A 144179-nucleotide genomic window follows, 5' to 3' on the forward strand; every position below is an offset into this window, starting at 1 on the left:
GGATGATGAAAAGAATATACCCTCAAAAAGTATGCAACACTTAATCTTTTTCTGTTGTTCTCTGTTTAAATAGGGAAGTGTAACTTACATGCTTTGGAGCAGAACCCAAAGTATCCAGTAAATTAATTAATCTATTTTTAAAATTAAATTTACTTTTCAATCAATACATAATAAAAACAAAATTATACAGATTTATGGAGTATGATGATATTTTAAGACACAGAAATGTTTCATAATTTTAAAATTAGGTTAAAATATCTATCTTTTCAAGCATTTGTAACTTCTTTATGGTAAAAAACATTCAAAATCCTTTTTTCAACTTTTTAAAGGATAATGAGTACACTATCATTCTATATAGTCACTCTTCTGTGAAATATGAAATATCACAATAAAACTTTTTATTTCCATTTGATTGTAACTTATTACCCATTTACCAACCTCCCAGTCTACCCTCCTCTATACATTTCTCAGCCTCTAGTAACCAACAGTCTAATCTTAAATTTTATGATTACAACAACTTAAAATTCCACATGTAAGTGAAATCATGTAGTACTTTTTGTTTCTATCTTGGACTTTTTTTACTTAATACAATGGTCTACAATTTTAACCATGGTTTCACGAATTACAGAATTTCATTCATTTTATGACTGAATAATATTCCATTGTATTTTTGTACCACATTTTATTTCTCCATTCATCAGTTAATGGTCATTTATGTTATTTCTATTTCTTGGCTATTGTGAATAGTGTTGCAATGAACATGGTGGTGCAGATTCCTCTTGAACATACTGATTTAATTTCCTTTATATGTGTTCCCAGTACTGCAATTGTTGAATCATATAGTTAGCTCTATATTTAAATTTTAAAAAACTTCCGTAGTGTTTTTCATGATGGGTGTACTAATTTGCACTCACATCAACAATGTACAAGTTGTTCATATTTCCACATCCTCATTTACATTTGCTTCTTTTTTGTCTTTTTGATAATTCTAACTGGAATGTATCTATATCTCATGAGGTTTTGACTTGAACTTCACTGATGATTAGTTATGTAGAACCTTTTTCATATCCACTGGCCATTTCATATATCCATTGGTCATTCATATATTCTGTTTCATGAAATGTCTGTTCAGATCAGTTACCCTTTTATTTTGTTTTATGCTGTTGTTTGAATGTCTTGTATATTCTGCATATTGATCTTTTGCCAAATGAATAGTTTCTAAATAATTTTCCCAAACTAAAGGTTGTCACTTAGCTCTGTTGATTGTATTTTTTGCTAATGTAGAAGCTTTTTAATTTGCTGCAATTCCCTTCAATAATCTTGTCTTTGTTTCTTATAATTTTGTGATTATATTTAAAAAAAAAAAAAAACTTTTCCTGCATCAGTATCCTGAAGTATTTCTCTCATATTTTCTCAGTAGTTTTGTGGTTCCAGGTCATATATTTTAGATCTTCAGATAACTTTGAATTGATTTTTGGTACTGGCAAGAAATATTGCTAGTGATGTAGTTTTATTTTTCTGCATATCTATATCCACTTGTCCCAGCACTGTTTATTGAGGAGACTTACCTTTCTCCAGTTTTTTTCTGGCACCTTTGTTGGAGACCAATCAGTTCTCTCTTCTGTTACATTGGTCTAAGTGTCTCTTTTTTTGCCAGAACCAAATGTTTCACTTAGGACAGCTTGCAGTGTGTTTTGAAATCAGGGAATATGATTCTTTAAGCTTTTTATCTTTTTGACCATGATTCCTTTGTCTATTTAAGGTCTTTTGTGATTCCATGTGAACCTTAGGTTTGTTTTTCTATTTCTGTGGAGAACTCTGATATCTTAATAAGAGTTGAATAGAATCTATAAATTGCTTTTGGGTGATATGGACATTTGAATGTAGACTTGGAATAGTTTTCAAATTTTATGTCTTTTTCAATTTCTTTCATCACTTTCTAGTAATTTTCACTATAAAATTATTTCTAGGTATTGTATTTTATTTTTGTAGCTACTGGGAATTGAATTGATTTCATTGTTTCTTTATCAACAATTTCATTATTGGCATATGAAAATATCACTGATTTTTTTAATGTTGACTTTTTATCCTGAAATGTTATTGAATTTGTATGTCAGTTCTGTGAGATTTTTGCTGAAATATTTAAGTTTTTCTAAACATAAAGTCATACCATCTTCATACAATGATATTTTGACTCTCCACTTCCTTTCTCTTATATAATTGCTTTGCCTACAATGTCTACTATTACATTGAATAAGAGCTTTTGAGTAGGTGTTAGTGTGTTTCTGTTATTATGACAAAATACCTGAGACTGAGTACTTATGAAGAAAAAGGACGATTTAGTTCGTAGTTCTAGAGGTTCAAGGGCATGATGCTGGTTTCAGCATTGCTCCATTGAATGCCTCAATGTAGATCACACCACAATGATGGGATCACTGTGAGAGGGACAATCGTGTGGCAGAACAGGAAGCCAAAGACACTGGAGATTCATGAGGCTTATTCATTTAGAACTTTTTCTCATTAGAACTAATAGAATTCACATTTAAACTAATCCTTTTCTATGTCATGCTCCCAATGACTTTGAAGTTTCTAATGCGTTAGTCATCTTTGTATCACTGCAGTAAAATACCATAGGCATGATAATTATGAAGTAAAAAGAAGTTTACTTAGCTCAGTTTTGGAGGTGAAAAGTTCAAGGTCTGTTGGTCCCATTGGTTTGGCCTTTGAGAGGACAGCAGATGGCACTAACGGGAGCAGGTATGTAAGTGAGTGGTCATGTCATGGATAAAAGAAAAAGAAAGTAAGGGAGGACCAGCCAAAGTCCCATAATTCACTTTAGTAGCATGCCCTCATTGATTTAAGGGCTTCCCATAAGACTTGTGTTAGTCAGCTTTGTGTCACTGTGATGAAATATGAGACAAAAAGGGTAAAAACTTATTATTTTATTTGGGTTACTAGGTCCAGGAATTTTAGTCAATAGACATCTGGCTTCATTGCTTTCGAGTCTATGGCAAGGAAGCCCATCATGGCAGGAACTCATGTTGGAGCAGAGATACTCACCTCATAATGGACAATAACTAAAAAAAAAAAAAAAAAAAAAAAAGAGAGAGAGAAAAAGTAAGGGCTTTTATTGCAGTAATTTCTTTAAGAACATGCCACAAATTATCTTAATTTTTTTCACTAGGCCCCACATCCAAAATGTTTCAACACTTCTCAATAGTCATATCAGCTTGGGACCATTTTTCAACACATGAGCCTTTGGGAATCTAAAACCCAAATCATAACAATGCCCCACCTCTTAAAGAAAAGTCAAGAGCACTTCCCAACACCATCACTCTGGAGACCAAGCCAATGGACATTTGGTAGACTATATTCAAATTATAATATCCCCTTGAGTTCAACCTCTAACCATTGCCACACTGAAGACTAAACTTTCAACTCACACCCATTGGGGAGACAAACGGTATCCAAGCTTTTCTCCATTTAGTATGTTAGCTGTGGATTTCTCATATATGACCTTTACTCTGTTGAGGTACATTTCTCCCACACCTAATTTTGTTGAGTTTTTTTGTATCATAAAGGCACATAAAATTTTACTAAATTTATTTCCACATCTTTTGTGGATGATCATGTTTTCATCATTCATTCTGTTGACTTGTGTATTTTGAGATATCCTTTCATCCCAGAGATAAATCACACTTGATTCTGGGTCATAATCTGAATATGTGTGATTCAATTGCTATGATCTCTGGAGAATATTAATGATTATCAGAAATCTTTTATTTGTTATTTGTAGATATATATAACATTGGTATTCACTTTGGCATAATTATAAAGGCATGAAATATAATTTGCTCAAATTCAATCTCCAGTATTTCCCTTTTCCCTTCTACTCCTTTCCCCTTCCTTCTACTCTGTTAATTTTTCTGTTATTTACTTTCACATTTTTGTTTTTGTTTTTGTTTTAATTAGTGTCTTGTGGGTATACATGATGATGAGATTGACTGTGGTACACACACACACACACACACACACACACACACACATATATATATATATATATATATGAAAGTTAAGTTATATTCATACAACTGTTCTTCCCTTATCCTATCTCTTCTCCCTCTACCTCATTTCTTTTCATCTAGTTTACCAAACTTCTTTCTTCTAATCTACCTTCCTTTTCCCTTTCTCTCTCTTGCTCTTTATATCTGCTAATTTGGGGCTAGCCTCCACATATCAGGAAAAAATTCAACCTTTTACTTTCTGAGTCTGGTTTATTTCATTGAGCATAATAGTCTCAGTCCCACTCATTTACTAACAAATTCCATAACTTTATTCTTCTCTATGACTACATAATACTCCATTGTATAAGTACCACATTGTCTTTATTTACCTTGATTGGTTCCATAATTTGGCTATTGTGAATTGTGCTTCTATAAACATTGAAGTGACTGTATTACTATAGTATGCTGATTTTAGATATATTAGATATATACTAAAAAGTGGTGGTGTAACTGTATCATATGGTGGTTCCATTCCTAGTGTTCGAGGAATTTCCGTACTGCTTTCCAGATTTGCTGCACTAATCTGCAGTCCCACCCAGAATGTATGGGTGTATCTTTATCCCCACATTCTCACTGACACTTATTAGTATTGGTATTCTTGAAAATTGCCAGTCTAAATGGAGCGAGATAAAATCTCAACATAGTTTTGATTTGCATTTCCCTAATTGTTAGAAATGTTGAACATTTTTCATAGTTTTTTGCCTATTTCTTCTTTTGAGAAGTGTATATAGTTCTTTTGCAATTTATTAACTAGATTTCTCATTTTCTTGGTGTTGAGTTTTTTAAGTTCTTTGTATATTCCAGATGTTAATGCCTCAAGGATAAGGGAGCAAAGATCAGCTACCATTTTGTAGACCTTCTCCTCATGCTTTTAATTGTTCCTGCTATGCATAAGCTTTTTAATTTGATGACATAGCACTTATTTAATTTTAGTTTTATTTCTTGTGCCTCAAGAAAGGAAAAGTTTGTTCCTATATCAACATGGCCTACGTTTTCTTCTATCAGTTGCAGAGTGTCTGGTTTAATTCCTAGGTCTTCAATTTACTTTGAGTTGACTTTTGTGCAGGATGAGAAATGGGTCAAGTTTCATTTACCTACATATGGAGTTCCAGTTTTCCTACCACCATTTGTTGCCAAGGCCATCTTTTCTCCAACATATGTTTTTGGCACATTTGTATAGTATCTGATAATTGTATTCATGGAGTTTGCCTCTGGTTTTTATACTATTCCATTGATCTTCACGTCTGCTTTGGTGCCAGTACCATGCTACTCTTCTTGTTTTAGTTTATTGTTTGTTCTTTGTTTGTTTGTTTGCTTGTTTTTATCTATAACTCTAGAGTATAATTTGAGTTCTGGTATTGCTATAACTCTGCATCACTCTTTTTGCTCCAGATTACTTTGAATATTCTGGATCTATTATTTTTCCAAATGAATTTGAGTACTGTGTTTTTTTTTTTAGTTCAATGAAGTATGTCATTGGTATTTTGATAGGAATTATGTTAAAATTGTATAATGCTTTTGATAGTAGGACCATATTGATAATATTAATTCTGGCTAGAGTTTCAAGGACTGTTTTGAATAGGAAATGTGAGAGTGGTATGCTTGCCTTGTTTCTGTTTTCAGAGGAAACTCTTTCAGTTTTTCTCGATTCAGTATTATGTTAGCCTTGGGTTTATACAGCTTTTACATTGTTGAGGTAAGTTCCCTCTCTCTCTAGTTTCTCTAGTGTTCTAAATATAATGGATGTTGTCAAATACTTTTTCTACCAGGAGTCATGATCTATATTTTCTTTTATGTTTGTGTCCCTGTCTGGTGTTGGTGTCAGAGTTATGTTGTCCAACTAGAGCAAGTTTGGAGATATTCTCTCCCAACTTTTTGGAACAGTTTAAGAATTGGCATTATTTTTCTTCAAATTTTGGCAAAATGTAGTATCAAAGTCAAGCAACCTTGGGATTTTATTTGTTGGGAGACATTTAATTACTAAATTTTATTACTTTTTATTATTTTCTATATTCATATTTTCTATGCCCTCATGACTCAGTTTTCATAGAATACGTGTTCCCAGAAACAATCATTTTCTCTAGGCTGTTTGTATATATAGGCATACAATACTTCACAATGTTCTCTATAAAATTATTCTGTGGTTTTAGTTGTATTGTGACTTTTTAATTTCTTATTTTATTTATTTGAACCTTTTCAATTTTTCTTGCTTAGCTTAGCTCTGGGTTCATAAATTCTGTTTATCATTAAAATTGATCTTTTGTGTTATTTTTCTCTATTTCTTTTATTTATATCTTTATCTTTAAAACTTTATTTCCTCCTACTAATTTTGGGTTTGCATAATATCTAGTTCTATATCTAGTTCTTTGAGTTTCACCATTAGGTTGTTTAGTTGTGTATTTAAGACCTCTTTTCCTATCTTTTCTTCCATTTTTTAGTATTGGAAATATTTCTATAATATGTTCCCTTAAGATGCTTTTGCCATATCTCAGTGGTTTTCTTATGTTATGTTTCCATTTTCATTTGTTACATGAATTGTTTTATTTCACTTTTGATTTATCCATTGACTTGTTCAAAAGGTTATTGCTTAATTTCCATGTATTTGTATGATTTGTCATGTCCTTCTGCTTGTTGATGTTTGGTTTCTTCCATTGTGATCAGAGGAGGTAACATGATATGTTTTTGACATTTTGAAATCATTTAGACTTACTATGTGGCCTAACTTATGTTTATCCTGGAGAATGTTCCCCGAGCTAATGAAAAAAAAAAAAAAAGCATGTATTCTGCAGTAATTCTCTAAATGTTCAGTAAGTCTTTACAATCTATAGTATAGTTAACTCTGATTTTGGTTTATTTTTTGTCTTAATGATGTATTCCTTAATAAAAGTGAAGTGGTAAAGTCCCCAAACATAACTGTATTAAAGTATGTATCTCTTCTTGAACCTAATAATGTTTGCTTTATATGAAAATATGTTCTAGCATTGGATGCATACATATTTAGTTGTTATTTCTTCTTATTGAATTAATTGTTTTATCATTATAGAGTGTCTTTTTTGTCCTTTTAAGTTTTTGACTTGAAGTTTTTCCTGTTTAGGAAAAGCAGTAGTTCTGGAGTTTGAACAAAGGGCCTCACATTTGATAAGAACATGCTCTGTTGCTAGGACTAGTGCAGCCAAACTGCCTGGCAAGGGGCAATAGGGGATTAGAAAATAAAGATTCACACACAGAGATTTTGATGATAAAGCTGGGATCAGATGGAGTGCTTCTCTCTGATGGAGAAGCAGATCTAAATAGTTACACAAGCTATCTTTATATATGTCTGATTATCAGATTAAAGAGTACACAAGCATTCTTCTTTGTACTCAGGAAAGTTACAGAACTAGAAACATCTATGCAGATTTTCTACAGTTGCAATGTGCAATGTTAGGAGCTTTGTGTAGGAGGTTCATTGTTTAAAACTACTGTTAAGGGGGCAGGCTCAGGAGTAGCAGAGCTGGTGAAATGTCTTGGTTGTCTAGCATAATTCCTCTATCCTTGGTAGCTATGTGCTGATAGCTGGTTAAAGCTGATAAGACACTTACACAGAGCCTCCTCATGCAAGGAGTTACCACAGCATTCATGCATTCTGCACATGCATTTCTGTGGCACAGAAACTTTCCCAGGCACCAGGCATGCCATAAGGTCATCAGAGACCGCCCCCCCCAATCTCAGTCACTGCTCTCCCATTCTCTGCCACCTCTCTCCACACTCTACCACTAATCTATACCTCCAGTTCCCTTAATGTCTATTTTTATAGCTACTGATGCTCAGTTTTGCTTTTCGTTTGTTTGGAGTATCATTTTTGTTTTTTTTATTTTCCATGTATATGTAACTTTATCAGGAAACTATATTTCTGATGAGTAGCATATCTATGGATCTTTTAAAAATTCTACTTAGTCAGTTGAATTTTTCAAATTGTAGAATTTATTTTCAAATTTATCACTAATAGGTAACAAAATGACTGTTATTTTTTCTTGTTTATAGCTTTTGCTTCTTTATCAGTATTCATCTTTGCAGTTTGGTGTTTTTTTTTTTTTTTTTTGATAAAGTTTGATTACTTTCTCGTTCCCTCTTGTATGTCTACATTAGTTTTATGCTTTCACATGTTCTCACTATGGTAGTGAGAACCTTTGGCTGCCAGATATAGGAATTTCTTAAGCACTTCTTTTAAGACTATTTTGATTATAAGGGGTTCTATCAAGTTTCATTTGCTTAGAAGAGTCTTTGTTTATCTTTAATTTATGATGGATGGCTTTGTTGAGGAGAGTATTCTTGGTTTGCAGTGCATTTTAAATTTAATTTAAGGACTCTGGAAGATTGTTCCATTCTTTTCTGCCTTGCAAAGTTTCTGCTAAGAAATTTGCTGTTATTCTAATGTGGATTTTTTACATGTGACTTGTTCTTCTTCAGTTTTTACATTACTTTTCTTATGTTGGACCGTTAACATTTTGACTGAGATATATTTTATAGGGGATATTTTTAAGTTCAATATTATGTTTGTTTGTTTGTTTAAACTTTCTGTAACAGCATGTCTGTATTTTTCCCAAGATTTAGAAAGTTTTCTGTTAATATTTCATTAAATTGGTTTTCTAGACTTTGTGCTTTTCCTTCTCCTTCTGGGACATTCATAATGTGAACATTTACTTGCTTAATGATGTCCAATATGTCTTATAAACTTTCTTGTTTTCTCTCTTCCCTTTCTCCCTTCCTTTCTTCCTTTTATTTGAGGGCTCATGGTTTCAGAGGTGTCAGTCCATGGAAGGCTGGTTCCATTCCTTGGGGATCAAGGTGAGGCAGGACGTCATGGCAGAAGACCTGGCAGAGGGAAGCACCTTGCATCACCAGGAAGCAGAGAGAGAGAGAGAGAGAGAGAGAGAGAGAGAGAGAGAGAGACAGCACTCTCCAGATACAAAATATATACCCAAATCCACACACCAATTTCAATCTCCTGCAACCACACCCTCCACTTCAATTAATCCCATCAGGGCTTAATTCATTGATTAGGTTAAGACTTACAACCCAATCATTTCTCCTCTGAAACTTCCTGCATTGTCTCACATGTGAACTTTTGGGGAACACCTCACATCTAAACCATAAAAAACACCATAGCAATCAGGCATTAACATTTATTGGGCATTTGAAGTTTGGAAACAATGAGAAAAAATCTAAAATAAAATATTTTATGCTAATTCACAAGCATCATTACAAAATTGAAGCCCTCCTGGCTTGACTTATTTCTCCTAGCAGCATCCTTAGGGCATAGGTGACTCCTGGATTTCAACAAAACTTCCATGCCATAAATTAACACAAAGGACAATTTCCTTTGTGTTTCTGCTTTCTATACAAAAGGATTGACTTGCTTACAAAATCACTTTCACTTCCCTTTATGAAAATATTGTGATGGCCTTTATTCCAAGAAAAAAAATTTACACAAACTAATCGCAATCTCTTTTAAAGTGAGTTATTTTGCTTCATGTACTAATATATGAAACTTCACCAAACAATTTCAATTTAGTTTCAATTGTTTTATGTTTGCTAAAGAAATTTGTCAGAATCCAGTCATCCCCATAATTACTTCTGTATTGCAGGAAACACATCCTATTCATGTAATGCAAAATTCCCTTGATTAGTGTTTAACTTGTATGTTGTGTGTGTGTGTGTGTGTGTGTGTGTGTGTGTGTGTGTTGGCAGATCTAATTGTACATAAATAGCAGCAAATAATGCTTTTCTAGTTATGGTCTGGAATTGAAAAGTCAGCAATGGAATTGAAATACATGAACAACAAATTTTCTTATCCTAAATTATATTCTTATTTCTCCCATTTTACCTAATAAAATGGAAATATTGTCATTTCTATCTGTATGTATGTATATTGTTATTTTTTTAAGTAGGTATGTATTCATGTCTCATACACATGTACATATTTTAACATGTATCTCTTTGGTACTTAACCAAATCAACTATTAATTCTATTAATTATTTTTGTTGGAAGGAGTCCCTCTTGTGAAGAATGTGGCAAGAAGTACTAACTACCTTTCTCTTATATGTAGAGTGTGAATGTTTAAGAAATTCTGTATTTAGCAACTTGAATTAGTGTGAAAATGGCAACTACTGCCTTAATTTTGACAACAGAGAAATAGATTTCTGGAACCTGCCTAATAGTGCCTTAGTTTAAGTTTAAAACTAAACTCAAAATCTTCAAGGAATTGAAAAGGGTTGAAGTTACCATAAAGGAGCACAAGTTGCCTTGTGTATATACACTGTGGTATAGTCATATATGTACACAGGAATGTTAGGTCAGATTCATTACACTGAAAGATGAATCAACTGAAAGAGAAATTAGAAAAAACTATTCCATTCATTGTAGACTCAAAAAAAAAAAAACCTTGGGAATCAATCTATTGAAATATGTGAAAGAACTCTATAATGAAAAGTACAGAACGCTAATGAAAGAAATTGAAGAACACCTTAGAGGGTGGAAAAACCTCCATTTTCTTAGAATGGCAGAATCAATATTGTCAAAATAACCATACTAATAAAAGTACTATACAGATTTAATGCAATTCTTATTAAAATCCCAATGACATTCTTCATAGAAATAGAAAAAGCAGTTAAGAAGTTTATTTGGAAAAATACAAGATCCAGAATAGCCACATCAATTCTTAGTCAGAAAAGTGAAGTTGAAGTCATTAAATTGTACTACAGAATATAGTAACGAGGTCAGAATGGTATTGCACCAAAACAGACATGAAGACCAATGGTAACAGAATAGAAGATAGAGACAAACCCATATAAATGCAGTTATCTCATACTAGATAATGATGCTATAAACATACATGGGAGAAAGGATAGCTACTTTTCAGAAATGGTGCTGGGAAAACTGGAAATCCATATGCAGCAGAATGAAATTGAACTTGTATCTCTTACTCTTCATAATGCTCAAATCCAACAAAAGACCCTGGTCCTACTAGAAAAATTTAGGCACAACTCTCTATCATGTCTGCTTGTGACCCAAGTTCCTCAAGAAGATTCCAAAAGCACAATAAGTAAAATCAACAATCAATAAATGGGATGGCATCAAACTATAAAACTTCCTTAGAGCAAAGAAAACAAGAATGTGAGGGGAATTTTCTCCCCACAGAATGGGAGAAAATGTTTGCCACTGGTACCTCAGATAAAGCATTAATCTCCAGAATATATAAAGAACAAGAACAAAAAAAAAAACCCACAAATTGCCTGATAAATAAATGGGCAAAAGAACTGAACAGGCACTTCACAGAAGAGATTCATATAGTCAAAAAATATATGAAAAAATATTCAACATTTATATCAGAGAAATGAAAATAAAAACTACACTAAGATTCCATTTCACTATAGTCAGAATAGCAATTATCAAGAATAAAAGTAACAACAAATTTTGGTTAGGTTATGAGGAATAACATACATTCATACATTGCTAGTGGGATTGCAAATTGGTGCAACCACTCTGGAAAGCTGTATGGAGATTCCTCAGGAAACTTAGAATGGAACCACCATTGTACCCAGCTATTCCACTCCTCAGTATATATCCAAAGGAGTTAAAATCAGCATACTGTAGTGATGCAGTCACATCAATGTTTATAAAAGCAAATTTCACAATTCTTAATCTATGGAACCAACCTAGGTGCTCTTTAACAGACCACATTATGTATAATCACAAGAATGGGAGCCTATATAATTTAAATTATACTTCATGTATTTATAATACATCAAAATGCACACTACTGTCATGTATAACTAACCCCACCACTAAGAGTGCTGAAACTAAAATTTAAAGTTAGACATTTGAATCTCAGAGTGATTAAGTATCCAGTCTTTTCTAGAGAACAAGAAGAGAAAGACATTCCATGGAGCCTCCTGAAAGGACAGAGGGATCATAGCGAAGAATAGAAGTGTGCCTGGTGCAGATTCTCTGGACTCCAAAGGCCTATAGCCATTTCTCACAGGATCCCTTGCCCTCAGACTCTCACAATCTTAAGCATCTGCAAGGCTTTATGGTGAAGTTCTTGCCTTAAAGAAGGCAGAGAACAATAAACAGGACACCCCATTAAGTGGGAGAGATGACTTTTGTCCTGTGGAAGACCACCCCACCCATGGGAGAAAGGAAGACTTCCCAAAGAGACTGAGGAAAGACAACTGGGCCATTTCCAGTTTTCTGAGACCTACACAAAGTTGTGTGTGTGTGTGTGTGTGTGTGTGTGTGTATGTGTGTGTGTGTGCTCACTGGAAAGAGGGTGTGGGGAGGCTCTTTTAGAAAAGGATACAAAAGCAAAATTGAGTACAGATATCTGAATTGATTTAGAATCAGAAGAGAAATCACAAAAAATTACATGTAAATCTGGAAAATAGTACCAACTTTACAAAAGTCAGAAGAAGAACATTGTGTTTTCATTAATATGCTTGATTTGCCTCTAAAAACATTTTTCTCCTATATTTTTGTGTGTGATCTTTAACGGCCTCTGCCTATGACAATAAGTCTGTGATGTAATCCGTACGTGGGTAGAACATAAAAAATAGATCAATCTTTCCCCCAGCATGGTAATACAAAAAAAAAAAAAAAATTACTGTTGATAATTCCACAACTTATTTGTAAAGTCGAGTGAATAGTTAGAATTGTTACTAGTTTGGGAAAACCTCTATCAGGGATCTTTTACATATGAACTATGAAACTTCAAAGTATTTCAAGTTGCCTAATGGAAGGATTTGTCTTGAATTTTTTTTAAATCAATAGCACTAGTTAACCACTTTGTCACCAGTATACCTGTGGTAGAAACGTATGGAAGTTTCAGAGTATCTTTGTCAACAACAGTTGTTTCTCCAAATCCTCAAGGAATTTAAATCTTTTTCAAATACATTCACATGATTGGTTTTCTGTCATTTGATAAATAAACCACCTGTGAACTCATTCATTACCTGTATTCAACCTTTCTCTCTTCCTTTTAAGGAAGTAAGTTATAATTCAGTCCTCAATACCAAAATAGTTTTCTGTTTATGTTGTTTCTTATTTTTATATCTTTTGTTTCATATTCTGTTAGTTTTTATTTGAATACTCTCTTGGTTTTTATTTAAACATTGAAAGATAATCAAAAGAAGGGTTCCCTCACAGTCAGAGCCAAATTGGAGTTTAAGGTGCCTTAGTTTGTTTTACAGAAACATTGCAGAATGCCTTTCCAAGCAGCAGTTAGAAAGAGGTATTTAAACTTCATTGAATTTTAAAAATAAATTTTTTGTATCTTGAAAAAATTTATCTTTGGATTTAAAAGTACTAACCCATATGAGTAAACTGGGCTAAAACAATTTTGGCTAGACACAAGTACAAAACTTTTAAGTATCTACTTTTTCAATAAAACATACATCTTATAGACATGTCAGATATTGAATTAGTTATATTTAATAATCAATGTTGAGAGAACTGAAAAATATATAGAGAAAAATGTTGTATTTTTGTATAAACATATAGAGATATGAAAAATATGTTCTTGGGTAGGATTGACAATATATTTTAAATTTATGACATAAATACCTTATTTTAAAATTTTTAAATATTAATTTAACACTGAAATGTTAATTCTTTCCCCAACAGCAATTACATAACTTTGACAAGTACTTGATTTACTCTCTAAACAGCAGTTTTAAAGGCAAAATTTCTTCAAACTAAAATAGTGTCCTTATTATATATAGTACCTTATTTATATGTTTATCACACAAGCCATTCTGGAATTTTTTTCACATACTTTTTCTTTTGTGACTACAAGGTGAAACCGTCATAGCTATAACTATAAAATGGCATGAGGAACAAAAAATGAAAGTTTATGTTTGAAGGAATACTTCTCTCCCTGAACTGCACAAATTACTCCATCAGTTGCCCTACTTAAAAAGAAACGGAACTCAGGAAAGTGATGCCCTTGAACATTTGGTTAGTCTCCTGTTGTGCACACTGAGACCCTTGATTCCATACACCTAGTTCCTCTTTGTGGGGACATCTGTGTTTTGACCTCAGGTTTGGGAACTCTGGTTGTCTGTTTTCCTTGTATCTTCCACTGCCCCTTTTAAGACATGGTTCTATGGGTAGTCTTGGGAAAAATCTTTGCTGGTCAATATAAAGGTTTCCATCTGTCAGTCATGGTTCGGGGCTCCTCTCTGGACTTTCTCTCTATATGTTTCATTTTGGTACAATCTTCCAACTGGAGTTGGTCTGTCAAAAGTAAAGAGAGTTGAATCAAGGGTCAACTCTAAGTCTAAGATAATGTTTTACTATAATAATCTGGCTTTAAATAGCTTTCTAGATTATTGTATAGTGTTGCAGTTGGAGTTGGTCTGTCAAAGGTAAAGTAAGTTGAAGAAATCTGTATGTGCTGGTCTGTTAGTTTTAAAGGTTCCCATCTGTCAGTCCTGGTTTTGGTGATCCTCTCTTGTCTGCTTTTTTTGTGTTACTAGCCCTTTAAAACATGGACCATACTGCATTGATCTTACTGGTAGTGTCTTTTTTTTTTTAATGATATTTGTTTCAATCTGTTATTTTTCCCTTCTCCTCACCCCTGCCACCCCTATTTCCTCTATACAATCCATCCTTCCTCCATTCTTGCTTCCCTCCCACCCCCCATTATGTGTCATCATCCGCTTATCAGAGAGATCACTCAGCCTTTGGTTTCTTGGTATTGGCTTATTTCACTTAGCATGATATTCTCCAACTTCATCCATTTGCCTGCAAAGGTCATAATTTATGGCTGAGTAATATTCCATCATGCATATATAGCACAGTTTCTTTATCCATTCATCAATTGAAGAGCATCTAGGTTGGTTTCACAATGTAGCTATTGTGAATTGAGCAGTTATGAACATTGATGTGGCTGCATCACTGTAGTATGCTGATTTTAAGTCCTTTGGGCATAGGCCAAGGAGTGGGATAGCTGGGTCAAATGGTGGGTCCATTCCAAGTTTTCTAAGGAATCTCCACACTGCTTTCCAGAGTGGCTGCACTAATTTGCATCCCCACCAGCAATGTATAAGTGTATCTTTTTCCCCACATCCTTGCCAACACCTATTGTTGTTTGTATTCTTGATAATCGACATTCTAATTGGGGTGAGAAGAAATCTTAGGGTAGTTTTGATTTGCATTTCTCTTTTTACTAGAGATGTTGTACATCCTTTCATATATCTGTTGATTGCTTGTAGATCTTCTTGTGTGAAGTGTCTGTTCATTTCCTTAGCCCATTTGTTGATTGGGTTATTTGTATTCTTGGTGTAGTTTTTTGAGTTCTTTATAGATTCTGGAGATTAGTGCTCTATCTGAAGTATGATTGGCAAAGATTTTCTCCCACTCTGTAGGCTCTCTCTTCACATTGCTGATAGTTTCCTTTGCTGAGAAAAGCTTTTTAGTTTGAATCTATCCCAATTATTGATTCTTGCACTGGTTGTCTCTTGAGTAGAGGTCTTGACTGCATGGTCCACCTATAGAAATAAATCTGTTTAAGAGAAAGAAGGTTTACTGTAACACAATCCGGTCTCTAAATTGTTTTTCTGGACTATTATACAATCTTGACGTTGAAGTTAGTCTGTTAGGAATAAAGTATATGAAAGAGATTCTGTATATACATGCATTTATGCAGTTACATATTAAGGGGTCTGAACCATCAGGAACTAAGTTGAAGGTGCCAAAGGGCACTGCCTCTGGTGTGTGAGGAGATAACAGGACACCAGAGGAAAGGGTTAAATAGATTTAAAACTTTTAAACCCAGTGCTGGCACTCCCAGCACTCTTACCTGGCCCCAGGTAGCTGCAGAATCATCCCACTGTGGTCAAGGACACTAGCTCTAAGCTGGGGAGCTATAGAAAAATGGCCGAAGAGAACCTGGCCACCCTTATTTCCAGCCCCTTTCATCCATGGAGAGTGGCAGTTGTTGACCACAAAGGATGTAGCAGTACGTTCCAGCACTGTCAGTTTATGACCTGGGGACAAGAATAGTCCCCCTTTAAGATCCGACAGGGGACGCCATTTGGCCTTGTAACATTCATCACTGGGGCAAAGCAATTCTTGCTATGAAAATATCCCATCCAACTAAATGCCTGGGGAGACTGGAAGAATAAATAACTGCACCCAGAAAAGAAAAAGACAAACTAAGGCCAACTTGTGCTTTGTAGGCAGAATTTGCAAAGGGATCTTTAAGGAAGCCCAAAGAAAACGATGGAAAGGGCTTCCTCTATTGCATATCAATATATCTAGTATAAGTAAAAGACCCAAAAGAAGACTCTGGGTGCAACTGACAGTGGGGAACTCAATGTTGATGGCATTGTGGTAATGATAATGGAGACAGGTCAGGCTCAAAAATATCCTGTGCTCCATCCCCTTGAATTCAATGTGGGAGAAAAAGATTAAGGCACAGTTTTTTTTATAAAGTGGATTGTCCAACCCTCTCCTGGGGTAAAATTTGTTGTGTGAATTAAATGTACAGAAGGTCTATTTCAGAACATGAATTTAAGAAAGAGTTTGAAACCAGAAAAGATAAAAGAAAGCTATAGGTATGGAAATGTATTTCAGTGCAGAAAATTAGAAGGTAAAAGAAAAGTTTCTGGATGAGAAAGTTATTCTGTCTGGTAAAGTAATATGTTGGGCTAAAGTTCAAGATGAAAGAGGACAAAACTAAGGATGTAAAGCAGTTGTGAATGTTTAAGTGTGTCATAGAAGGTTTGTGGAATGAAAATCTCAAAAAGTTTGTGTTTGTAATTAAATTAGCTATAATTAATGCAGTTATAGTTACTTGAACTTTAATGTACTTATATGAAGAAAAGTTTGAAACATTGATCTGATCTTACCTATTGAGATAATTTTCTTGTATTTATTCAGTTATTTGGGGAAACTGTGTCTTAAAGGAAATAGGGTTTGTACCTGTTTTAAAGTCATATATGATTACTGGCTAAACAAACAACTGTTTTTAGGTTAGAACAATATAGTTGACACCCTAAATATATGTGACTAGGTATATGTATGCATCTGAGAACTCTATTCCTCTAAGTATTGTCTAAGTGTTCTGTAAAATTTTATGTAAGTTTACGGGCAAGATGATCAGCAAGTGCTCTCTTTTATACATTATATCTGACATAGAAGGGTCACATTGTCTTTCGAAGACCTGTCTTATATCTGTTTGCTTTGACTAATTCAGTTTATGATCATTAACACTGTTTCCTAAATGTACAAGAGATTTAAGGCTATCTTTTGATTTTCATTAACCCATTCAGATCTGCAATTATTATTACTGTATACTTTGGATTCTAAATTGTACTTTAAAAGTTAAACTTAGTTAAATGTAAAGCTTCAGAGAGGACTTTGCCAAGTTGGTGTTCTCCAAATTAAAGTTAGGTGTAGAAAAAAATCTCAGGTTTGTATGGAAAGAACAAATTTGGTTGGCATTTATTCACGTATTTGATGTTTTATAGCTGGATAAAAACATGTTGTCAATAAGTTATATATACAGTTTTGTGTTACTCCTTACACTGGAATTGGAATTTAAATGCATTTTTGGAAGATAATAAGGAAAGCCTGATTTGTTTAAAGGTGACATTGTAAAATATGGAAGCATTTTGCCTTTTCCTCAAAAAGAAAGTTAAAAAATCTCTCTTAGTCTGTCTTTGATTCATGTTTCAGGTGTAATGTTGTAATGTGTTAGTTGTGAAGAGTCCCACCTTACCTGAGATAAGGCTCTGCCTCCCACATTACTTCATGTTAGAATGGTTCCAAAACAGGCTAGACTTGAGTTCATTTAAAGTTGTGTTCAAAAGATTGATTTTGTTGTAAAGATAACTGTGATCAGACAGGAGACATAATAACTAAGTAAAGGCTCACAATTATAAAAGTTATTTTTCTTGGTTTATAGCTATTATACAAACTGAATGTGTTTTTGCTCTGTTAATTTCATTTTGTATTTTCCTTGTGAACTTTATAACTATTGCCTGTTAGTGTTTTGTAGAGGTATTGTTTCAAAAACAAACAAACTGGGTTAATTTGAGATAATAAGCCATCAGCTTCAGGACAGATAGTGTATAATACTGACTTCTGGTACTAATACTAACCCCAATTATGTGAAATGGGTATCTGTGAAATTATACATATTGAAGTTATAACCTGTCACTCCCACTTTAAGGCTGGTGAAACTGGCTTGCAAAATCTTGGAGTCCGAAATCAAGGAAGTAAAAGGAAAAAGCAGTCAACATTTTGGCCCTTGCCCTCTATGGTCAGCCAGGATGCAGAGAATGATCTCTGGGTCCTGCAACTCTGGTGAGTCACACAATCTGCTGATCAATGAGACTGAGAAGACCCTCGAGAACAAGAAGTCAACTAGTTCACATTCCACAAAGAGGAGGATCGTTGGAGAGGGAATTGTCCCTGATGCTTATAGGAGAAGCCACATATGTTCAGTCAGACCCCAACCCACTCTGGCAGGTGGCATCACTGGTAGAGGAAAGTAAAAGGAGCCAAGAGGCTTCACACATGTCCCCTGGAGTTATCTCCAAGGAATCCCAGCTGACTCTTGAGTAGATAGGAACAAGGCAAGTTTTGACCAACTTGGTCTTGAACACCTGGCAGGAGAGTATAGCCTGAGCACAGTCCTACATGGACATTTAAAAAGAAAAACTATGCTTTTTAATGTAACTTAAGAAGTACACTTGTGTCAGCCCTACCAAAAGTAAGTAAAGCTGAAGACTATAATGGGAGGATTCTTATGAGAGAGTGCCTAATAATAATGACAAGAGTTGCAAATTTGTCCTGAGTAATGACAAGTTGCAAATTTGTCCTAAGTTAATTTGAATCTGATTTCATATACCTATATAAATCTTCCTAACCTCCTACATTGATGAGGTTGATTTGTTTTTCACTGATAAAATTAAGTTACTGTCCTCATGGTTTTCAGAGATTGGCTGAAATACTAATTGTTTTTGTGCTAATTATTTACAAAAAAAGTAATGCTTTGCTGTTTTATTTATTGTTGTGTTAGCACACAACAATATGTATTCCTTGTACAGTGACCTGCCATCTGCCACTGTGGGTCTCTGGACTGCTCTGATGCTGAATGCCCTCACCTGTCCAAGCCCCACCTGAGAGAGAACAAGGACTTTGGGTTACTTCCCCCAACTTCACCACTTTTCAGCAGTAAGTAGCTTGGAGATGTCTTCACCCACTCCATAGACATGGAAGCTATAGACAGTGGGGAAATGTAACAGGGGTTCACTATTTCCCTTGTTGCTTTGAAACTTTCATTTTTTAAAAAATTTTTCCCAATCTTTTCCCTGACCTTCTCCCTGATCTTCTTTTTCCCTAACCTCTTCCTTGATCTTCTTTTCCCTGAGCTTCTCCTATCTGATATCTGATACCTAATCTCATTTTCTCTGAATCTCTCTTAAAAACAACCTGTTCCCCATGATAGGCAAAATCACAGCCTTTGGGACAGGAGTCCCCTGTGTTTCTCTATTGTTAGCAAAGCAATAAAGTGCCTTTTTCTTTAAAAAAAAAAAAAGGTTTTATAATTAGCCATTATATTAATATGCTGTGTTATGCTATGCTATACTAGTTATTGGGCAGGGACATACATGATAAAAACTTCATAATTATATTTTATATCTACTATAAATTATTCAATCATAAATAAACAAGAAGTGACTTATTAAAACATCATATTATTTAAATAAGGAATATTTTGTAAATAAAAAAATTCAATTATAGAATATTTGAAGGTCTTATACATTGATAAATTCATGTACAGAAAATCAATCTTTGCTAATGAGTTATGATTAAGGAATTAAGTTTCTAAATGAGGTAACGCAAATTACATCTTCAAAAGACCATGCCCAACTTCTAATTAAATAAAATAGTTCTAATTAAATAAAACAGTAGAAAGCCTGAACTTAAAAACATAGTAAATGAAATATTTTATGAAGAATAAATGAAAAAAATAAAAACAGGCAGAAGGAGAAACTACACTAGAAGAATAGGCAATTAAACCAAGAATAAAATTCATCTTAAAATCTGGAAATAAAAATAAATGATAGCAAATAAAAACCACCTGTCTATAATAACATTGAATGTAAGTGGTCTAAACTCATCCATCAAAAGATATAGAAAGGTTACCTATATAAATAAATCAGCTATGACTTTTGAAATTAAAATATCTATGGGGGTAAGACTCTGACTTTCATTTAACTACCCTATTCCTGGAGCAAATATAGACTCTCTATAAATATTTGAATAAATATTTAGTGAATGGATGAATAAAATATTTAATTATAAAATAAAGATATAGACTACATAGTGGGGAAACTGCAATACCCCAGATCTGCACTGCTAGAAGGGAAAATATATGAACAACATGAAAAAACAAGTGAAGAAAATGTTCCAAACAAACCAAGATTCTATATTGATAGAATCCAATGACAGCATGGTAGAAGAAATGTCAGAAAAGGAGTTCAGAATATACATAATTGAAATGATTCATGAAGCAAAAGATGAGATAAGAGAGCAAATGCAGGCAATGAATGAACACTCCAATAAGCAGTTGAAAGAGCAACTGCAGGAAGTAAAATATTTCAGCAAAGAGATAAATATTCTCAAAAAAAGCAAAAAACAAAAACAAAAACAAATGGAAATCCTTAAAATGAAGGAAACAATAAAACAAATAAAAAAACTCAATGGAAAGCATCATCAACATACTGGATCACTTGGAAGATAGAATCTCAGACAAAGAAGACAAAATATTTAATCTTGAAAATAAAGTTACCAAACAGAGAGGATGGTAAGAAATTATGAAAAAAATCTCCAGAAACTAAGGGACATCATGAAAAGACCAAATTTAAGAATTATCGGGATTGAGGATGGCACAGAAATACAGTCCAAAGGAATGAACAACCTATTCAATGAAATAATATTGGATAATTTCCCAAACTTGAAGAATGAAATGGAAATCAAATACAAGAGGCTTACAAAATACCAAATGCACACCAAGACATTAAAATGAAAATGCCTAACATACAAAATAAAGATAGGATTTTAAAGCCCATTAGAGAAAAACATCAGATTACATATAAGGGGATACCAAAACAGATATCAGCAGATTTCTCAGCCCAGACCCTAAAAGCTAGAAGGGCCTGGAACAACATATTTCAAGCTCTGAAAGAACATGTTTGCCAAACAAGAATCTTATAACCAGCAAAACTAATCTTTAATTTTGAAGATGAAATAAAATCCTTCCATGATAAACAAAAGTTAAAATAATTTACAAATAGAAAGCCTGCACTACAGAACATTCTCAGCAAAATATTTCTTGAGGAAGAAATGAAAAACAATGTGGTCAGCAAAGGTAGGAACTACCTTAAGGGTAAAACCAATCGAAAGAGAAACAAAGTCAAGTAAAAAACCAAAAATAAACCAAAATGACTGGGAATACAAATTACATCTCAATATTAACCCTGAATGTTAATGGTCTAAACTCATCAAGCAAAAGACAGACTGGCAGATTGGATTAAAAAGCAAGACCCAAAAATATGCTGCCTTCTAGAGACTCATTCACAGACTAAAGGTGAAACAATGGGAAAAAACCTACCAAGCACATGGACTCAGTAAAAAAGCAGGGGTTTCCATCCTTATATCAGATAAAGTGTGTCGGGGTACCCCCAGCCTTATGGTGTGGCTAAGATGGCGCCTGGCAAGGTGCCAAGGAAGTGCTGAGAGCAAAACCAGGTACCTCCAGCAGACTAATTCTCTGAGCAACAAGTGGCGTTATTCGAGGAAGTTAATGTGATTGGCCATGGGTCCTCGTGGACACTGCATGCTTGCTATATGCGCGCTATTATGCTCCATTACTGTCCATGCTTTCCCCTCGTGATCAATAAGCTGATTGGTTGTTGTATGTAATGTAAGGCGCTTGCAAGAGCGGCCCGCCGCCGCGGCCAGCCAGAAGCAGAAAATAAAGAACTTGCCCCGATCCGGTTTCGTGTTTCTCTGCGGGCAGGGGACGCGATAAATGGTGCCGAAACCCAGGAACGAGAAAAAATATAAGGGTAAGTTCACATAAGTTCTCAAATCAAGTACAAAAGGTGAGACGTCTTGAGGTTCGCGGAGCCGTGACAATTTATCACAAAAGGATCCCCGTAGGAGGGACAATTTATCACAAAAGGATCCCCGTAGGAGGGACGAGTCATAACAAAAGGATCCCCGTGGGAGGGACAATTCATCACAAAAGGATCCCCATAGGAGGGACGAGTGAAGTGGCCAGATACAGACTTATACATTGGTACCAAACAGTGTATGTGTGTGCGTGCGTGAGAGAGTGTGTGTGTGCGCGCGCTTGTCTTTTTGTTTGTGTGTTTAAACTAGTAAACTACCTCGTAGTACGGTAAAATTTAATCATGGGAACGGATCTGTCTAAGATTAGAATGCAGCGGCCTCTTAGAGAACTCTTAAAAAATCACGGAACTCCATTGAAGGCAAACACGGCCTTAAAGTTTCTTGATACTGTAGAGAAAGTCTCTCCGTGGTTTTTAGACGAGGGATTATTAAATCTTCCTCAGTGGGAACAGCTAGGAGAGGATTTGCGCGACGCGGAGAGACGCGAGCCTTTGCCAATGGGAACACTGGCAATATGGTCGCTTGTTAAATCTTGTTTGATGCAGCAAGGTAAATCAAAAAACCCTTTTAGGGATTTAAAGGGGCCTTTAGAAGAAGGAAGTCAGATCTTAGAAGAAATTAAAGAGGAACGATCATGTTCTCAGAATTCAGAAAGAGAAAATTATACGGAAAGAGAAAGTTCTGAAGAAGAACTTACTGGGGAGGAGCTTGAAGAAGCTATGGGAAAGTTAAGCGTGCAACCTGAGCGCCATCTAGTGCCTAGACGGCTTAATACACCTATTGCCCCTAGTGCACCACCTATGGAGTTTAAGGAAAAGGAAAACCACAGCAGACATAGAGGGTGGGCCTCCTTACAGATTGCTACATATCCGGTATTTGAGGATGCCCAGAATCAAAGGTTTCATCAGCTGTTAGATTTTAAAATGGTTAAACAGCTAAAAGAAGCAGTGAGCACTTATGGGCCTCAATCGGCTTTTAGAGTCTCACTGGTAGAGACCATGATGTCCTTAAATATGCTACCTTTGGATTGGACTAATCTAGCTAGAGCAACCTTGTCAGGGGGACAGTATCTTATGTGGAAAACAGCTTGGCAGGAAATTTCAATGGACACTGCAAGGCGCAATGCAACTTCAGGGAATCCGCAGGTAGACAGAGACATGTTGATGGGAACAGGGCCTTATGAGGGAGTCCAGGCACAGATTAATTATCATCCTGCAGTGTATGCTCAAATTGCTGTGGCTGCTATTAAAGCATGGAAAACCCTACAAGGGTCAGGAGATTTACAAGGACAATTGTCAAAAGTTACCCAAGGAAGTAATGAGCCCTATGCAGACTTCGTTGATAGATTAATTCAAACAGCTTCTAGAATTTTTGGAGATGCAGATCAAGCAATGCCATTAATAAAACAGTTAGCCTATGAACAAGCCAATAAATGGTGCAAAGATGCCATCAGGCCATGGAGAAATAAAGACTTGACTACTTATTTAAGAGTCTGCAAAGATATTAATGAGGCCTCTGGAAATAGTGCTGCATTTATTGCGGCACTCGACAGACAAACCTCTGTTCTTGCCACAGCATTAGCACAAAGAGGAGGGGGTAAAAAAGGGGGACCTCTTGGTTCCTGCTTCACATGTGGACAAATGGGACACTTGAGAGCATGTTGCCCTTCCAGGAACAATGGCCAAGGAAAGGGGCCCAAGTTATGTCCTCGGTGTAAAAGAGGAAATCATTGGCTTAGTGAATGTTATTCTGTTAGGGACAAAGAAGGGAATCTTTTACCAACTAACCCCAAGTTACAAAAAAACGGGGTGAGGGGCCTGCCCCGGGGCCCACAACAAATATACGGGGTGATTCAACAAGTGCCACGACAGTGGTATCCTCCAACCGAGAAGAGAATGAAGCTCAGGAAAGAAGAGCCACCTCAGGAAGTGCAGGATTGGACATCTGTGCCACCTCCAGACTCGTATTAACCCCTGATATGGGTGTACAAATGGTAGACACAGATTGGGAAGGAAATATTCCGGCAAATTCAGTAGGATTGCTTCTAGGCAGAAGTTCTTCTACCTTAAGAGGTCTTATAGTCCACCCAGGAGTAATTGATCCTGATTTTCAAGGACAAGTTAAGGCTATGGTTTCTTCACCCAAAGGAATCACAGTCATTTCTCCAGGAGATAGGATAGCACAAATGTTAATTTTACCTAGTCAGCATTCCTTGTGGCCTAGTAAGAAAACAATAAGGGGAAATAACGGATTTGGGTCTACAGGAGGACCCTGGGCTAATTTTACTATGGACCTCCAAGATAGGCCCATAATGCAGTTAATAGTGGGACATAAACCTCTTATAGGATTACTGGACACAGGAGCTGATAAAAGTATAATAAGTGAAGCAGTTTGGCCCAAAGGGTGGCCTGTAGTTACAGCTAATCAAAATTTACAAGGTTTGGGTGTGGCTCAATCACCTAACCAGAGTGCTGCTTCGCTGTCCTGGAGGGATAATGAAGGCCATTCAGGGATTTTTCAACCATATATCTGTAAAGTACCTATTTCCTTATGGGGGAGGGATGTCTTAACTCAAATGAATGCTAAATTAACAACAAATATTAATTCTAAACCTGTGACACATATGATGAAAAAGATGCACTATACAGAAAATCAAGGGTTAGGTCGAGAACAGGGATCACTACAACCCTTGCCCTTACCTCCTCCAAAAAATGATTTCAGAGGGCTGGGTTTTATGTAGGGGCCACTGTTATTATACCAATTCCAATAGTTTGGAAAAATGATGAGCCACAATGGATTCAACAGTGGCCCCTTACTACAGTAAAGTTAGAAGCGGCTCATAAATTAGTACAAGAACAAGTACAGGCAGGACATTTACAACCTTCTACTTCTCCCTGGAATACTCCTATCTTTGTCATTAAGAAAAAGTCTGGAAAGTGGAGACTATTACATGATTTAAGGGCCATCAATGCACAGATGTTCCCTATGGGTCCTATACAACGGGGATTGCCTTTAGTTACAGCTTTACCTAAAAATTGGCCCACTGTTATTTTAGATTTAAAAGATTGTTTTTTCTCAATCCCATTACATAGAAGGGATTGTTGGCGATTTGCTTTTACCTTACCTTCTCTCAATCATGCACAGCCTGACCAAAGATTTGAGTGGACTGTGTTGCCTCAAGGCATGACTAATAGTCCCACATTATGCCAAATATATGTAGATAAAGCCTTAAAACCTACAAGAGACAATTTTCCAGAATTGTTGATTTATCATTATATGGATGATATCCTTATCTGCCACAAAAACAGACAATTCTTGGAAAAGGCTTTACAATTTTTAATTTCCACTCTACAACAATATGGCTTAAACATCTCTCCGGAAAAGCTACAAATGGGAGAAACTCAAGAATACCTAGGTACTAAGCTTACAGCTACTATGGTAAAGCCTTTAAAATTAACCATTAGAACAGATAAGCTTAAAACTCTAAATGATTTTCAAAAACTCCTTGGAGATATAAATTGGATTAGGCCATATTTAAAGATTACCACAGGAGAGCTGAAACCTCTATTTAATATACTTAAAGGAGACCCTAATCTCCATTCTCCGAGAGTCTTTACTTCGGAAGCACAAAGGTTCTCACGTTGGTAGAACAGAGATTGCAATCAGATTATACAGAAAGATGTGATCCATCTCAACCTCTAATGTTATTATCCCAGAACAACATAGCCCATATGGAATTCTATGGCAAGGAGGACCTTTACAGAGTATCAATCTCCCAGCATCGCCCACAAAACAGTTACAAACATTTCCTAACGCAATAGCTCACTTGATATATAAAGGGTTAGAGGCCTGTATTACCATATTTGGAAGTCACCCTAAGGTCATTATTATTCCCTATACTAAACTACAAATGCAGTGGTTGATTCAGCATGATGATGATTGGGCTGTTTTATATTGCTCAACCACAGCAACATTTGATAATCATTATCCTGAACATCCATGGATACAGTTTTGTAAAAATACTCCAATTATATTTCCAAAACTTACAAGGACGCAGCCGTTGCGTCATTGTCAAACAATATTTACTGATGGATCTAAAAATGGAGTGGGAGCAGTAATAGTTGGAGATAAAACTGAAACCATCATTCTCCCTTCCTCGTCTGCCCAAGTAGTGGAGCTTGCTGCAGTAGTTTTAGCTTTTAATATCATGAAGGATCAACCTTTTAATCTGTTATCTGACAGTTATTATATAGTACAATCAATACCTTGTTTAGAAACTGTGCCTTATATTCCCGATGGATCCACAGTTGCTCCTTACTTTCGAACCTTGCGTGCCCTAATTTTAGACCGCAAATACCCCTTTTATGTAGGACATATTAGAGCTCATTCTGGCCTACCAGGACCACTTGCCAAAGCAAATGCTAAGGCTGATAAAGCCACAAAAACCATCTTTGCTTTTACACTATTTGAACAAGCTAAGATGTTTCATTCACAATTTCATGTTAATTCTACTACTCTTAGAAGAAAATTTAATATTTCTAAAGATGTTGCTAGACAAATTGTTAAAACATGTCAACATTGTGCCACCCTATTGCCAGTACAGTCTGTTGGAGTAAATCCCAGAGGACTGTTACCTAATCATATTTGGCAAATGGATGTAACTCATATTCCTGAATTCGGTACTTTAAAGTATGTACATGTTTCAGTAGACACCGCTTCAGGAGTAATCATGGCCTCAGCTCACACTGGTGAAAAGGTTAAAGATGTTATACAACATTGTTTACAAACATTTGCAGCCTGGGGCGTTCCAAAAATCATCAAAACTGATAATGGGCCAGCTTGCACATCTAAAAGTTTTCTTCTATTCACAAAAATTTTGGTATACAGCTCATCACAGGAATTCCTTATAATCCTCAAGGACAAGGAATAGTGGAACGCACTCATTTAACATTAAAAAATTGTTTAATAAAACAAAAAGGGGGAATAGGTGCTGACTTTAGAGCACCTAAAGATAAACTAAATTTAGTACTCTTTATTTTAAATTTTTTAAATGTGGACAAAAATGGAAGCACGGCTGCAGAGAGACATGCTAATCCCGCAAGTACTCAAATGTGGGTAAAGTGGAAAGATATTCTCACAGGTACATGGAAAGGTCCAGATCCAGTTCTTCGGTGGGTCCGAGGGTCTGTTTGTGTCTTCCCACAGGATCAGCAAACACCAATTTGGATACCTGAAAGGTTGACCAGACTGGTGCATCAAAGTAACGATGAAGAACATCGTGCTGATAAGCGCCCTGCTAATGATGATGTTGACACTGGTGAAGACACGAGAATTATGGGCGATAGTTAAAGCCTGGCCATATCCTTTACCGTTAACTAATACTTCCTCTTTACTTCCTCCGTTGTTCACCACCAAGATGGCTACAGGATTACCCACTACGTCTTTTGATCCAGATACTCATCTATATAATTTTTCCACTTTCTCCCTCCCTGGAACCTTGTGCTTTGATATACCTGAGGATAATGCTATTAGTAGTAATGACTTTAACCCTTGTATTGTTCTCCAAAAGCAGGTACAGGGTTTCTTTACATCCAGGGATTCTCCTGATGCTCCACCCGAACGCTCCAGTTCGCTTGGTGTTTACTTTGTTGATGGTACACACATAACCATATCAGACGAAAGATGGAAAGGGGCAGCCACCTTGATTACAGGACTTATACCTCACAGATTACCATTGCCCACTAATGGATTTAAAACTCCCAGACTTTTTCCTCCATGTAGTCCAAAATTTTCCACACTTCCTACCTGGACAGGTTGTCAAAATGCTGAACAAGCAGCTCCAGTTCAACATGGATTTTTCTTCACACCAAATTTTACTTCTCAGCGTACCACTGATGACTTTGATGATTATGATGGAAGGCGCACTAATCCTTTTGATAATTGGTTGCTATTTACCTCGACTTCAGGATATACTAACTTACAACCCTTTTTTGCTCTTAAAGGAGGATCTTTCAGACAATGCGAATGGAATTCTAGGAAGTGGGCTAGCATTAGAAGGAGTGGAGCCAAGACTATTACTAATTGTACTCAAAATCTTTCATTCTTGTCCACCCCAGTCTGTGTGTTCCCTCCTTTTATGTTTTTACTAACTAACACTAATAGCACAAATTTTAATTGCTCTCAATCTAGATGCTACCTTTCTCAATGTTGGAATGCTACCAATTTCTCCCGAGCGGTCATCATGCGAATCCCTACTTTTCTGCCTATGCTAGTTTCTGTTACAGATGATGAATTGCCAGTATTGCTTTCCAGAAATAAGAGGGATTTTGGAATCACCGTAGCAGTCATTACCACCATAGTTGCATCAGCAGCAGCAGCCGCCGCAGCAGCTGTAGCCTTGACGACATCAGTACAGTCAGCAACTAAGCTTAATGAAGTGGTCCAGCAGACAGCTACTGCTCTGTCTACTCAACAAACAGTGGATCAACACTTAAAAGCAGGACTACTTTTGGTGAACCAGCGTGTGGACTTACTTCAAGAACAGATGGACCTTTTACAAGAACTGTTAAACGTGGGGTGTATTTATCATCTGCCGGGACTGTGCGTCACACCTATAGCTTATCATAATCTTAGTTATGCAGCAAATTTGTCTAAAATCATATCTACTCAGCTACGTGCCAATTGGTCTTATAAATTTGATAATCTTACTGTCATTCTTAGATCACAAATTGTTAGCCTTAATTCTACTAGAGTTAATGTAGCCCCTATATCTGAAATGCAAAATTGGTTATCCTCTTCCTTCAGTTTTGTAAAGCAATGGGCAGGAATGGGAGCATTGTGTGTGCTAATGACTATTGCAATTGTCTTCCTCACACGCTTTATCATGCGTATACGCCAAGTTCATGCCAGAGATCGCATCATTTTCCATCAAGCCATGATGGCCTTAGAGGCTGGCAGCTCTCCTCAAGTCTGGCTGAGCATGCTGGATCGGTAGTCAATGACGGGTAAGGAAGGAGGTAACCTCGTACCGACCTAAGACAGGAGCTGTAGCATGCTCTGCAGTTATCCGATGACGGGTAAGGACGATGGTTGACCACTCCGCCTAAGACAGGCACGGTCCCGAGCCAGCATTCTTTTAATAAATAAAAAAGGGGGAGCTGTCGGGGTACCCCCAGCCTTATGGTGTGGCCAAGATGGCGCCTGGCAAGGTGCCAAGGAAGTGCTGAGAGCAAAACCAGGTACCTCCAGCAGACTAATTCTCTGAGCAACAAGTGGCGTTATTCGAGGAAGTTAATGTGATTGGCCATGGGTCCTCGTGGACACTGCATGCTTGCTATATGCGCGCTATTATGCTCCATTACTGTCCATGCTTTCCCCTCGTGATCGATAAGCTGATTGGTTGTTGTATGTAATGTAAGGCGCTTGCAAGAGCGGCCCGCCGCCGCGGCCAGCCAGAAGCAGAAAATAAAGAACTTGCCCCGATCCGGTTTCGTGTTTCTCTGCGGGCAGGGGACGCGATAAAAGTGGACTTCAAGCCAAAGTTAGTCAGAAGGGATGAAGAACATTTCAAACTGCTTAAGGGAACCATAAATCAGGAAGACATAATGATCATAAATGTTTATGCAACAAACAACAGGCCATCCATGTATATCAAACAAATCCTTCTCAATTCCAGGAATCAAATAGACCACAACACAATAATTCTGGGTAACTTTCACACAACACTGTCACCACTGGATAGATCTTCCAAACAAAAACTAAACAATGAAACCATAAAACACAATAACACATTCAATAACTTAGACTTAGCAGACATATATACAATATTCCATCCATCAAAGAGCAAATACACTTTCTTCTCAGCAGCACATGGATCCTTCTCTAAAATACCATGAAGCAGCTCTTAGCAAATGCAAAAATATAGAGATACTACCTTATATTCTATCAGATCACAATGGAATGAAATTAAAAATAAATGACAAAATGAAAAACAGAAACTACTCCAAAACCTGGAGACTAAATTATATGCAATTAAATGAAGCATGGATAAAAGAAAACAATCATGGAGGAGATAAAAAATTCATAGAGGTAAATGAGAATGATGATACAACATATCAAAATCTCTGGGACACTATGAAAGCAGTAGTAAGAGTAAGTTCATTGCATGGAGCACATTTAAGAAAAGAATAAAAAAACCAACAATTAAATGACCTAACTTTACATCTCAAATCCCTAGAAAAAGAAGAACAGAAGAACACCAAAAGTAGTAGAAGACAGGAAATATTAAAATCAGAGTTGACATCAATGAAATTAAAACAAAAGAAACAATTCAAAAAATTGACAAAAGTGGTTTTTTGAAAAAGTCAACAAAATAGATAAACCCTTAGCCACACTAACAAGGAGGAGAGAGAAAACTCACATTAATAAAATTCATGATGAAAAAGAAAATATCACAACAGACACCACTGAAATACATAACATAACTAGAAGCTATGTTGAAAATCTATACTCCAACAAATTAGAAAATCTCAAAGACATTGACAAATTTCTAGAGATATATGATCCACCCAAACTGAATCAGGAGGATGTACACAATTTAAAGAACTCAATTTCAAGCAATGAAATAGAAGAAGTCATTGAAAGTCTACCAACCAAGAAAAGTCCAGGACCAGACAAATTCTCAGATGAGTGCTACATAACCTTCAAATAAGAACTTATATCAATATTTCTCAAAGTATTTTATGAAATATAAAAGAAGGGAACCCTTCCAAATTCATTCTATGAAGTTAGTATCACTCTGATACCAAAAGCAGACAAAGACATATAAGGAAAGAAAATTTTAGACCAGTATCTTTGATAAATATAGACATAAAAATCCTTAACAAAATTCTGGCAAATCACATACAGAAAAACATATTAAGAAGGTAGTGCACCAGGATCAAGTGGGGTTCATCCCAGGGATGCAAGGTTGGTTCAACATCCAGAAATCAATAAATGTAATTAATCACATCAATAGACATAAGGTTAAGAATCATATGATTATTTCAATAGATGCAGACAAAGTATTTGACAAAATGCAACACCCCTTCTTGCTCAAAACACTAGAAAAAATATGGATAGTAGGAACATACCACAACATTTTGAAGGCCATTTATACTAAGCCCATGGTCAACATCATTCTTAATGGAGGAAAATTGAAAGCAATCCCATTAAAAACTGGAACAAGACAGGGAGGTCTTCTTTCACCACTTCTATTCAACACTGTGCTTGGAATACTAGGCAGAACAATTACACAGACCAAAGAAATTAAAGGGATATGAATAGGAAAAGAAGAACTCAAGATATTAACTATTTGCAGATTCTATATTTAGAGGATCCAAAAAATTCCACCAGAAAACTTGTAGACCTAATAAATAAATTCAGCAAAATAGCAGGATATAAAATCAACACACATAAATCTAATGCATTTTTATTAAGCAATGAATGATCTCAAAAAGAACTGAGGAATGCAACTCTGTTAACAATAGCCTCAAAAAAAAAAAAGTACTTGGGAATAAATCTAACAAAAGAGGTGAAAAATCTCTACAATGAAAACTACAGAACATGAAAGAAAGAAGTCGAAGAAGACCTTAGAAGATGGAAATATCTCCCATGTTCTTGGATAGGCAGAATTAATATTGTCAAAATGGCCATACTTCCAAAATTGCTATACAGATTCAATGCAATTTGAATTAAAAACCCAGTACCATTCCTAAAAGAAATAGAGAAAGCAACCTTGCTTCATCTGGAAGAACCGAAGATCCAGAATAACCAAAGCAATCCTGAGCAGGAAGCATGATGCAGGAGGTGTCACAAGTCCAGAGCTTAAACTCTACTGCAGAGCAATAGTAACAAAAATGGCATGGTATTGGCACCAAAATAGACAGATAGACCAATGGTACAGAATGAAAGACACAGAGACAAACCCACATAAGTACAGTTATCTCATACTAGACATACGTGTCAAAAACACACAATGGAGAAAATATAGTATATATACACAATGGAATATTACTCACCAGTAAAGAAGAATGACTTTATGACATTCCCTGGTAAATGCATGGATTGAGATTATCATGCTACATGAAATAAGTCAATTTCCAAAAACCAAAGACTGAATGTTCTCTCTGATATGTGGAAACTAACACATAACAATGCAGGGAAAAGGGAAAAATAGAAATTAGGTAAATTAGACAAAGGAAAATAATGGGAATGAAAGAGGTATAAGTATAGGAAGGATAGTGGAATGCATCTGACATAAATTTCCTTTATACATATATGAATATACCAACATAATGTACATCCACAAGACCATGATCCTAATTAGAAGGAGGTATATTCCAGATTTGTATAAATATATCAAAGTATATTCTGCTATAATGTATAACTAAAAAGAACAAACAGAAAATTTTTGTGAAGCCTAGCAACAACAAAAACTCAGGACTGGTTGATTCTCAGTGAGTTCTATCAGACCTTTAATGAAGAGATACCAATCCTCCTAAAATTATTCCATTGAATAGAAAAGGAAAAAAAATCTCTTTCAAAGTCATTTTATGAAGCCAGTATCACCCTGATACCAAAATCAAATATAGACACATCAAGGAAGAAAACTCCAGACCAATATTCTTCATGAACATAGATGTAAAAAATTCTAAATACTGGTGACTCACATACAAAATCATATTAAAAAGACAGTGAACCATGATCAAGTGGGTTTCATCCAGGAGATGCAAGTTTGGTTCAACATATAGAAATCAATAAGTATACTGTACCACATAAATAGGCATAAAGACAAAAATCATATAATTATCTCATTAGATGCAAAAAAAAGCATTTGACACAATATATATTCCATTCATGTTTCAAACCCTAGAAAAACTAGAAATAGAAGGAACATACCTAAACATTGTGAATACTATATACAACAAACCTAAGACCAACATTATTATAAATGAAGAAAAACTGAAAGTATTCCTTATAAAAACAGGAACAAGACAGTGATGCCCACTTTCACCACTCCTATTCAACATAGCACTCGAAAGTCTAAGCCAGAGCAATTAGGCATAAGAAGGAAATTAAAGGATATAAATAGAAAAATAAGAAAACTCAAACTACCTCTTTTTGCCATGGACATGATCCTATATTTGGAAGACCCAAATAAACTCCACCAGAAAATTTCTAGAAGTCACAAATGAATTTAGCTAAGTAGCAGGATAAAGAATTAAAACCCATAAATCAATTGTGTTCCCATACTCTAATGATGAATCAGTTGACAGAGAAATTGGGAAATCTATCCCATTCATAATAGCTTCAAAATAAAATACCATGGAATTAGTCTAAAACTAACAGTAAAGAATCTCTATAATGAACTACAGAACAATAAAGAACTTGAAGAAGGTCTTAGAAGATGGAAAAAACTATGTCCTTGGATAGGCAGAATTAATGTTGTTAAATGGCCAAACTATTAGACAGATTCAATGTAATTCCCATAAATTCCAATGAAGTTTTTCAGAGAAACAGAAAAGGTAGTCATGAAATTCTTTTGGAAAAATAAGAGACCTAGAATAGCCAAAGAAATCCTTAGTGAGGAAAGAAAAGCAGGAGGCACCACAAAACTAGACTGTAAATTATACTACAGAGCTACTAACAGAAACAGTATGGTATCAGCACCAAAACAGGCATGAAGACCAATGGAAGAGAATAGAAGACACAGAGACAAATCCACATAAATAGGTATCTCACACAAGACAAAGGAGCCAAAAATATGCATTGGAGAAAAGATAACCTCTTCAACAAATGGTGCTTTGAAAACTGGAAATCCATATGCAGTAGAATGAAACTTAACTCCTATATCTCACTCTGCACAAGACTTCTATAATTTCTGACACCCAGTCCGAGGTATTAGAATAGAAACACTGTACCTACTAGAAGAAAATGGAGGCCTGACATCCCCAAATATCAGCTCAGGAACTGACTTCCTTATCAGGATTCCTGAAACTCAGGAAATAAAACAAAAAATCAATACACTGATGACATTGAACTAAAAAGTTTCTTCATAGTAAAAGAAACAATCCAGAGCATGAAAAGAGAACCTACTAAATGGGAGAAAATCTTTGCCACCTGTACCTCAGATAGGACATCAATTTCCAAGGTATACAAAGAACTCAAAAAGCTTAACACCAAGAAACAAACAATAAATAAACAGGCAAAGAAACTGAAAAGGCCCTTCCCAAAAAAAGAAATACAAATGATGAATAAATTTATGGAAAAATGTAATTACACTGAAATTTCATCTCATTCTAATTAGAATGGCACTTATCAAGAATACAATACAATACAATCAATGTTGGCAAGGATGTGGGGGAAAGGGTACATTCATACATTGCTCGTAGGACTGCAAATTGGTGCAACAACTCTGGAAAACAGGATGGCGAATCCTCAAAAAATTAGGATTGGAACCATCTAGCTATCCCACTCCTCAATATATATCCAAAGGAGTTAATATTAGCATACTGCAGTGATGCAGCCACATCAATATTTACAGAAGCAAATTTCACAATATGGAGCCAGCCTAAGTGACCTTCAACAGATGAATGGATAAAGAAAATGTGGTATATGTATACAATGGAATATTACTCAGCAAAAAAATAAGGATGAAATCATGTCATTTGCCAGTACATGGATGGAACTGGAGACTATCATTCTAAGTGAAATAAGCCAATGCCCTGCAAAAAACCAAAAACTGAATGTTTTCTCTGATGTGTGGAAGCTAATCCACAATAAGGGTGACAGGGAAGAACAGAAGTTTATTGGATTAGACAAAGGGTAAGGAAGGGAAGGGAGAGATGATAGGAAAAGGAAAGACAGTGGAATGAATCTCACATATCTTTCAAATGTACATATGTGAATACACCACAGTGAATCTCACCATTGTTTACATCCTCAAGAAATTAATTAAAATAATAAAACTATGGTAAATGGCAGAAAGATCAATAGAGGGAATGGAGCAGAGGAACATGAAAGGTAAGGGGTAGGAGAGATACTGCTGAGTTAGAATAAGATATATCCCATGCTTGTATAATTATGTCAAAATGGATTCTACTGTAATGTGTAACAAAAAAACCCAATAAAATATAATTCACATACTATATAAGGTTTGTATTAAGGATAAAAAATAAAGTATGAAAAGGACATGTAAAGGTACATTTTTAATGTGTTTTAATTATTCGTTTGAAAAGTACATTTTGTGTGCTATTTGTAGAGCCTCAGATTATATTAAACATTTAAATGTATAACTTAGTATGAATAATTTAATAACTGATGTGAATAGTTAGGAGATGGCAGAATTAAATTTTATAAGAAGAACCTCAAGTGAACTAATGTAATAGTAGTAATTATGGAGCAAAATGAAAATGAGGAAATTGAGTGAAATGATTTCTTAGTGTCCTAAAATTCTCTAAACTTTGGTGCATGATTTAGATGCCTAGACTATCCAGCATTCCTCATTAAATGCAAGGGGATATATTCCAAGACCCCCCAATGTGTGCCTAATACCACAGAGAGTACTAAACCATATGTATATTATTTTTTTCCTACATCAACATGCCTATGGTACAGTTTAATTCATAAGTTAGACCCAATATGTGTTTAACAACAATAAAAATAAAATAACCATGATATTATATTTTAATAAAAGTTATTTGAAACTTAGGAGTTGTTGACTTCTGGTATAATCTATTTAATATTAACTGAATAGTGAAAAGTGAAACCACAGGTAAAGGCGTCACTAGTGTTTTAACATTGAATAATTTTAATAGTTTTAATAATTTTTGTTGCAATTTGACAGATGGACACCAGAGGGCAGGAAGAACCATTAAAATGAAGTTCTGACTAATTTCAATCAATACAGAATTACTTAAATAGATCTAATATAAATTATTGTTTATAACAATGTAAAATTAAAAAATAAAGTATTATTGTTTCTAAGCAGTATGTTCTATGTAAACAAATTCACCAATACAGTCACAAAATATTTCCAGAACTTTCTAAATAATAATCTAATTGAGTAAACAGAAAAATAGCTTTTCTCATACTGCTTCAATTTATGAACTATTCCATAATGTAGCACAGTTAAGGTGTTGGACTTGCACTTGAAATGTCTCCCTCATCTATATTTCTTGATGTAAACCAAAGACACGAAAATAGGAAACATGGTTTTCTCAATGTGATTTAGATATTTTGTGAACTTCTGTCTATATCTTCTGAGGGTAGAGAGAATCTGAAAAATTAAATAATTAAGACATATACATTATATAATTTCTCAATATCTGAATTTTAAATATTAAATCTTCTGCCACAATTCAACACATGTTTACTGTTTCTCAGGCACAAAAATACTCTTGTCACATCAGTCCTGTAGATAGATATATATAGAAGTGTATGTGTGTATATTATTCAAAAATCTCATAACTTGCTCTTTTTTACTAAGCATGGAACCCCATATAATTTCCCTATCAGCAAGTGTAGATATACTGCACAGCACTGTATGTGACAGAGTACCTTTTTTTTTTTTTGGATGTTTTGATTACTTATAGTTCTCCAATTTAGTGGCACATAGACAATAGACAAAATAAATTCCAGTATACAAATTCATATGTGTATACGCCAGTATAACAAGTCAAATGCATTTTACAAAAAAATCATTATTTCCTTTAAATCAACTTAATCTCACCTAGGTTGGTGTAAAATGGAATTTGATCACTAGTCACTAACTAAAGGTGAATTGTGTCTATTCTTTTCATCTCCTCAGAAAGTTCCTTCTGCTTTTATGCCAGACTTGAATAAGTCATCCACTTATAGGCAAAGCATTAGCCCTCTGGAGTTGCCACACACCAAGGGACAAAGAAGCCATCAGGTCAGAGGAAATCACACATGCATACATAGACATGCAGTGGGAACAGTACTTGGAGGTACTGATGTGACTCTATCTTTACCTACTGAAACCCCCTCTTGTTTCAAAGCATTCATTCTCTACTTTGGGTGTCTTTGAGTGTGTTCCTCTGAATTGGCAGGAAGGTCTTCTGGAAGCTTCCTCCAGTTTTCTTCTCTGCCCTGATCCTTTGCCAAGGAATTGCAAAGCTTAAGTCTAGCAACAAATGGAGGAAGGGCAAAGAAGGAAAAGGAGAGGAAAAAAGATGAAAATTAATTTCTCAAGAAGCAACACTTGGCTATCGTCCTGAATACTTCTTTCTTTTTTTCCTATTTTGAACAGTGCTGCAAGGAAGAACAATTGCTACTTTCACAGTTTTGAAATTGTCAAATTATCACTCAGAAAGTTCTCATCAATAATATACAAAATCTTTTCCTCCACATTCTTTCATGTGAATATTGTCAGGTATTAAAATTTAATTATATATATGTATGTAATATAATCTATGCATATTATTGTAACCTAAGATTTCCTTTATTTCATGTAATTGGTGTGGCTACATATTTCATGTTTATACTCACCTTTTTATAAAAAAAAATTTGACCCAAGAAATTTGAGTTAGCCAATTTTAAGAAGCCAGGCATGGTTGCACACCTTTAATCCCATGTCTCCGGAGACTGAGACATGAGGATCACATGTTCAAGGCCATACTGGACATTTTAGTGAGCTCCTGTCTCAACATAAAAAAGAAGCCAGGTGTGGGGCTGCACACTTGTAATCCCAGTGGCTCAAGAGGCTGAGGCAGAAGTATTGAGAGTTCCAAGACAGCCTTAGCAAAGCAAGACACTAAGCGACTTAGTGAGAACCTGCCTCCAAATAAAATACAAAATAGGTCTGGGGATGTGGTTCAGTGGCTATGTGGCCCTGAGTTCAATTCCCAGTACCCAAAAATAAATAAATAAATAAATAATAAAAAGGTTGGGAATGTAGTTCAGTGAGAGGTCTTGTGTTCAATCTCTAGCATCAAAACAGAACAAAAACAACAACAAAAAGATATAATTGTGGAGATCAAATTAAGTCTTTTTTTAAAGCAAATTATTTAGAGAAAGGAGAAAGATATTCTAGAAATCTGTAATTAAATCCTGTTGTAAATTTGGCTATTAACATCCAATATCAAATAACAGTGGATTCTTCCATATTATTCTGAAGAAAGTAAACTTGTCTTAAAAATCTATGAAAAACTTTCTTACTCTTCTAAAATATAAGCTACCTGTCCTAGTAAACAAACAGACAGAAGGAAAAAAAAAAAAAAACTGAAACAGACGTATCAAGAGAAGTAGACAGATGTGTCTTCCACAGCAGGACAATACTTGCAATGAAGACTTAAGCAACTTAAAGTCATGGAATTAAAATAATAATGCATCTGTTGGGTGAATAAGCTTGAGAAAAAAATGGTGATTTAATTTACTGATAGAACTAGCAATTTTAAACTCATTAATATCTGCCTAAAAATTGCTAATAATTGCATTCTACAATGCCTAGAACATGGCAACTTCCCAATAAATTTTAATTTTATATTATTTTCAAGAGAGTTGTTTAAACTCTCATTGTTTTCTTCTGGTCCACATTTTGGTTGATGCAGCTAGAAAAATTTCAAGATTAAGTTTAAAATACACAATGAAATTCCTTGAAAGAATGACATCAACAGGAGAAAATCCTGTCTTGATGGCTTACATTTGACTAAAATTTTATATGAAGTGACTAATATAAAGATGATAATTCTATCACACATAGATCTAGATGTATGCAGACTTCATTTAAGATAGCATCTTCCACTTAATTCAAGTTTTCTATTTTATATAACATACAATTATTGGGATGATGTGACAAGGTCAAACTAAATCAAATCAACAGATTTGTAATGTAATCATAACCACTGAAACTCCTAGCCATCTCAGAAGTTCTGTACTCAAGGAATATATATAGATGTGTAGACATTCCTGTGTCTTTGATTTTTGTCAGAAGCTCTGTACTCAAGGAAGATTTATAGATATGTAGATATTCCTGTGTCTTTGATTTTTATCATGAGACAGGTGAGGGAGACATATCAAGTTTAAGTGCAACCGACTAACTGTAGAAACAAGGTAAAATAGTAGACTAGGCAACATCAGTGAAAAAGAACTAAATATAATAATATAATTTCATCCTCATAAACATGTAGACTGCATGTTACTGCAGCTGTCTCTTTGGTCTCAGCAGCAATTCATTGGTTGCTAATATACATACATATATATATGTTTTCTGGTGATTGTTTGATTGTTTGTTTTTTATACAAGGAGCCTATTTTTCCAAGATTTGAAGAAGGATTTTTCTTATATGTGGGAATACCTAACAAGCATTTATAAGATGAATTTAGTTCAGATTCTTTACTCTACATTCTGGAAAAACAGTTGAAGACCTTTTAATAATACAGTACAGAGTTTATTTGTCATAATCTATTCCTCAGAGAAAAACAATATAAAATAATGTTTTTACTTTTTCTAGTCTGCTTACATACATGCTACTATTTGCATGTTAGTTTCACCAGAATACTTAAGATCAAGGTTTCATGCATTCCTTTTTTAGTCTCCCTTCCCTTATGGCAGCATACTAAATCTTGTCCAGATTGTGAAAACTAATGTTATTGCATGAAAGGTCATAGTATTTCCTTTGAAGTGAATTTGACCTTTTTAACGGTTTATGAACAACAAAAAAAAGATATATGACCAAATTGAATTTCTAGTCCACATAAATCTAACACAGTGCAGAGTTCCATTCTTCTCTACTTAATTTTGTCTTCAGGGGCTCTTCCAGTGGTATTTTTCTAGGTCATAAATATCAAATTTTCTGTTCAAAGTCTTTCCTCTTGGCATATTTTTTAAAATCTTTGACTTCTAAACAGTCTATCTATTGATTTTTAAAGCTATTCACTCGGTAAGACAATAATGGCATGGTTCACACAAGCAGAATGGCAGGGAAGGTTTATTTTGGTTTATATGACTCTAACTGGCAATCTTCATTGCAAACAGAAGGTATACCCTTTGCTGAGGGAGTGGAATATCAAGCAGATCTTGAGTGCCATAAGAGGTTTTTGTTTTGTTTTCTTAAAAAAAAATACATCTATCTATCTATCTATCTATCTATCTATCTATCTATGTATATTAGCTAATGCATTTGCCTGGAAGCCCTCAGAGGTCTTAGTTCTTGTCTTCTACACAAGTAAAGTCACTTAGTTTCATGTTCTTGATATTATTAGAATGACTAGAAAGAAGAATTGAAAGGCAAAAATTTTTATTTTGATGTTTGCGTGAAAAAAACTTAAATATATCAATATGGGTTTGGAATAGTTGCCCCCAGCAGAAATAGCTTTAGTTTTAGTTTTTTTTTTTGTTTGTTTGTTTGAAAGTTCCCCAGTTACCAGAATTTCTGTTTTCTGGTGTTGATCCTTACAGTCCCCACTTAACCCCATTTTCTCTCCCTCTCTCTTACCTTAGTTTGCTTGTCAGCCCAACCGCAAGACAGTAAGCCTCCACTATTCTTCCTGTACTTCTTCCCCTCATCATCCCCCAACATTATACATATATATATGCATTGAAATAAAACATTATCCTCTGCTGCCTTGAAAGGAAATCCAGTTCACAAGCCTGGGATATCCTGAGATGATGGTACACAGTTGTATGAAGCAATAATACTTAATCAGTGAGAGGCATACAGGCAGCAGTGGACATGTAAGTATTACATGAACATATGTAAGGATGACAGGAATTTATCACAAATCATTGTACAGCATCCCACAGAGGTTTCTTGTATACTAGTAGTCAGTGAACAAGAAAAGCTACTGGACAAGAAAAAAAAAAAACTGAAGAAAAGCAATTGGACAAACAAAGCAACTGGACAAGGGGATTTCTGTATCTTATTTAAATGATTCATTCTTGGTTTTAACTTAACTCATCTTTGGAAATAACCCATCTGTATATCTACCAGAGTATATTTTTAAAAAGCATTGTGTGCTGGGTGCAGAAATGCATGCCTACAATCCCAGTGGCTCATGAGGCTGAGGCAGAAGGACCACAAGTTCAAAGCCAGCCTCAGCAATATAGCAAGGCCCTAAACAACTTAGCAAGAAACTGTCTCCAAATAAAAGAATGAAAAGGGGCTGAGGATATGGTTCAGTGATGAAGTGTCCCTAGGTTAAATATTAGGTACCAAGAAAAATGCATTTTTGCCCTCTTATTACTTTCGCTCTTGAAATTCTGCTATTTTGAGATTCTTTAAATACAACTGTTCACTATGCAATAATTATTTCTCCACATTTACTCCCCTCAGTCCTACCTATCTTGAAGGGATTTTTTTTATCAACTATCCTTTATCTCCACACAGTTTGATAATTTCTTCCTTTGTGAGTTCCATTGAATTTGAGTTATATTTACCCACTCTATTAGTAATGGTTCTCTAGAGGAACAGAATCAACAGGAAGTATGATTGTAGAAAGGGAATTTATTAGATTGGTTTATACAACCAGAAGCTTGATAGTCCACAATGGCTTTCTGTAGGCTGGAGGGCTGGAGGAAACAGTAGCTGTACAGTCTGATATCCTCAGACAATTGCAGAAGCACTCAAGAACCCATTCAAAAAGAATCTAGTTTACATCTGCTGCTGCTTCCTTATTCTTCCAACTTCTATTCCATCCAAGCCACTGCCCTATAGGACAGTGCTGCCCATGATTAAGGAAGGTTTCCACTTCAGTTCTCTATTCCACATGCCAATCATTCCTAGAAACACCCTCATGACACACCCAGAAGCCTCTTTTTAAAATTTATTTATTTTTTTTTTATTTTCACAGAATGCATTTTGATTCATTGTACACAAATGGGGTATAATTTTTCATTTCTACGGTTGCGCATGATGTAGATTCATACCATTCATGTAATCATACATGTACATAGGGTAGTGATATCTGTCTCATTCCACCATCTTTCATACTCCCCAGTAGCCTCTTAATCATCAGCATCTCTTAATCCAATCAAGTTGAAAATTCAAATTAACCATTTTACCTACACTACTTTTCTTTTAAATAATCTATTTTATAGTAATCTTAGTCATATAACAAAATTCAGAAAAAGGTATAGAGATGTCCCATATAACACCTGCCCTCATCCACACATAACCTATTCTGTTATCATATCCACTTCCAGAGTAGTACATTTGTTACTACTGATGAACATACATGGACACATCATTATCACCTGAATCCTATAGTTTACATTACAGTCAACTATTGGTTTTATTCATTCTGTGGTTTGGACAAATGTATGATGATATGTATCCACCATAGCATCATAGAGAATTGTTTCACTGCCTCCAAATTTTTCATGCAATGCCTATTCATCTCAACCCCTCCTCTAATCCCTGGTAAAAATTAATCTTTTTACTTTTCCCTAGTTTTGCATTTTCCAGAATGTGAAGGTCATAATTCAATTACAGATAGATGGTAATCACATAGTATGTAGTCTTTTCCAATTAACTTCTTTTATTTAGTAATATTCATTTATGTTTTCTCCATTTGTTTTCATAGCTGACAGCTTGTTTTCATGGTGTAGAATAATAGTATTCTGTTGTTTGGATGTACCATAGTTTATTTATTAATTTATTTACTAAAGAACATTTTGGTTGCTTCCAAGTTTTGTCAGTTACGAATAAAATACTATAACCATCAATGTGCATATTTTTCTGTTTTCAATTCCACTGCGTAGGTTCAAAGAGGTGAAATTGCAGTACCATATGGTAACAGAACATTTACTTTTATAAGAAACTACCAAACTTTCTTAAAAAGAATCTATATCATTTTGCATTTCCACTAGCAATGAATGAGAAACATTGCTCTACATCCTCTCTAGCAGTTGATATTAAGGTAATACAGAGAGAGATAGGAAATATTTGTTCAGATATGCTATGAAAGTGATTGTAGAGTTTGGTACATTTTCTTTTCCTTAAATGTTTAGTAGAATTCACTAGTGGTGCTATGTGTGCCTGATACTTTCTGTACTGTAAGTTATTGGTTAAATTTCTTTAATACATAAGAGCCTACTTGGTTGTTCTAGTTTTTGTGTGTAAATTTCAGTAGTTTATATTTTTCAAAGAACTGGTCCATTTCATCTAGAATATCAAATTTGTAGGCATAGAGATTTTTTTCCTGTATCTGCTATGTAACATTGGATAACTAATAAGTTGAAGTGTATGGCAAATATGTATCATAGCATATACTTATTATCCTTTTAATGTTCACAGAATCTGTCCCATATTTCCTTTCTGAGATTACCAGTGTATGTCCTCTCTCTCTTTGTTAACTTGGATAGAAGTGTACCAATTTTATTGATCTTTTCAAAGAAACAGCTTTTGGTTTCAATGATTTTCTCTAATTTCCTGTTTTAAATTCCATTCATTTCTTTGATTTTATTATGTCACTTTCTACATATTTTGGAATTAACATAGTTTTTCCAGTTTCCTAAAGTGAAGATGAGATGATTAATTTTAGATCTTTTTTTGTCTAATTATGTGCTAAGTGCTATAAATTTCCCTGTAAGTCTTGTATTTGCTAGATCACACAAATTTTGAGAAGTTGTGTATTTATTTTCACTAATGCAAAAATTTTTAAAATTTCACTTGAAATTTCTTCTTTGACTCACATATTGGTAGTAGTATGTCACACAACTTCCAAGTATTTGGAAATTTTACCACCATATTTCTGTTATTTCTAGTTTAATTTCATTGTGGTTTGAGAACCAATGTTAATTTGTGTTGTTTTTGTTCTATACCTTGTTTTAAGTGAAATAGTTTCCAGATGCTTGTTATATCCATTTGATTGAAGAATTTGTTAAATTCAACTACATCCTTACTAATTTTCTGTATAATGGATCTATCCCTTTCTGATAGATAATTATTGAATATTCTAACATTGGACTAATGCATTTCTTTGTATTACTATCACCTTTGCTGCAAGTATTTTGCACTCTGTTGCTAAATGTTCATTAAATTTTCCCACATAATTTCCCCTTTATAAATATATAACACTTTTATTTACAGTTGATAACATTCTATGCTCTTACATTGACTTAAATTAGTGTAACTATTCTTGATTTGACTTAATTATTTTTAGCATGTATATATTTCTTTATCCATTTATTGTTAATCATTATGCATCTTTATATTTAATATGTATTTCTTATTGGCAACATATATATTTCTTATTGAATCCTGATTGTTTTTAAACTGATATAGTTAGACCATTGCTATTCAAATTAATTATTGATTTAGTTGGATTAATATAAAATTTTTATTACTATTTCTATTTGTTGGCTTTCATTTCATTCCTATTTGAGTTTCTCCTCCAAGGGTTTGTGTGTGAGAGGCTTGGTCCCCAGTATGATGATGGGGAAATCAATGGAGCCTTTAAGAGATAAGGCCTAGAGTTGGCTCCTTACGTCTTTGGGGCAGCTTCCTTTGGAAGGGATTCATTTATCTCTCATGGGGTCCTTGAGTTCTCATGACCATAAGTTGCAAAAAGAGTGAGCCCAGCCCATGAACTATTCTGTGGTTTCCTGTTCTGTGATTTGACCTCTTCTTCCCACACATACTTCCACAACTGTGATGGCATCTGACATGAGGTCTTCACTAAAGCTGAACTAATGTCAGTATCATGCCTTTTATCTCCAAGACTATAAGCTCAAGAAACTTCCTCTTCATTTCAATTTAGCCTGCTTCAGATATTTCATTATAGTAATGACAATTTAATATAGCAGGTTTAGTTTTCACATGACAAAAATGTTTCATTGAATACTTTCTTTGCTTGTTTTGTTTGTAGATATTGTCCCTGTCAGATATTAGGTCTGCCCACAGAAGAATTATAGGTGCCAAGGAAACCCTAGTGTGGATTTTCCTGCCCTAAGTAGCCAGATCTGTATTCTTCAGTAAAGAGGGGCTGGCTCAGAAAAAGAGATCATAAGCAAGCATGGCCTCCTAATTCATCTCAATGGTTGGGTTAAGGCTTATTGTAAGTTAGAATTTGGTTAATGAGACATATATAAAAAAAAAATGGCTGAGGACTTTTGATGATCTTTCTTTCTTTTTTTTCTTTGCTGTGTTCTGGAACAAACCCAGACTCTCATGCTTTCAGGGCAGTGTACTGAGCCACATCCCCAGTCTTTGGTAGATTTTTCTTAATGATTAAAAATACATACAGAAGAAGAGATACTCCCATTTTTTGTCCTTGCATGCTTTGGCACAGCTTCTGGGTCATGTTAGAACTAGGATGGAAAGAGATAATAACCATCGTTTGAAGACAGAATGCCAAAAAGATAGAAGTTCATGGGTCCTTAATGATGTAGAGACAATTCATGTACTTTTTCCTTAAACCTTTCATGTTGTGTTACAAATATCTTTAAACTTTCTTGTATTTGAAGCCCTTCTAAATGAAACAATATTTTTCACAAAGAACTCAGTCGTCATTGTGCAGGTCTGAAGCCAGCAAATATTCTAGCTTTTTGGGGATATTTTGAGTTATATCATATCAAACAAGTCTTATTGCTAATTCCAAAGAACTGTTTTTTTCAATGATTTGCTTATTTTTACTCCTTAGGTTTTTCCAGTAGTTCTCGGTAGGTTTTCTTTAGTTTTCACACACTACACATATGATTACCTCTAATTATTGTACCTCAAGAATTCCTTATCCTTCTATTTTTCCTTTTGCCACTACTTGGTTTTATTTACTGTCTCTATCTTTGTTCAGCCCTTATTATTTGTGCCTACTGAGGTTGTACTTCTGGCCTTTTTCTTTCGTGAACCATATAATTTTCTTAATGATGATTCTCAAATATATCTTATGAGAACCAGAACCTAAATTCAATTATCTATCTGCCATCTTTGTATACTGTTGGCACCTCAACCTGTCTACAGTTGACCTAACTCTCCCATAAAATCTCTTTTATGTCCAAAAATCAGTACCCTTTCTCCACTCAATTAAGAATCTGGAAATCATTTCATATTCTATTAAGCTCCAAATGCTTTAGTATTTGAAATCCTTCATATTTCTTATTCTGATATTGATTTTCTCAGCAATGAAATTTTGTTCAATCTAAATTTACACCTCTTGCTGGGGATATAGCTCAATTGGTAGAGTGCTTGCCTAGCATGCACAGGGCCCTGGGTTCAATCCCCAGCACCACCAAAAAAGAAAAAAAATGTTCAAGTTACACCTCTCTAACCTACCCTTTTTGCTTTTCATCCTGGAAATCATAGGAGTAGAAGAAATAGTGCACTGAATTGAATTAATTAGCTCAGTTTATTGCTGATCCTTGCAAGTCCTCTTTAATTTTAATCTACTTTATTTTCCTACACATTTGATATTCAGGGGAATTTCCTCATTTTTTTCACATACATATTTACTCTATTACATCTTATTTATGCATTCAGATGTTTCTTTGAAAAACACGTGTTATCATGTTTTTCTCTATATGTTTAAAATATTTGTAAGTCATTCTTGTGTCAATAGCAATAAATTTCTTAAAATGTTTAATATATCCACTGCAACATTTTAAAGCCCCTGCAATAGTGTTTTTTGTGTTTATCCATGCATACATATATATTTACTATGGAATGTTCTCTTTTTATAGCCATATTATGTCATGAAATGGTTTGCAATACATATGCTGGATATTATGCATGTAATCTTCAAATAATGGGCTTCTAAATTCAGTACAAATTGCAGTACAAAAAAATGTTGCAAAAAAGATCCTGGAAAACTTACTTGTATGAACTTCTAATACTATTTATCATGAGACTATACCCAGCATATTATGGTTGGAACATAAAGCATATACACAATTTTTCCACTAAGTACTAAGAAAATGATCTCCATATAAGTCTGCATCCTGGAGATAAAACACGAAGATGTTCATCTACCTACATTTTACCAATATTTAATAAAAGCTGTATTTCTAAAATTAATTAATAAATGAATATAAAATATTATTTTATGTCATTTATCTGATTACTAATTTTATTGATTCTCCTCATATATATTTTAATTAATTGGTTTTTCTCCACTTTGAATTATTTTTTTGTATTCTTAGCCCATTCTTCTATTGGAATTCTCAAATATTTTCTTGTTAATATAAAAGTTCATTAAAATGTATCATTATTATTGTAGAATGGTTGCGTACATGTCAATGATTCCTACTTTGTTTTCCTTATTTATTCTCTCTTCTCTTTTTTTTGACTAGAATCCTCATCTGCAGCTAATGACATTATTTTCCAAATAAACACTACATTTTCTCAGCCTGCCTTACGGTTCAATGTGACTATGGAACCAAATTTCAGGTAGGTATGGATAGAATTATCTGTCTGTGACTTCCAAGAACTCTCCTCAAGAAAGAAAGTCTGTTTCCTTTTTTATTACTTCTTATTACTTTCTCATTAGTTCAGATTGTGTGCAATTGTGTTTCCTGAAGTTCTAAAAGTCCTATCTATGAGTAAATACCCTAGGTAGAACTAGAGGAGTGTGGGCTCCCTCTTTTTCATGAAGTAGATCTGCTACAACAAGCCTGTATTGTCAAACTTCTGTCTAATTTTATGTGAACAAGAAATACACTGATTTGTTTAAGCAACAATTATATTAAAAAATTTTTGCCACTTGAAATTGAACTCAGCATATGTAATAGAGGTAGTACATAGATATATTCTATAAACAAAGATTATAGAGGAATATAAAAAAACAAATATGTAATATAACTCTCATTCATAAATTAATAAGTATTGTTCTACTGTCACATTGGTGTACTTTTGCTATAATGTTTGACATGCATTGTTCTTTTCAGTTTTGTTTATTGAATGGACTACTCTGCTAAACATGGAAAATAATTTTGCTGGATGCACAGTATGCTCATTTTCATGTTACTGTACTGTATCAGTGTCATTGTGACAGTAAGAAGAGAATACAAGAGAAAAAAGTGAAGTAAAATACTTATCTCAATGTTGACATGAGCATCCCCTTAAACTTAAGTGAATAGGAAAATACAGACACTTATTAGAAATAAGGAGTCCAAAAACAGTATATTAAAAATTAGATCACATAAATGTTGTAGAAATTTTACTTAAAATGCTGATGTCTGTCTACTTTTTTATGTATCTCTCTGCACAGCAGGACTATATTCTTGAAGAATAATATATTTCTGGCACTTTTTCTTTCTGTTTTATCAGAAGTTTCATGCGAAAACAGAAGACTTATGAGCAGGCATTTGGGGACTGACCCTAAGATACTTTCCTCCATAGGACTGTCATGCGGGCACTTGGCCAGAGGTCTAAGGTGCCATTGTGGATGGCTAGGTTCCCTCCTCGGTTGAGGGAAGGCGTAAAGACCGGCATAGTTACAATTTCCTTCAATCTACCCGCTTAAGAAGTACATTGAAGATTGAAACAAAAATGAGAGGGAGATCTTACAGAAACATTTAAACCACATATCAAACTGGTACCACTTTTAAATTTGAAAATGTTTCCTGAATATTTGAACATGAGAATATTTTATAAAAAATACAATTTTTATTGTAGTGATTAAGAACATTCCCTTGTGAATTGATGTTTTTCTTAGTTCTCTTAACCATTTATTTTTCTGGTTTCTAACAGCTCAATACACGTTCCAAATGTTCCCTTGAATTTTTTTTTTTTTGGTTTTACTATGAGTTTAGATTATATCTATAGCCCATTTTAACTCTCAGATTCTGTAATCTGATCTCTACTCATTTGGTTAGAGTATATATGAGAGAAAACAAGCTCATTCAGAAAGTACTCATTGCCTTTTTTATGCTCTGTGGTTCTAAGGCTGGCTAGTCATTTTGAAAAAAATGCTTGTGAAACAAATACATTAGAGTTCTGCCCTGCAGAGATAGCCCTTAGTAATAATGGGAATGGCATCGTGTGACATTAAGAAACATTTATTCATCACCAATTATGAGTGAGACATTAAGTTATATTCAAAAATGATAATAAATTGAATTGACCTTAAGAACCTTAGGGGAAATTTGACCTTTTAACAAATTATCATAAATGAAAGCATAATATATTACTACAAAAGAGAAGAGGAAATGCTAATTTAATAAATGTGCTCTACTGGATAGGACATTTGCACCCTGAAAAGTGGCTTTAATTTAAAATCACAAGTTGAGAAATAAAGCATCTAGTCAGATGTGCAGGTAGAAAACAGATTTGAATCAGAGAGAGGAATTTTTCAACATGTTTTCTTTAGGTTTTATGAAAGTACATTTGTTCATTGATGTTAAAGTGCTTTTCTAAGTCAATATTTTATTAAAGAATTATTCAGACAAAAAAATATATCTAAGGAATTTCTTATATTCTTTAGTCTTCTAATGGTTCTGAATTATTGCTATTTAAAATTATTGAAATAATTAATTTAATTATTACCTTTATGTTAAAGATAGAACATTATAGAATATGCAATTTACTAATTACTTTCAGTATTATCTAATAATTATTTATGAATTATCACTTATTTTTTCACTAGTAGTGCTTTTTAAGGTGTAAAACGATGAGAATTCTTTGCCTATAAAATAATTTAGAAATCTCAATCTTCAATAACTTGAGGTATATCCTTTAGTTCACTGAACTGATAGTTTCTCTTAGACTTGTAGCTCCTCCTCACCACTAAGTGGCAGTAAAAGCCAGGGGATGATTCAGGCTTAGTGATGACCCTAAATTCAAATGAAGTTTTCACAATATTTATAGTTTTTAAATATTTGATGTGAAATTGGACTTAAATTGCCACTTAAGAAGAGAAGACTAGAGGCAGGAAGGAGAGACAGATCTGAATTAAATATTTGTTTTATTAGTTTTGAATGATATGAAATGTCAATTTCAAGATGACTCAATAAATAGAAAATCTTAAAGACGTCAACAAATTTTTAGAGACATCTGACCTACTCAAATTGAATCAGAAGGACACACAACTGAAACAGATCATTTTCAAGTAATGAAATAGAAGACACCATCAAAAGTCTACCAATCAAGAAAAGTCCGGGACCAGACATATTCTCAGTCAAGTTTTACAGGACCTTCCAAGAAGAATTTAACCTCAATACTCCTCAAAGTATTCCGTGAAACGGAAAAGGAGGGAAGCTTTCCAAAGTCATTCTATGAGGCTAGTACCACAAACAAATACTGTGATACTTTGTGCCAGATAAAGACACATCAAGGAAAGGAAACTTCAGACCAATATCCCTGATGAACATAGAAGCAAAAATTTTCAATAAAATTCTGCCAACCACATACAAAAATATATTAAAAAGATAGTGCACCATAATCAAATGGGGTTCATCCCAGGAATGCAAGGTTGGTTCAACATATGGAAATCAATAAATGTAATTCATCACATCAATAGACTTAAAGACAAGAGTCATATGATCACCTTAATAGATGCAAAAAAGCATTTGACAAAATACAACAACACTTCATGTTCAAAACACTAGAAAAACCAGGAATAGTAGGAACATACCACAATACTGCAAAAGATATATATGGTTAACCCAAGGCCAATATCACTCTAAATGGAGAAAAATTGAAATCATTCCATCTTAAAACTGGAACAAGGCAAGGATGCCCTCTATCACCACTCCTATTTAACATCATCTTTGAAACTCTAGCCTGAGTAGTTAAAGGAATGAAAGAAATTAAAGGGATATGGATAGGAAAAGAAGAACACAAATTATCACTGTTTGCCACTGACATGATTCTTTATTTAGAAGATCCAAAAAGCTCCAACAAAAAAATTTTAAAACTAATAAATGAATTCAGCAAAGTAGCAGAATATAAAATTAACACCCATATATCAAACACATTCCTATACATACATTCCTATACATTAGTGAGGAATCCACTGAAAAAGAAATTTGGAAAATTACCCCACTCAAATAGCCTCAAATATATATATGTACACACACACACACACACACATATATATATATATATATGAATATAATATTTGGGAATTGCTTTAGTCAGCTTTTTGTTACTGCTGACCAGCACAATTGTAGAGGAGAACAGATTTATTTGAGGGCTCATAGTTTCAGAAGTCTTAGTCTTAGTCCATAGAAGGCCAGCTCCATTCTTCAGGGTTCAAGGTGAAGCTGAACATCATTGCAGGAGAGGGTGGCAGAGGGAAGCAGCTCTTATCACAGTGATCAAGAAGCAGAGAGAGAGAGTCTCCACTCAACAGATACAAATATATACTCAAAGCCATGCCCCAATTTCTACCTCCAGTCACACCCTGCCACTTCCATTACCACTTGGTTAGTCCTTCTCAGGGAATTGAATCACTGATTGGATTAAGAATCTCACAATCCAATCATTTCTCCTCTGAACCTTCTTGCATTGTCTCACACATAAGTTTTTGGGGAACACCCACATCCAAACCATAGCAGGAATCAATCTACCAAAAGAGGTGAAAGACCTCTATAATGAAAACTAGAGAATACTAAAGAAAGAAATTAAAGAAGACCTTAGACAATGTAAAGATCTCCCGTGTTCTGGGATAGGTAGAATTAATATTGTCAAAATGTCCATACTAACAAAAGTGTTATACAGATTAAACACAATTCTGATTAAAATCCCATTGACTTTCTTCATGGAACTAGAAACAATCATGAAATTCATCTGCAATATAACAGTACCAGAATAGTCAAAGCAATCATCAACAAGAAGAGTGAAGCAGGAGGTATCACAATACCAAAAGTTAAACTATACTACAGAACAATAGGAACAAAATTGGCATGATATTGGCACCAAAATAGACATATAGACCAATAGTACAGAATAAAAGACACAGAGACAAACCCACATAAATACAATTATCTCATACTAGATAAATGTGCCAAAACACACATTGGAAAAAAAGATAGCCTCTTCAACAAATGACACTGGGAAAACTGGAATTCCATATCTGGCAAAATGAAATTAGACCCCTATCTCTCACCCTGCATGAAACTCAACTCAAAGTGAATCAAAGCCTTAGGCACTAGAACAGAGACCCTGAACCTAATAGAAGAAAAAGTAGCCTGAATTTTCACCATGTCAGCTTCCTAAAGTACAAGAAGTAAAATCGAGAATCAATAAATGGGATGGATTCAAACTATAAAGCCTTTTTTCAGCAAAGGAAACCATCAGTAGCATGAAGAAAGAGTCTTCAGATTGGGATAAAATCTTTAACACATGCACCTGTGATAAAGCACTAATCTCTGGAATATATAAAGAACTCAAAAAACTTAACACTAAAAAAAAAAAAAAAAAAAAAAAGAAAAGAAAAACCCAGTCAATAAATGGGCTAATAAACTGAACAGACACTTCACAGAAGAAGAAATACAATTGATCAACAAATAAATGAAAAATGTTCAACATCTCTAGCAATTAGAGAAATGCAAATAAAAACTACTCTAAGATTTCATCTCACTCCAGTCAGAATGGTAATTATCAAGAATACAAACAAGCAAGGATAAATGTTGGTGAGGATGTGGAGAAAACGGTAGACTCATACATTGCTGGTGGGACTGCAAATTGGTGCAGTCACTCTGGAAAGCAATATGGAGATTCCTCAGAAAACTTGGGATGGAATCACCATTTGACTCAGCTTCCTACTCCTCAGTTTATATTCAAAAGAGTTAAAATCAGCATATGCCAGTGAGGCAACCATATTGATGTTTAGAGTTGAACTGTGGAACCCACTTAGGTGCCCTTCAACAGATGAATGGATGAAGAAAATGTATATATACGCAATTTTATATTACTCAGCCTAAAAGAAGAATGAAATTGTGGTATTTGCCAGTAAATGGATGGAGCTGGAGAATATAATGCTAAACAAAATATGTCAATCCTAATTCACCTTAAGGGGGTGCTAGGGAAGAATGGAAGTACTTTGGATTAGGCAGAGGGGAGGGAAGAGAGGTGATGGGGTAGGGGAGTATAAAGGATAGTAGAATGAACAGGACATTATTACCCCATGTACATATACGAGTACACAACCTGTGTGAGTCACATCATGTACGAGCAGAAGGATGATGTCAAAACGCATTCTACTCTCATGTATGACTAATTAGAACAAATAAAAATGATCACTTAATATTTTTTAAATCTCATGTTATTGGATCTTTTTCCCTTTTCCCCACGTTCTCACCAGCATTGGTTACTTGTATTCTTGATAATTGCCATTCTGACTGGAGATGGAATTTCAGTGTAGTTTTAATTTGCATTTCTCTAATTGCTAGAGATGTTAACATTTTTTCATACTTTTGTTGATAGTTTATATTACTTCTTTTCTGTTCAGTTCCTTTGCCCATTTATTGATGAGGTTATTTGGTTTTTTGTTGTTGTTTTGGTTGTTAAGCTTTTTGAGTTCTTTGTACATCCTGGAAATTAATGCTCTATCTGAGGTTCAGCTGGAAAACATTTTCTCCCATTCTGTAGATTCTCTCTTCACACTCTTAATTGTTTCTTTTGCTGTGAAGAATATTTTGGTTTGATGCCATCCCATTTATTGATTTTATATTATACTTCTTGTGCTTTAGGAGTCTTCTCCCTTGCCAATATGTTGAAGTGTTGGAATTACTTTTTCTTCTAGTAAGTGCAGGGTTCCTGGTCCAATTCCTAGGTGTTTGATCCACTTGGTTTGACTTTTGTGCAGGATGAGACATAGGGTTTAACTTTCCTTTTACTACATATGAATTTCCACTTTTCCCAGCACCATTTATTGAAGAGGTTATCTTTTCTCCAGTGTGTGTTTTTTGTGCCTTCATCTAGTATGAGGTAACTGTGTTTATGTGGGTTTGTATCTGTGTCCTCCTTTCTTTTCATTTCACCTTCTTGCCTAACTTGGTGCCAATACCATGCTGTTTTTATTACTATAGCTCTGTGGTATTATTTACAGTCTGGTACTGTGATGTCTCCTGCGTCACATTTCTCCCTAAGGCTTCTTCACTATTATGGGCCTCTTATTTTTCCAAATAAATTTCATGACTGTTTTTTTCTATTTCTATGAAGAACATCATTGGAATTTTGATGGGAATTGCATTGAATCAGTAGAGCACTTTTGGTAGTGACAATTTTAACAATATTTATTCTCCTATCCAAAATAATGGACTTTCCATCTTCTAAGGTCTTTCTCAATTTTTTTCTTCAGAGGATCACTTAATATTTAAAACCACTGCCCTTATTAAAACCACAGTTTGGACAATGTCATTACAAATATATCAACCATGGTTTTATTCTGGCAGATCGTACAGTATTTTCTCACTGTATTTGACTTGACTCCTGAATACTGTTATTGTCTTTGTGTTTGTGGTTTTTCCAAACTAGGATCTTATTTACCTGCAAGATTTGCTCACCACCTTTCTTATCAGCCATTATCCACTTCTTGAGTGATAATCAGATCTCCACTTCCACTATAACTTTTCCAACCCCCTGCATTTTCCACTCTTTTAGCCTCCTCTCCCAGATCAGCTCTGAGAGGTTAAAAATGCAGATTACTTAATTGAGAATAAAAGCTAAAGATGTTACTATAGTTCTGCCTATTTTATCTTCCTGTATATTTTCTGTCTTTCTATTTTTCTTCCCTGTTCTCACACACACACACACACACACACACACTTGTAAAAGCAAGACATATTTGGGAAATGAATTTGGTGACATGGTAAAGCTGAAGTTGAATAAATGCTCATACCAAAAAACATTTGAATTAAATGTTTAGGCTTTCTAGGGATTAGCATAACTTTGTTAAAACATATTATTTATTTTTATTTTTTATGCACATCGTGGTCTCTGTCCCTAATTGACTGTGAACAAGTTATTCCATTCACCGTCTCAGCACTCTAATCTATGGAATGGACATCACAGCAGTAGCAAAGGTTAAGAAGTTGTAAAGGTCAGATTGCAAAATGTATGTAAAGTATTTAATGTTGTTTTTACTATTATTAAAAAGCTAAGGAAATCTATGATATTTTTAAACTAAAAAGCTGTTATGATTAATATTTTTCTCTAGTCTAGAAATTGAGTCTTACCTTACCTGAGAGATCTGTTAACTTTCTTAAACATTGAGAAAAAAATAAATTTTATTCTTTGTAAAAGAAAACTTCTATTCAGTGTGATAGAATTGTTATTATAAATGTTAAATAAGAAATAATATTTGTGACATAGAATTCCAAAAAGAAATTGAACAGTATTCTTTGTTTTCCATTATTATACTCTATAAGTTACAGTATTTTAGTAAATATTATTGAAAATTAGTACTTTGACTTGAAAATACGTGCTATTTCTCCCAACACCAGAAAAGAAATGCCATAAACTTTATTGAAAATTATAGCATATATTATGATTTTTCACTATCCAGTTTTAAATAATTTTATATATTGCAATTGAATTAAATATTTTTTTATTTTGGAAAAAAAGATTTATAAAAAATTATGAAAATATTACCCAGAATTCCCATAAGCAACCATAGCCAATTTGGCCTGTTTTAAATATCTTATATCATATGCTGTATTTACTATTAATAATGAAGCAATATTGATACATTACTATTAAATAATACTTGTTAATAATACTGTTACTATTAGATAAAACCATACTTGTTTAGATGTATTCAGATCTTATTTTATGTCTTTTTTTTCCCCATAGACCATCTAGCACACCATGTCACATTTAATCATCATGAGGAAAACTCTACTCATGAACTCCTTTGGGTACATTTAAAACTTTATGCTGGAAATGAATAATAAATTATATTTTTATTTTAAAAGTTATTATTTTATTATGCAAAATATTTAAAGTACACATAAATACCTGAAATATAGTTTCATTATTAAAATACTGTATTTGAAGATAATTTTTTATTTTTATGTAAGAAAATATTTTCACTTTATACCTGTATGTATGATTTATATAACTGCATTTGGTTAAAGCACTTAGGAAGTCTTTAACTTATACCTGTATTAACTAAGAATTTCAAGTATATACATTTCATTGCTATATCATTTAATGCATAATTTCACTGTTTTGAGTGTGGTTTATATCTTTTATAAATATAAAAGGCATTGCTCAATTCTTTTTGGTTATAAAATGATGTAACTTTTATTTATTTGTTCTCCACATGACTAATTCAATATTTGTATTATAAAATCTGCTTTCTATCCCAATTTGTGCATCATTTAGTTTCATTCTTTTATGTTTAGCGTCTTTAAGAGTTTTTCTTTCTTATATACCTCAGTACTATGCCTCTTCTTTCTAACAGTTTTAGCTAACATTTGTGGATGGGATACTCTACACCAATCTTGCATTTCATACCACTTTTTTCTAAGTCAAAACTTTAAGAAACTTTGTTATAAATGTTCACAAGTCACTGACTCTTTTTCTTCTCTACTCACATCATTAGTCAGACCTCTTTTCCACTATTCCTTTCTTACATTTTATCTCTCATGTTAACAGTTAGATTTCTTGATTTTTTTCTATGAAAATGTGTTTTAAAAATTTAATTCTATTTCTTAGACTAAAATTTTCTTTTTATATTTTACTAAAAGTATGTTTTTCTGAACTATTCTTTTATATTTATGGCATAGAATTATTTTTAAAACTTGCAAAGTTGTTTAACCTTATGTTTTAGTATTTTTTGTTACTCATCTTCAAAATGAATTAGGTTTGGTGTTTGTCAGTAAACTGCATGGATAAATTTTACCAATTTATCACTGTTTTAATCTTCATTTCAGACTTTAATCAAAAGTATAAAATGGTTATCAAGTTCTTAGTTAAAATTTCATGTAATTTTGAAGGACAGAAGAAAATACACTCCTATTGTCTAGTTACAGGTGGTGGGATTCAATATTTTATTGCTTGATTCCTATTATATCTTGTGCATTATTAAGAAACATAGAGAAAAATATACTACCAATTCACAGGAAGCATAGTTTCTTCTCCCCCTTTTCTTCCTCCTTTGTCTTCTTCTTCTTCTTTTCTTCTCTTTTTTTCCTTTTTTTTTTTTTTTTTTTTTTTTTTTTTTTTTACTGTTTTGGCAGCAGGGATTGAACCCAGTGGTGCTTAGCCACTGAGTCACATCCCCAGTCCTTTTTAAAAATATTTTACTTAGAGACAGCATCTTGCTAAGTAGTTTATTAGGACCTCACTAAGTTGCTAAAGCTGGCTTTGAACTTGTGATCCTCCTGATTCAGTCTCCCCTGCCTCTAGGATTACAAGCATGTACCACTATGCCCAGCTTCAGTCTTCTTTATCTACCTGCTACTTAAAAGATAATTTTTCTACTTAATAGAAGTAGACCTGATAGTCTACTTCTATTCCTTATGGATTTACATTAATAAGAAACATAATTTCCACAACAATTAAGAAAATATTATACTAACAGACTATTAAAGAATGTTAGGATAATGAATGTCTTTGAGTGGATAGGAGCTATGGGAAGAGTTTTCTGCATAGAGGTAGTGATAGTCATGTCTTTGTGGTGGAGAGTATACTTTTGAGGGTATATGAAAGCATTCTTCCCCTCTTCTAACTTGCTCCAGTATTTTTTATTGGACTTTAAGTCCACCTTGGTAATATGAAATTCTGTTTCTAGCAGTACAACTTTGGAGATGGATTTATTTTGAAATTTTTAGCATGTTTTCATGGACATTTTAATTAAAAATTTTAAGCAGTAGTGAACAGGGCCCTTAAGAAGCCATTATTTTACTCAATAAATAATGGTTTTGCCCTGCACAAAAGTCAAAGTGGATCAAATAAAGACTCTTCAAAATTAAAAAAATACTACATATCAAATTAACCTAATAGACATTTATAGACTATTTTCAAACACACTTTCTTCAAGCATATGAAACTTTCTCTAAAATGTACCAAAATGATCCTTAGCAATGTAATAAAACAGACAATTTCCTGCATCCTATTAGACCACAATAGGATGAATTAGAAATCAAGAACAAGATGAAAATCAGAAAACTGATTCATTCTCAACAGCATACTCTCCACTGTAGAAAGGTTAAAGACCTCAAAATTAAAAATTATAGAGCACTGAAAGAAGAAACTAGTTTTTTCACAGCAAAGGAAACAAGAGTGTGAAGAGAGAGCTTACACAATGGGTGAAAGTCTTTGGTATCTACTCCTTTGATAAGGTATTAATATTCAGAATATATGAAGAACTCAAAAAATTTAACTCCAATAAAAATAGCACAATCAATTAATGGGCAAAAGAACAGACAATTCTAAAAAGAAGAAATTACAAATGACCAACAGATACATTAAAAGAAGTTCAATATTCCTAGAAATCAGAAAAGTGCAAATCAAGATTACATTGAGATTTCATCTCACTCAAGTTAGAATGGCAATCATCCAGAATACAAATAATAATAAATGCTGGCAAGGAAATGGGATAAAAGTTACACTCACACGTTGTTGGTAATACTGCAAATTATTACAATCACTTTGGAAAGAAGTATGGAAATTCCTTAGCAGGTTAGGTATTGAATCACCATATGACTCAGCTAACTTGCTCCTTGGTGTTTATCCAAAAGAACTAAAATTGGCATGCTATAATGAAAGGGGCATACCAATATTTATAGCAGCAAATTCATAGTAGCTGTGTTATGGCCTCAGTTCAGGGTCCCATCAAAAAAGTAAATGGATAAAGAATACATGGTACATAGACAAAATGGAGTTTTACTCACCATGGAGAATACTGTAATTGTGTAATTTGCTGGTAAATGGATGCAACTGGAGAACATCATGCCAAGTGAAAAAATCCAGACTCACTCAATAAGTCAAAGATGAAATGTTTCCTCTAATATGCAGAACCTACAGTGAAATAAGGAAATAAATATGGAGATCCCATTTAAATAAAGGGAGATTTACATGGTACAGGAAGGGGTTTGGGAAGATGAAGAATGGACAGAAAAAGAGAGAAAATCATGGAATGAAACTGAATAAATCTTGCTGTGTACATATATGAATATACCACACTGAATTTCATCTTTATTGCATATCTAAAAGCACTGATTAAAAAAACAATAAATAAATAGAGGGAAGACCATCAGAGAAGAGAAATGAAAATAAGGGAAGGGAAAGGGGAAGGGAATGTGCAAGTACTGGAATTGAAATGTAGAAAATTATATTCTGTGACTGAATGAATAAATCAAATGAATCCCACTAGCATGTATAGCTGTTTTATTTTGTTAAAAAGAAACAAAACAACAAAAAGTACATATAAATCAACTGATAATTTTAATAACATGTAAATTATAAAACAGTAACTTTGGGATTGGCCATTAGATTCTCATTCCTAAAAAGCTTTGGCTTTGAAACAGTGATGATGCTGCCAATTCATGAATCACTCTTAGAGTAGCGAGAATCTAGATGAATTAGAGTTTATTGCTAATAAGGATCAATGGCCCTAATATCAATGCAATGAACTAGACTTATATTTTGTTAAATGTTGCATTGATTATATTCAATATTACTTTCAAATGTGTTATCACATAATTGTTATTGTAATATTTTATTAGAAGTATACTTTCTGGTTCTTCTTACATTCCTTTCTCTTACTTAAATATTTAAGTACATTTTGTTTGCAATGATAATTTCATTTATTTGATTTACTTGTCTATCTTTGCTCTAGGTAGAAAATACTCTTACTATAGTTCAAATACAAATGATAACTTGTATTCATTGTTATAATGGAACAACTTCTTGAACTTTGGTAATGAAAATTCTTGTATGTGAAATCTAGAAACTTTTCAATTTGGACTGCCTTTTTTGTCCTTTTAAAATGTTTATGTTTAACACCTTTTCATATATTTGTTAATTGCCTGTATATCTTCTGTAAAAAGTCTGCCTAGTTTCTTAGCCAATTTATTGATTGGGTTCTTTGCATTTCTGGTGTAAGTTTTGTAAGTTCTTTATACATTTTGGAGATTAGTGCTCTATCTGAAGTGTGTGGGGAAAAGATTTTCTCCCACTCTGTTCTCTTTTCACTTTATCAATTGTTTCCTTTGCTGAGAAAAAGCTTTTTAGTTTGAATCCATCCCATTTATTGGGAGAAAGAGTTTGCTATCTTAAATAATCTCACCAACTCTCAAAATAAGGAAGAATTTAAACGCTATCTGGAGGAAGAAATGAAGTAAGCCATCTGGACATATGGGGATAGAATTCCAATCAAAGCGAATTCTATAAAAGACTTGAGATGAAAGCACATTATTTGATTTAAGGAAAAATCAGTGTGATTAGCAAGGGTTACTGGGTAAATATTAGCAATTGAATTAAAAGACCCAGCAGGACCAGATTGTCACAAAAATCCAATGTTACAACCCAAAATGTATTTAGCCTCTATGGTGTGCTGTTAAATGGATGATATATTTTGGTATTAAAAGAAGATATTGGTGAGGAAATCCTGTGGAGTAATTAAAAAATACCTACTTGTATGGACTGAAAGTTCACATGAACAAGTAACACGTTTGCACAGGGATCTAGTGGTAACTGATTCTCAGTTCAACTTTGTTGTTTATTAGCTATATAATAATTAACTAAATCACTAATTCTGAATCTCTATTCTTGAAAAGTGTGGAATCTTGGACCTGAGGTCTAGGGGATAGAACTGAGTTCAGGGTTGTAAAAAGCTGGAAAGAAAACTGCAGAAAGTGGGACTCAGAGAGCACAACCTAAGGGCATCCTAGGGATAAAATAACTAAACCCAGCAGTGATGGTAACAACTGAAGTATTGATATGGAAAGGAGGATTCAAAATTGAGATATCAGAGCATATTTCAGTTACTTCAGACCAGTGTTAGAAGAATGAGGATTGGTTTACTGTAGAACCCAACCTGTGCTTCCTGCACCATTGGAACAGAGCTACAGGAAAATTTTATGTGTTTCTTGAGATAGTAACAACATATCGGGAGGACCTATGAAGGAAATCCATCTATTTTTGAAAAACTGATTTCACTGCTCTTTAATTCCCTTAAATATAAATTGAACTTTTTTTTGTTGTTTGTTTCTTTTTTCTTCTTCTGGAACTTCAGGTACCAAAACAATGCCTTGTATATAAAAAAGATTCATTCAATCAGATAAAAAGTTTATATACTTATATTATAGGATTAATCTCTAATCCTCCATTTACTTTTGTGAAAAAAAAGAAAAATTTTAAAGTTTATATTATGGCAAGTAATGAGTTAACAGCTTTACCTAGCTTATCTCTAAACCTTATAGTATCTCTATTTTAAAATTAACCAAATAGAATATCAGAAAGATGATTCAAAATGAAAATATTAGAAAAATGGAGAAAATATTCTGTGTGACTTGGAAAACTTTTCTAGGACATAAGAAAGCTATAAAGTAGTATTTAAGAGGCATGAAGGTTAGACCAGGGAGGTCCAAGACATTTTTGTGGGAGGATCTAGAAAGGGAAAAATGTATCCAGAAGTAGTTGGAGGGAAGAAAACAATTGATGATACAATAGAAAAAGATTTATTTTAAGTGAGACCCAGAACCTGGGTCCAAATGAGTGGGCATGGATTCTGGTTTTGTTGTAGCAGCCTGGCGTCTTAGAAATTTGTCTGGCTAGAACTAGATTAGAACTAGGTCTGTATGTTGGCCTGATTTCTGGGACTTTAAGATGCTCTTACATAGAGCATCAAGCACTATGGAACCTGCGAATACGGGAGCCAGCCTAGAAGTGGGAAGGACTAGATGTGGATCCTCTGTCTGTGGGGTTCAAACTGACACTGGGCTAGATCAAGAGGTTGGGTCTGTGGATGCTGGCCTAATGCATAGAGCTGCAAGGACTGGCTTTAGAAGACCAAGCTTCCTGACACACCTAGTGCTACCAGACCTGACCTGTTAATTGCATACCATTGGAGTGGGAGACTTGTTCTTACTCCTTGAAGACATGCCTGAAGATTGACCTCCTCCCAGATCAGTCTTACCTGTGAAACACTTTTAGCAGAAAGTTAGTAATTTAGAATTCTTTATAGTAAACAAACAGAATCTGTGGATTTACAAGTCATGGCCTCCAACAATGTTGCTCAAGTTACTTAACTATCTAGTATAAAAGATCACTGATGCTGTTTTATAAGTTACACATTTTAAGTATGTGACATCATCTTTGTAACTGATTTGTAAAACTCATTAATACTATGTACCAAAAATGTATACGCAGTGTGGAAAATAAGTATATGGGGATCATATATGGTGACTCTTTTTCAAATGCCTCTTGATTGCTTTTATTTTTGAAACGATTTCAAAGCTCAGGTAAGATCTGTGATTTATCTGTCTGAAGTGCTAATTCTTTTGTTTTAACTCACAAGACTTCTCAGAATCTTTTGACGACAACATATATTCTACATTTCCAAGTAAAGATAACCATTTTCCCCAAAGTTACATAGCTTTGTAATCTTTGATATCAAAGTGTATCTCCTAGAAAACATTTAGAACTTCTCCAACCTGATTTAGTATTTATCTTCCACAGTTGAGTGTCAAAGACTTCAGTGTGATCTTAAATGTGTTCATATTTATCTGCTAAATAATGTTTATTGTATTAGGCAGGAAAAGGATAATTATATTTCACATAATAGATGAAAGAGTATGACATACAATATGTATTCTTAAAATTTTTTTTCATGAAAGTCTGAATGTTGGACTTCAAAATTAAATCAAAATCTTCACCTTGCACTGGCAGAAACCTGCAATTTCAGATGTTATCCAAGAGTAATAAATGAGCCTTTTGTAGGTTGGTCTTAAAATTTTATATCTGGTAATTCATAGAAAACTCCACACTTCCCAGTAAAGTAATGCATATGTAACATATGCATATATATGTTACACCACGTATGAATGGCCCATGAGTGTCTGGACCAATTATGTACATTTACCTGTTTATGCATACGTATGTGCTGTTAAAGAAAAAAAGAGCCAAAAAGTAGTTAAAGTAGTAAAAAAACATTTTTGTCAGAGATTATCAAAATAGGGTAAAGGAGATCTCAGTATATAACTGACTCAAGTACAAATACAACACAGACAAATTGAACTTACAGTCAGGGGGCAGAATTGAGAATCAGTAGAGAGAAAATTTCTAAGAGAAACCATCAGGGGTAATGGGGATTATGACTAAATTTATGTGGCAGCATTTTTGTTGAAGGTAGGCCAAGGTAATCAGACAACACATAGGGAGTTGCAGAGAACAAGGAATTTAGTCTGATATAAAGAATAGGGCATTCTTACTAAACTAACTTATTACAAGTCTTCCTAAAACTGGGCTCTGGAGGTTGTACCCAAGATGGGACCTAGTTGAAGGGAGATTTGAGGAGCTTATCTAGACTGCGGTTAAGGAGTACATTTTTGTCAAAAAAAAATTACATATATATATGTAATACACACATGTATACACACATAGATACACCTACACATATATATGCCTAAATAAAATTAGTTTATTCAAATTGATATTCTTAAAGTTGTTTTCATTTTCTATTATGACAAATTTAGCTATTTAACACAACCTGACTATCTCACAGTTTGTGTCAGGAATCTTGACCAGATTATCTCTGTTCAGGATTGTACCAAGCTAAAACTGAGGTATTGGCCAAGTCTGCAATCATATCTGAGGCTTAGGGTAATCATCCAAGCCAATAGCTATATAGAGGTTCCCATTGAAATGTCCTACAGAGGTGTATGGAGTGAGAAGAAATCACACAAGGTCTTTAAAACCTGAGTGAAAAATGTACCATGCTAATGTAATTTATTAGTAATAATGTAAACTGAATGTGGGTATAGGAACTTCTTACTATCTTTGCAACTTTACTTAAAAATTAAATTATTCCAAAATAAGAAAACAAAAATCCTGAGTTAAGGACAGATTTATTCTTAAAGAGCAATCTTAAAGAAAAAAATTTTTCAAAAAAATATGTAACACATATACTACACAATGAATTCTTTGCTGTTTCTAATAACAACAAGATGTTATTTACCATGTCATCCCAGTATAGGACACAGACAAGAACCTCTCTGGTCTTGGAAACCTTACAACTAGTATGTCCTGGATAGTGGTGGTTTGTGACACTTGAACCATATCCTGTCTGTATAGCAATTTTATCTTATTTGAAAGAAAATATAATATTTAATTTTATTCTAATAACCTGGGACAAATTTAGATGTTGCTTACATTTCACCTCCAGCTTCTGACTCTCTTTCCCAAAATCTATCTTATAGCTCAGTTTTGCGGACATCAGGCAGTATGCCCATGGCTATAGTGAGATTGGGCTCTGACATGAAAGCCTGGAAGAGCAGAATCCTCCTTCTCAGTGTAGGTGGGAGCGTCTGCTTCTGTCACTGGCTCTATTCAGCTCACCTCCTTTGCACGTTCATTGGTCCTGCCCAGGGTCTGGGACTTGCACAAGACCAAGATGGAAAGGTCAGAGGAAAACTTGGAAATCATGGTTTAAATGTTAAACTAAGACAATTTTGCTATAGTGGCTATGTGTGGAGTAAAATCTATAACTATTGATTTTATTGTTTATAGTTTTTTTATTTTTAAAATAACTTGTGATAGAAATATTCTTTCAGAAAAGGTACATTTTTACTGAAAAATAATAAATTTATGGTTGGTATTCACATGTTAAAGGCTTGATCCCTAAAGTAGCACTATTGAGACATGGTAGAACTTTTAAGAGGTGGGAACCGGTGGGAGTTCTTTTGGTAATTCAGGCATGATTTCCAAGGGATTCTGGGACCCCAGCTTTCTCTCTACTCTCTGCATTGATAAGTAATACATTTTTCAGAAAGGTATATATGACATGGTTTGTAGTAAATAAGTATGGGTATCGTTATTTTCCATTTCTTATTTTTAATGTTCAAATAATTGAAGTTACAGCTATAAATGTTTTTTACCTTATATATATGTATAGCTTATTTTTATAATTAAATTTATCCTGAAAATGAATTTTTGAAGAAAATATTCAATATACCAGTTTACTAATGCCATTTTCAGTAAATATTTCATAAGATACACAATTTCAGTTAATGGATGCTCCTTTATCTCTCAAGGTCGCCATTCTCATGATGAATACTTCCTGCTATAGTCATTGAGATCCTGGATTACATTGTGCATCTTCTCATAAGACAGATAATAAATAAATACAATTTTACTGTGTTCTTTTTACTGTATTGTAATTTAATTTATTGCTTTTTAATTGGTGTTTATAGATACACATAAAGGTGAAAGTTACTCGTATATTTATATATGTACACAGCATAATTTGCTTGATTTCATTATATATTTCCTTCTCATTCCCATCACTTCTCTCTCCCCTTCTGTCCCCTTACTCTACCCCACTGAGCTCCCTTCTATTTTTATGTTCCTCTCATTTCCCCTTATTTCACTTTAGCTTCCACATGTGAGAAAATATTCAACCCTTGACTTTCTGAGTCTGACTTCTTTCACTGAACATGATGTTCTTTGGCTCCATGCATTTACCAGCAAATGGCATAATTTCATTCTTCTTTATTGCTGAATAAACCCCATTTTGTATATATACCATGTTTTCTTTCTCCATCATTAGTTCACAGGCACCTGTACTATATTCATAACTTGGTTATCACAATAGTATGCTGATATTAATTCTTGGGTCATATGGTGGTTCCATTCCTAGGTTTTGTATCCTTGTTGTTTGCCATTCTAACTAGAATAAGATGAGATCTCAATGTGACTTGAATTTGGATTTCCTGATTCCTACGAATGTTGAACATTTTCATATATTTTTGGCTACTTATTTTTATTCTTTTGTGAAATGTCTGTTTAGTTTTCTTGTCCATTTATTGATTTGCTTATTTTTATTGGTGGTGGTTTTTTCAGTTCTTTATGTATTCCAGGCATTAATCCCCAGTCAGACAAGTATCTAGCAAAGAATTTCTTCCATTCTGTAGGCTCTCTCTTAATGCTCTTATATTCTTTCCTGTACAGAGGCTTTTTAATTTGATGCTGTCCCACTTATTGATACTTGTTTTTATTTCTTGAGCTTTAGGGGTTTTGTTAAGGAAGTTGGTGTCTGCACCAATAATGGAGTGTTGACCCTATGTTTCTTACAGAAGTTTCTGGTATAATTTTTAGGTCTTTCTTTCACTTTGCATTGATGTTTGTGCAAGATGAAAAACAGGGATCTACTTTAATTCTTCTACACATGGATATCCAGTTTTCCCAGCACCATTTGTTTAAAAGCTATCTTTTCTCCATTGTGGTTTGTCAGCTATCAGATGACTTTACCTATGTGGATTTCCCCCTGTATTCTATTGTATTGCATTGATCTTTATGTCTGTTTGAGGCCAATACCATGTGTATTTGTTATTATAGTTCTGTATTAAAATTTGAGATCAGTATGTATGATCCCTCCAGCATTACCCTTCTTGTCAGTGTTGCTTTGCCTATTTTGGTTATCTTAGTCTTCCAAATAGTTTTAGACTTTTTAAAAATTCTGTGAAGAATGTCATTGGTATTTTGATAGGAATTGCATTGAATATATGTAATGCTTTTGGAAATATGGTCAATTTGACAATATAAGTTCTAGATATCAAGAACATGGGAAGTCTTACCATCTTCTGAGGTCTTTTTCAATATCTTTCTTTAGTGTCCCCTGGTATTCATTATAGAGATCTTTCACCTCAGTGGTCATGTTTACTCCCGTTTTTGTTTTTTTTTTTTTAGGTTATTGTGAATGGCATAGTTTTCCTGATTTCTCTGTAGATTCTTTATTTGGAATATAGAAAAGCTATTTTGTATGTTGATCTTGTATTTGCTACATTGCTGAATTTGTTATCAGGTCTACAATTCTAGTGGTTTCTTGTTGGTGAATTTATTTATTGACTTGCATAAGTGGTAAATACATTTTTGCTTTGCATAGGTTGAACTAAACTGGCATTCCTAGAATTAAAACCTCTTCTACATAAATATCATGTCATCAGTAAATATAGATAATTTTACTTTTCTTTTTCTATTTACATCCCTTTAATTTTTTTATCTTGCCTGACTATTCTGGCTAGAATTTCAAGAAATACATAGAGTAGGTTTGGTAAGAGTGGACATCCCTGTCTTGTTACCTGATTTTAGAGGAATTCCTTTCAGAATTTTCTCTGTTCAGTATAATGTTGGTTTTGTAATTTTCATATATATATCCTTATAATGTTTAGGTAAGTTCCTTGCATCTCTAATTTCTCCAGCATTTTTAACATGGATAGGTGCGGATTGTGTCGAAGGCTTTTACCACATCCATTGAGACAATCATATGATTCTTACACTTAAGAATTTGGGTGGTGAATTGTATCTATTGATTTGCATTTATTGAACCAAACTTACTTCCCTTGTGTTTAACCCACTTGTTCATGGTGTATGATCTTCTTGATGTGTTTTTGAATGCAGTTGACTTATATTTTATTAAGGACTTTTTCCATTTACATTCATCAGCAATATGGTCTGACGTTTTCTTTCCTGATGTGTCTTCATCTGGTTTTGGTATCAGAGTGATTTTGGTTTCATACAATTAATTTGATAGTGTTTCCTTCCTTTCTACTTCATGGAAATTGGAGGAGAATAGGCATTAGTTCTTCTTTAAAGTACTGGTAAAACTCAGTTTGGTGTCCTTCTGGTCCTGGGCTTTTCTTTGCTGAAAGATTTTTTAATAGCTGCTTTAATCTCATTGTTGGGTATTGGTCAGATTGGATATCCTATATTCTCATCATTCAATTTGTGTAAGACATATGTATCCAGAAGATTTCAGTATATTCTAGATTTTCCAGTTAATAGGCATATAAATTTTCTAAATAGTATCTAATGATCCTCAGATTTTAGAAGTTCCTGGTGATATCTCCTTCTCATCTCTAATTTTGTTGATTTGGGTATGCTATTTTTTTGGTTAGTTTGTCTAAGGGTTTGTCAATCTTGTTTATATTTATAAAGAACCAACTTTTACTGTCTTGATAACATTCAGTGTTCTGTCATTCTCAATTTCATTAATTTTGACCCTGATCTTAATTATTTTCTATCTTGTGCTGATTTTGGAATTAATTTGTTCTTCCTTTTTATTTGGGGTCTTTCTATTGTTTGATTTAGCACTCAGTTGTATTATCTTTCCTCTTAGGACCTCATTCATAATGTACCAGAGATTTTGATATGTTGTACCTCTGTTTTCATTTGTTTCTAAGCAATAATTTTATTTTCCCCTGATTTTTTCTATTACCCATCCCTCTTTTGAAAGAGTATTGTTTGATCTCCAGGTGTTAAAAGTTTTTTTCTCTTTTTTACATTGTTATTGATTCTAGTGTCATTCCAATATGGTATGATATAAGCCAAGGAATTATTTCTGACTTTAGTATTTGTTAATTCTTTTTTGTGTCCTAAAATATAATCTATTTTAGAGCATATGAGCCTCTGAGAGAAAATGAACTCAGTTATCAATGGACGAAATATACTATTTTTAGATTTAAAAAAACATTTATTTTGTTTCTGGATGATTTGTGTATTCATGAGAGATGTGTTGAAATTACCCAAAGTTAATCTATTGGGGTCTATTTGATTCATTATATTGAGTGGGATTTTGTGTGTGTGTGTGTGTGTGTGTGTGTGTGTGTACACAGGTACACCAAAATTGAGGGTATAAGTATTTACAATTATCATATCCTATTGTTGGATGGTTTCCTTAACCAGTATGAAGTGACTTTTTGTCTCTACTAATTAATTTTGTTCTAAAATCTACTTTGTCAATATGAGAGTACCTATTCTCACTTGTTTGGGATCTTAATTTGCAGGGTACATTGTTTTTTAATCCTTTAACTTTCATCCTGTGGATTTAATTTCCTGTACAATGAGTCTCTTGTAAACAAAATGTGGTTGGGTCTTGTTTTTTAATCCCTTCTGTCATTTTTTTTTTCTTTTGATTGAAGAGCTTGTAACATTCAGTGTTGTTATAGAAAGATGATTTTTATATGCTGCTATTTTGATTTATTTATAATTAATTCAAAATTGATTCTCCTTTAATTCACTATTCTTCTATTAAGATTTATCCATAACTTTCTCTGACATTTATTTCATTTCTTATGCATCAAATAATTAGTAGATTAAGTTTTGTAGTACCGACTTAATGGTTATGAATTCTTTTAGTTTCTGTTTATCATGTAAAGTTTTTATATCATCATCAATTCTGAAGGATAGTTTTGCTGGATATAGCAATCTTTGTTGGCACCTCTCCCTCACCCCTGCCCCTAGGAATTTTACTCCAAGCACTGTAGCTTTTAGGGTTTTTGCTGAGAAATAAATGGGAATTATAAAATTCTACTCTGCCTTCCTCCAGATGTAACCTGCTACTTTTCTCTTACAGCTTTTAAAATTCTATCCTTATACTTTATATTAAGCAATTTAATTATAATAGTCTTAGAGAGGATTTTATTTGATCTTGATTATTTAGTGTTCTAAATGCCCCTTGTATTTGTGTAGATTTCCATTTCATTCCTAAGCTTTACAATTTTTTTCTGTTATTATTTCATTAGAATTTGTTCCTTTAGTTGGTATTTGGTACTTTCTCTACACCAGTGATTTTAGATTTGGTCTCTTAATATTACCCTGTATTTCTTGGATATTATGGTAATATTCTTTTAACATCTTTTCTTTATTATCCATTTCATTTTCAAGATTTATACTTAGTCTTCAAGGCCTATTTCTTCTAGGTGGTCTACTCGAGTGATGATATTGCAACTGAATTTTTAGTTTGATTTATTAAGTATTTCATTCCCAGAATTTTCCCAGAATAACTATCCTTTTCTTGAACTGATTTTCCACTTCCTATATTTTTTCCTTTGTTTATTACTTATATCTTCTTTTGCTTATTGAATATTTTAGCTGTGAACTTTCTAACTTTTAATAATTAATTTCTAAACCTATTTGAGAGCATTATAACAATTTTATAGCTGGATGAGAGGAACCATGGAGAAGCTTTCCAAAAGCTTTTTATTCTAAAGTTTATTACTATGTGGTCTTTGTTCTGAAGTAGTTTTAGTTAACGGGGTTTAGTATCTTCTTTCAAAGTGGAATTGATGCTGAGCATAGTGACATGTTGAGTAGGAGTATCAATACTTGGATATTTGTACAGCCTGGGTCACTTAAGATAAAGAAGTTAACAAAATAGCCTCTTTCATAAAACCAGAAGAGATTCCAGTAGATGGGTAGGCATAAAAACAATATGAAGAATCAAGGGAAGAAAACCATCCCAAGCAACCGACAACATTTCCAGAACTGATACAATTGACACCACAGTGGAGGAAATATCAGAGAAAAAAATTAGATATTAAATTAATATTAAATATTTTGACATTGGAAAAGGATAAGAGAAGATTGGGCAGAGAGAAAAAAGAAGGAGAAAAAGAAGAAGCAAAGTCATACAAATTAAGATAAAAGAAAAAGAAAAAGGGGGGCAGATTTGAGGCAGGGGCAGGTAATGTAAGAGGAGAAAAAAGAGACTAAGAAAAGAATGTATAAATCTAAACTAGGATTACAAAGAATGACTACAGTTAATGTGCTAAAACATTAGAAGATACAATCAAATTGATTGCAAGCTGTGATACTGAATAAGGGAATATTGATCAATTCAACACGAAACAGTAATTTTAAGATCAACATTGACATTAGAGCTACTTTTGATAATGTTCCAAAGTGGGGGTGATTTCTTATTGAGTGTTTCAGATTTGGATTTCATGAGAATTTAGTACCATTAGAAGATGCACATCACTCCTTAGCTTTATTTCTGTTTCCTTGGATGTCGAGTTAGCAGTTCACCTCTGATAAAATTCTAGAAGACCCCTCTGATTTTTGGGGTGTCCATATGGCTGTTAGATTTTGTTGGACCAGAGGGGATGGTTGCTAACTATCTGTGACTTAGCAGTGAAGTTTTTTCTTATGGGAATACAATTTTGTTTGTCCTTCTGAAGGAAAGTTCCATGTTTCCAGAAGTGTCAAATCCAGTGTGAGCTCTGCCTGTGAAATGTAGTCTGGGTTTCCCTGTGTACATTTCAGAGTGTGTAGGTGTGGTGGTTTAAGGTAGAGGTATTATAGTCTGTTTGATATGGCACTGGGTATAGGGTGCTGCCACTTTGTAGTGCACAGGTGAGCAGGTTTGTATCTGGGCACACTTGGTGCTGGCTGGTGTCTGTAGGATGCTTCTCTGTATTTTCCTCTATGGAGTGTACTGCTGTTATGAGTGCATGAGGATCTCTGCTGTCTGCTTGGGGTTATCCTCAGGAATTACCTTCTGTGGGTCCATACATCTGAATGAGAATTAACTGGCAACTCTGGTGTTCACGGCTATTGATCTTCCTCAAGAACAGGAGCTACTTACTTGATTGGTTTTCTTGCCAGCCAGTGTTTTTTTTTTTTTTTTTTTTTTTTTTTAATTGTAAACAAATGGGATACATGTGTGTTTAGTTGAAAGGCCTGAGTACTGCATGCTTGGAGGATGGTGTGTCTGCTGGCTGTTTCTGTTGAGAGTAGGGTTGCAAGGTACAGTGTGGGTTCAGGGCTGTTGCTGACTGCTGTGGGATGCTGAGCACCCATTCCCTTCTGCAAGGACTTATTTATAGTGGTATAGAGTTTGGTGACTGTATGCAACTGTGGAGCCTGTGAATGCAGGCAATCTGTGGGCGATCTGTTGCACAAAACTTTTACCCTTACTGATATAGATTTTCAGGGGACTTGTCATGACTAGTGTAGATTGTCAGTTAGCCCACCTTTATCTGAGCTTCTGTGGCTAGCAGTTGGGAATTGCTGATTGCCTGCTCTCCTACTCTGGGAATTCTTTGTAGAGGTGCTATCTAAGCTGGTGATTGACTGTCACTGTGGAGCCTGTGGGTGCAAGTTCTCCATGTGTAGTCTCTGGCACAGAAGCCTCCATCCTGGGTGCTGCAGATCCCTGGGGTTTTACCCATCACCATCATCCGGTAGGGTGTCAGCCTGTAAGCCTGTCTTAACTTGAGCTCCTGTAGAGGTTGTTTGGAGTGCTGAATTTCTGAGAACACCGTCTGACTCCTTAGCTATGCTCTGCTGCACTCCCCTTGTCCAGGTGAGGAAAGGGGGCTTTGATTATTTTCAGCTAGCAGCAATCCCTCTATAATTTTCTTCCAGATGGAGATAACCCAATCTGAAAGGTTTCCCTGTGATGTTGTTTGTTATTATATGTAGGTGAGAAGAAGTTATACTGATTTAATTTTTTCTGGAGAGGTTGGTTAGCTAGAGACTCTGCAAAATGGCCATCCCACCCAGCACAGTTTTCAGCCCATAATTTGGGCTAAATCGCATGTTCTACTTCACTGTCTTTGATATTCTTATCCCACTTTAAGTTACTCGGCTCTACAAGTCCTGTTAAGGAGGCAAACTTATAAGGTGTTTCCTCTCCCTTTCTCTCTTGGCTACTGCTCCCCCAGATCCCATCCTGGTCAGGGTTCAGGATCGAGGAATTATGCCCTTATTTTCTCCCCCAGTAACCAAATTCCAAGTCCCTCCAAGTCTCAATCTGTCCAATATTGAGTTTTAGAGTGTTTATTCTGTCATCCACCTCTCTGTTCAGATATTCTTTCACTACTACATTTCTGGACTATGAAGGAATCAAGGTTTGCTACCTATATCTGCTCCATCATCTTCTCAAGAAATACAATAGATACCTTAATATTTCTGAAGATATCATTGTTATTTTTAAAAAGAAATGGAAGGAAACTAGATTGGAGTCAAGAAATTCAGGTTATAGAAGCAAGTCTGACACTAAGTTGTATTACTTGTAGTTTAACATAATCACCTTTCCAAATTTCAGTTTTTTCTATCAGCAAAAAACTTAACTTACACATGAAACCTGAATCTTCTGTATTTTTTATCAGACTAATCATAAGCCAACAAACTAGATTATAAAATTATTTTGAGTAAGTATGATTTGACCATTGCCATAATAAAGTCTGGGGTCTCCTCGCTTTCCACCACTGCCCAATTTTTTAAACTTATGATCCAAATTCGCATTTCAATTCTCTTCTATAAAGCTTCCATTGTTAGAATTGGAGGCTGGAATTGGAATTGTCCGGGTTCGTAGGCAGAGCATTTTGAAAATGATGATGCCAGTAGAAAATTTCCTTCTTTTCCCTGACTTTGAAGTTTTCTGAGGTATTGTTCTATGTACTAGTTTTCTTTCAGAGTTCACTGGAGCCCTTGGCCATGTGTCTTGTGAGGACTTGTGATTCAAAGTTTTTATATATAAGCTTCTTTTGAATATTAAACTTTAGATTCAATACATGTGTACTATAATGATGGCTAACTCAGATATGCCCCTTAGAAGATACACAGGTCTTTATGCACAGACAATACTCAATTTATGAATACTTAAATTATAAATGCATTCTTTGTGTTTTTAGCAATTAGGGTGTTTTTATACCTAATCCTGCCCTCTAGGAGAAATCACAGTATCTGAGATGGAGATAACCTACAATGATGACACTTTCTGCACTTTCTGGGACAAGGATTTCTTCTAAGATATATGAGTCCCTCCCCAATTCATCATCTACCTGCTGGGCCAGTAAGTTCTAGCTTGGTCAGCCTGCTCTCAGGTCAGGACCCTCCTCTAGCAATTACTGGGAAGGGATTACAACACAAGTAGTACATGAAGTAGATTTTGAACTCTGTCACTCACCAGTTTAATCAGGCTTCCATACTGCCTGTTACTGTGGAAACTATATTCTAAGATTTATAGTGAAAACTTGTATGATTGGAAAGATTCTCAATTTGAAGAGAAATTGCTCTTCTATTTAAAATATTTAATTCAAAAGCAAACATTTATATTGTGACCCATTTCTCAGCAAATGATTGCCTATATATCTTCTTTTTCTATTCTTTGGAGATTCATTTGCTAACCATATTGGGGCAAATTTTAAAGGATGTATTTCTTTTCTTTTGGTTATTGACCTTTCAGTAAGTCTCTCATTCGTTAGTGACAGTGATCATTTCCTTTTAATACAGCCATACTTCAGAGACTGAGCAATAATGCATACATTAAAGGTAAATAAGTAGCAAAGTAAAGGTGGCAGGAAAATTGAACAAAAATAATGTTTTGCTTTATTCTGTTTTCTGGTTCAGTTTGTCTTAGACTATAGCATATTAGGTATGCAACCATTAATAAAGGAAACAGCAAAAATATAGTTTTAAAAGTGATACATCACTTCATTAGGTATTAATTTATGGTATAAGGCAGAGGATTATCATGTAGGTATTATGTAGAAATTCTGACCAGAAAATGTCTTATTTCTGTGAAATAATAAATTTTGAAATTTGCAATACCCAGGCTCAATTGTATTAAAAAAAAATAAAATGAGCTCCTTGTTGAAGTGAAAGGGAGAAAATGAAGAATGGCCCCTATCCAGGGGTTTTACAGTTATATAATCAGGAAGTTTTACCAGTTGGAGGATGTCAATATATTCAATTATGAATAAAATACCTTGGTGCTTATTCTGTCCCTTTTAAACAGATGCCACATTTTACCACTTGGCCTCAATGAATTGAAACACATTTGCAATGCTTGCAGTTTTTGTAGGTTGTTAGTATTTTGTTCCTTTATTTCTGAGAAGATAGAAATGACTGCTGGCAGAGGAAATATGCAAAGTTTACTGTTCTCTTATAGATTTGTCCAGGTAGGGAAAGTAAGATCAAGATGGTAAGAAGCTCACAAAGGTAATGTAGAAACTATGAAATTTTCCTAGTGTAAATTCAAGTTGATTTGCCAAAAGCCCATAGAAAATAAAAAGGTTTCTTTTCTATGTCCTTTTGTAAATATGTTTAATCTTCCCTTGCATTGCTAATGTCCTGGCTCAAACTGAAATACCATAATAAACAAGGAACACATGTAAGGACTGCATATACTCCAGGACAAAAACAACTACTTTAGCAAAGGTCAACACATATGAACTGCAAAGCAGGCCAGGACTAAATCTGTGTGGGTGCCATTTTTCTATGTTACCAGTTTGTCTTTAATGTCCTGCTGGGTTTTGGGTTTGTTCATGACCATTGTTCTGAAGGAGCAACACCAGAACTAAGAGATTAAAAAGGTTTATTTCTGAAAAAAGTTGAAGATACAGCCTAAAGAGCAATTTAAATTATTTACCCTATAATCTAACTATAGTAAGTGAATAAGAAAGGAATGATGTATAGGAAGAAAGGTCAAAAGCCTAGAAATAGCAATAATGTTGATGAACAAGGGTCAGGTAATGATGACAGCAAAATTAATTGAGATTATGTAAGAACATGGGTGTTTAATTCCATTCACTTTAATTTTTCCACGATAGAAGTGCTCTAATATCCACCAAGTCCAGGGTGTGGTAAGACAACAAATGATCAATATGGCTTGGAGGTGAAGATTGTTGATGATAACAGGTTAAGAACCTGTTAAGAAACAAGGGTATGACATGGCGACCCTGACAGCAGCCAGAATAATGGATGGTCATGAAGAAATTATGTAGTTCATTATTCTAAGGAAAAATTTTTAGTTTTTTAGTAAAAGGAACCAGAGATGAGAAAGTATAAGAATCTGCAAACATGAATCTGATCTTTTATTTCTCTCTGCATCTATGTCTTTGGCAATTATAATTCTGCTAGTCTTTCCATCTAGAAGAGGAGTCCTTTTCACCTTTCATTTAATGAGTGTTGGTCTTATAATTTGTTTTATTGTATGTACAAAACATAGTGGAATGTAGTGGAAATGAGGACGTGTCTGTTTGGAACCTAGGCTGCAGAAATCTTGAATACTTCCACTCGCTCTCTTGTAATTCTTTCCAGCCACTTTGTGAACCACTCCAGGCTAGTCCACTGGGAGAATAAAACACATGGAACACAACTATGCTGTCTATGTTTAGATCATTCTTGTTTTGCTATCCATCAATTACTTGGGGAGCAAGGCTGATTCTAGTTGAGACCAGAAGAATAGCACTGAAGAACATATTCCAAATTGCTGACCTGCAGAAATGTGAGTTGAGTAAATGCTGTTATAAGATGTTAAGATTTAGGGCAATTCGCTATGCAGAAAAATCTAATAAATATAGAAATTATAATAAAGTATTGAAAGTACACTGATGGAACAGCCTGAGTCTCGAAGATGCAGCATCTTTTTAGTAAAGGTCTAAAAAGTATTTGCAATAAATAGGTCCTAAAATATTTGATAAAATATTTGATGCCATTTTATCCTTGTCTTACTCAATTTTATGTTGCTACTACGGAGTATTATTACAGGCTAGTTAGTCTATAATGAAAAGAAATTTATTTGGTCCTAGAGGTTGAGAAGGCCAAGATTGAGGGGCTGCATCTGATGAGAGCCTTCTTGCTGCATCATAACCTGGCAGAAGATATCACAGTGTTAAAGAGCAAGAGAGAAAGAAAGGCCTAAACTCACTTTTAAAAAAAACCATTCCCACAATAAGGAATATACTTCCACCATAACAATATCAATCTATCTATGAAAGTAGAGACTCATGTCCTACCTAATCCCATGTTTAAAGTTTTGCCTCTCCACACTGTTGCACTCCGGGGGCTACATTTCAAACACATGACCTTTGGGGAACATGCTAAAGTCATAGAACTTCCTCTTCTATCTAGGACTCTAGATAAGAATGTTATGACAAGTAATAATTAATATGCTACATAGATTTTGGGAACTCCAGACACACATTGAGTTATATGATCACTCATTAAAATTTAAAATGTTCAATATTAGATTGAAATATTAAAATTAAATATTAAATTGAAATATTAAATATTAGATTAATATTAAAATGTTTAATATTAGATTCTCTATTTTTTACAGGTTTTAAAGTTTTATTCTTTGTACAGAAATGGGGTACAATTATTATTTCTCTGGTTGTACATGAATAGAGTCACACCATTTGTGTAATCATACATATACATAAGGTAATGATGTTTGTCTCATTCTATTATTTTTCTTTCTCCCCACTCCTCCTCACCCCTCATTTTCCTCTATACAATCCTTCCTTTCTCCTTTCTTCCTTCCCTCCCACCCCCGCCTTATGTACCATCATCTACTTAGATAAATCATTCAGCCATTGGATTTTTGGGATTGGTTTATTTCACTTAGCATAATATTCTCCAACTTCATCCATTTGTCTGCAAATGCCATAATTTTATTCTTCTTTATGACTAATATTCTATTGTGTATATATACCACAGTTTCTTTATCCATTCGTCAATTGAAGGGCATATAACTATTGTGAATTGAGCAGCTATGAACATTGATGTGACTGTATCTCTGTAGTATGCTGATTTTAAGTCCTTTGGATATAGGCCAAGGAGTGGGATAGCTGGGTCAAATGGTGGTTCCATTCCAAGTTTTCAAAGGAATCTCCATACCACTTTCCAGAGTGGCTGCACCAATTTGCAACCCCACCAGCAATGTGTGAGTGTACCTTTATTCCCACATCTTCGCCAACACCTATTGCTGCTTGTATTCTTGATAATTGCCATTCTAATTGGGGTGAGATGGTATCTTAGGGTAGTTTTGATTTGCATTTCTCTTATTACTAGAGATGTTGAACATTTTTTCATATATTTGTTGATTGCTTATAAATCTTCTGTGAAGTATCTGCTTATTTCCTTAGCCCATTTATTGATTGAGTTATTTGTATTCTTTATGTAACATTTTTTGAGTTCTTTATAGATTCTGGAGATTAGTGCTCTATCTGAAGTGTGTGTGGCAAAGATTTTCTCCTATCCTGTAGCTCTCTCTTCACATTGTTGGTTGTTTCCTTTGCTGAGAAAAAGATTTTTAGTTTGATTCTATCCCAATTAGGAAAACTACCCCATTCACAATAGCCTCAAAAAAATAAAATACTTGGGAATCACTCTAACAAAAGAGGTGAAAGACATCTACAATGAGAACTACAGAACACTAAATAAAGAAATTAAAGAAACCCTTAGAAGATGGAAATATCTCGCATGTTCTCAGATAGGCAGAATTAATATTGTCAAAATGGTCATACTATCAAAAGCACTATACAAATTCAATGCAATTCCAATTAAAATCCCAACAATGTTCTTCATAGAAAGAGAGAAAACAACCATGAAATTCATTTGGAAGAATAAGAGACCCAGAATAGCTAAAGCAATCCTTAGCAGGAAGAGCAAAGCAGATGGTATCACAATACCAGACTTTCAACTATACCTACAGAGCAATAGTAACAAATATGGCATGGTATTGGCACCAAAATAGACAGGTAGATCAATAGTACAGAATAGAGAACACAGAGACAAACCCACATAAATACAGTTATCACATATTAAACAAAGATGCCAAAAACACAATGGAAAAAAGAGAGCCTCTTCAACAAATGGTGCTGGGAAAAGTGGAAATTCACATGCAGCAAAATGAAACTAAGCCTCTATCTCTCACCATGCACAAAATTCAACTCAACATGGATCAAGAACCTCAGAATTAGACCAGAGACCCTGCACCTATTAGAAGAAAAAGTAGGTCCAAATCTTCATCATGTTGTCTTAGGACCAGACTTCCTTAACATGTTCATCTATTTTGAAACATTATTTAGAGTGAGATTTCTGCAGAAGGAAAATTTCACACGTGATAAAACACAGCTCTTCTTATCCTTCATCTGATCAGGTCACTCAAATTTAATTGTTATTCTACCATTGCTACTACATGAAGTTCATGACCATCTGATTCTTGATCAAATTTCCTAGGTGCTCCATTTCTTATTGATACTCTTCAAATAATAATACCAAATATATTCTTCTCATGCATCATTGACTATAAACATTTGAAATGTGAGCTTAAAACTCTAACTTTATGAATCATACCACCCTTTTTCTATATTTGATGATCACCTGCTTTTGAGTCTCCAAATTTCAAACTTGCCAAATCCATCGAATTAATTATCCTTTACAGCGAGATTAGGTTGAAAAATTTTAAAGTCATTAAAAAACTTGGAACGAAGTAGATACTTTTAGTAAAACTCTTAAGTAACATATTCATTACTATTTGGCCAGAACAGAACTGAGTTCTAATTTCTTATTTTTTGGGAAAAATAATATAGCGCACATCTGGACTTGGCTGTATATTTTTTTTTTCAGGTGCTGCACTGATTGGGGCTTATCTCTGAATCTTCAAAGCAGGAGCATAAACACAAAAGATTCTCATTATAAAGAAATTCTTAGGTAACAAGTGTTTCTACACTAATGAAAGCTTTCTAACCCACACGTAATTTTACTGAATGGTCATCCCTCTTGTAAATTCATCCATCACCAAATACACCTCTCTATAGCCATCAATTATAGTAAAAAAGCTTCTTAAGAAAGCAAAATTTGGTTCACTGCTGCCAACATCATGAATAGGAGACAGGACTAAGAAAAACAAGTGTGACAAAGAGCTAATTTATGAAACTTCAGAATCACCGGTCTTAAGTCTTGGAAAAAAATTAGCAGTCATCTGGACTGAATATGTTCTGCATGCAAATGGAGCTAGGTTTTTCCTTTTCATTTGTTTGGGGAATTTTAAGAAATGCCAGTCTTTATTCATATGAATTCATAAGATTTGGCAATGAGTACACTACTATTCCTGCCAAAAAATATTGCTTTTTTTCCACTTTTTGTTTGCCTAGCTGTGGGCTGGAGGGAGTGTTGCCTCACAGTAGGGGGCAAGGAGCTACAACCTGAGAGATTTTTTGAGCACTCAGAGCAATTGTACCTGGTCTGGTAAAAGCCAGACACCATATTATGAAAGATCAGCTAAAGGACAGAAAGAGATGAAAAGAAAAGAAAGCCAATCCCGGGGAGGCCATTGTAGGGTCTAATTGAGCGACATTTGGTGGAAAATAAGGAAAATGAAAATGTTCAATATTATATTGGTCATTAAAACTGGATTTTTGCATAAAAATGGAATGGGTAACCAGAAAGATATTCTGGGTTTTACCTCCATAAACATTTCTCTCAATACCTAAGTATTCTATTTAAAGTCCTCTAATTCAGTCTTAGACAATTAATTTATTCAAGCATGACAGCCCCATCCCTGTTCAGTGTCAGTACTTAAGTGTGTATTTGTTGGTTAGCCAGAATCACATACTTATAAAAAAAGGGTTTTAAATCAATAATTTCAAAGAAACAGCGTCTTAGGTTGAGCAAAAGCATTTCAACTTGATATACAATACAAAGTAGGCACAGAAATGTTTCTACTTGAACATGCCTGCTCACAGGGAATTGGGTTCTTCACGCAGCAAGATTGCTAACAAATATGGACTAAGGAGCTACTATGTGAAGACTCATGTAAACTGTAGTATCATATAAAGAAGAATTTTAAAACTTATTAAATGCTTCAGCATACTTTGGTTTATAGATTTTTGGCTATTGCATTTGAAACTATTTTTAGACATCTTTTAAAGGATTCCTCCTTTTTATTTATTTATTTATTGAAGTAAAATAAACAAAAACTTCCACATAATTTAAAATTTACCTTCTCCAAAATTCAAGGATTTTGTGCAATATTGTTAACCATATAAACATTGTTGTGCAACAGTTTCCCATTAACCTGCGTCAATTAAACTCTACACCCACCAAAAAATAACTCCCAGCATCCCATTCCCCAAGCTCCATTACTCCTTATGTTTAAAGAGAGAACACCAGACTTATCTGGGTTAGATAAATACAATTCTGTCATATGTAAATAAGGACAGAGACACTGTTAGAATTCAGATTTCTTAACTTATCTAAAGTCACTATGATGCCTACAATATATCAGCAAAAGAAGAAAACAGGCTTCTCCTTTTCTCAATATAAATATTAGGTTTTAAAATTGTGTGTGTGTGTATATACGTAGGTGAAATATTAGTGTGATAAATCTGAATATGTACAAAGAGAAAATGAGTAAAAGAGACAGACATAGGCAAAGTAGGAGGCAATGTGGTTGTAATGCCAGAGCTGCAGGAAAAGTGGGACTATTTATTCCTCAAACAAAGCACTTGGTGGCATCTTCATGAAGAGAAGAGGAGGCTGAACCTTCTGGTTAATAAATATTTATTGAATTTGCACTGTCATAATCTAATGAAGTAGAAATGTAAAAAATGGAAATATCTCTACCACAGAAGGTTTAAATAATTCTGTGTCAACTACCAAGTGATAAAATTTAAAGAGATAACTTTAATTATGTAGTTGAGCACTCAAATACTTAAAACACTCAAATACACAAAACAAAGAGAGAACAACAAATTAGTGCAGTAATAAGGAACTCACTTCAGTTGTGGACTTTACTAACTTACAGGGTATGCAATTCCTAGGCAGCTCTTCACTGCTGTGACAGAACACCTGAGTAAAACAACTTAATGGAAGAACACTCCCCTCTTAACATTTTGCAATATTGGGGATTAAGTCCTCAATAACTGAGACAATCAGAAACCTCAAGGACTTGATCTTCTGTAATTAATGAATACAAATGTTTATCTCTGGAATGCAAGGATAGTCCAACATTATTAAATAAGTAACTCTGATGCACCAAATTTACAAAATGAAGGATAAAATTCACATGATAATCTCAATAGGTGCAGAAGCAGTATTTGAATAAAAATCAACATATTTTCATATGAAAGCTCCTAATAAACAAGGAATTTACCTCAACATTATATAGGTAACCTATTACTAGCCCATAACTATCATCATACTCTAAAATCTGATACAAGGCAAGGGTATTTTATTGCACTTCTATTCAACATACCATATGCTATGGTTTGAATATGTCCATCACAATTCATGCTTGGAAAATTAGTCCTTGATGTGGCAGTGTTGGGACATGTGGTTAAGTGGATAGAGTTTGGATCGTAGGAATAGAGACTTCATGAATACATTAATGCCTTTCTTACTGGAACAAGTTTTTGCTCTCAAGTGACTGGTTTAGTTACCCCATATATCCCATGTCTCCTTTTGCAGGTACCCACTTTCTTTCTGCTTTACTTCCATAAGTGAAGCAGCAAAAGTTACTCATCAGAAACTGAACAGTCGTTGACATCATGCTTTTTGACTCCAAAGTCTCAGAAACATTAGCCAAAATAAACTTCTATTTTGTAACAAATTGCCCAGTCTCTAGATTTTTGTTATAGAAAAAGAAAATAGATTAAGACAATGCAGTACCAGAATTCTTTGCCAGATCAATTAAGCAAGAAAAAGAAATATGACATCCCAATTGGAAGAAGTAAAATTAACTGGTTTTAGATGGCATAATCTTATATGTAGAGAATCATAATATTTCCAGCCTCCCCCCCCCGCAAAAAAAAAAAAAAAAAGAGGGAGGGGACTGGGGTTGAACCTGTGGGCACTGTTATGGTTTGGATGTGAGGTGATCTCCAAAAGCTCACATGTGAGACAATGCAGGAAGGTTCAGGGGAGAAATGATTGGGTTGTAAGAGTCTTAACCCAATCAGTGAATTTATCCCTGATGGGATTAATTGAAGTGGTAGGGTATGGTTGGAGGAGGTGGGAATTGGGGTATGGTTATGGGGTATATATTTTGTATCTGGAGAGTGGAATGTCTCTCTCTCTCTCTCTGCTTCCTGATGAGATGAGCTGCTTCCCTCTGCCATACCCTTCTGCCATGATATTCTGTCTCCTCTTGAGCCCCAAAGAATGGAGCCAGCCTTCTATAAACTAAGTCCTCTGAAACTGTGAAGCCTCAAATAAACCTTTCTTCCTCTATAATTGTGATGGTCAGATCATTTAGCCATAGCAGCAAAAAAAGTTGATTAAAACAGGCACCTACCACTGAGCTATATCCCTAACCATTTATATAATCTTTATTTTGAGATAGGTTCTTGCTAAGTTGCTTAGGGCCTTTTTAAACTGCTGAAGCTATCCTCAAACTTGCAATCCTCCTGCCTCAATTTTCTGAGTCCTTAGGATTCACGCATGCACCATTGTCCCTGACTCCAGCAAAAAATATTTTAGTACCAACAAATTCAGTAAAATTTCAGGATACAAAATTAACATACAAAACTCAAATGTATTTCTTTTGTATTTCTATATAACAACAAAATCTACAAATTCAGTGCTTTCCCTATCAAAATCTCAATCACATTTAAAATTTTATTGGAGTATATTAATTATACCAGACAGTGGATTTCTTTTTGGTGCATTCATTTATACATAAAACCATACTTTTATAACTATAGGAAAATATTCTTAAATTCATATAGCACCATAAAAGATGCTGAATTTCAAAAGCAATCTCTAGAAAGAAGAACAAAATGGAGGGATCACTCTTCCTAATTTTAGAATATATTGCAAAGATCAGAACAGTATGGAACTGACATAATAATAGATGTATAAAGACATAGCAGATCAGAAAAGCAAGCTCAGAAATAAATTCATGCATCTACAGTCAACTGAGCTTTGACAAGGGTACCAAGAATAAATGATGTGGTAATGCTAATTTCTTCAATAAATGGTGGTAGACAAAATGAATAACAATGTTGAAAAGAAATTGGGCCCTTATCTTTCATCAAGCACAAAATACAAGATAAAACTTAAAAGTGAAATCTAAAACTATAAAAATCCTAGAAGAAAATACCAAGAAAAAGGTTTATGCCTTTGGTCTTGTCAATGATTTCTTGAATATGACCTCAGAAGCACAAGCAAAAAGTGCAAAAAAAATTAAGAGGAATACATAAAACTGAGAACTTCTGAATAGAACAGAAATATTAAAGAGTGAAGAGAGAACCTAAGAGATAGGAGAATATATTTACAAACTATATACCTAGTAAAGGGTTACTATCCAAAAGAAATAAATAAGAAAGTCCTACAATTTTGTGTTAGTCTATTTTGTGCTTCTTTAGCATAGTATCATAGATTGGGTAACTTATAATGAACAAAAATTTATTTGGCTCACTGTTCTGGAAGCTGAGAATCCAACCCCAAAAAGCTGCACTTGATAGGAGCCTTCTTACTGAATCACAACATGGCAAAAGATGTCACATAGTGCATGTGACATGAGTGAGAGGGTCAAATTTTCTTTACTAACAAATCCACTGTCATAATAGTTATCATGAGATATACATAAAATTTATACATATAATGCAATATTATTCAATCTTAAGGCAATTTTGTCATATGCAGCAACATTGATAAACCTAGATGATATTATCCCATGTGAAAAATGCCCATCACAAAAGAAGTGTTGCATGTCTCTTCTTGTGTGAAAAATATAGACAAAATCATAGAAACAGAATAAAATGTTGCCACATGCTCATATCAGATAGAAATGAGGCATTTCTCTGCATTGGATATAAAATTTCATTTATGCAAAATGAAAGTTTTAGATCTGCTGACTATTATTGTACCTATAATGGATGTTGTAGAGTTAAAATTTTAAGAGATTATGTTGAGATTATAATGTTTTGTGTTCTTTCCACAATCAAAAGGGAAGAAATTGATAGGAAATTTTTTAAAAAGGGGGCAAATAACACACAAAATAAAATTAATTATCTGTTTTAATATTAAATAAAACAGGCTTTGAGGGAGGCAAAAGTTAGAAATGTAGGTATGGTCAATAAATAAGAAAAATCACACTTGAAAGATAATGGAAGAGAATCAAGATTTCAAATCTATCTCTTATTACATGCATAATGTTCAAGTTGCCTTACTTGAGATCACATTTCCTCATCTATAAAATGGTATTCATATACCAGTACCACATAGATATGGTATGTGTTAAACATGTAAATATATATGAAGTATATATTGTTTAACCTATAAAAAGACTCAGTGTGTCATAAACTGTGTTGGACAGACTTCCACTTTTGGTGATGATGATCTAAATCACTGTTAACACCCCACTCTCCTGGGAAACATTTATGACAGGGAGACATAATATAAAACAAAACTTGAAGAAACTGCAGAATGGTCAGAAATAGGTAGCTTCTGATGGGGGGTAGGGAGATACATGAAATAAAATTATATGTGATTTTTAGCCTGGAAATAACTGGTAAGGCAGAATGGAAAATGCAGTTTTGATTTTGAGAATGAGAAAAAAAATGTAGCTCAGGAAACCGTTTCAGTTTAAAAGAGTAAGGAAACAAAGAATGGAATCAATCCATAAAAGTCATCCAAAATTTTGTGCTACCTACCTCTATGAATGTCCCCTGAACCCTGTATTTGCATAAAGAACTAAAGCATTTCAGATAAAGATAAAAGATTTGAACTGATGTCAGACTGCTGCATCCCAAACATGTTGCTATTTATATCCTGCCACATCCATTACCTATTAAAACTGACAGTACAATACTTGTCTATAAAGTAACTATGAAGATGAGGGAATGTGGACCTAAATATGGCTGCAAGATTTTTATACTTTACATTAAGTGGTACAATCTTTACTGTAAGTGGAATATGAAAAGTTAAGGATAAATATAATCCAACCACTTCTAAAAACAGGAAAATATGTGTAGCAAAAAAATAATACTAAATTTAAAATAAAATTCTAAAACCAAATAAAATGTTCCTTCAAAACAGACAAAGAGTAAAAGAGAAATAAAGGATGTGATAGAAGAAACAGATATTGTGACAGATCTAAACCCAATGCTATATAAATAACTACATTAAATTGTCAACAGACTAAACTTTCCAATAGAAATGCATAAATATTAAAAATAGGTGAGTAAAATAGGATTTAGTATATGCTTCCTACAAAAGAAAGAAAAACAAATAAAAAGACACAAGTACAATGGAATATTAGTCATAAAAAATAATGACTTTATGACTTTTGCTGCTAAGTGGATGGAGGTGGAAACTACCATGCTAAGTGAAATAAGCCAATCCCCAAAAACCAAATGTTCTCTCTGATATATGAATAGTAACACTCAACAAGGTGGGTGGATAGAAGTTCAGTGGTTTAGACAAAGGTGTATGAAGATGAGGGAGGGGGAACAGAAATAGGAAAGACAGGGGAATGAATCAGGTATAACTTTACTAAGTTCATATATGAATACACTACCAGTGAAACATGGTACAAGAACAAAAATGGGATACTAATTAGAACGTTATACCCCATGTATGTATAGTATGTCAAAATACACTCTACTATAATTCATATCTTAAAAGAACAAATAAAAATACAAATGTAATAATTAAAAAAGACACATGTTGCTGAAAGAAAATGTGGGCTAAATAGTGCAAGCACATGTATGTAGGCATAGCTACATCACAATGAGGAGAAAATACATTTTTAATACAAAAAGGATTAATAGAACTTGACAATGAGACATGAAACAACACAAGGTGAGGTACACAAAGCAGTTACTGAGTCTTTCAAACAAGTGCTTAAGCTGATCACTAAACTGGTCCAGATTGATCTCTAAAGGCATCATCCGTGTGTTCTCTTGGAATTTTCTTATTTCCTTCATTTGGAAGCAAGGAATAAACCAGGGTAAGTAAAAGTTTTATTTTCCCAGTACATGCTTTCCAACAGAAAATGGATTTTTTCAAAAAAAGGAATTTTCAGGTGACTATTCTTCCATGAACAAATAAAATTTGGACCAATTCCCCTTAGGTCTACTTAATTTATCCCTCCCCAAAATAATTATAGAAAGTGAAGTTTATACTGAGCAATTGCTTCACACACCAGTGTATTTCCTTCCATCTCCTCAGGCTTATTAGGGTCCTGGTAGTCTTAACCAGATGAAGAAATCAAGAAGATCATGTTGATACGTGTAATCATCTCAGTTTGTTAGATTTGTCAAGCAAGTACCCTTTGTTAAAGATAGAAGGACTGTCAAAACTCTTAAAGGAAGAGGGAGGTGCACAAGAACTTAAACTGAAAAAAATTACCATTAGTCAGTTTTTCATCTCTGTGACCAAAATATGGAACATGAACTACTAAGAGGAGGAAAAGTTTATTTTGACTCATAGTTTCAAAGGTCTCAGTCCATGGTTGTCCAGCTCCATGTTCTCCTGCTGAGGTGAGACTGATCATTACCGAAGAAGGGTAGAGGAAAGCAGTTGAGTTTGTGGCAGACAGGAAACAGAGAAAGGGACAAAAAGGGACAAAGAAGATAAATCCTTCCAGGAATACTCCCAGTGACCTACTTCTTCCAACTAGGTCCCACCTCCTAGTAGTCCACTCAGCTATTGATTGTACTGATGAAGTCACAGTCCCCATGATTCAATCATTGCCTAAAAGTCCCATGTCTGAACCTTGTTGCGTTGGAGACCATGCTTTCAACACATGAATATTTTGTTGGGCTAGGGACATTTCATATTCAAATGATAACAATTACTAATAGAGCCATACCCCCAAAACTCAACATGGTATCCAGCCTTGATTCTATAGATGTGTTGTTGCCCCCATGACACATATTCAGTGGTAAATCAGATTATAAATTGCAGTATGGATTAGGGTTTTTCTGTCCCCTTAATTCTAAACCTTGCCTTTTTTTTTCTTTCTTTTTTCTTTTTTCTTTTTCTTTTTTTTTTTTTTTTGCCCAAAGAACCCCAGATTTCTATGTAAAGAACTCAGATAAAATTTGCAACATGTTTCCAGTGGCAGAAGAACTCAATCTTTCCTCACTACCAGTTCCATGGTTGTTAGTCTTTACCAGTTGGGATTCTTTTACCATTTGTCTCTCACTACTTCATCTATTAAGGCCAGAGGATATCAGGCTTTCTACATAGGGAAATTAATACTGTTCTACTGAAATTTTCACACCAAAGAAGGAAACTAAAGGAGAGTTTTAACAAAAACATTCCTCAGGGAAATAGAGGAAAAGACACCTCCTTCAAACTACACATATAATGTCATAAATGCAGCAATGAAATAAAGGAATTATCATTTAATCATTTGAGATTCTCAGGTTTGGATTTTCTGACTGAAAACTCATCTAGAACACAGAAACAGAATTTCTTGGAATAGTTTAACAATAGCCTGACTACCAATTGAGAAAGGATTATAATTATGTTTCCAGATTTTGTTTTTAAACCGAAACATTTGGAAAACCACAAGGTCTTTCTGAAGGTCCCAGAGGAGATACTGTAAATTGTTCAAATCGGCAATGTCTAGGTCAAGTTTTGTTACAGACCAGCTGCCTTAACAAGTACAGCTAGTTTGACATTTTTCACTCACATGTACAGGAATGCCACTGGACTGCTGCTGGTGGTTAAATGGCCTCTCCAATATACTAAGTATTTATGTGTTCTATGAGTCAATTTCTCTCTAGAAAACCTGAGTCATTACAAATGCCAAGTCTCTAAAATCAAATCCATCATTCTTCACATATCCTCACACTTCAGTCACCAGAAAAAATACAAGACTGGTTTAAATTATTCTACAGTTTCATTTTTCAATTTCATGTATTCTACTCAGTCCTTTCTCTCCATACCATCCACTTAGCCCTTTTAACCTGTGAAAGCAAATTCTTTAAATCCTGAACTCTATTCTGAACATTTCCATAGTTTACTCTCACATTTTCCTCCAGGGCATTTATGCCACTCAAACTATTCCAGAAATCCTCATGAAGACTTAAGATCTTTCAAATCTAGTGCTTTTTTTCCCACTACCCATTATCACCTTTTTGTTCCTTATTTCCACATTTAAGTGTGGACAGTGGTTATGTGAATTAAGGTGTCTGATTACCTTGTGGTTGTGGTACACTTGTGCTGGGATTTCTCCTGTGCAAAATACAGGGTTAAAATTTCCCAGACAGCTATGGAGATGTCAGCCCTTGGTTTCTCTGGGCAAATGTCCAGAGATATCAATTTAAACCTTGTGTCACAGACATTGACACCTAGGAATAGAGGATTCTGAACATAGTAAGAGAACTATAATGTGTCATCTGTGGTATGGCCTTCAAGCCTGCCTACTTTCCAGAAACTGTCTCACAAATAACCTTTTGATGATTAAACCTGTATAATCAACACGTGGAGCCAGCTCTGGGTCACTACTCTCAACCAGAGGGCAGGTTCCCACCTGATCCCAGCTTTCCCTCTAAATGTTTGTGTGTTTTTCTTAATTAATGATTAATGACCACGCTGGTCACAGCCTTTAAGAAAGACTTTTTTAGATCCTATTTAAAGTTCTTTTTATCTCCCCATTTATTGGTATAGATTTTGTCAAAGAAAGAATTGTCAAAGTCTTTGCTTTCTTTTCATCACCTTTAGATGTCATCTCTAAACACTCCAGTTGTCTTTGTCTTTACCAGTGTACCCAAACTAATAACTAAGTCTTCACTTACTATTCCTTTACCTTTAAAGGCCATTTCTCATTCTATAGACTTTTCTTCTAAAGTATATTGACATAACATTAAATTTAAAATGCTCTCACACTTTTTCATAGAAAACAAGAAAATATTCAATTCTTGCTATGCTATGATACTAATTCCATTTCCTTACATTCTACCCAGAATTCATTATATTTTTATTACAGTTACCTGCAAAGCTGCCTCTTGAACCTGTCAATAACATTCCCATCTCAGGTTCTTTAGTGCTGATCTTTCTTTGAATAATTATCTTCTTATTGATTTTTATATGGTTGATTCTTGCTCAAAAATAAAAATTTCTCTTCAAATGTAAAATTTTCAAAAAGACCATCCCTATCTGCCTCCTAGTAATTCAATGTTGCATTACAATTATCTTTTTCATAAACTTTATCATTACTTACAATAATATTTTTTATATTGTTTGTGTATACAATTTGTCTACAGGTACCTATTACAATGACAGTGCCCTAAATGACTCTATCTTTTGGACTGCTTATTCTCAACAAATGAAAATAGTGCCTAACACAAAATTAATATTTATTATATTTCTGTAATATTTATATGTGCCTGTCAGTTCATTTTACATATTAAATAATTTATTTTTCACTGTTCTCTGACATACCTACAAAAGAGAAAAATGCACAAACTCATACAAATTGAGGCAAGATTCAACCCAGGCAGTCTGGAATCAAAGTTGAAATTCTGAAGCACCACACTATATATTTCTTATTGGCTACATGACTACTTCACTCTTCAATGAAGGGTTTTGAATTGCATGCTCATCCATATGCATTCTGTCTGGTTTAAAGCATTGGTCAAAATACCTCATTTCTGATATTAAACATTATATATGCAGCTCAATATTATTACAGTCAGCATTTCTCAAAATTTTGGTCTTAAGATATTTTCACACTTCTAAAAAGTATGGGAGGATTCCAAAGAGGTTTTTTAAGATGGGTTCTATTTCTTAATGGTAATCATTTTAGAATTAAAACTAAGAAATATTTAAAAAATTAATTCATTTAAAAATGATAATACTATTACATGTTACTGTCAACAGTATTTTACTGTAATTTCCTATACTTATGAAATGAAAAAATATAGTAAGACACATATATTAGTTTCAGTTTTGAACTTGTGTTAATTTCTGCTTTCATGGAATCCAGTTCTCATATCTTTTTCTGCACTTTATATACACTTTATATAGCCTTGCAAAAGCATCATTTTAAACTTGGAGGAGAATAAGAATGATTAAAAGATACTATTATAATCAGTATTTTGACACAGCAGACACTTTGAGAACTGCTGCCTTGAATTTAATTTGCAAATTGAACTGCTGTTTACTAATTCCCAGTTTATTCCTACTAAAATAAATTGCATATTTTTATGTGGATTTAGGTTTACTACATCCATTTAAATTATTTTATCCAGCTAAATTGTGGCTGTTTACTGAGGTCATTTTAAATTAACTGTTCAAATCTATTAAATGGAATGCTTTTAGAGACAAACTATGGAATTGGAGAAAATATGATTTGTCTGACAAGGGATTACATAAAAAATCCTAAAAAAATTAACAAATTTTCAAAAAATGCATAATGTCATCAGCCATATGGAAATGCTAATCAATGAGACATTACATCATCTGTTATAATGTGTGATATCAAAAAACAAAATAAATTCTAGGAAGGATGTGGCAAAAAAAGAGAATTTTATACACTGTTGATGGAAATGTAAATAAGTACAGCCATTATAGATAAGAGCATGGAAGTTCTTTAAAAAATAACAATAGGTCAACTACCTGATACATCTCTCCCACTTTGGTGTATATCTTCAAAGGAAATGAAATTACTATATAAATGGAGATATCTGTTTGCTCATCTTTATTGCTTACACTTCTTACAGAAGCCAAAGTGTGGAATCAACCTAGTACCTATCAATGAATGAATGGCTGAAGAAAATATTGTACACACACACACACACACACACACAATGGAGTATTATTCAGTTATAAAAAAAAATCCTGTCTTCTGCAGCAAAATGGACAGAACTGGAGAACATCACATTTAATAAAAGGCAGACCAGAAAGATAAGTATTAATATTATATGTTTTATCTTATATGTGGTAAATAAATCATGTCAATCTGCTTGTAGAAGAGTGATTACTAGAAGTTGAGGAGTATGTTCAAGGATGGATAAAGTTGGATTTGATCAGTGCATATTGTAAGCATGTGCCAAAATATCACATTGAATCAACTGTTTTATAAAATTAATGTAATTTAAAAATAAAACTAATTTTTAAAAGTTATAATCTTAATATTTTAAGTTGCCATGAAAATAAAATAAACCTAAGTTGGAATCCACTCCTTCATCTATTCAACAAATTCTTCTCAGGTGCTATGTTCTATTTTTATGACTTGAATTATATCAGTGAATTGAAAATAGACTGAAGTTCCTGCTCTTATAGAGTTCACATAGTAAATGAAGAAGACAGACAATAAAGGGAAAATACATATAGTTTTTGCATGATGGCAAATCTTATGGAATAAAAAGATAAATTGCAGTCAGTTAAATTGGACAAGGTGGACATTTTTGTGGAAAAGTGAAACTGAGAGAGTTATTCTGGTCCAGAAAGTAAAAACAGAGCTCAACTTGAAAAGAGGGCATGTGGTAACTGTGCTAGCAATGGGGAAAAGAAAGTTCCAGAAAGAGGAAGCAGCATAGGAAAATCCCAAATAGGGCATATATCTGATATTTAGGGAATAGTAAGGAGTTCTGGATGCTCAAGTTGAATAAGCAAGGGAATATTAATGTACGTGAAGTCAGAAGAAATGCACCAGACCATGTACTCTAAACTTCATACTAAATGAAAAAGGGAGTCAGTTTCAGTCTTGATTATGAGCCTGAGTTTCATAAACTTAAAGAAAATGCAAAAGAAATGTATGTCCGTGTCTTTGAATATAAATTAGAAAACTGTACTAGATAATTTTCCAGATTTCAACAGACCCTATAATTCTATTATTCTAAGGTATTTAGCTGAAAATATAGAACAATTCATAAAAACTAAAATTATAGCTACAAAATTACCATTTCAATGGGCATAGATTTAAATGAGAATAGATTTTAAAATGGGCAAACCAGAGATTTTAAGGATAGCAAGTAATAATATAAGAATTCAAACTATTAAAGAAAAAAGAATGTGGAATCTCTAATGAGATGGACAGAAAGAAAATAACTGAGATGGAAAGCAGAACACTGGATGATTTAGGCTCAAATGAATGTTTTCTTTTAGGCAAGACTTCAGCCTGGTTAAAATTACTAATATTGTTACTAGGACATATGTTACATTTTACCATATGTAGACTATTATGTCTTAACACTGTATCTTAAAATATTTTAATAAGTATCTTAATATTTTAATAATGTATCATTTAATAATGTATTCAGTGATCTAGATAAAGGTGGGAATTTTAAAAAGTTTCATTGAATGACATATTTTTCTCATAAGCCTTAACTGGACTCCAAAATAGTGGGCTCTTGGCAGATAAAGGTTTTCATTAGAGAATTCTACAACAGAAGGGCATGACAGAAGATAGGTGCTAACACCATGGCAGTCAGGAGAAAAAGAGTACAAGGATCCAGGGAAAATATAGGGTATAGGTCTGTTAACCTACCTACTTCATCCAACCACACCTAGACATATAGTTACTACCCAGTAATCCATTCAAGTTATTGGCCCATCAACTGATTAGATTACAGAATCTGTAATCTAATCATCTCAACTCTGAACTGTTGAACTGAACTATTGCTATTGTCTGATGAGCTTTTGGGGACACCTCATATTCACATCATGATAGAAGATTCTGAAAGTAGTAAGGTACGTTACAGATCTCAGATTCTAGAGTGGTCCAGTAGCTACTCCCTACATGTAACTAGTGAAAATTTGTTATGTGGTTAGTCCAAATTAATATGTATTAGACATACATATTAATTAAATTAAATTACACACTGAATTTCAAAGACCTAGTATCAAAAAGAACATAAAATTATTCATTAAAGATTTTATGTTGGTTCCATGTTGAAATTATAACATTTGGGCTAAAGCACAAATATTTAAATTGATAGATTCATATATTTTTACCATTTTGAATGTGACTATTGGAAAATTTTAAATGACAGACAAGCATGGTGGCCCACAACTGAGTCGCTGAGAAGGGAGTCAGGAGATTGAGGCAGAAGGATCTCAAGTAAAATGGGCCCTAACCAACTTAGCAAAAAATAATATCTACTATATACTATACTATATTACAGAGCAATAGCAACAAAAATGGCATGGTATTGGCACCAAAATAGACAGGTAGACAAATGGTACAGAATAGAAGATACAGAGACACACCTACACAAATAGAGCTATCTCATCTAGATGAATGTGCCAAAAACATACATTGGAGAAAAGATAGCCTCTTCAACAAATGGTGCTGGGAAAACTGGAAATTCATATGCAGTAAGTGAAATTAAACCCCTATCTCTCACCCTGCACAAAACTCAACTCAAAGTGGATCAAGAACCTAGGAATTAGACCAGAGACCATGCACCTAATAGAAGAAAAAGTAGGCCCAAATCTTATGACATGACTTTCTTAACAAGAATCCTGAAGCGCAAGAAGTTAAATCAAGAATCAATAAATGGGATGGATTCAAACTAAAAAACTGTTTCTTTTTTTTTTTTTATTGTAAACAAATGGGATACATGTTGTTTCTCTGTTTGTACATAGAGTAAAGGCATACCATTTGTGTAATCATAAATTTACATAGGGTAATGTTGGTTGATTCATTCTGTTATTTTTTCCCTTCCCCCCACCCCTCCCATCCCTCTTTTCCCTCTATACAGTCCTTCCTTCCCCCATTCTTGCCCACCTCCCTAACCCTAACTCAAACCCTAAAACTAACCCCTCCCATGCCCCATTATGTATCATCATCCACTTATCAGCGAGATCATTCTTCCTTGGTTTTTTGAGATTGGCTTATCTCACTTAGCATGATATTCTCCAATTTCATTCATTTGCCTGCAAATGCCATAATTTCATCATTCTTTATGGCTGAGAAATATTCCATTGTATATATATGCCACAGTTTCTTTATCCATTCATCAACTGAAGGGCATCTAGGTTGGTTCCACAATCTGGCTATGGTGAATTGAGCAGCAATGAACATTGATGTGGCTGTATCTCTGTAATATGCTGATTTTAAGTCCTTTGGGTATAGGCCAAGGAGTGGGATAGCTGGGTCAAATGGTGGTTCCATTCCAAGTTTTCTAAGGAATCTCCATACTGCTTTCCAGAGTGACTGCACTAATTTGCAGCCCCACCAGCAATGTCTGAGTGTACCTTTCTCCCCACATCCTCGCCAACACCTGTTGTTGCTTGTATTCTTGATAATCGCCATTCTAATTGGGGTGAGATGGAATCTTAGGGTGGTTTTGATTTGCATTTCTCTTATTACTAGAGATGTTGAACATTTTTCCATATGTTTGTTGATTGCTTGTAGATCTTCTTCTGTGAAGTGTCTGTACATTTCCTTAGGCCATTTGTGGATTGGGTTATTTGTAGTCTTGGTGTTGAGTTTTTGAGTTCTTTATAGATTCTGGAGATTAGTGCTCTATCTGAAGTATGATTGGCAAAGATTTTCTCCCACTCTGTAGGCTCTTTCTTCACATTGCTGATAGTTTCCTTTGCTGAGAGAAAGCTTTTTAGTTTGAATCTATCCCAGTTGTTGATTCTTGCTTTTATTTCTTGTGCTATGGGAGTCCTATTGAGGAAGTCTGGTTCTAAGCCGACATGTTGAAGATCTGGACCTACTTTTTCTTCTATAAGATGCAGGATCTCTGGTCAGATTCCGAGGTCCTTAATCCACTTTGAGTTTAGTTTCGTGCACGGTGAGAGATATGGGTTTAGTTTCATTCTGTTGCATATGGATTTCCAATTTTCCCAGCACCATTTGTTGAAGAAGCTATCTTTTCTCCATTGCATATTTTTGGCACCTTTGTCTAGTATGAGGAATTATATTTATTTGGGTTTGTGTCCGTGTCCTCTATTCTGTACCATTGATCTACCTGTCTATTTTGGTACCAATACCATGCCGTTTTTGTTACTATTGCTTTGTAGTATAGTTGAAGTTCTGGTATTGCAATACCCCCTGCTTCATTTTTCCTGCGAAGGATTGCTTTAGCTATTCTGGGTTTCTTATTCTTCCAGATGAATTTCATGATTGCTTGTTCTACTTCTGTAAGGTACGTCGTTGGGAATTTAATTGGAATTGCATTGAATCTGTATAGCACTTTTGGTAGTATGGCCATTTTGACAATATTAATTCTGCCTATCCAGAATCATGGGAGATCTTTCCATCTTCTAAGGTGTTCTTTAATTTCTTTCTTTAGTGTTCTGTAGTTCTCATTGTAGAGGTCTTTCACCTCTTTTGTGAGATTGATTCCCAACTATTTTATTTTTTTCGATGCTATTGTGAATGGGGTAGATTTTCTAATTTCTCTTTCTGAAGATTCATCACTTATGTATAAAAATGCATTAGATTTATGAGCATTGATCTTATGTCCCGCTACTTTACTAAATTCACTTATGAGTTGTGAGAGTTTTCTGGTGGAATTTCCTGGTTCCTCTAAGTATATAATCATATCATCAGCAAATAGGGATAGTTTGAGTTCTTCTTTTCCTATTCGTATCCCTTTAATTTCTTTGGTCTGTCTAATTGCTCTGGCTAGAGTTTCAAGGACAATATTGAATAGGAGTGGTGAAAGAGGGCATCTCTGCCTTGTTCCAGATTTTAGGGGGAATGCTTTCAGTTTTTCACCATTTAGAATGATATTAGCCATGGGCTTAGCGTAGATGGCCTTTACAATGTTAAGGAACGTTCCTACTATCCCGATTTTTTCTAGTGTTTTGAGCATGAAGGGGTGCTGTATTTTATCAAATGCTTTTTCTGCATCTATTGAAATAATCATGTGATTCTTGACTTTAAGTCTGTTGATATGGTGAATGACATTTATTGATTTCCTGATGTTGAACCAACCTTGCATCCCTGGGATGAAACCCACTTGATCATGGTGCACTATCTTTTTAATATAAAAAGATAGCAAATCGTATGCGATTTACTAAAATTTTGTTAAGAATTTTTGTGTCGATGTTCATTAAGGATATTGGTCTAAAATTTTCTTTCCTCGATGTGTCTCTGTCTAGTTTAGGTATCAGGGTGATATTGGCTTCATAGAATGGGTTTGGGAGAGTTCACTCCTCTTCTATTTCATGGAATACTTTGAAAAGTATTGGAATGAGCTCTTCTTTAAAGGTTTTGTAGAACTCGGCTGAGAACCCATCAGGTCCTGGACTTTTCTTTGTTGGTAGGCTTTTGATGACTTCTTTTATTTCAGTACTTGAAATTGGTCTATTTAAATTGTGTATGTCCTCCTTGTTTAGTTTAGGCAATTCATATGTCTCTAGAAACTTGTTGATATCTTCGAAATTTTCTATTTTGTCGGAGTATAGATTTTCAAAATAACTTCTAATTATGTTTTGTATTTCAATCCTGTCTGTTGTGATATTTCCTTGTTCATTCCGAATTTTGGTGATTTGGGTTTTCTCTCGTCTTCTCTTTGTTAGTGTGGCTAAAGGCTTATCAATTTTGTTTATTTTTTCGAAGAACCAACTATTTGTTTTGTCAATTTTTTGTATTGTTTCATTTGTTTCAATTTTGTTGATTTCAGCTCTGAGTTTAACTATTTCCTGTCTTCTACTACTTTTGGTATTGGTCAGCTCTTCTTTTTCTAGGGCTTTGAGCTGTAGTGTTAGGTCATTTATTTGTTGAGTTTTACTTCCTTTATTGAATGCGCTCCATGAAATAAATTTTCCTCTAAGTACTGCTTTCATAGTGTCCCAGAGATTTTGATATGATGTTTCTTTGTTCTCATTTACCTTAAGAATATTTTAATTTCCTTCCTAATATCTTCTGTTATCCATTCATCATATAATAGCATATTGTTTAATCTCCAGGTGTTGGAGTAGTTTCTGTTTTTTACTCTTTCATTTATTTCTAATTTCAATCCATTATGATCCGATAGAATACAAGGAAGTGTCTCTATCTTCTTGTATTTGCTAACATTAGCTTTGTGGCATAATATATGGTCTATTTTAGAGAAGGATCCATGTGCTGCTGAGAAGAAAGTGTATTCACTCTTCGTTGGATGATATATTCTATAAATGTCTGTTATGTCTAAATTATTGATTGTGTTATTGAGATCTATGATTTCTTTGTTCAATTTTTGTTTGGAAGATCTGTCCAGTGGTGAGAGACGTGTGTTAAAATCACCTAGTATTATTGTATTGTGGTCTATTTGGTTTCTGAGATTGAGAAGGATTTGTTTGACATACACGGGTGAGCCACTGTTTGGGGCATAGATATTTATGATTGTTATGTCTTGCTCATTTATGCTTCCCTAAAGCAGTATGAAATGTCCTTCTTTATCCCTTCTGACTAACTTTGGCTTGAAGTCCACATTATCTGAAATGAGGATGGATACCCCAGCTTTTTTGCTGGGTCCATGTGCATGGTATGTTTTCTCCCATCCTTTCACCTTTAGTCTATGGGTATCTCTTTCTATGAGATGCGTCTCTTGCAGGCAACATATTGTTGGATCTTTCTTTTTTATCCAATCTGCCAGTCTATGCCTTTTGATTGATGAGTTCAGGCCATTAATATTCAGGGTTATTATTGAGATATGATTTGTATTCCCGGTCATTTGACTCATTTTATTCATTTATTTGTTTATTTTTGACATGACTTGGTTCCTCTTTATTTGAGAGTTCCTTTAGGACAGCTCCTCCCTTTGCTGATTTGCTTCTTTGTTTTTCATCTCTTCCTCATGGAATATTTGCTGAGAATGTTCTGTAATGCTGGCTTTCTTTTTGTAAATTCTTTTAGCCTTTGTTTATCATGGAAGGATTTTATTTCATCGTCAAATTTGAAGGTAAGTTTTGCTGGGTATAAGATTGTTGGTTGGCATCCATTTTCTTTCAGAGCTTGAAATGTTCCAGGCCCTTCTAGCTTTTAGGGTCTGAATTGAAAAATCTGCTGATATCCATATTGGTTTCCCCCTGAATGTAATTTGGTTGTTTTCTCTCACAGCCTTTAAAATTCTGGCTTTATTTTGTATGTTAGGTATTTTCATTATAATGTGCCTTGGTGTGGGTCTGTTGTAATTTTGTGTATTTGGAGTCCTATAAGCCTCTTGAACTTGCTTTTCCATTTCATTCTTCAGATTTGGGAAATTTTCTGAAATTACTTCATTGAATAGATTGTTCATTCCTTTGGTTTGTTTCTCTAAGCCTTCCTCAGTCCCAGTAATTCTCAAATTTGGCCTTTTCATGATATCCCATAGTTCTTGCAGATTCTGTTCATGATTTCTTACCATCTTCTCTGTTTGTTCCACTTTGTTTTCAAGGTTAAATATTTTGTCTTCAACATCTGAGGTTCTGTCTTCCAGGTGTTCTATTCTTTTGGTTTTGCTTTCTATGGAGTTCTTAATTTGGTTTATTGTTTCCTTCATTTCAAGGATTTCTGTTGTTTTTTTTCAATATCTCTAACTCTTTATTGAAATGGTCTTTTGCTTCCTGTATTTGCTCTTTTAACTGTCGATTGGTGCGTTCATTCAATGCCTGCATTTGCTCTTTCATTTCATCATTTGCTTCCCTTATCATGTTAATTATGTACATTCTGAACTCCCTTTCTGACACTTCTTCTGCCATGCTGTCATTGGATTTTATTGATGTAACATCCAGATTTGTTTGAGGCATTTTCTTCCCTTGTTTTCTCATGTGGTTCAGGTATCAGTGGACTGCTGAGATGTTGCAGATTTCCTCTATTGACTTATAATGTCCCTGAAGATTGCTAGTGTATCCCCTCTTATCCTTCAGTAGCCTGAAGTCTTTGAGGAAGTTGATAATGTGGTGCTCCCCAAGGAAGCTGCCCTCTAGGGGTGGTGGTCTTCAGATGGGGTATATTCCCTGCTAGTGGGCAGAGGTGCCTCCACTTGTTGACCAATGGTCATCCAAAGGGGAACTAGGCTGTGGGCTGAGGCAAGGCCTGTTTGGGCCTGTGTCTCTGGTTTTACCGTCCTTGTGGGAAAACCTCACTCGGCGGGGAAGACTCACCCGGTGGGGAGGTCTTGCTGGTTTTTTACCCTCCTAGAGGTTCCCCTCAGTCCACAACTACCGCCTGGGCAGGGCAGCCTTCCCAGGCAATGTTCCCAGGGGCCCGGACCTACCTCCTGGGCCTGGGAGCCTCACCCTTCACAGATGAGACTCCTTAGGTTGCTCCTCCTCAGAGAAGCTGCCCGAAGTCCTGGAAACTTTGCTCCACCCCTCAGCTTGTCTCTGTGTAGCTTTTTTACCAAAAGGTACCTAGGTCCCCGGACCGTGCTTTGCACCTAATTGCCTGGCTATGAGACCCCTCCTCTGAGCAGCCTCCTGGAGCCTCGTACATATGCTCCGAGCCCCAGTGACCCGCCGCTTGCCTCTTCCTCCAGGCAGCCACCCGGTGTTCTGTGTGGGCGCTTGGAGACCAAGCAACTCAATGCGCACCTCCACCTTCTCAGGACAGCCCCCCCCCGTTGTTCAGGAGGTTGCTCTGAGTCCAAACAGCTCACCGCCCAGCTCTTCCTCTGGCAGCCGCCAGAGCCCCGGCAGGTTGTTCCAAAACCAAGCGTTGTGCTGTGCGGCCTCCTCTGCAAAGTTCCCTGCTGTCCATGTTCACTGATCCAGCGGGGAGAAGGTTATCTTGCCGCCTGGGCAGGGCAGCCTTCCCAGGCAATGTTCCCAGGGGCCCGGACCTACCTCCTGGGCCTGGGAGCCTTACCCTTCGCAGACGAGTCTCCTTAGGCTGCCTCTCCTCAGAGAATCTGCCCGCAGTCCTGGAACCTTCGCTCCACCCCTCAGCTTGTCTCTGCAGCTCTTCCACCGAAAAACCACCTAGGACCTGTGACCCTGTTCTGCACCTAATCGCCTGCCTATGCAGGCCATCCTCTGGGCAGCTGCCAAAGCCTGGCGGTTTACTCTGAAACCAAGCGCTGTGCTGATCAGCTTCCTCTGCAAAGTTCCCAGTGGTCCATGTTTACCGCTCCAGCGGGGGGAGGGGTGTCTCACCGGGCAACTCTACTTCACAAAGTTCCCTGAGTTCCGGGACTACCGCCCCATCCGGGACACCTCCCCAACGGGAGAGACTCACTTGGCAGCTTTGAGTTGGTCCCAAGTCACTCACTATCTCCTCTTTTGAATCCTGAGTCCTGGAGCAACATGAAATGCAGCTGCCCTCTAGTCCACCATCTTGAAAACCTAAAAAACTGTTTCTCAGCAAAGGGAACAATCAATAACATGGAGAGAAAGCATAAAGAATGGGAGAAAGTCTTTACCACATGCATATCAGATAAAGCACTAATCTCTAGGATACATGAAGAACTTAAAAAACTTAATCCAAATAACTCAATCAATCAATGGGCTAAGGTACTGAACATATATTTCACAGAAGAAGAAATACAATTGATCAGGACATGTATGAGAAAATGTTCAACATCTCTAGCAATTAGAGAAATGCAAATCAAAACTAAGACTTCCTCTCATTTCACTCAGAATGGCAATTATCAAATACAAGCAACAATAAGTGTTAGGAAGGATGTGGGGAAAAGGTACACTTATACATTGCTGGTGGGACTGCAAATTAGTGCACCACTCTGGAAAGCAGTATGGAGATTCCTCAGAAAACTTGGAATGGAACCACCATTTGACCCAGCTATCCCACTCCTCAGTTTATGCCCAAAGTATATATTTATAATGGAATATTACTCAGCTTTAAAGAAGAATGGAATTATGATATTTGCTGGCAAATGGATGGGTTTGAAGAATATCATGCTAAGCGAAATAAACCAAACCCAGAAGACCAAAGACCAAATATTTTTCCTGATACGTGGATACTATTTCACAATAAGGGGTGGGGCTAGGGAAGAATACAGTTAGAGGGAAGTGAAGGGAGGAGAATGGGTATGGGTGTAGGAAGGAGAGTAGAGTGAAACAGACATTATTACCTCATTTTCATATATGACTTCATGACTGATGTGATCCTACAATATATACAATCAGAAAAATGAGAAATTACATTTATGTATGATTTATCAAAATATATGAATGCATTCTACTGTCATGTACAACTAATTAGAACAAAGAAAAAAATTAAACCAAAAGGAAATTAACAATAGAATTTCTGCTGTTGTTTATAGGAATATCATTTGGGATTTCTGTGTAAAACCACTCATTTGAAGTCCCATTCCATTGTACAAATTTTCTTCAACAGTTTTAGCCAATTCCATGTTGTACCAGATCATATTAACCTTGGTAATCACATTAGGAAATATACCATGGCTCAGGAAGCTGAGGCAGGAAGATTGTGAGTTCAAAGCCAATCTCAGCAACTTAGTAAGACCCTGAGCAATTTAGTGAGACCTTTCCTCAAAATAAAAAATAAAGAGGTCTGGAGATGTGCCTCAGTGGTTAAGTGCCCCTTGATTCAATCCCTAGTACTCACCTCCCTCCAAAAAAATATACCATAGACCCTGCAATATATAATTTCTAAACCTCATTTTTTAAGCTTAATTTTAATTTTCTAAAGCATATGTTTTATCTTCTTGAAAACTGATAGTAAATTGTTGCAATTCATTACTTTTCAACTGTGAAAGAACTTCAGAAATTCAACATCCTCCATTCCTTTTTACCTTTTCCACCAGCTAGCTCCCACCACCACCACCACCACCACCACCACCACCACCACCACCAGGGTCTGAAACCAATTGAGACCAATATCTGCCTGATTTGTATATGTGAAACTAATGTTTTTTAAAAATCTATAAATTCATGACACCACAAATGATCTCTAATCCCAGAATAATAGGAAGAATCTGACTCTAAACCAGATGTGTCTTACAGGTATACTTAATGTGGTAGTTACCCAAGTGTGCCCAAGACACACTTGCTTACATAGAAAACTTAAGACTGCTTGATAGTCCACTTTTATGTTCAGTAAATCCTGTACGGGCCCCTAATTATTCAGAAGTATGACCTTTCTACTTTAATCTCATTCAGAAACTTTAAACTTATGGTTACCTTCACATCATGCCATCCACACCAAAAACAGAAAGAGATAGAAATAGAGATGGGGGAGGGGAAGGGGGGAGAGAGAGAGAGAGAGAGAGAGAGAGAGAGAGAGAGAGAGAGAGAGAGAGAATATGAATTCCAAAATGTAGTTTTGCTTCATCCTTTGCTAATTTCTGGTTGAGAAACCTTACTAGTTCCACCACAAGTGCACTTACCTTTGCTCCAAACCTCCATCACAAGTCCTGATATTTTTTCACCGCATTTATTGATCCCCCCAAATCTATGCAATCTGTTGATCCTAAAATAAACCAGTTAGCCTGGAATGCAAGAGACTCCAAGTATGAGTGTAGAATATTATCCAAGTAACACAATATAGAAAGTCTCACTAGTGGTACTGACATTAAGGTGATTCTGGAGATGGAATAAGATAGTGTAGCAGTGCATTGAAGACCATTCTTTCAAAGAGGTTTGCTTTGTGCCAAAAGCTGCCAAAGCACACACCTCTATTTTTATCAATTTGGAAATTAATTCTCAGAAAAATCAAATATATGTCGCACATCAAGATAGTAGGAATAGGCTTCAGGAATATTACTCCTAAATCTTTAATACATTCTTCCCCATATTTGCCTGTCAATACATTGAAGTAAATATTTGTGTACTTTCTAAAATATCTTCAGCATTAGTTTCAGGGAGAAATTTTTAAAAATATATTTTTAAAGAAAAAAATAAAAAACCTAGACCTCCTACTGGATTGTCTTCACTATCTCAAGGTGATATCAGGAGGTGGTTTTGCCTTGTTTCATAATTGCCTTTGGATGTGCAGGTGATGGCATCATGGATACCTTCCATCCCTACACTGTGGTTTGAATCTGTTTCTACTTGGGGTCAATATTAGGGCAAATTTTTAATCATCGAACTTTCCATTTTTAGCCATAAAGACCAAATTTTCAATGTCTGTTTTGTTCACGTTCTTCCCTGAAGTGATCCAATACCTAGCGCATCTGGAAACCTAAAATTGGCTAAATTAATTGATTAAAATGAAACATAAATATAAAAATATCATTAGATGAAACTTATTCATTTATTAGTTTGGGTCCCTTAGAACATCTTAAATAAACTAAAGTTTATTCCTTACTACATGTCTAAGTCTGAGTATTATTACCTTCATGAAAAAGATCCAAAAATATAGAATTGTTGAGTTCTGGCTATTTTCCCAAGTGACAAAGTAATGTAGATAAATCAATAAATGTAACTTACAATAAGTTATTAAGTATGGGTTTCCTGCATGCAAACTTCATTTTGAAAACTAGACAACTTCTGAAATCATCATGTGGTCATAGTATAATGCACATATATTTCTATCATGTAATTATTTATTTATATTTATGTATTTTATAAATGTTTTATATACACATATGCATATGTATTTATGTACACATTACTACCGTAACCTTAATTGTAACCCTAATATTCAACACTAAACCTTCATACCTATACCTCAATCCCCAAATTCAAAACCTTAACTCTAGATGCTAAATTCTAATAGTTATACAAAAACAAAACTGGTATTCAAATATAACCCTAACCATTAATCTAACCCTTGATATTGATAAATATATATATGTTCATACAGATTCATTTACACAAATATTTATATCCAGACTCAAAAGCAAAATTTACCATTAATTCTGTAATTACCACTAAAATGAACTATACTCATATACATATTTGTACATACATTCATTAATATTCACATACATATATATATACATTTTCATTTCCATTCACATGTCCATTTACAGTATATTTACATATTCATATATTTTTGTATACTATAATTTAACCTAACATTAACAGTAACCCTATCCCTGAACATATTCATATCTACAATCATATACATGCATATATATAATCATACATATATTCACATATGCATTCACAAATATATTCATGTATATATATGTATGTTTTTTTATAAAGCCCTAAATATAAATCAACACTTAAACTTAGTCCTAACTAAAACTCTACCTCATCCATAAAATATTCATGTATAAAAACCCATTTTTATATGAATACTCATATATTTTGACATATATATCTATATATTCATTTATATATTCTCATACATATCCTTTTCTATATTCATAACCTCTCTCTAAATCAAATTTTAAACTACATCTATCATAAACTTAACCATATACAAAACCATATACATTTATATATATTCATGTATATTTTTACATATATATTCATATTTAGATTCATATATGGAGATAGATATGTTCAAACCCTAACCCTAATGCTAACCCTATTTCTAAACTTAGTTGTATAGCAAGTACTACAGCTGAACAGAAACTTATTTATCTATAAATCATAGCTGTTTACATGAATATCCCATATGTATTTTGACATATATTTATAAATTTACATAAAATTCATATATGATCATATAGATTCATTTCTGCTTGTACACCCTATCTTTAAAATAAAACATAGCAGTCCCCTTAACCTAAATCTATCCATATGTAAAGATGTGAATTTTCATATATATTTACTTATATATTCATATTCATATTTATATTCATATACATTGATTTATATTCCTACATATTGATATATATGTTTAAACCATATATTTAACCCCTACGCTACTGATTAACTCAGAACTAAATCTAATACTATCCCTAATTGTAGGACTTTCATATATAAACTATATATATTTATATGAATATACACATTTTCACATCAGGATTCATATACATCTTTATATACATTGGTCATATATACACACACGCACACACACACACACAGCCTAAGGGTAAACATATCCCTAAATGAAACATGAATCTTAGTCCAAAATCGAACCCTAATGCTCCCGAAAGGCATAAACATACTCATGTATGTATGTGTGTGTGTGTGTGTGTGTGTGTGTATAATATGTGTTATATTTTATATATAATATATACAATATATTATTTTTAGAAATATTTTATATACACACACATATTTTCAAATATATAATCATGTGTTTTAGTCAGCTTTTTTGCTGTTATGACTCAGACCTGACAAGAACAATTTTAAAGGAGGAAAAGTTTATTTGAGTGCTCATGGTTTCAGAGGTCTCAATCTGTACACAGCCAGCTCCATTCTTCGGGGCTCAAGGTGAGGCAGGACATCATGGTAGAAAAGTGTGGCAGTGGGAAACATTTCACATGATGAACAGGAAACAGAAAGAGAGGTCTCTACTCACCAGATACAAATATATACTCCAAAGGCACACCCCCAATGACCCACCTCCTCTAGCCACACCCTTCCTGCCTCCAGTTACCACTCAGTTAAGATCTTCAGGGGATTAATTCACTGATTGGGTTAAGGCTCTCACAACCCATTCATTTCCCTTCTGAACCCTCTAACATAATCTCACATATGAACCTTTGGGGACACCCCACATCCACACCATAACATTCTGCCTCTGGCTACCAAAAGCTCACACTCATCTCACAATGCAAAATACATTTTGTCCATGTATAAAAATAATGGGTTTTTATACATGAATATTTTATGGATAAGGTAGAGTTTTAGTTAGGACTAATACAAAGGGTCTCCTTAGTCTCAACAGTTCCAAGATTGCTCAAAAGTTCAAGTCCAAAGTCTCCTCTGAGACTAGGAGAACCTTGTATCTTGTGCTCCTGTAAAAATTAAAAGCAATTTACAAATATTCAGTATATAAAGGTATAGAGTAAATATTTCCAATCACAAAAATAGGGACATAGAAAGAAGGGATGGAACCAAATTAAGACCAAAATCCAACTGAACAAATAAGTCCTGTAGATTTGTATCTGGCATCTGGAGCACATGGCATGATGTCCTCTCCAAAGGGCTTGTGTAGCTCTGCCCCCATGGCCTTGTTGTTTGCAGCCCCAGGGGCCTTTCTGTTGGCTTTGCTCACTTCCTGCGACTTTCCTAGAATGATGCCCCATGTTACTAGCATTTCTTAATTTGGTGGGTCTCCACTGCAGCTTTGGCTTCCTCCTCGCACTTCCATGCATCGCACTTTCATGGGGTGCTCACAGGGACTTCAACCCTGGAACACTTTGCCTGGCCTCCCAGGCCTTCCTTTGAAATCTTGGTGGAAGCCTCCATGACCCCCTAAGTCCAGCATCGTGCAAAATTGCAGAACCAGCATAATGTGGTTGATGCCAAGGTCAGCAACCCTCTCAAGTAGCAGTCAAGCTTCCAGGAACCCTGGTTACAACAGCCCCTGAGTGCCTGAATGACTGAGCCCCTCTTGTGCAAGCATACTCCACTGGTCTTTCACATGATGAACAGGAAACAGAAAGAGAGGTCTCTATTCACCAGATACAAATATATAATCCAAAGGCACACCCCCAATGACCCACTTCCTCTAGCCACACCCTTCCTGTCTCCAGTTACCACTCAGTTAAGATCTTCAGGGGATTAATTCACTGATTGGGTTAAGCCTCTCACATACCTACCTGAGGTAGGTATGGTCTTGAAAATTCCTGAGATGACTTCAAGCCATTTTTCTTATTGTCTCTGGGCAAAGTCTTCAGCATTTCTTTAGTAGCAGTAATGGCTTTAGCAACTACAACTTCCTTAGCTCCAGTTTTTCTCTCTCCTACCTTTCAAGTCCAAGTTTTTTAGATCTTTCTGATCTACATTCTGCTCTTTTTTTTTTTTTATCACAATAAACTTGGCTAAAAGCTGCCAGCAATATCCATGCCACTGCCTGAATGCTATGCTGCCTAGAAATATCTTTCACCAGATTAAGAAGTACATCACTTTTAAAATAGGCTTACAGAAAAATCTCAGGACATGGGCAATGGCAGACAACTTGTCAGCCAGAACATAACAGGAATGGCTTCTAGTCCAATTACCAAGAGTGTCCTTTTATTCCTCTTATTCCTTTGAGTCCTGTCTTCACTGTTCATGGTCCTATTGGCATTCTGGCCTTCTGAGTACTCAGCAGAATTGGCCAGTAAGCTCCACTTACCATAATCTAAAGCATTTCTAGCTTGCACTGCTAAACATCTCAAAATTCCTCCCACCAATTCCAGAAAGCTCCGAATGCTTATGAACCCATGGTCAGGTCAGTGAGAACAATGGCCCCACTTCTCAGGACCAAATTCTGTTTTAGTTACCGTTTTCACTTCTATGACTAAGAGACCTGACAGAAACAATTGTAGAAGAGAAAAAGTTTATTCGAGTGCTCACAGTTTCAGAGTTCTCAGACCTTACATAGCTGGTTCCATTCCTCAGAGCTCAAGGTATAAAAGTATGGCAAAGACTCACATGATGATCATGAAGCAGGGAGAAAGAGACTCACGTGACTGTTAATACCTTATTATAATATTTGCCTATTAAAGATATTTAGAATGGAATGGAAGTTGAATTGTAGTAATAGAAGCAGAAGCTAATAAAATTTGTAGGAAATGCCACAACTATTTCTCTATAATTTAATTTTCTTGTTTTATAGATTTAAAAAAAGTAATCCATATCATCTGCTTAATATATATAATTACCCTTGTATGAAAGTTACAATGTAACCTTGTTCCCAAATGTCTATCCCACTATAATAGCTTGTTTTGGATGTCAACTTAATATGTTTGAAAGACACCTAGAAAATTGGTAAAACCAATTTCTAGGCATGTCTATGAGGGTGTTTCCAGAGATGATTGTCATGTGTATCAGCCAACTGAAGAGAGAAGACCTGTCCTAAACGTAGGTAGTTCCATGCAACAGCTGGGACTAGACAGACCAATAATAAGAAGAGAGAATCCCTCATATCTTGGGAAGCTGAATTCTTATTGATTGTGTGCCTTTTTTTGTTGGTGCCATCAACAGCAGACAGCAAATCTTCAGTCTTTGAACATGGACTCGCATTAGTGACTCACTACAGAGCTTCCATGCTTATAATCTGACTCTTGGGCTTCATCATTTGTCCTTCTTGTTCTGAAGTTTCACCTTCTTGGACTAAGCAACTACTGGTTTTCTTACTTCTCTAGACAGTAGTAGACCAGTTTCTGATTGGATAAACCAATTTGATAAATCCCTCTTAAAAGTATATTCGCATTCTTTTGGTTTTGTTCCTTTAGAGAAGTGTTAAAGTCATCTTTGCATCAATATGATCAAAAACAATAACAACTTAGAGAAAATGAAGTTTATTTAGGCTCATAGTTTCAGGGGTCTCAGTTCCTAAGATGGCAAAGTCCATTTTCTGGGTCCAAGATGAGACAGGATATCATGACAAAAGAATGTGGCAAAGTAAAGCAACTTAACTTGTGATATATAGGAAATGGAACCACAACATACCTGCAGTGATCTACTCCTCTAGCCATGCCCCACCTGCCTAGAGTTACCACCAAGTCTATCCATTCAAATTAGGATATATCAATTAAATTATCATTTCATAATTTAATCATTTGTCTCTGAATATTCCTGCATTAACAGGAGCCTATGGGGAACACATTATATCCAAACCAAACATTCCATTCCCAGCACTCAAAAGCTCATGAACAGCTCACAAGGCAAAATGCATTTAGGTCATCTTAAAGAATCCCATGGTCTTAAGTCATAGCAATGCTCAAAGTTCAGTCCAAGTTCAAATTCTCTTCTGACACTTAAGGTGAACTCTTGGCTGTGAACTCCCATAAAAATCAGGCAGGAAGTTCAGTAGGTTGGAATCCCTGCATACTATCCCTGAGAGGGCAAAGCATGAAGATATTAAGGTGAAGCTAAAGCTGAAATGGAGACCCCAGGAATTAAGAGAGGATGGTAATGTGGACTGTCTGGTGAGAAAAGCTGCTATTGCAGAAGCAGCCAGGCTAAAGGAAAGGCCATGTGTGCTAAAATCTGGAAAACCAAAGGGGTGATGATTCCCAAGTCTTTTGGAGAGTACATCATGCAGTCATGTGTCCTAAATGCTGCACACAATGTTATAGGACCTATTTGTCAAGATGAGTTTTGGTCTTGCTTTTACTCATCCCTTCTCCCTATATCCCCATTTCTCCCTTTTAGAATGAGAATGTTTACTCTGTCATAGCATATTGAACATATGTAGTATACTACAAACATCAGCTGTTTAACTTTTTACATAGTCCAAAACTTGAATTGGGCTTGAAAAAATGTAGTTTATTTTCTATGTGGAGAAATCTACTTTCTTTTTTTTTAAATTTTTACAGACTGCATTTTGATTCATTGTACACAAATCAGGTACAACTTTTCATTTCCATTCTGAACACAAGTTTTAGCATTACCAGGTTGAAATTTAATCCTCAAGAGTAGGTACTAAAATCTGTTTAAACTTGTTAAGTTGTTAATCTTGGCATTAAATGAATTCCTACTGAGATGAAATCCATAACTCCATTTTAAAGGTAAAAATATTTTTTACTATTTCAAAAATAAAATTTTTAAAGAATATTGAAGACTGTATCATCATGTAAGAAATTTATGGAGAAATCTTACCTTTTTTTCACTTGGAAAATGGTAAAATAAAATAATTTTAATTATAAAATTGGGAAACGTAGGTGAATTAATAACATTAGCACTTGTAATAGTGCCTTGCAAATATATTTTAATTTCTAATTCTTGTTCCTTCTCTTTTGTCTTTTATTGCTACTACTGATGATTATACAAAGACAGTTCAAGGTACATAGTTTTAATTGTTCCATATTTAAAAGTTTAAAAACAACAACAACAAAAAATAACCCTGAAGGCACATATAAATAATTTTATACCTATATGCAAATGACCTAAAATCGTGCTTAAAAATATTAAGCATTTTTGTACATTCATAGTTATCAAATTATTCATGCTAAATATAGAACTGTCTTCTCTCTTGTGCTTACTTTATCTTGAAAAATTTATTAGTGTTTTCACGAAAATTTTTTGCTAAATTCATGCCTTTACCCTTTTATCTGTCTTGGAGCACCAGTCATTAATTAAGGAGATCCCTGATGCAGATGCACAGGAGCAAAGGGGGATAAAGAAAAGACAAACAGAGATACAGGGAGAAGAAGCTGGGGCCAGGTGGGTAGCCAAGTCCTGGTGAGGTTTGACTTACTCAGAGCTAGCTCACTGAGTTTATTATACAGGTTTCATTATCAAAAGATTATTGTGGGAAAGTTTCAGCAAAGCAAGCAATCTGAAGGACAGAGGACTGGCGAGATATTAGGGTCATCCTGTTTTGCTCATTCACTACCCCTGGGAGAACTCAAGGCCTTAACTGATAATAAGAGTTCTGCACTTTTTCATGGAGCCTTCTCAGGTCTGTGTCACCATGGCAACAGGGACATCTCCATCTGCACTTTCACAACAGCAGCTCCCAATACAAAAACAGCCATGAGAGTCAGCCAGCCCATGATTTAGATCGCCATCTCCACAAATTCATATTCTTTTTATTTTATATTGGAGATTAAGCCCAGGGGTGCTTAACCACTGAGCAATATCTGCAGTTCTTTTCATGTTTTTTTATTTTTCTAAAATTGCATATTTTTTTCCAATTGGATTATTATTTTTTTACTATTACTATCTCACCTGGTTCTGTTTACCTGAAATTTAGATTCTTCTTTATCTTTTACTTTAGCTCCAGTATTTAAAATTTAAGACTCCTGTTAAAAGTAAAAGTACTTTTTCCATTTATATTCCTTCCTAATATTTTTAAACCAGTATTATGTTCACTGTAAGTTCTTACATCATAAAACCTCTTACTGGGTCTTTTCTGAAGTATATTTTACTGCCTAGTAATATTTCAAAAGTTGGTAGTTGTTAACTTTATTTTTGTTATAAGTTTCATACCTGAAAAATATTTTTGTTGGGGACATAAACCTAACTTGATATTTCTTTTTGTATTTTAAATCTTTGGTTGAATTATTTCATTGCAGTTTTCCTTTCATTGTTATTGTTAAAAAATCACTATACAGATTCAAGGCAATTCTAAATAAAATCCCAATGATGTTCCTCACAGAAATAGAGAACAATCATGAAGTTCATCTGGAAGAATTAGAAACTTTTAATAGCCAAAGCAATCCTTAGTAGGAGGAGTGAATACCGTACCTTAAACTGTACTACAGAGCAATATTAACAAAAATGGCATGGTACTGATACCAAAATAGACAGGAAGATCAATGGTACAGAATAGAAGACAGAGACAAAACCACATAAATACAGTTTTCTCATACTAGACAAAGGTGCTAAAAGCATGCAATGGAAAAAAGATAGCCTCTTCAACAAATGGTACTGGGAAAACTGGAAATCCATATGCAGTAAAATGAAATTAAACCCCTATCTCTCACCCTGTACAAAACTCCACTCAAAATGGATCAAGGACCTAGGAATTAGACCAGAGACTCTGCAGCAAATAGAAGACAAAGTAGATCCAAATCTTCATCAAGTTGGCTTAGGATCAGACTTCCTTAACAAGATCCCTAAAGTGCAAGAAATGAAAGCAGAAAAGAGAGTCTACAGAATGGGAGAAAAATCTTTTCCACATGTACTTCAGAGAGAGCACTAATCTCTAAAATTTATAAAGAACTTACATATCTTTACACCAAAGAACCCAATCAATAAATGGGCTAAGGAACTAGGCAGACACTTTGCAGAAGAAGATATACAGGTAATTAACAAATACATGAAAAAGTGTTCAACATCTCTAGTAATTACAGAAACGTAAATTAAAACCACCCCAAGGTTTCATTTACTCCAATTAGAATGACTATTTTTAAGAACACAAGCAAAAATAGGTGTTGGCATAGATGTGGTGAAAAAGGCACACTTGTACATTGGTGGTGAAGTTGCAAATTGGTTCAGCAACTCTGGAAAGCAGTATGGAGATTCCTCAGAAAACTTGGAATGGACCCACCTTTTGATCCAATTGTCTCACTCCTTGGTTTATACCCAAAGGTCTTAAAATAAGCATACTACAGTAACACAGCCACATTGATGTTTGTAGCAGCTCAATTCACAATGGCTACGTGGTGGAACCAAACTAGATGCCCTTCAATAGATGAATGGATAAAGAAACTGGGGTATATATACACAATGGAATATTACTCAGTCATAAAGAAGAATAAAATTATGGCATTTGTTGACATTTGGATGGAATTGGAGAATATCATGCTAAGTGAAATAAGACAATCCCAGAAAACCAAAGGTCGTATATTTTCTCTGATAAGTTGATGATGATAAATAATGGGGGAGGAGGTGTGGAGGGTAAGAGAAAATGGAGGAACTTTGGATTATGTAGAGGGAAATGAGGTGGGGAGGGTTTGGAGTTATGAAAGATGGTGGAATGAGATAGACATCATTACCCTGTGTTCAGGTACGATTACGTGAATGGTGTGAATCTACATCATGTGCAATCATAGAAATGAAAGTTGTACTCCATTTGTGTACAATGAATTAAAATACAGTCTTTAAATATAAAAAGTAAATTAAAATATATATAGTCAATTATAATTCCTTTTATTGAGCTAAAATTTCTCTCTGGAAATTTTTGTGTTTTTTTTTTTTGTTTAGTTTGTTGTTTTCATTTTGTTTGTTTTGTTGTTTTTAATGTTCTATAGTTTTCCTTCAAAATCTGGATATTTTGATTTTGATTATTTTTAATTAGTTCTGATTGGTTTTTGCTATTTTTGTTTGCTTGTTTTTATACCAAGGATTGAACTCAGGGGCACTCACTCACTCAGACACATGCAAAGCTCTATTTGTATTTTATTTAGAGTCAGGGTCTCACTGAATTTCTTAGTATCTCACTGTTGCTAAGGCTGACTTTGAACTCCGATCCTCCTGCCTCAGCCTCCCTAGTCACTCTGATTACAGGCATGCACCATAGGGCCTAGCTAAAGATTTTGTTTCTTACAACTACAGATTTTTTTGTTTTTTACTTTCAAGACATTCTTTTCCATGGAAAGTCCAGTCTGACTTATAGTCAATGTTCATATTGTATATTACATTTCTCTAGATGTCCAACATATTTCTTTCTTGATCGAACCAGAGTTTATCCTTGGAAAATTCTTCAGTTTCAACTTCTTTAGTTCTCTAATTCTCTCTTCATTTCTAATCTTTTATGTTGTTCACTCACGTAGGTTTTTAAAAAGTTATTTAGTTGCAGTATTACATTTTTCATTTTTCAGATATTTGGTTATTGAGTTCTCTTACATTCAGAATTTTATTGTTTCATATCTTCAGAACTGCCTCATTTTTGTATTTACATTTTATTATCTCTTTGCTACTTTTTCAGACACACACACACACACACACACACACACACATATATGTTACTTTAACTTCTGGCTCTCAATATCACTAAGGACTCAATTTTTATTTCTTTATTGATGCTCATTTGCAATGACTTGTTCCCTTGTGTGCTTCATATTATTGCTTATAAACTCTTAAGATTATGATGGATATTGTCGTTGTAGCAGTTGTGACTGTAATAATGCAATTATTGATATAGTAATATTATATGTAGTAAAATTTGAATAGTACATAGTAGTCATACTCATAGTTGCAGTTATAGGGAGATTTTCTCTTACTCATGCTTCCCTGGGGATTTTACCATTTCAATAATCCCAACTTTATGTTGGGTTTTCCAATCCTGAATTCTTCATATTGCACATTCATAAGGTCTAGTTTTCCATTACTCTCAGTCTTTGTCAATCCATGTGGAAAGTTTACAGTGCACACTTTTAATCCTGATCCAGCATTAGTTTCATTGTTTATGTTCATATTCTTTGGTGCTTTAAACTTACTTTGCATTTATGTCTTACCCTTGAGGACTACTCTACTTATGATCCTTGAAAACAAATTTTAAAATATGCTTAGAGTGATTTATCTACTAACTAGAAAATTGGTAGTTGTTTAAGTTGGTCAAAGAATCACCATTTTTATGGATTCATTGAAAGTTTAATACCTTTTATAATGGGGAGAGCCATAGTCTAAAGAGATATATATACATATTTATATAAGTTTTTTTAATAACATCATAAAAATCATAAAATATTACAACAGAATGCTTATGAAATTTCTTAATGTCCACATGAAAAGAACACATCAATGTTTGTATTAGATAAAATGTGAATCACAAAGAACATGATTCTTTGAAAGAAACCAACAAGAACAACAAAATAACATAACTAATGTTTGGAAATGAGCACCTGTAATTTAGTGGATAACTTTAGGGACACCAATTTACAGTCCTAAAAGAACTCTATTTTTCAGATATTAAAGATAAAAAGTGAAAGTGATAGGTTAGGTAAGGCTATTACATGACAAAACTGACTTCAAGTCAATAAGAATTGTGGTCTTCTAAATACATTTGAAAAATTTGAAAACATTGGACATAAAATATAAGTGGAAAGAGTACCATTCTTATTTTATGCAATATACTGTATAAATATTTATTTGTAACTAAATTTATTAAATTAATAATATCATTGAATAGTTGATTTTTTTCTCAACACATACAAAGTTCTCTTTGGAAATATTTTCACTGGAATTATATACTTGAAAATACATGTAGTTTTTGAGTTATATTTATGTTATATGAGTAGAAAATAGAATAATTTTAAATTTATCTATTTATTTAATTTGTGAATTTAAACACGAATGTATAAATTGATTATAAATAGGCTATCTTTTCAGCATTATTTAATGTTTTTATACAGAAACTGGTCAAAATCCCTTTATTTTTCTTTTCTTTGATTTCTCCTTATTTCTGTGCATATATATGACTTATTTTTTAATAAATAATTTTCAAGCTGTACAATTAAATGCATATAATGAGAAAGGATTGTTTTCCTAATTATTGACTTTCCTTAGTGTGAATATAATCAAGCAAGTACTCTCTGTTCAAGGTACAAAGTAGTCAATACTATGACACCATAGCTGGTTTCTTCTGCTACGTGTTCATTCTTGAAAAGTTGATTCCAGAGCATAAGGATCATTAGTGAAAGGCCTAGAAACTTCCTGAAGGACAACCTAAGAACTTTGCTGTTTAAGGAATTTATGTCCAGATTTGTTCAGGAATGGAAATATTTCATTTGCTTCTATTATGCATTTAAGGATTTTAGATTTAAGAAATACTTTTTTTCTTTGCATTTACTGTTTCCTAACAAGGTTTTTAATTTCTGCACCTAGTTACCTATATCTCAGAAACAAGTCTGAACAAGGATCTCTCCAGTGGATTGTCATAGTCACTGATCATGGAAGGTGAGTGGCCCAAGTGCAGGGGGATGGAGTGCTTTATAAACCCTACAGTACAGATGAAAGATCACATATATTTTGTGTTAAGCCTGAAAAATTCAACTGGAAACCTTCATTTTATGTAATTTTTTTTCACCCTAATACTCCCATCACAAATAGGCTTTGTCAGTACAATGGAAGTCAGTTTTGACCTTCCCTACTTATTTCTAATTATTGCTCATAGTCCAGATCCCCTTATTTCTGTGTAATCTTGTCCCACTTTTGGGCCAAGAAAATATTAATATTATTTTGACTTATTCTATGTCATTTAATTAAAAATATTCATTCTAATTATCATTACTATGTATTGGACAACAGAGTTGAAAAATTAAAATTATACTCTTTTCATCAGATTGATTTAAAATCTAAGTTTCAAAGCATCGCTAAGGCTTCTACATTGTGACCTATTTATCAGGCTCAAGAATTGCTTATTTTCCACCAATAGCCAACCTCTCAACACTGGATCTATGCAAATTTATTCCTTCTGTCTGATTTATACTTCCTTTTTTTTTTAACATCACACACTTGTCTTTCAATACGCTATAGATTGTTCTTCAATTTTTACATTCCTAGTCATCAATAACTCTTTGTGCATAGTGAGTTCACAATAAATATTTACATATTATTGGCTGAATAATGCTATCAGTTTAATTATTTTTAATTTATACATAAGAATATAAAACTGCACATAGTAATGAGATTACATGATCTATTCATGAATGTATACATTATGAAATGTTTAAAATAGGTTAAGATAATAAAGGCACAGTGATTAAATTCCAAATTGAACATTTCTAAGTGCCAAAAAACAGTGATTCATACAGGAGCTTTTCACACATTAACAAGTTGATTTTCAATGAGTGTATGAATCATTTTTTTCATAACTCAAAGCATGTTATGCAGAGCAGTGAATATATCACATCTATGATAAGTATAGATATTACTTAAAATTACATCAGATCTAATGTATCTTCAAATCTACTTTAAAATTATCGAAGGTATCTGATTTTGTATTTCTTTTTTTCATTTATTGATAAATCTGTAAAAAGATATTATAGTGAGAAGACAAAAATGGATTAATAAAAACATGGATGATGAAGGGAAAAAGTCTGCCTATAACAATTATCACAATTGATAATTAATATAATTTTCTTGTTCTTTCACTCTGACCATTAACTTTATATATATTAATATTTTAAATTAAAAGTTACTGATTTAAGGAGTTTTCCATAAGATATTAAAATCTACATGTAGAATATATAAAATCATATGTCTCTGAATGCTTTTGGTAGCTATTTTATCGTAGTATATAAATTGTCTGAGTTGTTGACCTTCTAAACACAAAAATATATATTTAATAGCATATATGATGCAAAATTGTTCACTGCATATTTTTCTGTGCCTCAGAATCTGAAAAACTAGTTGTTGATATTGTTCAAGAAATGGAAGAACATTCCTAGGCACTGATAGAAGTTTATATTCTTAAGTACTTTTCTAATCTGAATGTATTTTTATACATTTGAGGTGATGTTTTAGTTCTAAATTTCTGACATGGTAAAATACATTAAGTAGGAACTTGGAAAACATTAAGATTGACAAAATAATATTCTTTTCAAATCAAAGATGGCATAAAATTATGTAGTTTATATGTTCCAAGATATGTTTGATAACTCGTTTAGTCTATTGCTGTTGCTATGAATTTTTATCTTAATAAGTTTTAAATATGAATGTTATTCATTTTCATTAGAATATTATGTTAAAATTAATGCCCATAGCAAAGTAAACTTGATATGTGACTTTAGTTAGTTTGCTTTTTACTGGAAAAGTCTTCTAATTTTGTGGTCACCTTCTCTTTTTTTTTTTTATTTTTCTTTTTTTGGACCATTTGGTATCTGAGAAGGTGGGAGTTAGTTCCTAAATTCAGTCTGTTCAGGGGCTATTTATAAATTATGTGAGTATTTGAAAGTATAATTTATACTGTTGCCATGATAACCAATGCCAAGGTTTTATGTTGGGCACATAATGAACAATTTGTCTTTGGCAACAATGTAGATTGTTATTTACTGGCTGTAATGGAAAAATTTTGGCTACTTAATTAAATTGACACTGAAGTGGTCAGACATGCAGAAAGAATGCCTTATCACTATAAAGGATAATTTATGGAGTTGATTTTCTTTTATCATTATTTTTTTAAATGTTTTTTATTGACTTTACATGAATAAATGGGCTATATAATTATAGGTACACTCAAAAACTCTATAAAGTGTTTCTTTTTTAAAAGTTATGTTTTCCCTTATGGGAATAATGTCAAGTCTTTATTATGACCTACAAATAATAGAGTCATGATACTTAAAAAAAACACTGTTTCTTGGTTGAAAAAAAGTTTTGGCTAGGTTTTGAAAAGGCCAAAGTGAAAAAGAAACTTTTAAATTATAGGAAGATGGTGGGTAGTGACAGAGTAACGACAGAATCAAAACCCTAATATAACAGCTACATAAGACAAATCATGAGTTCTTCTGAAGCCAAATTACAACTATCAATAATCATAAGTCCAATCTATATCATAATTGGTATGGGAGGAAAAAGAAGGCAAAAGATTGGTGCACTTGCAATGAATTTGAGAATATTACAATAAATTTGCTGATATTCACTCGAAATTACAAGAGAAAAATTCCCACATACAGACAAAAGCAGAAAGGGCTTCAGTGGTTCAATTTTTAGGTTAGTATATGGGGTCAACAGTGGGAAAGTTGATGTCCTATGGGGATTAGAAACCTCCAGACACAATTTACTTTCTAAGAAAAAGATTTGCTTTGAGTAGAAACTGCTGACAATCAAATACAGACTGAATAGGAATAATATATTTGAAAGAATGAGATGTTAAAACTATGACAATGGTAATCAAATTTCACAAAGTATTTTACATGTTTTAAAATGTTGAAAATTGCAAACTAATATTTTGAAGTGATTCCAAAGAAATTAAGAAAAGTTGAACATAATTCTAAAGACATCATAATTAGAAAGACTCATCTGCTTGAAGAAAAAGAGACCTAAAACGTTGTTTTTAAAAAGGAAGTTTTTAAAAATTAAAAATAAAAGTGTTAAAAAATTGCTACATATGTAAGACAAGGAAAAGAAGGTTCAATGCACACACAAGCATAGACCCTGAAGAAGAATACTAAAACAATATGAACAAATGCTAAAAATTATAATTTAAGAAAATTTATCCCAAATTGAATAAAATTTGATAATATACCATAAAGGATGTATTGCACTTCTGTGAGATTTGACTTCTTACAGTAATCATTGAGAAATATTACATAAAATAAATAAACTTTAAGAGAAGTAAAAGTAGAATTCTTTGGTATTTAGGCAAAAAAGGCAAACTTATTTAAAAGAGCAAAAATTATTTTATCATCATTCCTTTTAGCATTGAAGTAGAAAGACAATGGAGTAGCCTATTTATGAAATTCAACAAAAGATATTGGATATTTTGATTCTATATTTGGCCCAATTGTTCAGATATAACTGTTACAAAATAGCAAATATCAGAGAATAGATTGTGTTCCAGGATCTTCCTGAGGAATGTACTATGAGAGAAGCTTCAGACAAATGACATAACTAGAGAAACATCATCATAAGAACTGATGGATTTGGCTTAAAAGATTTAGAACACAAAAGATTTTTCACATTGAGTAAGTGAGTACTTCAAAGATGGAACAACATGTATAAAATAGCTTAGGAAAATAGTATCTTTTATTCAATCAATGTAAATGTGACATCAGGAAAAACTGACAATAGTGAGGCAAGAATGTTAGAAAATGGAGCTGAAGATATTAACCAAAATGATTTCAAGTGTTTCTGAGCATGGTTCTTCAGTCTAAGATCATCATTTTGGGTTCATTTTAAATGCCCATCTTCAGTGATCACACAGAATTTTCAATTACACAATTTGATTGGACATGTCTGATAAATTCTAAATCCACATCTCCTAAAACTCTATAAAATTTTTCACTTGAATATTGCATAGCCATTTTAACCATAGTATATCTGAACTTACCATTTCTTTTGCCAAGGTTCATTTTCCTCCCAATTCTGACTCATTTCTATTTTTCCTGTTCTCACAAATTTCAATTTTACTTCCTTAACATTTTGAGATCTGTTTCTTTACCTCTGCATTTTTTTGCAGTAGGACAGATAATCAAAATTCTCTTTTAAGGTTCTGTGATAGTCTTATTTTTGGCTGGCATATTTCTGGTTTCTTTTGTGTATTCAAAAGTCATCAGAATGATCCTTCTAAAGTAAAATGAGATCATGTACAACTCTGCTTAAAAGTATTTTAAGATTTCCCCACTATGAAATATTGTCTAAAGGTTATTTTAGAAATCATAACCACAAAGAAGAAATAACCCCTTGTATGTGCTCCCTCATTGTTACTGTAGTATCTTGGGTATTTGATAGTTCAATCATTTAGAACTGTACACTGTTCTCTTCAGTTTATGCATACTGCTTCCCTAGTCAAACCTGCCAATAGAAGAGAGCTAATTATTTTCTACTGTGGAACACCTATATATTCTAAAATTATATTATATTATACTTCTATAATACTGAATTATACATCCTTTGGTGCATATCTTTTCCAATTAAAGATGAAAAAGAACCTCAATGCAGGCACCATGTTTTATGATATTTATGATACATTACCCTTATATTCTGCTATATAAGATTATATAAAATTTAAAACTATGGAAAACAACTTTAAAATTATATCATTTATATTGGTGTTTTTCGATCTTTGTATTTTGGCACATGCTTGAGATATTTTAAGCACATGATTTTAAAAGAACCGTAAATAAAAACTTATTGAAGTGATAATTTAAAACAAATATTATTGGTTAGAAATATAGTTTCAGGTGTTTTTACTTGTGTGTTATTAATGTGCGATCTTATGAAGTGCCATATCACTTTACCTTTGAGTCTTATATATAGCTATGATAAAGAGTACACCTGACTAGAAAAGTACAGCATCTTATCAGTCTTTAAAGAAGAGGCAAATGATATAATGAAGGTAATAGCAACCATTACTACTATAATCCCAATGTTACCACTTTCCTACCTTTCACAAAATTGATAATTTTGATTCAGTTTCTCATAGGAGATTGAAAATATTGAGTGCTATAAGAAAGAATGGATTACTTTTAAAAATGTTTTAGTAGCTATGAAATTGAATTCCATATATGCGCTGAATGCATATGAACACCATTACCTCCTAAAATCAATTCTCTTGTTAATAGTATGAAAAGTTGTAGCTGGTGCACAACTGTAATCCCTGCAGCTAAAAGATTGAGGCAGGAGGATCACAAGTTCAAATCCATCCTCAGCAACTTAGGAAGGCCCTGAGCAACTTAATAAGATCCTGTCTAAAGGTATGCAAAGTTGAAAATGACAAAGTTGCTTTAGCCTCCTGTACAATCTCTACCATTATTTACTCTTTTGAATTTAGGTAGATGTCCCTTCATAAATGTAAACATTATCTGAGAACCATAGAAAGTTGAGTTCTTGTTGATTATTAACTAAGATGTTAATAATTTGAATTTAATTATTTATGTTTGAATTTAATTATCTAGATAGCATAGTAGGGAGAAGCAAGTTTATCACTGTGACATACGTCTCCAGGCTCATGTGTTTACTGGAGAAACCTTGGCCACAGATTTGTGTTCATTAATTGTGGAAAAGGTTCACTACAGAGATGGACAGTGAGCCTTCTCTATCAGATGCAATGTGAAGGCCTTCATTTTTGTGGTACCTCTAGGCACCGGGAACCAACTAAAAACAGTAGCTTGATATTTGTGTACCTAGACCATTGTGGGAAAATACCAACATTGAAAATGCCTCTGGCTTCACTTTTTTCCTTTTGTAACCCCAAAAGAGAAATGGAGTTTAAAAAGCCAAGAGGAAGGAAAGGACTATGGTAGGGAAAGGCAAGCACTACATTTTTATGATGTCTTTGTTTCCATGTCAAGTGGAATGTTCCACCCTACAGCAATAACTTAGTAGAGAGGACAACCACTACTTTCCTTCACTCCTTTGCAGTTCCAATTACAATTAAAAAAAAAAAATTCCAATGACTTGTTTCAGTAATCTTCTATAATATAGGAGGAATTGCTTTATCTTGAAATATTTTTTTCTACAAAAATGCAGTCAGAAGACACTTTGTAAACTTATTGTAAAATATGTGAAACAAAAGATTAGAAAAATGACTTTGGGTTATTGAAAGCTAAATATTCCCAGATAATAACATGTTAATGCGTAAAAGTCAGTGTCAATTGTCTATTGCATGTTATTCCACAAAAGGAGCAAATCTGAATGAAAGGAATATTCATTTTCCCCGAAGGACAACAGGACCCTTTTCTTTTTGATAGGAAAAATAAATGTGATCTATAAATATTTCAGTTTTTAAAATAAACAGACTCCACCTAGAAGGTAACTTGTAGTGTGATTGTGAAAAATAAATGGATTTGGGATTTATTTTGGCCTGAATGGCAGTTGGGCTCTACTACTAGTTTATTTGTTATTCAGTCAAGAAACAAGCTCTCAAATACTTGATTTATTCAAATAAAATATGTGGTATTTGCTAGCATGTAGTAGCTTTCAAGATTTTCTTTTCTTTTTTGAAGCTTAGCAAAACAGTATGTATTGGGTGGAAGTGACAGGGAAGAATTTAAATCAAATGGTAAAGAGAGGCACTGCTTAGGAGGTTAAAAAAGGTAATCAAGAAAGTGTGATGAGCAATTGCCCTTTGCTCATCAGGCTGCAAAAAGGGGTAAAGAGGGGAAATCAGCTTTTTCTGTCCTTTAATGTGTGAGCATCATCAAATTTGAGTGTTATTCAGGTAAACTAACTTAAAATATAGGCTGAGTGTTGAGCAAAAGATGTTTTGTAGGTTGTGCAAACTGTTTGAAGGCACTGTTACTTTAGAGAAACAGATGTGCAGTTTCTATGGAAGTCCCAAACCTTGATGCAAGCTAGGGACTGCTTTACATGTGCGGAGTGCTCCAAAGAGAGCCCGAGCAGAGTTCATTTATTTAAGCGAAGTAGTGTTTTCCACAATCAATTTGCTAACAAATGGTAGATATGAATGAACAGAACAGGATTTGTCTCCATCCACTGCTCCTACCCACCCTTGAGTTGAAAACCTGCAGAAACAGCTAAAACCATATGTGCTAGCAATGAAGAGACTATCTTCTAGAAACAAAATTCCTGGGACTGAACGTTGACTTTGCAAATGATTATTTTTTTCTTTCCACATTATTCAGCTTTTTCAAACTTCAATTTCCTCATCTTTGGAATTAACAACAATAATAATCCCTATCTCACAAAATCATTGGAGATTACAAGTTAATTTAAGTATATAATTAACAGACAATGATGAACATAATATGTAGGTAGTATTATGAGGATTAGTTTGTATGTGTGTGCATCAAATCTTTGTAAAATTCACCCCTACCACTCAGTCCCAGTCAGTTGTAAAAGAAGAAAACACAGATGCCAAATACAAGAGAGTTTACTTTGACATCTGATTGGCAGATTGGGTTAAAAAACAAATGTCTAAGTTATCTATCTTTGGTTATCTTTCTGCCATATGTGAACTGAGGCCTATAGCAATTAACACAACAAAACTATATTTGCATAAGTAACTTTATAGTTTCTGCTTATATGCAGAGCAGAGCTGATTCATTTCACACATCATTTACAACTTGTTATAAATCTTCTTCAAAACTAATACTCAAACATGCTGGACAAAGAAAAGAAGATATGCATTTTCATTTTTTCCTACTGATTTTAGAATACAGTATTTTTAACTTATTAGTGACTTTGGCTATATTAAAGGTCTGTGCCACACACCCTGTTGTGAATGAAAAACTATTTTTTATACTTGCCATTGCAATGGAAAAATACTTAATTGCATTGAAAGTACTTTTATTGCCCTTTTAATGTAAAAGTGTAATGATAATTTTAAAGTAATACAATTCATTTAAAGAGATGACATGGGAAACTAAAGTGGTAATAATGTGTTTAATTTATCAATAAACCCTAGGAACACAACTTATTTCATTTTGTTATTATCACAAATAGTAAAAATGTATCTTGATTTTTTAATAGATTTCAATATTAACAAATCCCATTTGTCTCCTATTTGTTCATTTGTTGTAGGGGTGAAAGTCTTTTCCTTCTCCTTGCTGAGGACTGAAAATTGATGAACAAACCAAACAGAACAAAGAAACAATTAGAAAATTAATTTATTCCAAATCATCCCAGATATCAGACACATATTATCCACTCATGTATATTCAAGAAGTTTTGCAACATAAGAAATGTTACTATTACTGTGTAATTCTCAAGCCCAGACATTTTTTTCTTGTTTTCTCATAGAATTCAAGTCACCAAAAATGTATTACTTATTAACAATGAGTAATATAATGTGTTAGGTATAAAATGAATAAAAGAAATTTTCTACCCTCATGAATGCATTATTGTAAGGTAAACCAATTCAATAAGTAGCATACAATGAAATGATAATTCAATAAAAGATTTGTTAACAATGTGGGAAAGCAGAGAAAGGCACAGTGACTACTGATACTGACTTCTGGAGAAGGACAGAAAAATCTAGAAAGAAGCGATATATTCACTGACCTTGCAAAATAAGGAGGATGTACACTGTGGAAAGGAGGTGAGGTCATTCCAAATAGACCCCATGCAATATCAGAGGGCAAGCTATTGTGGGACATGAACAAGATCAGGGTTGAAGGTAACAGAGAAAGTATGATAAAGATTAATGAGAAGAATTTGGGATCAAATTATCAAAAACCTTGCATATCTTGTAAGGAATTTCAAAATTAATATGGAGGCTTTAGAGAGTCATTGGATAAGTTTTCACAGGAGTGTGGTAATCAAACCTTACTAAGGAACAAAAAGCAAAACAAAACTAAAGGCCCTTGGGAAGTCAAATTGGGAAATGGCACAATTTAGGCACAAATATAGCAGCATGATCCAGCATAAAGACAGGAAAGTTTTACTACAGAGTGGGAGAATATCTAAAGTGCTAAATTGAGGCATTTTAAATTTCACCAGAGAATTGGTGAGTTTGCATATTTTTCAAAAGAGGCTGAGGTTCACTTTAGCTAGAATCACTGCATTTGTCACAATAGACACACTAAAAGTTGAGTGTTACACAAGAGAATTTATTCTGTTTTGATAGACTTCTAAAGATGACTTGAGTACTATCACTGAAAAATATATGTACTAGTGGTTCTTAAATCTGGATAGATTCCTGGGAAAAATCCATTTATAATAGTCTAATTTCTTTATAATTAACTTAAAAACCATGGCTGTGTAAGGTTGATTAATGTTCAGGAATATTTCTCAACTCTCTTATAGTTGTAGTTGAATTTTAACATAAAGCAAATTCTTAAAAGAGCAAAAGAAGCATATTTCGCTAGGCGAAGATTTGAATCTATTTCAAAGTCTTAAATCCATGCAGTTTAAGTGACATCAAACTTGGCAATAAGTATCTTTGAATGCTGGGATCCAGGAAAGTTGCTTTAAACTACACTAAAAGCAGAAATTGTTTGGAATAGTTTATTCTCTCTTTAATGTAGAAAAATCATAATGTCTAGAATACCATGTGCTTCCAATGTTAAAATTATGTTACAAAACCTCAGCATTAAAATTATTAAAAAGTGAAGGTTAATGTAATGGTTTTGACAAAGAGAAAAAATAGTGGTGGAGAATATAGGTAAAATGGAAATGGTAGAATATTTAATGGTGAATCAAAACCTTTTAAATAAGACACACATTTCATTGTATTTGGAAAGTTAAAAAAACATTAAGAATTTGGCATAAAACAGTTTTAAAATCATATGAGCAAGTACTCTGTGTATGCATAAGATTTTCCACTGAGTTATTTAGCAAATCGGTTTGTTTTTCAAAATAAGCATGAGTTTTTAATTTCAAGTGTAGATATAGCAAACATACAAACCACTTTCGAAGCAAACTATTTTAAACAAGAGACTGATTTTCAAACCACTAGTTGTTTCATTGTGTAGCCAATTAAATAGTTATGACTTTCTTTAAATGTGTCAATTTTCCAACAGCAATGTGTTCATATTTCTATTCATTCATCCACACTCTAAAAAGCTATCTATGAAGTACTTATTATCTGCCAGGCATTGTGTGATTCAACAGATACAATGGCAAGCAAGACAAATCTCAAAGATTGTAATCATGTGAGAAGGGGAATCTAGCATTGAAAACAAGGGTAATACCATAGATCAGGCAAATTGTGAGAAGAATATTTACAGAATGGAGAAAAGTTGGATGTGATTGAGTTATAGCTTATGGAAAAGACCAGTAGGATATAAGGTTGAAAGGCTAAAATTAGAACAATTTGTTGATATTAATTGAGTGAATTGTATTGTCCTTGGCACTGTGCTGAAATTATAGTGTGAACCAATTAGTTATAGGTTGGATTAAGAGATTTTATAGCAACTTGGACTATGTTGGTAGTGATAGAGGTATGGAAAAGAGAAAGAAAACTTTTTGATCATGGTGTAGATTTCAGAAATAATATTCACATTTCAACCCTGCATGTGCATGCATAGGAAGAGAAGGAAATAATCACAAACATGTGAATCTCTAATGAAAATAAATATTTTATGTCTTAAAATGTGTGACATGCAATGTGACTGATCTTTTTCCATTTTACTCTACTGTATTCATTTTCATTAAAAGAAAGAACTGATGGTTCCCCATCAACCTTTTAGCCACAACTACCAGGCCTTTCAGTATGGAAAGAGACCTTTTTCTCATTTCCAGTTGGCTTGTTCTTTTGGGTATCTAGTGGTGATTTAATGTTGTAGACAAATGCCCATTGATGCATGGTGTGGACAGATCTCAGTTCTTATGATTCTGAGTATGCCATCTAACACTGGGTTGAAGTCCAATACTTCTTTTGAAAGGTACCTCCTGGGTTGGAAGTTTTGCTTTCTGGCTCCTTATTTTGAATAGGGTTTATTTCCTGACTCTTGGGATGGAAAAAAAATTCCTCCTGGCTCTTTATGAGTTCTCTTTTGTTCTCTCTGTTTGATGCTACTCCTTCCAAGGGAACTTGGACAGAAACCCCTTTTGGAACTTTACTATGTGTGGATAAGGCACTACTTCTCTGTCTGCTTTTTCCTTGGTGGCTTGATGTTACTTGGGGGTAACTTGGAACTTCAATGGTTTATTAGAAGAGCCTAAAATCTCCCCCAAGTGGATTCTCAAAGGCATCTCCCTCCCCATTGCCATTACTTCCCCTCCTTCCTCTTACTGTCCAAAAATAGTAAGATCTCTCCTTTAGCTCCCTGACTTCCTTTGATATGTCCTCCTTCAAGCTCCTACCTCTTCCACCAGTCAGTTAACCTTTGCCATACATTCATTTCCCCAGTTGCTTCAGTTCCTTAGCTTCCTAAAGTTACTGGACCTTTAGGTTCCCTCTTTCATCAGGAGTAATCAAGGGACTCTGGGAACCCAAAAATCAACCATTTAAGGCTTTAATGCAAAAAGGTTATTTGGAAACAAGTTAGTTATTTTGTCCACTCAGATGAGGTTTTAGAGACATCCAGACAGCTGCTAATGTCCTCTCATTGCCTTATCTAAAATACGATTCACGGCTTCCCTAAGATTACATATCAGGACAAAATGTCTTAAAAGTCTCCTTCAAAAATATTAGTAAAAATCATTAGTCCTCATATTAAGTAGGCATCCTTAACTAAGCTAAAAAATTTTAAATGGAAACCAAAAAATCTCTTTGCATCTGTGTGGTTATTTATATGTATATGTGTGTCTTTGTATTATATGATATTTTCCTATGATGTATTATTTCCCATATGATAATGCCTAGATAGAATTGCCAAATTTATTTGTAAAATTCCTTGGAAAAGTTCTAGCTTAATTAACTTAGGGAGAAATAAGCACTTACATAATTCGAATTTTTCTGAACTTACAGAAGTAAGGGAGTTGACTTGAATCTTTCAAATTCATGTAGGTTAGATAATCCTTTGGTAAAATAACTGCCTGAGAAAACTTCTCAAGTTACCAAAATACTTTTTAATTTGTCCAGCAAACACCTGAAGATAAAGCCTTTGTCTACCAGTTTCTATAGTAAGGTGGGAGCTAACTTTGAGAAGTACTAGTTAACAATCCAGATGGGTTTCACATGGGTTGCCTCCTTTCCTAGTTTCTCATTCTTCACTTCTTTAATTCTTCTGAGCCCTACTCAACTCTCTTCCTATTTCTTCATTATCTCAAATTAAAGTTGAGCTTAGTTCACTTTGAACTATTTCCCCCACTGCAATCCTATGCATCATTACCATGTAGTGTTGGGCTTTGTTTATCTTTGATAGTACAGTTCTACTTAATTGATTTTTAAACTTACTAATGGCTTGGGGCCTGCAGATTGGAAAACCATGGATAGGTAGTTGTGCATGATTCTTTAAAAATTCTTAATTTATTGGATAAGAGATTAGGGAATGAGAAGAGAAAGTATCAAGCTTGAATGCAAAGCATCTTGCCTCTTATAATGTGATAGCAAGTGTAACATTTACTGAGTAGATAAGGTTTTGAGAAGCATTTCATTATTTTGGTTGTGGGCAAATTGAGACAGGATTTTTTGAGCCATCCAAGGATATGTGTCAAGTGGACTGCTTGATTCATAAGATCCAGGACTCCATGCAATGACTTAGTAGGCCAATATTGATTTGTAAGATATATATAGATATAGATATAAATATAGATATAGATATATTCTTTGATTACACACACACACCCAAACACACACACACACACACACACACACACACATTCTTCTTATTGGATATGTGAATACATTCACGTAGGACTAGCAACAGAATAAGATAAGCAGAGAGTTTAACATTAAACCTTAAGGGGCTCCTGACTTTTAATAGTCATTTGGAGCATGATAAACCTGAAAGAGGCTGGGGAGATAGCTCAGCTGGTAGAGTGCTTGCCTTGCAAGCACAAGGCCCTGAGTTCGATCCCCAGTACTGCCAAAAAAAAAAAAAAAAAAAAAAAAACCTGAAAGAGATGGGGAAAAACATCTAAAAACGCAGGAGAAAAATAAGATGACATTTAGTCAATAAAGTCAGAAGCAGCAGAAAGTGCTGTAGGAAGGAAAAACACTCATTCAGTTTATTGACAAGAAGACCATCAGTCACATTTCAGTAGAGAATGAACTTAAACAGAAAATGGAGGATTTCAGTGTGCAAAATAGTGCACATAATAGTCTCGCATAATAATGGCAAAAGCACAAACAGGACTTTTGAAAAAATCTGTGAAGTGGAAGAGGGAAGATAGGAAGCAGTTGGGAGGGGATGGTGCAGGGACTTTATGTTTGCTAGGGAAATTGGAATTGGTTCCATTGGCACTGGGTGCTGACGAATTTTTACTTAGTAGTGTGGCATAATTGTTTTTGTCTTTCAAAGAATTGACTTAGCAACAGTGTGTGAGCTGGATAAGCCATGTTTGGAATAAAACTGGCACTAGGAAAGCTATTTAGAAGTCTGTTGCTATAATCCACAGAAGAGATAGCATTAATTGAATATCATTTATACAAGGTGTACAAAGAAAACTGAAAGTCTTAGCCTTTCTCTCATGCACCCAACACACTGACATCAAACTATCTTCTTTCTTCATGTGTATTTTATATAAGATATTATTTTTCAAAAATCCATAGGGGGGAGAAGAAGCCCACCCCCCAGTCACCTAAAATGAAGTATGGTGTTTTAAATAAAATGTGAAAAAAGTCTAGCAGTTAATAAAAATTGTGAGAAGGAAAAATAATTAAGTTTCAACACTTGAGTCAGGAGAACAATGGACAGTTCACAGTCTACTTTGGATGCAAATTTGTTTTCTATTAATATGCAGTGTACTAAAGTAACAAAATTATGGTATATTTCAGATTAATTAAAGATTAATCAAAATACCCCTGAAGGAGAAAAAAAATTAATCATATCTACTCTATAATTAGACAATAAAATGCCTTCTCTTAATTGACATGGAAAGCAATGATAGCTCTTAGGATGTATTACTTATTTTAAAAGTAGTGGAGAAAGTAAAACTCATAGGCTAGAGAATAAAATCATTCTTTGCTATTGAATGAAAGTAAAACTTTGAGATAATTAGTCATAATAAGCAACAGAAAAACAATCCAGACCAGTCTGTGCTGTTTTTTTTTCCTTTTCCTTTTGACTTTCAAGACAGTTTTCCATAAAAAAAAGGACATATCAAAAACACTTTTGATAACTGACAGTAATTTAGAAGCAACATTCCAAGTATAAATCTGACCTAGCTAAAAGTCATAAAAAGAAAACATCCAAGACAAACCTAAATAATCTAGAATGTGTTAAAAATCAAAACAGAAAATAATTGTACAAATTTTCAATTAAGACTATAAAGGTGATTATGTAGTTAATATTTTACCTTCTTAAGAACTTTAGATTATGTAGAGGGAAATGAGGGGGTATGAAAACTGGTGGAATGAGACAGACATCATTACCCTATGTACATATATGATTACATGAATGGTATGAATCTACATCGTGCACAACCATGGAAATGAAATGATGTACTCCATTTGTGTACAATGAATCAAAACACAGTGTGTAAAAGTAAAGAAAAAAAAAAAAAAAAAAAGAATTTATGGTGCCAGAACCTGTCAACAAAAACTTTGAATGTCATTCCAGTAGATAACTTGGGTTTTTACTGGCATTCCTTACAAAGTAAGAGGAAAATGTATACATTATTATATTATATTATTCAAGAGACAAAGATGTTAAGAAAGTGTTATGGAAAAAGACTGGATTCGGGGGGAAGGGGGTTGTGTGTGCTTAATAAGATGGCCAAAATATTGAAATGAGTGTTGACTGAAAAAAAATGCTATTGCTGCCTTTGGGAGTCATTAAAATTGAAAGAAATCAATCATAGGAAGGCAGATGTTGGAATATTTGGAAGGTTTCTACAGTTGATTGACAACTGTGAAGTTGGCAAGAGTAAAAAAATAAATTAAGTAGCTGAAAAAATTTACATGTGTTAATATGGCTAGATATTTATTTTATGTCTTTGGAGGTTTTATGTGTGTGCTGGTATGTGTTAGAATAATGGGATGAAGAACAAAACCACTGAACTTGGTCATGTTAAAATTTAAACTTCAATCATATGTGTAAACACTCTTGCTCTTTGTGATTATGTTTTTGAAAATAAGAACTTATGTAATACAAAGCTGAAATAGTGAAAAATGACTGAGACAAGCAATGATATCTTCCCTATTGTCCGATTACAGAACAGATCCTTAAGGCAATTATTTTTAATATTTCTAAAATTATCTTTTTGTGATGATCACATTACTTTTGCAATAGAAAATAATTTTTTTTACTGAAACAAATTTCCCATTTTTCTATGTTTTGATTGTTTTATTACTGATTTTATTCCTCAAACAGATTCTACTGTAACTATTAATTGTATCTTGAACATTCCACATAACATTCCACAATATCTTTTTGACTTGCTGCTGTTTAAGGTAAGAATATTAACTTTCTGAGTGTACCCTGCCCTCTACTCAACTCCTACTTCCAAAATTCTTTTACATTCTATTTCTGGTTTATATGTAAAACTAAGTTCATTATGCTTGATTTTAAATAATTGACAGCAGGCAGTGTTTATATAATTATGTACAGGTGAATATTGTTCAATGAACCAAGTAGTGTGCTATTACTAGCTTTCCTTCTCTACAGTACTGCTGTTACAACCCTCATGACATATGCCAAAGAAACCTCAAAAAAATTGTATATCCTTGTCTTTCCTATATATCAATGGCTTAATCTTGTTCCTATATATCAATAAGCCAGGTTCCACTTTGTTTCACAAAACATGTCTTTCTTGGACATGTTTTTGTTTTTCCTGGAATTTTGATTACTTTCTGTTTTTATTATTAATGTATGAAATCAATAACATTTATTCTAATATCTTCTTATTTTTACAGAGCATAACTTTTTTTTGTCTATACCCTGTTCTTAAACTGTAAACATTCCTCATGGAAGCAATTGGCTTCCAGTTCAAATTTGAGAGGATTAATCTGTAGGCCTCCAGAATAGCTAAGACTTTTTAATTGGTCTTTGATAGTTTCAGAATTTCTTGTCATTCTCTTTTGTTTTCCACACTTTTTTTGCTGGAGTACAAACCTTCCTCATGGAGGGTGCTTGGGAAATAAAATTTATGAACCTTTTATCTAATAAAAACTTAATTAATATATATATTAGGTTATTCTAACTTCTTAAATATATCCCTTGTCTGTTTTTTTTTTTTTAAATCTACCCTCTCTCTTCTAGGATATATTGCTTTTGGAAAAATTTAAATGCAAAACTGATTTTGTTCTCTATAGGAAACTTTTCATTTTGCTTTCTCTATAAAACCTTTTAAAACCATGTTTTGATATGTTCAGTTCTTTTATAATTGATATTTTTCTAGGTGTGTTTCTCAAATTCTTATTATCCTTTAAATATGGAAACCTATGTCCTATTTCAGTTTTGTGACATTGTCCAATTATTTCTTTGATACTTTCAGTATTTTTAATCTTGCTCCCTTTTTCTTGAAAATTAGCTAGTCAGATATTGAGTTTCTTAGATTAGAACTTTGAGCCTAAGTTCTTAGAGATAACTAATAATTTTATTTTCTATTGCTTTTTATTTTACCAGTCATTTTTCCAAAAATTTCTAAGATTCTAGGGTTCCTTTTTTAAATTAGAGTTTTATATTTTTTTTAAATCTTGTGGATTTTTCTTTCCCCACATAGTATTTCAAACTTTCTAACTGTAGAGTGCTTTTTGTCTATTTAAGTCTTTTTGCTTTCCATGATCATTTGCTTCTTTTGAGGTCATTTTTAATCTATCTCTTATCTTTTTTGGTTGAGTCTTTATTCAAATAATTAGTGTCTCATTATTCATTACTTTATACTTCATGTTGAAACATTAGGATGACAAATAGTATGCTTAGAAGCTACCAAGAAATGTGTGAACAAGAAGTGGGGATTTATCTTAGAAGTTCTAAAAACTTCTAGAATCATTAGTGCTTTATTCTAGAATGACAATCTTCATCCTATATATCCAAGTTTCTCAAATAATTTGACTGTAAGGATAATAATTTGACTGTATATAAAACAACAATAATTTGACTGTATATAAAACAACTCTCCAACATGCTGCTTGGTTGTATAGTTCTAGTCTATAGGAGGGTTTGGGACAAAACATGCGATGGTGTATGGTTCTCTGTGGTTTCTTTTATTTTATAAAGGAATTAAATTATCCTTTAATTTTTTACCCTGTTTGTACTCCCTCCCTCCCATGTTCCTTCTGAGTCTCATTGTACAAGTCGGCTCATCTATTTATTCCATACCTCTTATGTTGTAGATTTTTGCATCTATATCTGGTTTAACTATCTCTATCCTATCACTTAGATCCTAAGTGAAGCATGATGCAGGAAGACTGGGTTTCCAGGAAACAGCAGTTATTTAAAGAGGTGATGGTTTAGAATTGGAATTCTAATTGCTCATGGCTGTATGCTTGAGAGTGGAAGAGACACTACTAGTGGTGTTTCTTTGCTTCACATAAGCCTACCTCAGTGGTTGTCAGCCCTGGAAGACATATCACCCTTTTAGATTGGTTTTCATCCAATTTTAATCATCCACCCCTGAAGGGGCTGAGGGAGGTTTTGTGGAAAGAGGTAGTCAGATCGCCTTCCTTCCCACGGCTGCTTCTTAAAGTAACATATGTTCAACACATTTACTAAAGCAGTAAATAAGTAAGCAAGTCTTCACATGGGCATTTGCCTTCACCTATCCCTTCAGTCCCTTTCTTGTGAAGTCAGAATTGCATGCACAGAAGTGTGTGGCTGGACTGAGGCCCAGAAATCTGGAAAGTGTATTATGTGGGATCCCCACGGAGGAACACTTGGCTGCCAGCAGTTCTGGCTCTGTGTTTCCACACACCATCAATCTGGTGCCTGGCAGTCACCGCTCCCCTCCTCACCTCACCTCATGCAGAGAGCAGACACAGCGCAACTATTTGTCTCATGTTGCAGCAGCCAAGCCATTTGAAGGAAAGAAAAAGGGAAAGAAAGGACGATGGAGATAGGGGAAAGTAGTGACTTTCCAACAGACCCTACAGCTCCATTTTGCTGTCAGATTTCTTGTTATCAGTTTTAACATAAACCTGTAGATATAGATGGTGATAGAAAAAAAAAAAAAAACAGAGTTGACTTAGTAAAAGGACAAGCATCTTGATTTAACAGAATTAAACTTGACATTCCTCAAAAAAGTAGTAGGAAAATAGTGGTTCTATAGAAGACTAAATTTTTTCAGACCACATGATGTCTGTGATTTAAAAAGTTCTTACTTCTGGTTTTTCCAGAATAGTACACTGTTGGCTTGTATCTTTTTGACTACTGCCTTCAACAGTGGCAGGATAAAAGCCAAACTATGATTCAGAGGTCCTGAGGACATCTAAGCCTTCACTCCTGGTAGCTTTAACTTTGACCTTAGCCACAGGCATTAACATTTTCTTGTAACAGGAAGGAATCCAAACTTACTTAATCAGTTTTTCTATGTCTGAACTAAAGCCTCAGAGTCCTGAATCATACTTGGCTAGTTAGTAGAATTATTTTACAGTCATAATAAAATGGGTACAAATTAGTAAGAAATTTGTAATAAATGCCAGTTACTTTTAATAATAAGGAATAAACATTTCCATGTCCTTTCATTTCCTGTATCCAAACCAGAGGTTTTTTATCAAAAAGATCAAATAGTTTTAGTGACCATAATAAGCAATAAAGTTTAGATTTGTCTCTGAAAAATGTATTGGCTCATGTAGATGTATGCAATTACATATATATGTATATATGTATATATATGTATATAACTAAAATGTTAGAGTTTGTGGTTTCTGAACACAGTCTGTTTTTTTTTTTTTTCTTTCTGTCTTCATAACACTTATAACACCCACTTAGGTATTCTCATTCTCCCTTGAACACAAACCCCACCTTCTACACTGAAGATTCATTTGATATTGATAGACTTTCACCCAAGTGAAATTTCACCCTTAACAGAAGAAAGCTTTCTTTAGCCCATGGTTTCTTGTCTCATGAGATTAGGAGGATTGCGATACCTGACTTAAATGTATAAATGCTGGACTCCCTGAGCTCTCAGTGTCTTCATTTCCAAGAATATTATAGAAAGTTTATTATACTTTCCAGCTTGGCAGTGCTTTATGCACAGGAGCTTTCAAACTGGCAGTGGATCTGAAGTAAATGAAATTGTAAGAACAACACATAGCAGGAAATGGTTCACTGGTTTTGAGGCTTCATTTATTCCAAAGAAAAGAGAAATGTTATTGTACAAAGTTGAGCAGTATTTGTGTTACAGTAATTATAAAAGTCATATCTTTCACATATGTATAAACTGGGAATAAAAATTCGTTAGATTTTTAAAGGGAAAATAGGTCATTTAGCCAGTTAACTCTCTCAATTCTTTAAGAAAGTTATTTTAACTCAGTCATTTCATAGTTCTTTACACTGAAATAAATACAGTCTAAAAGTTTTTGAATTAATCAACTAAAGACAATAAAACAAATATTTCATTCCCAATTACCAATCAAGGAGATTGGCAGTTCAAAAACAATGAATATTTACTTTCCTCCAATACACAGTTCCTCTTTACCCTAATTTCACATTTTTTCTGTAATTTATGAGTATCTGAGTCTCTGTTAATGTTTTGTCATATCATACATTTTAAAATCTTCCCCTAGTTCAAGAAAGAGTATTTTGATGCCCAACCCAAAAAACATTCTTTCATATTCTTCCTCTTAAGACCAGTTGGATATGATTAAAATCAGACTCAGACAACTTGGCTAAAAATAATTTTCCTCTTTTGATCAGAATGGAAGGGGTAAAAAGTATATTGAGATAAAATAAATAAATAATTCCTAGCTTTACAAAGTTTGATCTTGGGAACATGGAATTAATGTGAAAGTCACCAATAGAGTACTTTCTCAATAATTCTTTGTGCTTGATTCCAATCCATTGTGTGCTCTTTGAGGGTGAAAGATATGGCTTCTCTAGAATAACTTCATTATTTTGATTATGATTATTATATTTTTAACACATTAATTATATATATTAATATGATTCATTGTGATAATAACTGCATGCTGTATGCACTGACCAAATCCAATCTCTCTTTGGACTCTATCCTACCCAACTCTAGTAATCACCATTCTACATTCAGGTCAACTGTCTTTTATAAAATTCTATGTATGAGAAAAACATATAGTAGTCACCTTTCTCTTCAAAGTGACCAATACCTAAATCGGGTACTGCTACATTTTCACCCCTCAATTACTCTTAACTACTGACTTTTTGACTGAATAGGTATGCAGACTTTTTGTTTACCTCTGTTACCTAGAACCCGACAATAAATATTTGCTAATTTTACTATAGATTGGGAGCTCTTGAAGTTTACTATTACATTAACAAACCAGAATTAACTTCAAAGACTACTTATTGGACTTGGTTTAGCTAAATCCCCAAAAGCTCATTGTTTGATAAGAAACCTGCCCAGAGTTAGACTACTCAGTTGATAAAGTTAGTGTGGCAGTCAAAAGAAAACACTGAAATTTCTACTTCTAATCCATTTCATTTTATTGAGGAAAAAAAGCAATAAAATATATTTTTATTCATAAAGTTCACTGCAAATGTTTAGATTGATTTCAGAAGGCTTCTGGTGAGAGACATGATAGGGAATTGATTTTATATTTAGCCGTAAATGAAGTTACTGATTTTTAAAAGAGTAAACTATATAATTAATCATTCTTTTTATTATTAGCTTAAATTATTCATTTTATTTGAACTAACTGTATTTTCCATGCACATTTTTTTTTGACTTATTGCTAAACTTAGTACAGGGAAGAAGAATGAAAACACCCAGGTTGTTGGATTTTCAGGTGCCAGCTTTGGTTGAGAAAAATATCTGGTTTAGTGTGGTATGATTTGTTTCTTTATTTGGAGGATCTGGCAAAGAAAACAACCCATTCCTCAGCTGCTTTTGGTTATTTTATTAGAAACAAAAATTTAATTTTTGAGTGCTACACCTTGACATTGTATGCTTACATACAATAGTGATTCTAAGAGACATGGAAAAGGGATTTTGCAATCTATTGTAAGAATTTAAATAGCTTTTATTTATTCATTTTGAAGTTTTGGCATGAGGAATTCCAGTGGTGATATTTTGTACTTAATACTGTAGTATTTGTGCCTAATATTTCTAGCAAGTTAATGTTTTGAGATTTTGAAAGTCAGGACTAACATCACTCCCATGAAATGAGGGTTTCAATAACACAGTGTTATTAACTCAGTACTCCATTTGACCAAGGAATCAGTCTAAGAGTTGCGTATGTACTGTCATAAAAGTCAGATTGGGCAGGCAAATGGTGATATTTTGCCTTTAAAAATATGTAAAAACCCAATGTAGCAAGGAAACTGAGGCAACTCTAATATAATACAGTTTATTTCAAGTCTGCCATAACTAGATCTGGTGGTCCTTTGAAAGATGTGATTTACCATTTTAGCTTTATATCAACCTCAACTTCCATATGGCATTGAAACAAATAATAAACATACCTTATTTAATCATTCACTCACACATTTGTATATTCACTCTTTTGTCTATTCAACTCATAGTTATTGAGTGTATAAATAATGATGTGTAGGTTTTTGTGATAGACAATGGCAGCATACATAATCATAGTATACCATCTTTCTTCAAGTTGATTAAATTCTAGTGAGGGGCAGGATAACAGAAATAAAACAATCATTCCTTCCCCCATATGTATAATCAAAAAAAGGGGAGATTACACTTTATTTATGTATGATTTATCAAAATGTATAAGTGCATTCTACTGTCATGTACAATTAATTAGAAAAAATAAAATTAAAAATTAAAAAAAGAAATAAAACAATATAGAGGGATAAATAAAACATTAGAAATAAAACAGCTTGTTTTATATGACAAGAAGTTCTTTCCTGACAGTAGTAACATTTGATGTGATTTGATGTGATTTTTAAAGAACATGCTAATATTTTTCTAGGATTCCATCATTGGGAGGTCATTTTAGGAAGAAGCAGAAGTATTTAGTGTAGATTAGTTAACAATATGATATATTCTAGGAATACTAATACTTTGATTTTCATAGAAGGCACAATGTTGATGGTTTTCTGAAGATATATCTGGGAAGATAAAAATGAACCAAAAGAAGTCCATATATGTCAAGATAAAGGGAATGATTTTCTTCTTTTGTGAGGAAGACATTTAATTAAGAAGATTTTTAAGCAAGGGAGGGGTATTTGGGGGGGATCAGGGATAAAACTATTCTTCCTTTAACTGTTGTATAAAATTATGCACATGTCAAAACCCACTGACACCAATAATAAACTGTAATGTAGGCAAATTTTGAAAAAGCATTTAGAAGCTTAGTGAACTCAGATTGACAATTTAACTATATTAAAAATATATGAAACAATCTCTCTGAAAAAAGTGAGAAAATTTTCCTAAATCAAGTAATCTTAGCAATGAGTGAATATCTAAAACTTATTGCAAAAATAGCTGTCTCTAGCTGATGACATTGTTTCCATGGGAGTGTGGGTTAATAACTCTGATACTGCCATCTATGTTGCTACGATTTGGATCTTGAATGTCCCCCAAAATGCCATGTGTTGAAGGTTTGATCCCCAGCCTGTAATGCTGTTGTGAGGTGGTGGAATCCTTAAGATGTGGGCCAAATAGAAGAAGTTAGGTCATTGGAGGTGTGTTCTCAAAGGGGACATGGGGACTCTGGTTTCTTTCTCTCTCCTTTGACTTTCTCACCATGCATGAAGTAACCTCCTCCAACACATATACCTACATTCATGATACTTCCTCATGGCAGGCCCAAATGTGACTCAACCATCTATAGACTAAAACCGCTGAAACAATGAATCAAAATAAACTGTTCCTCCTTCTGAGTTAATTATCTCAGATATTTTGTCATGATAATGGAAAGCTGACTAAGACACATTCACACTACAATTAACAAACAATTGTGAGATGATGTTGGGAACCAGGTTTCTGTGTGTTAAATTGGCAGATTATGAATCCACAAGGGAAGAAAGTTGTAATACTCCATGGGTAATAGAACAGAATTGAAGACATCAAGAGACACTCATGTTTAGGTTAATATAGATTCAGGTGAACCAACCTAGATGCCCTTCAAGAGATGAATGGATAAAGAAACTCTGGTATATGCACAATGGAATACTATTCTGCCATAAAGAAGAATAATATTATGGCATTTGCAAATAAATGGATGGAATTGGAGAATATCATGCTAAGTGAAATAAGCCAAGCCCAAAAAAACCAAGGCTGAATGTTTTCCCTGTTAAGTGGAGAATGATATATAATGGGGATGGGAGGGTGGGGAATGAGAGAATAATGGGGGAACTTTAGAATATGTAGAAGGAAATGAGAGGAAGGGAGGTATGAAAAATGGTGGAATGAGACAGACATCATTACCCTATGTACATGTATGATTACATGAATGGTATGAATCTACATTGTGTACAACCATAGAAACGAAATGATGTACCCCATTTGCGCACAATGAATCAAAATGCAGTCTGTAAAAAATTAAAAGCTAAATAAAAAATAATTATAAAAATTTTAAAAAAAAGACTTGACATCCCAGTAGAAAAAACACTAAGCACCCAGATCTTGGTCTATTTTTTTAAAAGTAAAGTTTATTGAACTTACTTAAAGTATACAATACAATGTTAGAATATATGTATATAATAAATTGGTTATTCTAGTGAAACAAATTAACATATCCATCATCTTACCTAGTTACCCATTTTCCCCCAGTGTGGGAAAAGCAGCAATAATCTACTCTTTTAGCAATAATTGTGAACACAATATACTAATATTAACAGTGATTTTTGGTGTTTATCCTGTATATGTATCATTGCTTACCTTTAACCTACATGTTCCCATTGCCTCACCTTCACTCCTCCTGTGGTACCATTATTTGATTCTCTGTCTCCATGTATTTGAGGATTTAAAAAATATTATATATAATAATTCAGAATGAGACCATGCAAAATTTTTCTTTTGGTTTCTAAAATATTTCCTTTAATATCATATCCTCTAGGGAAATACATGTTGTGGCAAGTGGCAGGATGTCCTCCCTTTTTAATGCTGAATAATATTACTTTGTGTGTGTGTGTGTGTGTGTGTGTGTGTGTGTGTATTTTCTTTAAACATTTATCCATTGATGGGCATTGGGTTGCTTTTATATTTCAATTATTGTGAATAATGTTGCAATGAACATAGGAGTACAACTATATTTATGAGATGATATTTTTCTCTTCTTTGGGTATATATCCAAAAGAGGAATTTCTGGGTGACATGGTGGTTCCATTTCTAATTTCTCAAAGAAACTCCATACCGTTTTTCATAATAGCTGGACCATTCTACATCCCCCACAACATCATACAATTTTTTTGTAATAATAGTCATCATCTTGTGAGGTTATTTCTTATGGTTGTTTTAATTTATATTTCCCTGATAATTAGTGATGTTGCATTTCCCTTCATATACCTATTAGCCATTTTTATGTCTTCATCGGAGAAATATTTAAGTCCTTTTTCCATTCAAGGAATTTAGATGGGTTCATAGACAAGAGTTGGAATGATATATTTTTCATCAATTAATCTTACTTAAATCATATCCCAAACTTTAAGATGTTAAAGCACTAACACCAATAATTTTCTAGTTACTTTGATGAATTTTAAATAGTTGTTTTAACTGAAAGTCTATAAATATTTCTGATTAAGGTTGATGGTGAAAAAAAACAAAAACAAAGCAGAACTAATTTTCTTGTCCAGAAAGTATTAAGAGATATTGAGGGCAGTTTCACATGCATATATAAAATTCATTCAGATATAACATAGACAATGTCAAATTATTAGAAGAATAGATCCATTTTCTCTAACTAGTATTTCAACATGTTTCATTTTCAACTAGAACTTTTTATGTCTTCTGCTGTGTTCAGCACTGATTTCATGATAAAATGCCTTAGTATCTACTACCAAGTATCAAAATAAATGATAAAAAATTAACAATAGTAATATACTGTGTGTTTTTATTTCTCACAATTCTCCTGTATATTCTTTAAAATATATTCTATTTATGATAAACTATTGAATGGCTATACTTTTTTTTAAATACCAAGGTATCTTTAAATGTGGTTATACCCATTGGCATAGCAATATGATGAAAACAGAAAATGTAGGAAAAGTGAAATTTAGATCAATCAAATGGAACAATGTGTAGTCAGAAACACAATTTTTCTGCTGAGAGATCAACACCCACTAGATTAACCAATCATATTACATAATGACAGTAATATCATTTCTCCATGAAAATAAAACAATTTCAGTGAACAAAAAGCATGACTTGGAGAATTTATCCTATTGACCTTATATATTCTATTTTTCATTTATAATTTTTCAGCATAGTAAGGGAACATTTAAATGAAAGGCAATGACATTGTCTTCCTTGTTGTATTTTTTTTTTTTTTTTGAGAATTAGGAGTTTGCAGTGGATTATTATGACTGATATGATCATGGAATACTTTCTTTGTCTTATACCCCGTATCTTCACACTATTGTAATTTGTGTTCTTTTCCTTCATGGTACAGATACAATACTACTCAACTATGTCTTCTTCCTATCAAGTTCGAAAGCCACTTTTCTGTCTATTCTAATGTGGCAATCATTATAGCACCCAAACTACTGATTACCAAATAAACTTGAGTTCTGAAATTGGATTAGGCATGTTTAAGCCCTGGTTCAATCACACACTAACTGTATAATTGTGGGGAAAATTACTTTAATTCTGTGAGCCTCAGTTGCTTTATCTCTAAAATGGACAGGGTAACCTCATGAGATTGTGTTTCACTAAAATGATGAATATAAAGTAGTTCATATTGGATGCATAGTAAATGCTTAATAAATACTAGTTATCATGCTTACACATACCTAGCAATACTAAGTATCTACTAGTCCTTTTCATACTGTCCTCTTTATTCTCCTCTGCTCCATTTGTGGCTATTATTTATTCACAGATTTCACTTCTTATCACTCTACAGTGTCTTATTAGACAACCTTGTGAAAACAACCTGTTTGCTGATTTTTTCCAAATGCTTATTTTTTCTGAATTTGAGTATAGTTCATGAGTCCAAAGACCTGTTTAGTTCATTTTCAAGGCCTGTTTATTGGTTTTTCAAATGGAGAAATATTATCTCTCTTTCTGTATTTCCACACAAAGTACTTCATGCAGTACTGGCTATACAGAAGCACTAATATGATATTTATTGGCTTAATAAGCCCATCAATTATTTCCTTTTTTATCATTTTCTCACTAGTTTTTGTCTTTAACTTGTTTTATTACAGTAGGTAAATTATTAGGGAAGAAGAGCTATTTCTGAATTAATATTTTGTATTCTACACTATCCAGAAACAGCACAAAATCTTTATTAAGTATGTATAAAAGACAACATGTTCTAGAATTTTGAGAAATGAATTAATATTTTTCATATGTTCAAATATATTAAGAAAGATAAAGTGTTAATGAAGCAAATGTTAGAAAAGAAATGAAAGCCAGAGTGTTAGTTACAATGGACATAGTGATAATAATAATAAATAATAATAATTTAAGACCAAAAAGGAAGAAAAAAGAAAAACAAACCAAAAAATGAATGTATCAGAAGCCATAATTGTCTTACCTTCTACAAATGAGTAACACTACAGTCTTTTCCCTGCTACAGAAATATAATAAGATGGCGAACAAGTTACTGACATTCGTTATATTCAACTAGAAAATTCACATATCTGTAAAGAATTTTATAAAAATTAAGCATACCTAAACATTAAATTTTACATAACTGCTGATTTTCTCATTCATTTCTGAATTTCTACTTTAAATTTTTGTCCATCATCATCTTACTGCAAATGTTTGCAGATATTCCTGATATATCACCTAAGGGACGTTGTGTCCTGACAACCACTGGCATTATAGTCTTAAGTTAAAAAAAATGCTGTAACTTCTTGCCAATTAGCTTAAAAATAAACTGAAAATGATGACTTGGTCTAGAATTTAAGGTCTTGGTGCCAAGTTTCAGCACCAAATCCAATTTTGCAGCCAATTTCAAAACCTCTGAAAATTGGGGTCAATGCAAGGACAAGAAACCAAAATGCTAAATCAATAAATTAAAATTGATTTAATTTACTCAGTGAAAGCTGCACATGTAGATTAAATGTGAAAACTTTCAATTTATTGTCTTTCTTCAGAACCTTTTCAATAACTTCATGCAAAATATACCTTTGAAATGAATAAACAGTAGATATGTTTAACCACATACTCTAAATCTTTAAAAATACTCTTTAAAAATAAAGCAGACGTCTTTGGGCATGTGAAGATAAGCAACTCTCTTTAATTGTATTCCAAAAACAATGTAAATTGTAAAGAAGAAAATTTTAAATATTTTTACAATAAATATTTAATATGTACATCCTCAATTCTACCAATAACATTCAACTGTTTACATTATTATCTCATTTCTATCCATCAATCCATCTTCTTTTATATATTTTAATATAGATAATTTACAGATATTAGCATTTATCCCTTATAAAGACTTTAAAATAAATATTATTAAGAATATTTCCATATTGCTAGTTTGTTTATTTGTTTGAGGTTGTTGTGAATGGTATTGATTTCCTTCTCATCAGATTCATTGTTGATGCATAGGGAAACTATTGATTTTTGTATGTTGATTTTGTTTCCTGCTACTTTGTTGAATTTGTTTATGAAC

Source organism: Sciurus carolinensis, chromosome 12 (genome assembly GCF_902686445.1).
Source record: "Sciurus carolinensis chromosome 12, mSciCar1.2, whole genome shotgun sequence".
Classification (NCBI taxonomy): domain Eukaryota; kingdom Metazoa; phylum Chordata; class Mammalia; order Rodentia; family Sciuridae; genus Sciurus; species Sciurus carolinensis.